General features: G+C 37.8%; 2 protein-coding genes across 4 annotated transcripts; one reads left to right on the top strand and one right to left on the bottom strand.

Annotated features, from left to right (window-relative positions):
• Positions 1 to 3,864: 3,864 nt before the first annotated feature.
• DCLRE1A (DNA cross-link repair 1A) lies at positions 3,865 to 24,753 on the bottom strand. 3 transcript variants are annotated; one of them, XM_079900174.1, is made up of 10 exons: positions 24,528 to 24,753; positions 22,886 to 24,006; positions 19,279 to 20,970; positions 17,703 to 17,836; positions 16,498 to 16,616; positions 13,467 to 13,607; positions 11,582 to 11,727; positions 10,648 to 10,802; positions 5,401 to 5,542; positions 3,865 to 4,390 (listed from the first exon to the last, which is right to left on the bottom strand). In XM_079900174.1, exons 2-10 carry the CDS (start codon positions 23,349 to 23,351, stop codon positions 4,230 to 4,232), a joined length of 3,156 nt encoding a protein of 1,051 aa, XP_079756300.1. In that variant the 5' UTR covers positions 23,352 to 24,006; positions 24,528 to 24,753; the 3' UTR covers positions 3,865 to 4,229. The 3 variants fall into 3 exon arrangements, with proteins under 3 accessions (XP_079756300.1, XP_079756302.1, XP_079756301.1); XM_079900176.1 differs by lacking the exon at positions 24,528 to 24,753 and adding an exon at positions 24,341 to 24,364; XM_079900175.1 differs by lacking the exon at positions 24,528 to 24,753 and having other exon boundaries at positions 22,886 to 24,376.
• Positions 24,754 to 24,776: 23 nt separating this feature from the next.
• On the top strand, positions 24,777 to 84,462 carry NHLRC2 (NHL repeat containing 2). The gene is made up of 11 exons (XM_079900177.1): positions 24,777 to 25,201; positions 28,130 to 28,282; positions 40,559 to 41,014; positions 43,488 to 43,609; positions 59,061 to 59,190; positions 73,019 to 73,118; positions 76,272 to 76,503; positions 77,076 to 77,198; positions 78,116 to 78,325; positions 79,336 to 79,555; positions 83,882 to 84,462. Exons 1-11 carry the CDS (start codon positions 25,024 to 25,026, stop codon positions 84,136 to 84,138), a joined length of 2,181 nt encoding a protein of 726 aa, XP_079756303.1. The 5' UTR covers positions 24,777 to 25,023; the 3' UTR covers positions 84,139 to 84,462.
• Positions 84,463 to 121,896: the final 37,434 nt, after the last annotated feature.

The raw sequence follows: 121,896 nt of genomic DNA, 5'->3' as shown, positions 1-121,896 counted from the left end.
ATGTATAAGTGTGTATATATCAATATCTATCTCACTTTTACTTCATTTCCAACACATAGGTATATGTTGACTGCCCCCAGATCTTCAAAAACTCTCAATATTCTTCAGAATAACCTCTAAACTCCTTAGTAGGGTTATCAGAGTTGTGTGCCATCTTCCTCCACCTATTCCTTCTAGTCTGAGCTCCACACGCCAACACACGAATTGCTCAAAGCTCCTCTTGCAAACTTACACTGTCACAGCTCCAGGACTTGGCTGTCTCTTAGATTTCTCTCCAGTCTATGAAAGGTCTGTTAACTCTTAGATTTCTCTCCAGCCTATGAAAGGTCTGTTAACTCTTAGATTTCTCTCCAGCCTATGAAAGGTCTGTTAACTCTTAGATTTCACTCCAGCCTATGAAAGGTCTGTTAATGTTTTAAGGATTGTGTAAAAAGGCATCTTCTCTATGGACTCTTCCTTATCAGAATTAATTTCTCCCTTTGAAGTGTTTGGTATTATACCACTTGTCACGGTGTCTAGGGACATGTCTTTCACTCCTAATACTACTTTTCTGACATTTGAGACTATTTTATTTATGTGTGAATCCCTGAACAAAGAACATGTTTATACCCCCTTCACCTTACACAGAATAATCACTCAATAAATCCTTGTTAGATTGAATTATTCTTAATTTCCACACACCACCAAGAATAGTGTGGGGCACATAGCGGTTACTCAACAGATAGAATAAGTTCTAAGAGAGAGGATTCAAATACTCAGTGACTGATTTTAGTGACAATTAAACTAAAGTGATAGATCTTGACAAAAAATAAAACTTTATTCTCTAAATTGTTCCCACACTGAAGTCATGGACATGTTAATATACCCAAACAATCAACTGAGTAGTTTCAATATATTTTTATTTTTAGTGGTTCTTCTGGAATCACACTATTTTCACCTGAGGAAAACATGTAAAAGAATTTTGGAAGTCAGATTCTTAGAACATAGATGGATTTTTCACTGTTTATTCAAGATTCATTCAAGCATTTACCATCTCTGAACCAGACCACATACTGAAAAAGGTACTAGATCATAAGATGAGTAAGATATGAGCCCTGCCCTGAAAGTGTTTACAATATCCCAAGATCCCGGAAGGATCTCAAAGGAATCTGGGTTTTGGTGCTGGTATAATTAGCTCTATATCGATGAATCTGGAAATTCTTGAAAATGTACTCTCCTAAATTCAGATTACAATATTTATGTTTCAATGTATATTAAAAACAAAGGTATAACGATATTCTATTTAGAAAACCACTTTGGATTCACCAAAATAGCAAAGAAACATAATTAGGCGCTACGAATCAGGACCTGGAACTAGGTTGAGGCAAGAGAGATTTCCTAGAATAGCGTTTAAGGAGACACTCACTCTCAGGGTCATGCAAGTGCAGGGTCAGCCTTAACAAGGATTTTTACCTTTTGCCTCTTTAAATTTTACATTCTAGGCATCTCTCCTGCCTCACCCTAGTTCTGGCCTGGCTATGACTGTTTAAGAAAAGAATAATTTTGTGTTATACTTGGTGTTGTATAATTGGTCCACTCCATAACAAGTGTTTTATAAAATATTTCTGGCTTACCAAAAGTAGAACAGTGCAATCATGGGGGATTGAGTTCCTAAGCAAAAAGCGTATGCCTACTTTCTGGAGAAGGGGTAGATACTAAGGGAAAGTTGAAATATAATTAGCATACAAAATGATTACCAAGTTAAAAGCTTCCAACTATTCAGATTAGAAGGAATTCTCATACCTAAACCATTCTATTAACTATAACCATTAGCTTATGATTTTGCTGATCTCAGATAACTTATTTGGAATTTTTCTAAGATCAATACCAAATGAACTGAATGAACAGCAATAAGACAACCAGAAAAGTTACAAGGCAATATCAATAGTCTTTCAAGACAGATAATTTTGGGTATTAGTACTTGGAGTTCCCTAGTCTAGTATAGATGGTTATTCAGGACCAAATAAGGAAATTCTAAATGCATTTGGTTCACAAGAATATAACTCAATAACTGAAGAAAGCAATAATTTAGTTTTTCTGAAAACCAGTTTCATATTTAGGTACATTAATAAATACAGGGTCAATGATAAATAACTTAGAAATAAAAGGCATTGACATCAAGTGGAAAAGGTTTTCCTATTAAATCAAAGTCATGAGAACTTGAAAACATCTTGTCAAGTGTCGGTGCATCTGGTAATTCAATGTTTAGATAAGAGTGTAAAGGAGCTTTCTGAAAAGTTCCGAATACATGTAATGTATAGTAAAGCATTTTCCCCTTTGTTGGCTTAATTCTATTTCTCCTTCTCTACACATGGTAAGGATGTTCAAGAGCTGCCATCCATTTATTTTGGGTTGATGGTAGATTTTTTTCTTCTTTTGTTTTGCTTTAAAATTGAACATTTTTACCTACCAAAGTGTTAGGTTATTGGAACTAAGAATTTCACATACAGTTCTCAACAGAGCCTTGAAAAGTTCGGTTGTTGCGACTTATTTGTAAAATAAATCCCATATTTGGGATGGTCCCTAAATGAGGTTTTGCATATTCTGCAATAATAACAGCAAAACAAATCATTCCAAGTTGCCATAATGGTGCTAATTGTGTAGAAAGATGTTTTTGTGTTCGAAAATCAGATGGCTGAGGCTGCTTTTAAATAACATGCCTGGATTTCCAAAGCAAAACGTTCAAAATCATGAAAAATCTTTTTACCAATGAAAAATGACAATTCTAGGAAAAAACTATTACTCAAAAAAAAAAAAAAAGACCTTAATGACTTGGCCATCTCCTCTATGTTAAAAATACCTATATTTGTAGACTACATGCAATTTTTCTAGTTATAACTCTTAATTAATGATTTATAAAATGTTTAAAACACCAAGCCCAAAGAAGTCAAAATATTTTAACTATGTAATTGAAATCAACTCAGAACATAGTTACACTGGATTTATTACTACTGGGCCCCAAATGCTTTTCCTTCCCTAAACATGATTCCCTACTAACACCACCATAACAAGGTAAAATCCAAGTTTATGAAAATAAAGTTCGTGGAGAGTACTATTCTTCTGGTGACCGAAATCATCACAGAAAATAATTTTCCATTAAAACATTAAGGAATCCGTAAATTAATTTCATTAGAGGCAATGGAAGAATACACATATATACACATGCATACTTTCATTATGCTAGCCATTTTCTTATTTAAACCCTATAAAAACATTTTTAACATGTATTGCCCCAAATTTTCATTTTGGATCAGTTAATCTCTGTTGGAGAGATCAAGACTCATAAATAAATTATATAATCTCACTTTAAAAAAAAAAAATTGCGGGCTTCCCTGGTGGCGCAGTGGTTAAGAGTCCGCCTGCCGATGCAGGGGACGCGGGTTCGTGCCCCGGTCCGGGAAGATCCCACATGCCGCAGAGCGGCTGGGCCCATGAGCCATGGCCGCTGAGCCTGCGCGTCTGGAGCACAGGCTCCACAACGGGAGAGGCCACAACAGTGAGAGGCCCGTGTACCGCAAAAACAAAAACAAACAAACAAAGAATTGCAATCTAAACTTTTACTTATCTAATGTCTTGAGTAAACAATTCAGATAAACATTATTCACTCAAACTTTTCTCCATCATTTACTGGGTAGTTGTCTAGTCTCTTTGAGTCATCTTTTTCAGAGTCAAATTTTGACTTACTGTCACTGAAATTTTATAAGATTGCATAAATGTCAGTTATAAATCCTAAAAACCAAACGACACTATGGCAAATTTAAGATCAATTTTTTATTTAAGTATACATATCATAGAAAAGCTTTATCTCATAAAAATATGCCCCATATTAAATAATTTTAAAGATACGTAATTACTTACATATAATGCTTTCAATCTAGTTTATTATCATGAATCCTTTGGTCCCCAAACCTGCCTATGTTTACGCTCTTACTGTTGGATGCGGAATACAACAGCCCCATAGGGAGGGGCAAGAAACAAGGGTACTAGGCAGACCAGTCTCAATTATCATTGATGATGCTGAGAGGTCCTGCACTGTGAACATGTTATTCAAACGTAAATGAGAAAATAAGCTGTATGAGTGACCTTCATGAGGTTTTTCACATAAAGTGAAATATCATATCACTGAAGATTTAACTACTAACAAGCTAGGCCTAAGTTACTTAACTACTTCTGAGTCCTCTGAGGTAACATCAATATCCAGCTTCCAGCTTCCACTCTTCAAAATATTTCTCCATTGTGCGCCTGGATCTCAAGGTGCCAACATTCACGGTAGGTATGATTTTCTGCGGCTTCAGCCATTGAACAAAACGTTTCATCTCTAGGTAGCTGCTGTGTTCACTATAAGGAATCCCTGCAACACGAAAGACAGTGCCTACTAAAAATCAAACTAATAAAGAAAACTGCACAAGCCCAAAATAAAATAAAAGAGAAAAGGAAAGCAATCCAGAGTATTTTTGCCAAAAATTCATTGGTGCTTTTTTTCTGATAACAAAATTTGCTAGTATCTTTTACAAATAATAAACATTAAAATGATACAAAAACTTTTGAACATTAAAAAATTCTATTACTTTGCTATGTAGACACTTAATAATAGGCATTTCTATAGATTCTTATTTATAAGTAGGCTTTTCTTTTTAAACAATTCTTCCCTTTAAGCACTTTGCCCAGCTATTGATTTCAGGAAAATTCTGGAAGAAATATGAGTAAAATTTAAAGAGTGACAAGCAGAAGACTCTTGATTTCCACGGCAAGTAAGCAGATTCCATCCCCAAGCTTTGTACGCATAAAAAGGAAAAAAAAAATTAAGTACTAAAAATCTCTTCATCTTCTTTACTGAAGATCAAATACCTCAGAGAAAGAGGGAGAAAGGGTCCTGTTTTGAGAAAACTGGGATCCAAAAATGTTTCCATCAGCCATTATTGTAATAAGCCAATCTCTGAGGACAATGGTAAACATCCTCCAAAGATGAAAAAATTAAAGTCAAGTCTGTATCTCTTGCTGTCATCACATCTAATCCACTGTCTTCCTGTTCTTGATGTCGCAGTGTCATTTAAACTTCCAGAACACAATGGCACTACCCACCCCTCCTTTCAAGTAGTTCTACAATCTCTCCTACATGTCACTGATCACACATATAGACTGATCTGTATTAGTCAATGTCTATTTACTACATTCATACTCCTTTATATGCATTTACAACATACTAAAGATACAGGTGTGGAGCATGAGGAATGATTTGAACCTGTTAAATTATTAAAGATTCTTTGGTGCCTCTTTTTCCCTGGATCTTAGTTTTACTGCTTTTAAAAAAAATGTAAGGTAATTACAAACATTAAGAGTAAAAAAATTGAATAATTATACCATATATTGAAATGTTTCCTTTGGTCTGGGGAATAATACCCGCCATACTAGTTAACTTGTTAGAATGCGTCCATCCTGTAGGTCGAAAAGCCAAAATCTGATCATATTTCCCACCACACTTCTTCAAATGATTCTGTAAACCCTGTTAAATAAAAAAAGGATATTTATTTAATGGTCAGTGAAGATGGGTTATATGGAATAAAACAGAATGATTAAAATGTTACATTGGCACAGTCACGGAGTTTTCACTTGGTGAACATTAACTTGGAAAACCTAGTGCTGTGCTCCCCCCAAAAATAAAATCACGGAAAAAAAAATCTTTTCCCCTTTACTTACCTAAGTTAAACAAATTTAAGTACAGTCTGAGAAAAATAAGATGAGGCAACTTTAAAGATAAGTAATCATGTGTTTTAAAATTACAATTCAGATAGCTACCAAAAACAAACAAAACAAACACCTCTCCAAATCCTACAATTATTAGGATATTAGAGATACTAGCATCTAATACTATCCTTATGAGAGATACTGATATTAACACTGGTAAACATCAATCCAAACATATCCTCATACATATACACCAGTAGAGGTCTGACAGATGGATAAAATATGGAAATAACTTTATAATGGCATTATACTCAACTCAGACATACATTTTAAGATGCATAGTATCTAGTGTTCCCTTTTCAAGTGTTTACTCCTTTTCACCCTTTATGCATGAACTAGAATAATTTCAAAACTTTTCACAGTGCTATGATCAGAAGTAATATGCTAATAAATCTTGAGGTCATCATTAGTGAGGTCATCATTAGTGAGGACATTAGGTAAGATTCTCAGAAAATCAATGACAAAGGTTCAACCTTTGAAAGATAAGAGAAATCCAGATAAATATAACAATGACAAGAGGGATACAAAACAAACTCTAATACTTTTTGGGCTAAAGATTCAACCCAGAGTGTCAAAGGCTTAGTGTAAATTTATAATAAAATTTTAATTTTATTTAAAACAATAAAAAACCTAGTGTATATAGTATCATCTTGGATTTCTAGAAGTCTTCTTTTTCTTCTTTAACCATACATACTCTACTGAATTTTTAAAAGATGCTGGTAGGAAGTTCTGAAGAAATGATAAAGACAAATTCACTCATCCATCTATTCATTTGTTCAATAAATATCTGTTCCAGTATTAACACCAGGTGCTGATGTCAGAGTGGTGAGACACAGCCTTCACCTTTTGGAAGTTTACAGCCTAAGGGGAAGACATCAATAAACACCACCTTCTGAGTCTTTTTTTTTTTTTTTTTAATGGAAACCATCTACTCTTTCCTAACTTTTTAAGACTCTCATCATCTATTATACCATCAGCACCTAGGAACTTACAGATTGATCTCTTCAGAAAGGACTCATTTTTTAGTATAAATTTCTAGAAATGGAGATAGTTGAGGATTTACCCTCTTTTCCATTATTATCCAAGTGGATGAAGAGTGCCAATTTCTCTAAATCTCAGCACAGGAATATTACCTTTTTTAAAAGTCCACCAATTTGGTAGAAGACAAACACATCATTTTTTTTTAATTTTTCTTTTTGATTACTATTTAAAGGTTGAACAGTTTACTGTGTTTATCAGACATTAAGATTTCACTTGACAAATTAATAATAACCCTTTGATTTCTCTTTTGCATCAAATAATGATCTTTTATTAATTTGTATACCTACCATTAAACAGTCATATTTCTTACCAACTACTACCCCCCCCAAAAAAGTTTAAGTTATATAGCTATATAACTAAGTTTTCATTACCATATCCCTGGCCCTGCAAATTTTCAGATTTTTGTCTTACTTAGTCTAAGATCTATCGTAATACTATTTGCTTAATTACTAATCCCTCTCTCTTCCTGTCCTCACAAAGAAAAGGAAATAATAGGAAACAGGTTTAGCGCAATTAAACACATAATATCATAAACTGAGAGTCCAGCTATCAATGCAGGTCATCAAACTTATCCATTCTTATTTGCCTCTGTTCAAACACTCGGGAGAACCCACTCAGAAGTAATTTCATGCTTTTCATGAGACAAGTTAGAGTTACCATGAAAACATCATTAATCTGTACCACAAACAAAAACATAGGATATTATCATATAAGCCAAACACACAGAGAAGACTGCTGACAGCCACTAGTCTTTCATTAACCACAACTGCAGAACTACTATCATGAGGAATTTTATTATCATTTAGTCAACATAAAGTCCCTGATCTATGACTTGTCTCTCTGTTTAGTGGTAACCAGTTTGTGATTAAAATGCATTCAGTAGATGCCCCTAAAGTTATTTTTTCAGTAAGCAAATAATCACTTATAACATTACTGTTATAATGTTTTGCCACATCCCATGAATCAGGTTTAAATCAGAGGTGATAGTAAACTATATACTTACGTATATGAACTTGGGATGTTGAACTAGGCAGCACGAATGGTTTTATTTATAGGGTTTCTAAGTCTTTCAAGCCTGCCTTAGAAACCCTGACAATTGTATCAGGTTTACATTTTCACAAAAAAGTCATTAGCTCTGATACAATAAAACTATTTTTGGCTGGTAAAAAAAACTGGCTTTAAGTACTAACTAAAATATAGTCTATGGTAACTGTCAGCTTCTGCTCCGTCTGTGTTCTGAAGATATGAAATTGTAAAAAATGTCATCGATATCTGGCCACTTTCATGGAGGAAGGGGAAGGGCTACTGAACAATACCAACAACCTATGACAAACAATGGAAATAATACAGGCAACGATTTCAGATATTCCTTTTTTTGTTTTTTGTCTTCAAAGCAGGTAACTGCCAGGTTTTGGGGTGTTTTTTAAGCATACAGTTCAGTGGTTGTTGGTATAGCCACAAAGTTGTATGACCATCACCACTTCTAATTCTAGAACATTTCATCACCCCTCCATAAAACACTGTACTCATTAGCAGTCACTCCCCATTCCCTCTCCCTCAAGCCCTGGAAACCACTAATCTACTTACGTCTTCAGATTTACCTATTCTGGATGTTTCATATAAATGGAATCACACAATATGTGGCCTTTTGTGTCTGGCTTCTTTCACTTGGCATGTTCTCAATGCTCATTCATATAGTAGCATGTAGCAGTAATTCGTTCCTTTTTACAGCTGAAGAATATTTCTATTTTAAGTATATATAACATTTTGCTTATCCATCCATCATTTGATGGACATCTGAGTTGTTTCCAGTTTTTTGCTATTATGAATAATGCTGCTGTGAACATTTGTGTAGAAGTGGACACATGTTCAATTCTCCTAGGCGTATACCTAGGACTGGAATCGCTGGTCATATAGTCACTCCATGTTTAACTTTGAAAGAAATTAACAAACTGCTTTCTAAAGCAGCTGCACCACTTAAAAATCTCATTAGCAACGCATGAGGGTTCCAGTTTCTCCATATCCTCACCAACAACTGGCACTGTCTTTCTTAGTACAGCTATCCTTGTGAGTGTACAGTGGTGTCTCACTGTGGTTTTGATCTGCAGTTCCCTGATGGCTAACAGTGTTGATCCTCTTTTTATGTGCTCCTTGGCCATCTGTACACCTTCTCATTCATTCCTTAGCCCTCTGCTGTCACTGGCTTTCTCCAACATCACTTCACTGAAACAGTTCTTGTGCAGGTCATTTTTTCCTCATATGACCTCTCCACAGCATACGGCACTTTTAAACACTATTCTTGGAAAGGTCTAGTCCCTTCATTTCCATAATATTCTTACTTCCCCACCCCTTTTGTCCCCCTAAATGGATAATTTGTCCAAATGAAACTAAGTTAGCAGGAAATAAGGCTGTATTGCATGAAGTAATCTTTATAAAAATTATAAAAATATGCTATACCCTCCGCAGGATATCAGTGTTCATTTTATAATTAACCAACATCCTCATTAGCCTCCATTAAACTGGATGCCTCTCAAATTTAACATATGTTTGCAAAGCTGGCTTAAACACCAATGGACAACACTATGACTTGATTATCCTAGACATTTTTATGAATTATATACTCATGAAAATAGGCCATAAAATTTTTACCATAATCTCATGAAAAGAGTAGTTACATCAGTGAGAATTTCCTTACTCAAGGGACAGAACTAAAATCCTAATTTTCTTTACACAATGTAAGTGTTATTATTTATAAGACAGATACAGTAATCAACACCTAAGCTATTTCAAAAAGCTCCATAAAAGTTATTTCATAAACATTATAGCAAAATTAAAAACATTTTTTGGTGTACATTATGTTCTGAATTACTTTTTTTTTTTAAGATGTTGGGGGTAGGAGTTTATTAATTAATTAATTTATTTTTGCTGTGTTGGGTCTTCGTTTCTGGGTGAGGGCTTTCTCTAGTTGCGGTGAGTGGGGGCCACTCTTGATTGCGGTGCGCGGGCCTCTCACTATCGCGGCTTCTCTTGTTGCGGAGCACAGGCTCCAGATGCGCAGGCTCAGTAGTTGTGGCTCACGGGCCTAGTTGCTCCGCGGCATGTGGGATGCTCCCAGACGGGGGCTCAAACCCGTGTCCCCTGCATTAGCAGGCAGATTCTCAACCACTGCGCCACCAGGGAAGCCCTGAATTACTTTTAATACATAGGTTTGATGTATTCCATTGCAAGGTGTCAAAACGTTAGTAAATGGAATGAATCTTAGTATCTGAATAAATCTGACAAATGAGCCCCCATAAATCACAGAGAGGTCATGTCATATGTATCTTAATTTATATCTCAGAACTAGCACTAGAACTTTCTCTTTCACTTCTACTGTTCCATTTAATCCTCACCAGTATATTTTCAACGTATATCAATGTTATAGTGGCTTAATATTATACAGAATAGACCTGAAGAAAAGTAAGAACTCCCTAGAACTCTCCACTCATTTCCCTACTCATCCAGGAAGAACGGAGAACAATCTCAGAATGTTTGAATGACCAGAGAGCTGCACACTTTTCTATTTTTGTTTCTTCCTTTAGGACAGTTCTCTAGTTCTTAAACGCCTGGTGGGCATATGAATTACTCTATACAGCTGCACACACACACAAACTTAAAACATTTAAAATTCCACTTAAAAAATTTTCTAGGGCAAAGTTTACTTTGACTCCACTGTAACTGAATTCCTCTACGTTAAATGCAAGTAAAATGGGATTCTAGTTTACAATCATCAGATTGCCTTTTCTAGTTCATCCTAAAAAGACATGTCTCTTGAATGCTTACCTTAAAATTAATTTGCATCATTGGGAGAAGGTGAACCAGCGAATTGCACATGTCTGTAGTGATGAGGGAATTAATTTCTGGTATATTGAAGCACTGTAATGTGCTATATTTTTCTTTGGACATGCCCACTTTTGAACCTAAAACATCAGCAATGGCTAAAGGAAAAGTTTAAAAATAGTAAAATTACAGCTTATGAAAAAAATAAAATTACAACTTAACTTTAAAATAAGAATTTACCAAATTAAAAGAAATTCAAAACATTCACACTTTTGCCATAATATCTCAAAAAGGTTGAACAGGTTTGTCAGTTAACTATGTGGAATAAATTGTGAGAAAGCCAAGAATTTATTTTTAAAGACCTAGTATTTAAAAATTGCATAAGATGTATGGAAAGAGTTAGAGGGAGGGAAAAAACAAAATTTGGAGGAGTTAAAACCTTAGCTTTATCATTTCACGTCTTAATGTTTGACATTATGGGACCACAGTTAAGAAGAAATGGAAGTACTTTGCAAAATAGTACAATACTATATAGACAAACTACAGTTACATATCCAAAAATCATTTAGGAACAAAAACTAAAACTGGTCTCTAAAATAATTAATTGATGGTTATCATCAAAGAATGCAGTGAAAGACCTATGCACTAGTCATCTTTCAAAGTTCACTAAAATACTAATGTAGCATGGACTTTTGCTCTATAAACATTTTGCAGATATAAAGGCTACCGTAAACATACTTATCAAATGTTTCCATTAAGTTAAGGCTTTCAAAATTTAAATGAATCAAACTCTACCAAATTTTTCTTTCAACCTCAAAGGTAATATTGAACTGTTTCAGGAAATAAATATCAACTGAAAGAACAGAGCCTGAAAGGGCTTTATGCAAAAAGAATCTGATCTTTAGAATACAGTAAATTAGCTACAGCTACCACCCACCTAGGAAGACTTTCTCTTTTCCAATAGAATAAGTGCCACAGACAACAAGAGCACGTGGGTTTAGAGTTACAGTCTCAAAGGCAGTGTTGATGGCAAACTGGATAACCTCTTGCTGAGACGGAAAACAGTATTCTGGGCTGCAATATCTGTAATATGGAAATATGGTACTTATTAAAAGAACAACAAGAAAGTCATAGCATTAAGTTGGATGCTATTTTAGAAAACAAGCTTTAGCAAAATTACATACAACAGCAGTATAGTACATTAACACCACCGCAGTTATCTCACCAGTGCCTGTGGTTAAAATATTTGTTACCAGCTATTGATTATTTATGATGGAACTATACATTTCAATATACCTTTTTAATTCTATTTCTTTTATAACCCTCAAATAAAGAAACTGCATTTTTTTCCTTCAAGAATATTTCTAGGTAGCTATTTTAGCTATGAATTATAAGCCTTAATATCTTTTTTTTTAACCCCAATCCCTATCAAAGGAAATATGATTTATAGGGATTATCTTTTTGGACTAAAGAATTCTGATTTAGTTAAAAAAATTATATATATATACATATATATATATATATATATGTATATATATATATATTTTTTTTTTTTTTGCGGTACGCGGGCCTCTCACTGCTGTGGCCTCTTCTGCTGCGGAGCACAGGCTCCGGACGCACAGGCTGAGCGGCCACGGCTCACGGGCCCAGCCGCTCCGCAGCATGTGGGATCTTCCCGGACCGGGGCACGAACCTGTGTCCCCTGCATCGGCAGGCGGACTCTCAACCACTGCGCCACCAGGGAAGCCCAAAAAAAATATATATATTTTAAGATAATGAAACTGAACATGAATTTGGTGAAGTAGCATTAAATCAAACAGTTAATATTCATCTGGTTGTTATTTTCTTTTAGGAGATATAGAAATATATATAGTATCATGGGACTACAGCAGATCCAGTCGGGTCTACTTCAATACAGTAACACCCAATGAAAAATTAACACTATTAGTTATAGATATTTGAGATGAAAATTAAGCACTTTTTCACGAAAAATCTCATAAAGTACACACATTAAAGAAATATTTTTCCAATTTTCAAAATTGTTTTTGCTGTTCAGCCATAATTCTTATTATTAAGAAAAGACTTAGTCCTTTCTCCTATAAATACTCACAAAGAAATCCAGAATTGTATGTAGAATTAAGTAACAAAGTTTAAAAAAAATTATTTTCTTAGTTCACCTAGTATTTAGGTGAATGGAAGAATTAACTATAGTATTAGAAAACTGGTTGTGGAAAGACCATCTCTTACTAAGATATGCCATCCAAACTCACTTCTTCTTGAAACAGGTTGAAATGGTTAACATAATTTCTGACCAATTGATGAGGTATTTCAATACATAAAAGAAGATAATAGCTTATACCATTATGTAGCACTTAGGAATTCAAGGTTGCCACTTATAGATTACCTTTTGGAGAAAGGAACAAAGTAAGTTTGAATATTCAGACAGAATCTCATTCTCTGTTTTTTTCTTCACAATCATGCTTAATAGTTACACAGACACTTTGAAAGGATAACTTTAAAGGGCGTTTTCCTAAAGTTTGCTCCCAAATTTTTCATCCTTGTTTCAGTAGCAAGGTTTTTACATAAACCATATTTTCAAAAGGATATTACATAAAAAATTGAGCTGGAGTCAGTTAAGCCATGCAATCCAAAATTTGTTCTTAAGTATATATTTTTTCAAACAGCATCCACCTAATACTTAAAATGATAATTGACAGTAAGCCATCATTTTGATTACCTAAGCAAAAGTTCAAATTATTCATAACATGCAGGGCAAATGCTGTTGGTGGAAAAAAGAAGTACACAAACAAAGTTTCTCTTACGTTGTATCTAAGTAAAGCGTGTGGACTTTCTGGCCTGCAAGAAGAGAACGTTCCATGGTGGGATCTGCTCTGAAGTCTCCAGTGTGTAGTATGACATAACCATTAGGAAGATAAAAAAGGATCATGACAGCACCTGGACAGCTGAACACAAACATTTCAAAGGAATATTCTTAACACAGGCAAAGCATCTAAAGAAAGAGTGTTCATTTCAATATCAACAAATTAATATACTTTATTAGCTGACCACAATGACATAGCATTGTACTACAAAGGTATGTAGCATTTTAACTTAAGGAAGTTTATGTCACACACACACAAAAAATGGGGTGCAGGAAAGGGTTAATTCAGCAGGCCAGTGTTGTGCAAACTCCACAGGTCCCCAAGAAAGGCCTGTCCTTGGGAATAGTCATTGGCTCGCCCTTGGGAGATAAGTTTAGAGTCCTTGAAATATTCTGCCTGCTAAGAGTGTTTTTGTATGCCTGACACATTGGGCCATGTGTTACTAGTCTGATAAGACAGTTTATGTTAACAGTGTGATCTATGGTGAATATCTGTCTTTGCTCTAGGGGACTGGCGTCTAAGTACCCCAGGTCAATCAGCATGGGTGTTGCATGTGTACATGATTGACCCTCAATAAAACCCCTGGATACCAAGGTTCAACTGAGCTTCCCTGGTTGGCCACACCTCCTATGTGTTGTTACACACTGTTGCTGGGAGAATTAAGCACATCTGTGCCACTCCACTAGAAGAGGACACCTTGAAACTTGCACCTGGTTTCTCCTGGATTTGCCTCCATTTGCCTTTTTCCCTTTGCTGATTTAATCTGTATCCATTCACTGTGATAAGCTGTAACCACAAATAAAACAGCTTTTCTGTGTCCTGTGAGTCCATCTGGTGAACCATTGAGCCTCAAGGTGGTCTCGGGGACCCCTGACACAATGGGGTTTGGAAATTACTGCCCAAACACAGAGAATTTTCATTTTAAATTCTAGGAAAACACAGGAAGTAATTACAATTGTAATTAAAAACTTCCCCTTATCTCCCTGACTCCCAAATTCAGGCCCTGATGACTTCACTAGAGATTTTCCACTAAACTCTTAGGGAAGAAATAATAATAATTACTACATGACACCTTTTAGAAAATAGAGGAAGGAATATTTCATGAGACCAGTATTACTCTGACATCAAAATAAGACAAAAGTGTAGTTAAAAAAAACCCTATAGACCAATATACTTTTTAAAACAGACACAAAATACCTTAACAAAATATTAGCATATCAAATCCAGCTATATATTTTGAAAAAGGGTAATACATGAAGACCAAGTGGGGTTTATCTCAGTAATGCAAGGCTGGTTTAAGTCCATCTTTGTCATTTACCCCATTAACATTATAGAGGACAAAAGTTGTATTATCACCTCAATAGATGCCAGAGAAACATTTGACAAAGTTCAACACCCATTCACGATTACAAACTCCCAGCAGAATAGGAATAGAAGGGATTTTCCTCAACCTGATAAAAGGCATCTATGAAAACCCTATTGCAAACATCATACTTAACGGAGAAAGACTGAAAGCGTTCCCCTTAAGATCGAGAACACGGCAATATGTCTGCTCACATCACTCCTATTCAACACCGTATTGAAGGCATAATCCCGTACAATAAATAAGAGAAAAAATATCATTCTAAATGGAAAGAAAGAAGTAAAACGAAAGCATCTTTATTTGTGGATGACATATGTAGAAAATTTTCAAGAATCTACAAAAAACCTACAACAACTAATGAGCAAGCTTAGCAAGGTCTCAGGATACAAGATCAATAAACAAAAACCAGTTGTCCAACAAGAAGTGAATGGAAAGAATAATTGTATTGTGTCCATACAATAGATAGTACTCAGTAAGTAAAAGGAACACACAACAGCATGAATGAATCTCAAAAACATGAGGAGTGACAGAAGCCAGATACAAAACAGAAGATACTATATGATTTCATTCAGATGGATCCCTAGTAAAGACAAATCTAATCCACAGTCATAGAAAACACATCAATGGTTTCCTGGGTCAGAGTCGGGCTTGGGGATTGACTGGGAAGGAACACAAGGAAAACTTTTGTGGTGGGGAATATTTTCCATATTTTTATTGTGGTGGGAATTACATGGGTGTTTACTTTTGTCAAAATTCAGCAAAGATTTAAAATGGGTCCATTTTATTTATGTAAATTGTACCTCAATAAAGTTGACCAAAAAAAAATAATAAATCAGAACCTGAGTTATCATAATTGGTGATTAAAAAAATAAACAGCAGCGAAGTTAGCAGACAAAAACTTATAGGCAACCTGAAAAAATAACAAGCCTGGATTTAGGAAACCTAGGTTTAGTCTTAATTTTAATTCTCTAGGCATCTATGATCTCTAAGGGACATAAGGCTAACATTCTATGGAAATGACAAAGATGCATAGCTGACTGACAGTTACATTTTGGCAATGTGAATCCTGACAGTACTTTACATTTAAAAAAATGAGAAAAAAAGAAAACCAATTTCCAAGAAAAAAATCTTCCAAGACTTTAGTATCAAAAACCTAAAGGATTTCTTAAAGGAAAAGAAAAAAAAAACCCTCTAGAATCTGAATGGAGTACCAGCTGTTAATTTGTACCAGCTGTTAATTTATGTAAGTGATATTAAAGAAAATGGCAAAAGGTTATCTCTTAAAGAACAGCAGCAATGTTAAAAGATTTAAAAAAAAAATAAGATGGAGCCTCATGTAAAGCATAGTAATTTAAACTGCATTAAAAAATGGGTTAGAGAACACTGAGAGAATCTCTCTATGTTTAATCTTTGATCCTGTAATTGGGTACATTTTTTTTCAAAAGGAGAAACACACTTTACTTAACTATTTCTTATCTTACTTAAATAAGACATTTATGAAATATCAAGCATAATAGTTCCAATAAAAAGTTCTTAAATAACCATGCAATGTGTTTTCCTTTTGAATATTTAAAAATAGGGTATTACTAAGGTAACTTTAATACTTACTGATTGGCATCTAGCAAAACCACCTTGACACCATTCACTATACATTCAGTGTCTGTCGGCAATGGATGGATATATTGTTCTGGCACGTGAAGTTTGCTCTTCAACAGATTGCCAGTTATCTGCAAAACAGGATGTGCTTATTGCTGATACATTAAAACATTAAATACGTCTTTTATTTCATATCTAGTTTAGAACCCAAATATCTTAATAATCTCCTGGTTCTCCCACTTATACTCATGTAAACCCTCCAGAATGCCAGGAAGAACTTTCTAAAATGACTGTGTCACAACTCTGCTTAAACACTGTCACTGATGCTCCCTCACCTGTAAAAAGTCCATTATCCCCATCACGTCATACAAAACCCTTCATGATCTGGCCCCTACCCATTTCTGTGGATTTATCTCCTGTTATTCCCTATCTTGTCTTTAGTGATTCTGAATTATCTGAAGTTCCTGGAATGGGCATACTTCTTAGGTGTCTGTGCCTTTACACAAACTCTTCTCTACCTGGAAGGCTCTCTGCTCTTCCCTCTGCCTTGCTCTGAAATGAGACAGACCTGCGTTCAAATTCTGGCTCTGCCGTTACTAGCTCTGTGACTTGGGGCCACTTAACCGCTCCAAGCCTCGGCTGCTTCATTAATAAAAAGAAGATAATTCAAGAATGCTTGAGGATAAAATCAAATTCTAGCCAAAGCCCTTAGTAATACACATTAAAATGCTCACCTTTTCATAATTATTTCAAGGTATCTCTTTCACCGTGAAACGTTTTCTAACTTTAGCCTAGGACACAGTAAAGCCCCGCTTCTCCCTACTTTTAGGCATTCTGTTCACTTTTCTATTACAATACAGATCCCATTGCGGTACTGTCTGTGAGTGTATAGCCTGAAGGTTCCCTGAAGTTAGGTATTTTACCTTGAGTATCTTTTTAGGCATGCAGTAAATATTTACTGAATGAAACTTACATGTTTCAGTACATCATGAGGTATCAATATTTATTGTTTCCACATAATAAAGCATAATTTAAAAAATCTATTGTAACTATTGACAATAACTTATTTACTTTTAGAATCTCAATGTGGAGTCTGTTTTTTCATATATTTTCTAGAAGAATGATAGATCTTACAATCTTAATTACCTTTTTTTAACCAGACTGATTAGAAATTCGCTGCATTCTACAAATTCAGGATTTAGGATACTAAAACTTACCTCACTACAATAAACAGGAAACGTGAAGTTTTTAGACAATCCAGCATAATGATCAGAATGAAAATGTGTGAGAAAATAGGCCGTGCAACCTTCAACCGATCCATACCGAAAGGCATCGACTGTAAAGCCAGTTCCTACAATGAAAACACCAACACAGCTGCTTGAGCGATAGCTAACTAAGTAAAAGCAACCCAATTTGCTTATATAGCAAACCCTCTGACACCTTTACATCTCATTTCCAACTGAACTTTACATTTTAATTTAAAAATCTACACCACATAAATGCAGCAAAAGGTGATACTAGAGATGAAAATGAGTCTTATAAGTTTCCATTAAATATCCCGGTATAGGCTTTTTAATGAATAACTGTACAAAAAAATTAAAAATACTAGCTACGAATGAGTTACTTTTTTGTTTTGCTGAATGTTTTCACAATACTTACTGGGCACCTAAAATCCTTTACTTCTGCAAAACAGCAAAAGGAGAATGCTAACTTTCTTTTAAAACATGAATTCTCAATGGGGGTGATATTGGTATGCTCCTAAGGGGCAAAAATAATCTAATGGCCCTCCAAAGGGCCACAGTACAATAACAGATAAACAAGGTCTCTGTAGTATTTGAATTTCATTGTGGGAGGTGGGAAGGAGGAAGGGAAACAAACAAACAAACAAAAAGCCTAAACAGCCTCCCTAGAGGAGCAATAATGAAAAAAATAAATAAAAAAGATGGAGCTGTTCTGAAATTTGTTCATGAGAAAAAACAAGTGCGCTGACTGTGATATGCAGGTAAATAAACATACCTCCACAATTCTAGGGAGACCTATCCACACGTGGCCCACTAATTCTGGGCTCACTTAAAATACAGAAAATTAATCAAAATAATTATTAAAAACAGAACTGGTACTATGATGTACATAAATGCTTTTCTTTACACAAATATTTTGAACAAATTATACTGAATAGATTTAGAATATCAAAAAAGCATATTAAAATTTTTTTCTGAAACCAAGTATATTTGGGCAGTTTTATATTCTTTTCAGAAGAAGGGTACCTGTTTTCTTCAATAATAAAATTCATTTTACGACACATTTTTCTACTAACTCATCTATGAAGACATGAGAAATTATAAGAACATGAAAAGACTGAGAAACTAAGTTATGATATGGTTTAAAAATGTTTAGCATTTATTATGACCTGCATAACCTGTGACATTTTCCTTCTTCGAAGCTATTTAGTACTTGCATTTTTCTTAAGTGCTTAGAAGCTGTTATTATGGTTACTTACAGAGAGCCTTTCCTCCTTCTGTATTAAGCTGATCTATATGAATCTTTGTCAGATCTGTAATATCTATCTAAATAGTATAGTACCTTATATATAAAATATGTTTAATAAAAGTTTGCTGAATTGAATGGAGTAAAAAAGATTAAATAGGAAAAAAAGTCTGTTACAGGTCAATGAGGTATAAAAAGTAAACACACAAAAAAATTGTTTCACACACACATAACATGGGCAATGAACATGAAATACAAAAAAGTTGCATCTTCGTAGATATAGGAAGCCTTGATATTTCAACTTACCAGGTATTTTCTTATAGAATGGACATGTCCTTTTCCTTAATTCTCCTGCATTCGATGACTCTGGGATTTTCGTGTTCCCTCTCTGCAGCCTGCCATGAGCTGATTTTACGAAGACTCTGTCTTTACTTAACTTGACTGTTCCAGGTTCTGTCTTGTTACGGTGACCTGAACTCTTCTGATGTACTCCTTCCTGCAATGAATCTGACTTTTTAAGTCTCTTTCTTTGATGCTGTGACCTCTTACGAGAAAGTTCCACAGAGGGCTGACTCTCACTTAAATTATTTGCCTCTAATTCTAAATCACTTAAAGATTTTTCTGTTTTCCTCTTGCGCTGCCGGGACCTCTTCTCATTAGGACTTACAACTATATTTAAGTTCATCCCTTCTAATGCACTTTCCACCAGCAATTTCTCTTCTTTTCTTTTGGGTGGTAGTCCAAAATACACACCTATATCCATTTGCTTCATTACCTTAGTAGAAGGTTGTGATGCATCACACTTAGGGCCAGATAGCAATATTTTCAAAGACTTAGCAGCAGTAGGTGTACTAGAAAATATCTCTGTATTTAAAGCTGTAACTTTACTGTCCAGCATACCATCTAATGCCTTTCTGCAGAAACATGCTGAGTTCGTATTGTGCTTAGCATTGAAATTCTTACTTGATAATTCTCTAGTTTTACTTTGGGTTGGTTGGAAAGAATGACACCCTCCTCCGTGGCTTTCAAAAGGTTTTGACATTTTACTCTTAAGTAAGGGAAGAGAAATTTGATTGTAAACAGCTGATTCTTCAATTACCTGTTTATTTGATTGAGATGAGTGAAATTCTGGCTCATCAGGTTTTGCTTTAGTAGCTTGGTAACTAGGAGAAGTAAACCTCTCTGCTAATGCAGGTGGAAACAATATAAAATCATCAGTATATGCTGTATCATCACGTAAAATAATACTCTTATTTTGGAAAGTAAGTTGAGAGGAATCATTTAGAGTGTTGCATTTATACAATTCTTCATCGTATTTATCCTGAGTTAAGAAGCTATCCACTTCGGGGCAGCTCTCCTCCTGGTCCTTCAGTAAAGGGTCATGGAGTTTTTTAGACAAAGTGGAGCTATTTTCATCTTCTTCTAAGCTGCCATCTTTAGAGCTTTCTGTAAAAAATAGTTCCTGTTGTGAATCATCCAGCTTTTCATCTGTATCATAAGTTTCTTCATCACTTTGAAGTGGAGAATAGGAGATTTCACAGTTGCTAAAGTCATTTTCTGGCAATGTCAAATTTATGTGTCCTGGGCTGTTTTGACTGTCTAATTCTTCAGCAGGAGGCAAACCAAATCCTACCAGTTTGTCATTATTAACAAGTTCTGTAAATTGTGGGACTTGTTGGGAAGTTTGGCTATTTGTTGAAGAGGAAACCTTTTTATCAGTTTCAGTTGGAGACTGAGATTTTCTTAGACATTGTGTCACTAACAAGGGATCAGTTGAAACATTTTTTTTTAAGTTATCTGTTTGTTTCTGATATGGAGACCATCTTTCCTTATGGCTACAAAGAAAGCCTGAATTAGCCTCACTGAAACTCCCACCTGACTCATGGGATGGATCACTGAAAAGACTATTACCAGCCCTGCTTTGAGCTAGCAGGTGATGAGTGTATCTCTTGTAATGAGAAGGAATTGTTGAGGAACACTGAAGAGCATCAGGACACTCTGAAAATTTTAATAAAGAAAAAAGTATTACCGGATCAAAGCACAGACTAAGCTTTGACAGTATTAGCGCTATAAATTAACATGTAAGTGGAAAGTCATCAGTCCAACTTTGAGGCCTTAGGACAATAGCTATCATTATATAAACAAAAAATCAGCACACAATAACAGTAATCCAGTATGGTTTTGCAAGGTGCTAGTTATTATTTTTAAATCAATATATTCTTTTAAATTTCTTTTCAAATACTCTTTTCCCCCCCAAAATTTAAGACTAACACCTTTTTCTCCCCACTAAAAACTTTCACAAATATGAGCTCCTCCAAAATGCATGTCATGCTTGAACTAGGTATTTCTGAACCAGGTGCTACAAATTGATCCCATCAGTTTCACTCCGTCCCTATTGCTCAAGCAATAAAGAGTAGAGAAGGCTAGTATGTCTCTCACAGACTAAATTTCTACCTCAATTTTTGTCTTATCAGGCAACACATATGTATGACAGTTGCAGTACCAAATTAGGTTCCGTTATTTAATATTCACACTGTATATGAAACAGTAATAGCAATCTTAATTAGAGCTGTTCATACCCTAAACATTTTAGGTTCTGTTCTAAGATTTGAAATTAAGTTTGATAAACTGGTTAATAATAAGGCTTTAATAATCTGGAAACTATTCCCTGTCATACCTTTATGACTGAGAAACAGTCTGTAAAGCATCTTGGCATACCTCACCCCTTGTATGTTCATTTTCAGGCCCGTCAAAAAATGATCCACTCCCCCCGCAAAAAGATGTCACATTAAACTGGAGACTTCATTGCTTAAAAACCCACCTCATAAAAGTATATGTTATAGAATAAAATTCAATTCAAGAAGAATCCACCTGAGATTATCCATTCAAAGGAGTTTAATCAGTGAAAAAACCAAGAGAAAAACTCTTTGAGGTAGCTTCATCTATAAGATATTTCACCCTGAGTGCTCACCACGGGATTCCAGCTGCCATTTCTGACTTTCAAGCCACTGAAAAACAAATTACTAGCATTTGATGAGGCTTTCTCGGTTGTATAAGGCTGGTGCCAATTTTTTTTAAGTTATTTTGCATCTTCATGCAGTACTTTAAAATGAGAACTAGAAGTTAATAATAAAACGTCTTCTGAATCTTAGTTAACACGAAAGCCATACTGAATATTATTTTTATTTTAATGAATTTTGATTCTTTGAGATTTAAAAATTTATGTATGGTATATATAACTTTTAAATAATCAAATCATCAATAACCATCCATTCTCCATATACTACAAGTAGGATTTTCTACATATTAAACATGATATTTATTATATAGTTTAAATGATAACAGAAACATAGTATTACTTCAGTTCTCATTTGGCACAATTTTATTTATTAGAATCTTAATAACCAAACACTCCTTCCTAGTTCTTCTTTCTGTCCATTAGCATGATGGCCCCAACACAGCCATATTTAGAAGGCTGGACTACATTCATGATTCTCTAAAAGTTTGTTTCATAAAAGATAACAAAATGGGCAAGTTGTTTAGCTTTTAAGACCCCTCATCTATCAGATGTCAATACCACCTACCTTATGCAGCTGAAAATATCTACCATAATATGTGCTCAATTAACATTTATGAAAAATCACAGATTTTTAGGGACTCTTATGAAATAGTAAAATGCATTTATACTGTTTTCAAGTTTGCAACTTGAATTGACTGTTATCTTTTTACCCTTCACAAGAAGCGTACCAATGCATTACCTTGTTTCCTTCTACGGTTAAGTCATTTATACTTTGAGTATCTCACCTCATTTTTGGTTTACTGCTTACCTGGCTTGTTTCACTGGACTGATATGTCTGGCCTAATGCAAGTCTTTTTGACTATTTAGAGTCCACTATCTTTTTTGGAATCTTACCTGTTTCGGAGACTGGTATGGAATCCAAACACTCAAAAACATGCCATCGAGGTGTTTGACCTAGCAACGAGGAAAAAGGCATCTGGCAGTTTGGACAGTACCCATCATAAACTGGTCGTATCTTCGGAGACACGTGTTTGTTTTTGTGAGTCCTACAGTGCTTTCCTGGAGTGGCCTCCCTGTCTTGACACTGCTGAATACCATCTCCACAACTAGAGTTCTGACTGGAAGCGACAGAAGTCTGACTGTCTGTTTCTCCAAGGCACGTTTCGGGGGCCTTAACCTTCTTTTTACCTTTTACATTTCTTTTTTTATTTCTGTTTCGTTTTGACTGGTATTGTCCATCTGTTGCTTTCTCAACAGATTCTGGAATATTCTCAGAGCAATTATTTGGATGTACTTGTTTGGGTTTTCTTTTGGATTTGTATTCCCAGATGTCTTGTTCCAGAAAAGCATCCTCTAACATGGCAAAATGATTTTGATCATTAAAGAAGCACTAATCTTAAGTAAATTGAGGGTCTATGTCTTGTTACAAAATTTTTAAATGGAATTATTTTGCTCAGGAAAATAAAGTAACAGAAAACCCACCAACTTGATGGGAATCTAAAGCTCTGATAATGAATATATTGGCAAACTACAAACCTTATACGTGAGAACACCTACTGTTTCATTTATAGCACAATAAAATTAACATCTGAGTTTTCCATTGTGTGTATTTCGATTCAGGTATCTTGGCTTTTTCCAGGACTTGATTCATAAAAAGTAGTGTCAGTAATACTTTGAACACTAAACCCCAATGGGAAGTATAGGTTTAACAGTTCAATCTTAGAAGGAGCTTCGTAAAATTGTTATAAAGCTCCTGTCAGCTCTCTTTCAACTGGACAATTGTCCAAATAATTCACAAACCCAACCACAGCCCCTGGGCAACTGGCTCTGCAGGTGTTCCAAACACTTAATGGCTACTTCAGTTTGCTAGTAACACTAGTCACACCATAATCAAATGTGTGTGATTAGCAAAAAAAAAAACAAAAAACGCGCCCTTATCCGTGACTGGTGGATATTCGACAACTTCAGTTTCCTGGGTCAATCCAGTATCTTCCTCCAGCGGCAACGAACAAACACTGCACAATGAACAAACAAAATTCAAGTACGTGAAGTTGTGCTTGCACTGAGGCCACCCACACTCCTATCACCAGACTCCAGAGGTAGTCTGCCTGAAGGCGATCAGCTCTCTCTCCAGCAGCCTCAAAACCAAGCTTCACCTGCCTGATGCCTCCCACCGGCTCGACCGCCTCTTTGGGCATTAAAGGCTGCAAGGCCAGCGGAGTGGGCCCTCACCCCCTCCAGGGAAGGGAGCGAGGGAGCTGCCAGCACAGCTCGCTCCACAAAAGCCACCAGTGCTCTCCACTTCTGAAGACAGAGGCCGGGCCCTCAGGGATCCCCGCGGTCGCCCACCTGCCACCCTCGCGCCTCGGGAGTAGCTCCAGCTGCGTCCGCTCCCATCCTGCCCCCTCCCCCTGCTTGGCTGACAATCTATTCGCACCCGCACTTTCAGCACTGTAGGGTAACAAAATGCTGCGTTTGCATATAAGCCAAGGCCATTGGCTAGTCACTCCCAACTTTAAGAAGCCTACTCCTTTACCTTTCGTGCCGTGGCGGGAACAGCTTCGCGTTCCCAATGCTGTGTCGAATCAGCTGATCCTGGTCTAAACGTGAGACTTTAAAAAGAAAAAAAGTTAGGGCCCTTTTAAATCCTACGGATTTATTTTGTTTTGTTTTAGTTCTAAAACCTGCTAATTTCCAAAGTGAAGGGTGGGGAATTGCTCTCTTGGAGCTTCTAGAACGCTGGCCCAGAAGCCTTTTCCGTGTTGAATCTGGCGCTCTGAATGTCCAGGCTCAGCTGCGGCGAGAAGATTTAGAAGGGGCGGGGTAGGTTGGGACGGTAGTTTAATTACGTGCCGGGGAATTGCGTCAATTTGTACTTTAGCATTTGAAAAAAGTGCTGTGAGCGTGGAGTGGGGCTGGTGGAGAGTGAGGCGAATGTGCGGTTTTGAAACCAGAGGACCGTAAGTCCCTCTCCCTCCAAACGAGACCGTCCCGCGGGCTCTGCGGCCGCCTCTGGACCGTCCGGAGAGAACATGGCGGCGCCCGGAGCCCGGAGCTGCAGCCTCTCGGGCCTGCTCCCGGCTCAGACCTCGCTGGAGTACGCTCTGCTCGATGCCGTCACCCAGGAGGAGAAGGACAGCCTGGTCTACCAGTATCTGCAGAAGGTGGACGGCTGGGAGCAGGACTTGTCAGTGCCCGAGTTTCCGGAAGGTGAGGGGCTGGCTTCGGGGTGGGGACCCCTCCCGGAACCTCCCCTTTCTCGGGGACGTCGCCCTCCCCTGAAGCGGTGGGCGAGGCGTGGTTCTGCGGCCGCGCCGGGCAGAGGCGCTTCGCCCAGCCGAGCCTCTGTCCCCAGGCGGCGGCGGCGGCGGCGGCGGCGGCGGCGGCGGCGGAGCGGGGGTTTGTGGAGGGCGGGCACATGCATCTTTGTCTCTGTTTCCTCCCTATCTGCCCGGGCCGTGTGTTAACTCAATAGACTTTCCCTGACTGTTTCGTGACCCCTGTTGGCAGTGATTCCAGTGTCCGTGCCCATTCAGTCTGGTTGCCCAGCATCGTCATCGTCTTTGTGCATCATCCTAGCTTCCATTTATTGATCACTTCTTATGGGCCACACACAGCCCTAAACACAAGGGTATTATCTTATTTAATCCTCTCTGCAAACCATTTGAGGTGCTCTTCTTAACCCTATTTTATAGTTGGGAAACTGAGGCCCGGGGACAGGGAGGTTAAGTCGTCTGCCGAGGGCCTCACAACTGAGAACGGCTAGAGTTGGATTATACAGACACCCCCCCCCCGCACTCCCCCGCACTGCATCGGCCGGTTTCTTAACTGTGTCACACTCTTCCGTTCAAAGTCGTGAACCTTGTAATTTTAAAAATCTGAATCAATTATGGCCAGTTTCCAGGTTTGAATCCTGGCTCTGTGAATGTTTGGAGCACGAGGGAACTGATAGTCCCAGCAGTGCTGTTTGTGAAGCTCATCTTGCTATGATAAATGAAACCGAACTTTACCTTCTTTGGTTGGGACTGGCATTGTTTTGACTGCTGGTGGTGGCGTGCCTCCTGGCATGACACTGAAACCACATGTATAGTTAATTGGTTCGATGTGGCAGGGTTCAGTATCTCATGGGAGGTCTATTGGAACCTTGCCTCTGACGACAGCCTCGTCTTTCGAAGCCTTTTGCTCTCGCCTTCATACGTGCTTACTTTATCTGTTATTAATCCTATACTGGACTTGAATTATTGTGGAATTCTATCAAAAGAATTGGGTGCATTAGTGCTTATCCCATCAAAGAAACTTTAAAAGTTTATATAGATGAATGTGTATTTTTTTTTAAAGTCTGTAAGAAGTTAGTTATATATCGTACCCTGTCGTAAAATGGGCATGCCAGCAGCTAGGATTTGGGCCAGTGTTTTTATTTTCTTGTTTGTATCTACGATGAGTGTATTTTATTACTATGAGCTTTGATCTTTGTGACTCATACGTAATACAACAAAATATTCAGGCTTCATATTTGACACAAATTTTCTGCTGGACCTGATTATTGAGAACAGAATACTAGATGTGAGTTTTTTCTTGGTTTCTTTATCAGTTACTGTAATCAGGAAGTCATAAACATAACTCAGAAACACTGTGCTTTGTTAATTTCTTCAAAGAAACATGTTTTATGAGAAGCTGTGTGGTATAATGGATGGATTCAGACAGATCCAGAATTAAATCCCAGTTATTCCATTTGTCAGTTGCATGATTTTGAGCAAGTTAGTTGACTTTGCCAAGCCTTACTTTTCTCACTTATAAAATGGAAGCAATTATTTACCTTTCAGGTTTATTATGCAGACTATATGGTGTATCTAAAGTTCTTACTTCGTAGGGGAGCTCAGTAAATGTCATTATTAGCAGCTTTTAAAGTTATATTCATTGTTATTATTGTTATTATAAAGTGAATTATTAAGTCTGGTAAGCACCTAGCACAATAAGTGACATGTAATTATACTTTCCCTGCCTCTCCAATCTAAGTCACTTGACTATTTACAGAAAATAAATTTGAGACAAATTCATAAATATTTTAAAATTAGGATTTGAAATATACATAATTACTTTGAAGTTTTATAGGGTCACTTGATCTGGCATACTATTAAAACTTTATCAAAATGGATATTTAAGACCTCACTGTACCCTAAACCTCACTAGGTGTGACTAATTGGCAGAAATATTAGTTTGATTTGCAGACTTTTTTTTTTTTAGAATTTTGTTTTAATTGAGTGACTTCAGTTGCTGTTATTAGTTGTTAGCTGTTATTATTCATTTGTTCCACCCAGCTTTGGCTTTCAGTTTCTATAAAATATTTCCAAATACCTGCTTCAAGTTATAATTAATACTTTTAGTAGCTGCATTTATTTACTTATAAGCAACAAACTCATTATCTTTGTTTCCTTAAATTGGTTAAACAGAGATGCTGTACTTTTAATCTACTTTTGTTTAACAAAATTTTTCTTCATAGTGCACAGTTAAAATTGTAAATCATGGTCAAGTAATTATAAATTCTAATTTACAAAAGCACAGATTAATGAGATTCTGTTTTTCTTTGGAGGGAAGGGAACATGCTCTTCTTCAATATTAATGTTGCTTCCATGAAATCTATAATAATAGCAGTGTGTTTTGCTTAACTTTGCATTTAAAATATTTTGTATTTAAGGTCTTATTCAAATCCAGAGCATTTCAGCTCTTTTATGAAATTGGCTTAGGTATTTTGTATGTTTATCCTTATATTTTAACACTGTTTCTTGATATTTATTCTTAAGGTTGACCTTCATTCTCAGTAGCCCATTTGTACCTAATCATGTACTTAAGTCCTTTTAATATTTGATATTTCCTCTTATTTTTACCTAAATATGTTAATCTTACTTCCTTTCACACACAGACTAATATACCATTTCTGAAAGAATTTAGTAGCTTTTTCTTACTATATCTGCAGACTGTCTCATAGCAGTAGCTTTCTCATCTTCTGCCTCCCCACTCCCTTCCTGCCTTGCCAGTCCCTTCCTTAGAAATAATAATTGTTCACATTTTAATAGAAAGTTTTAAGTAAATTATCTTGATCATTTCCTTTAATTATTTTTTATTTTGTGTAAATTTCAGGATTAGAATGGCTGAACACAGAAGAATCTATTTCTGTCTACAAGGATCTATGTGGAAAAGTGGTTGTCCTTGATTTCTTCACCTACTGCTGCATAAACTGTATTCACCTGTTGCCTGATCTTCATGCATTAGAGCACACATACTCTGATAAAGGTATCTGCCCTTTAAATTGGTTTCTAACAGTCTGTCCTGGCATAGTCACTGGAAGAGTAGCTGACTCATTTTGCTCATAGGAGAATGAAACATTTGGCAAGACTTCAGTGATTCTAAAGTAATTTCTAATCTATGAATTAAGGACTCCATGTACCTTTTCATGAAGAGTTAAGCTTAGTGATGATGGTTTGCCTTCCTAAAGAACCAGCATTTAGTCTATGGTCTTTCTTTAAAGATAGGACATAGTTTACTTTTTTCATGATCCAAGTATTTTAAAAAGGTCATTTTGTATACCTGGACTTACCTAAATTTGTTCTATGAGAAAAAGAAAAAATGAAATGTGTGACTAATTTTATATTCTTCTTGTTGTGATAAAAAGGTTTAAAGTTCTTATTAGGAAATATGAATAAGCTTCCTTTAATTTCAAATGACATAAACTACTACCTGTGCTAATATTTTGGAAGGCAAAATATTAGATACTTTTTCTTTGACCCTGCTTTATTTAAAAATTATTTATAAAGGTTAATGTTTTCCAAAGCACACTAGGAAATCCTTTTTTATGGTATTACAAATTCTGAAAATGTAAGAGGTTATACTTAGTATTTTCTTTAGAACTTTGACATTTTTTCAGATTTTTTCTTGTTTACTTCTTTTTAAAAAGAGAGCATATGGGATAAATGAAACTAATTAAAGGTTCCATTTAATTAGGCTTAAATTAATTGAAGCTGTCCTCTTTGCAGTGACTAAAAAGAAGAGGGGGTTACTGATCTTGTGAGAGTAAAGATGAGAATAGAGTATACATGTACAAAAATGAAGGATTTCTTGAAACTTAGTTTAAAAAAAGGAGTGTTGGATAAAACCTTCAGTGCAGGTGAAACTTCAGATGCTTTTAAATTGTAACGGGCTGTATCTTGGAATTGCCTATGGGTGAGATTTACCAAGAACTCAAATATTCCCAATCGCTAAACCATGTTTTCAAAAATTCATCTATATTTAAGAAACATGAGTATTTCATTATCTCCTAGGTTTTGGATACTTACGTGTCTTGTTCAAATCCATGTAATAAATACATTTATTGAGTATTATGTGCAGGGTACTCTAACTGCTGGGGAAATATGTAACAAAGCTGAATTAAAGCATTATGGAACATGGGGAAAGGACTAACTCGCTTTGCCTGGAAGCTTTGGAAAATATTTCTCAAAAGAAGGAGACAATTAAGCTGGAACTTGAAAAATGAGCAGGAGTGCAGCTGAAAATGAAAATGGGGCAGGAGGGACACTCCTGGCTGAGGAAGTGACAGGTAAACAAGGAGGGGAAGCACAGAGGAGTAGGTTTGGAGAGTGGTAAATAGTTTAGTGTCGCAAGGTTATAGGGGCCCCGGGGAAGAGTTAAAGGGGAGGAAGGCAGATTAGGGTCAGACTTGCGTTACGAAGGGCTTTGTATAACGTTCTTAATAGTTAATGGACTTTTTCATCTACTGAAAGTACAGAGATGTTCAAGGTTGTTTTTGATTTACTTGTTTAAGAGGAGGATGACAGTACGATTTGTGTTTCAGAATGGCACTTACAGACTGGGTTAAAAATCCCAAAGTTAACCATTTCCTACTTAAGATCACCCCTAATGGACTGTTTAACTTAATTGGTTAACCCCATACCTGAAGCAAATTCAGTGGCTTCTTAGAATGGATCCTTAACAATCTCTTTACCAGTTTACTGAAAATACTTTTATAACACATTGTGACAAAAAATAATAACTATTTTTATATATAAATACACTTCTGAAAAGTAAAATACTTTGTAAGTGGTTTCAACATTGTAATTTCAAAGAAACATTACTTCATTATGCTGCTGTATGAAAATGCTGGTAACTTAGAAATAAAAGATTTTTGTATTGCTTAGAAGATAAGTTCAGTTCATATTCACAAAAGCAGGCATACCTAGAGATTATCATATGAAAGTTCAGTAGGCTGTCACTAAATTTGCTTTCTTGTTGCTGTCTTTTTTTTTTAATTTTTATTGGAGTATAGTTGATTTACAATGTTGTGTTAGTTTCAGGTGTACAGCAAAGTGAATGAGTTATATATATGTATATATCCATTCTTTTTCAGATTCTTTTCTCATATAGGTTATTACAGAATATTGAGTAGAGTTCCCTGTGCTATACAGTAGTTCCTTGTTAGTTATCTATTTTATGTATAGTAGTATGTATGTGTTAATTCCAATCTCCTAATTTATCATGATGCTGTGTCTTATTTCATTACTATCTGATGTTTCTGAATTTATCTTCAGCAATCCTATTTATGTTCTTGAAGAGACATTAAGCAGCCTGTTTCTATTCCATGAAATATTCAGTTCATTTTATCAGTAAGCTGGAAATGCTCAGCTGCGTGAGGAAGTGCATTTTAATTCAAAAACACTCTGAAAGAAGCCCGCTTTAATACTCAGTCTCCTTCCTCTGTAAACAGCTTTTAAAGTCTGGTTTGTAATGGTGACCAGTATCACTTTCACAATAGTGTAAAAGAAATTATAAATGCCAAAGATCTAAAGCAAAAGTAAAAAGATACTTAATAGTAATGAATGGTTTTGGTTTCTCCTTGAGGGTTTCTAATTTCTTTTACCTGTTTATGCTGGATACATTAATGATATATAATACCCAAATTTAGCACAATGGCTATCATCTAAGGAAAAGCACTTGTTTTTGTTTTCGTTTTTTGCGGTACGCGGGCCTCTCACTGTTGTGGCCTCTCCCGTTGCGGAGCACAGGCTCCGGACTCGCAGGCTGAGTGGCCACGGCTCACGGGCCCAGCCGCTCCGCAGCATGTGGGATCTTCCCGGACCGGGGCACGAACCTGTGTCCCCTGCATCGGCAGGCAGACTCTCAACCACTGCGCCACCAGGGAAGCCCTGAAAAGGACTTGTTTTATAAGAAAACATCTAGTAGGAAAAGTTGGCATATTTTAAAATGTGTTTGCTAGGTGAATGTTAATATATAATTAAATCAGACTTTAAAAACCTAAATGCCATAACACTGCTGAGTAAACGCTGGTATTCTCGTTATGTGGTATATGCTGTTTTTCACTTTATTAAAAATTAGAAGAATGTATTTCTAATTTATAGGGAAACTAAACCTTTTAATGAGTCAATATACAGTTTTACTCTGTGTCAGAGTTCCCAAAACCACCCCCAGGTCAATAATTCTTTAGGAGGACTCACAGGATTCAGCATGTAGCTGTACTCATGGCTATAATTTATTACAACAAAAGGACACAAAGCAGAATCAGCCAAGGGAAAAAACGCCTGGGGCTGAATCCAGGGGAGGCCAGGAGCAAGCCGAGTCCTCTCTTGGTGGAGTCGCGTAGGAGGTGCTTAATTCCCCCAGCAAAGAGTTGTTACAGCGAGTTTGGATGTTGCCAACCAGGGAAGCTCACTAGAGACAGCACCCAGCACTTTAGGCCTTGTGAGCTACTCTCATCAGTTCTGGGAATGATGGGAACGCTTCCGAAATACAGGCAAGGACCAGCCCTGTAAACAGGTCTTTGAAAGAATAGTAGTGGGGCCTGCTATGTTAACTCTTTTCTGTACACACTTCACACTTCCTTTCTGCAGCACCCCATATACTGATTATTCTTTGTTCTTAAATAAAGTATGATGAAAATATTGGCTGATTTATGGCAAACTTTCAGTGTTTAATGTAGACACAGGGAAATGTCAGTTTTTGAAATTTAAAAAAGATTCACATATGTTTCTCATCTCTGCTTTAATGTAGTGTTTGGGTGATTTTTGATTTTTTTTTTTTTTTTTTTTTTTTTTTTTTTGCGGTACGCGGGCCTCTCACTGTTGTGGCCTCTCCCGTTGCGGATCACAGGCTCCGGACGCGCAGGCCTAGCGGCCATGGCTCACAGGCCCAGCCGCTCCGCGGCATGTGGGATCCTCCCGGACAGGGGCACGAACCCGCGTCCCCTGCATCGGCAGGCGGACTCTCAACCACTGCGCCACCAGGGAAGCCCCCGATTTTTTTACTTCATGTTTCCGTCTCTCCACATCCTTCTTCCCTTCCCTCCCCTCGGGGTATTCTAGCCTCTGTGACCTGCCTTCATCTTTTCTTGCCTAGTAAAGTCATGCTCGTCTTTTAGATCTCAAAATGCCTCAGTTTACAGGTTTTGTAACATCTAAAACTCCTTAAATATTTTTAGTTTTTGCATTGAACTAGGTTATTATACTGCCTGTGATTAAACTGTACTGTTTGCTATATACTATATTTAAATGTTATATATTACTATGCATAATTGTATTTATATGTCTATTCGTTTCTGAAAAATAAGACCTTTGTAGTTAGTTCCCTGACCAGGGATCGAACCCATGCCCCCTGCAGTGGAATCACGGAGTCCTAACCCCTGGACTGCCAGGGAATTCCCTGAAGTTTCTTCAATGATTTTAAAAGGTTATTTTATTACTAATATTTTAGAAGCAGCTATTCTTTTTATTTGGTTTTACCTTTTCTCTTTCCCTTTCTTTTTCCTCTCCCTCTCGACTCTCTTTCTTCCTTTTCTTCTTTCCATGTTTTATTTTAAATGTAGTAGTTTTGATCCATGTGTTGGCAAAAGATCCATGAAGGGAAGAATCTTTTACATCCTGTTTTTTATTCTGTATGATTAATAGAACAAGCAAAATATTTTAAGAAAAATTTCTGTACACTTTAAGGTTGTTGACACTGAAAAAATGAGATGCATAGCTATTTGGCAGTTGTCCTTGTATGTAGATCAATATAGATATTCTATTTAGACAATACGATGTGGTTTATATATTGTACAAATATGTTTCTTCAGTATTTATGTCCTGTCCATTCATTTCCTATTATGTATGAGACACTATGCTGGTAAATAATAAAATAGTGTATGATCCCTAAATAATTAATAGGAATTACAGTGTAACAAGGGGAAAACTTACAATCAAATAACCACACAAATATTTTTATAATTTCTGATTAGTGCTAAGAAGGAAAATTACAGGGCTTCCCTGGTGGCGCAGTGGTTGAGAGTCTGCCTGCCGATGCAGAGGACACGGGTTCGTGCCCCGGTCTGGGAAGATCCCACATGCCGTGGAGCGCCTGGGCCTGTGAGCCATGGCTGCTGAGCCTGCGCGTCTGGAGCCTGTGCTCCGCAACGGGAGAGGCCACAGCAGTGAGAGGTCCGCGTACCGACAAAAAAAAAAAAAAGAAGAAAATTACAGACTGCTATGAAAACAAATAATGAGGTTTACTCTAATCTGGAAGAATTAAAGAAAGCTTTTTTAAGAGTAAAAATTGAGCTGAGATCTAAAAGACAGGAATGACTTTACTAGGTGAGAAGGTTCCAGGCAGAGAGACACTATGTGTCAAGGCTTTAAAGCAAGAGGAATAATGATATTCTGGACGAACTAAGAAAGTCCTGGTCGCTACAGTACCCTGAGGGAGGGGAAGAAGAGTGGAAAAAGATGCTGGAGAGGTGAGATGTGATTTTTGCATGTGGTTTTCCATTGGGAAAGCCTAGGAAGGATTTTCTGCCAGAGGATGATGTGATCAGATTTGTGTTTTTTAAAGATCAGTTCATCTCCTGGGTGGGCAACTAATTAGTGGACAAGAAATGGATTGATGACAAGGCTGTCGTGCTCCCTGTGAGATATGATAATAGCTTAGCCCGTTATAGCTGTTAAGATCAATAGGACTCAGTCATGGATTAACTATGGGTGATGAGAGAGGGCTGGTTGGTTATCACAGAGATATCCTAGGTAGGTTTCTGGCTTGTGTAATTGGAAAGACGGTGGTGCCATTTGGTGACAGGAAACGCTGTAGAAAGGACGTTTGGAGGGGAAGTTCGTGAGTTTAGTTTGAAGTATCTTTGAGACTTGCACTTCATTCTCCATCTGACTTCCATTGCTTTTAAGAAAAAGATCTCAATCCTTATTATGACTTACGAGACTGACCCTATCTGTATGTTTATTCTTGTTTTGTCCCATGCTCCCCTTTGTTCTCTGTGTTTAGTCACTTACCTTCTTCAATCTCTGTCTTGCCCCACTTTTCAATGTGTTGTTTTCTCTCCCTGAAATCTCCTCTGTTGCTCTCTTCACATAGTTAACATCTTCTCATCATTTAGATCTCACCTCAGTCATCACTTTTTCAAAGAAGTGTTGGGATATATTGACCAAAGGAAAAAAATACATTTTTTGAAGTAATAAGGTATATATTGTGTATATATATTATATATATAAAATATATTTGGACTCAACTCATGGTTTCTTTTTAAATTTGTTATTATAAATCATCAATCATTTGTTGTGATTTTCAAATTTTCTGTATTTGACTAATGGGATCCCCTTCAAGCTATCACCTGTGTCCTTCTGACATGTCCTTATCATTCTCTGAGCGCTTCTTTACTTGTCACAACAAAATATTTCCGGGTTCATCTTCTGCTTTCCCAGCCCCATCTCTGAATCAGCCTCTTCTCCAAGGAGCTCTCATTCCTTTTAGTATTGAACATTGGGAATGGTTTTGAGAAACCAAGATCCGGGCACTAGACGTGTTTGTTGCTGTTGAGGTGTCTTTGCTTCCAGTCCCTCTCAACTAATTTAAAAATTACTTAAACTAGTCCCTCTCACCCCCCGTGAGGTTATGTTATTCATTTGAAATATAGCTAGATTCATTTGTTTCTGTTTGTACTTTTAGGCCCCCTTTCTCCATTTCTGTTGATTTTGTTTTCGAGTATGCAAAATTATAACATGGTCTGAAAGTCAGAACTATGCAGAAAGTATAGATCCATCCACCCATTTCTTCTGCCTATTCCTACGTTCTCATTCTTTCCGTCCCATTCTTTTTCTTTTTTAAAATTTCTTCTTTTTTTAACATAAAAACTGACATACTATTGACATTTTTGTGCACTTCACTTCTATCATGTGACATTTTTCCTGGTAGTCACTCCATATCAGTTTATAAAGAACTTCCTGGTTAGTTTTAGTAGCTGCATAGTACTTTGTGTGTACCATAATTTATTCAGCCACTCTCCTATCCTGTGTATTGGCCCTTACTTTGTTTATAATATTAAACTAACAGTGAATAATCTTGCAGATACATTTTTGTACTGCTGGTAGTATATCTTAAGGGTAAATTCCTAGAAGTGGGATTGCTGGGTCAAAGTAAAATGTATATACAATTTTGTTAGATGTTGCCATGTTCCGTACCAGGAGGACTGTACCAGTTTGCATTCTTTTTTTTTTTTTTTCGGCCACACCACACAGCTTTCGGGATCTTAGTTCCCTGACCAGGGATCAAACCTGGGCCCCCTGCAGTGGAAGTGCAGAGTCCTAACCACTGGACTGCCAGGGAATTCCCTCAGTTTGCATTCTTACTAACAGTGTATGGTGTCTCTTTCCCCGTTGCCGCTCCAGTAAAATGTGCTGACATATTTTTACTGGTTTAGTATATGAGAAGTGGTATCTCGGTGTAGTTTTAAATTGCATTTTAGAGTGGAGTTGAACAAGTCTTTTCATATGTTTATGGCTATTTATTGTAAATGGGGTTTTGTTTACCATTATATCCTCCAAAACTGGGTATTATGTAGGTATAGAAAGTCTATTGATTTCTGTGTGTTAATTTTATATTCCACAACTTCCTGAATCTTTTATTATTTGGGTTAGTTTTGTAATTGCTTCTGTGGAGTTTCCCTAACATACTATCATATTATCTGCAAAGAAAATTTCCAGTTCTTACGCCTATAACTGATTTCTCTTGTCTGATTTTGTTGTCTACTATCACCCTTCCTACTCATTGTTAAATAGTAGTGGAAGCAGTGGACATCTCTGCCTTGTTCCTTATCTTACTGGAAAACTTCTAGTTCTTCTCCATTAAGTTAGAGGCTGGTTTTAGGACTCACTTATATTTATTTACTCAATTAACAAATTATCAAAGTACAAAATTACTGTAAATTATATCTCAGTAAACCTGATGTTAAAAACAAAAATCTATCTCTGCTACTTCTGGGTTTGGAGGAGAATGGTGGCTACCTAATTTTGAATCTCCCCATGTCCCTTTCGCCCGCTCCCCAAACATAAAAACAACAGGGAGAGTAAATAGAACCACGCTTGATCCTACCTTCAGCAATACTAGGAGACAGAGAATATCATGGCCTTCAAATTACCTGTAAGTTGTGAAATGAACTTACTTCCATTAAAGATCCTGCTGCTACTAGCCAGCAGGTGCTGAGAACAGAAATGGGGGAGGCTTAAAAGACTCCATGAAAAAAAGAAAGTGGTTCAGAGGACTTAGGCAAAGCACAAAAAGAGTAATCCCCTTACCTGCAGAAAGAGAAACTCCAACACCAAGTGCAAAATACTGAACACAGGTTTGGATATACTAGAACATAGTACTAGCTCTTGAAAGAGTGTGGGACTGGGAACAGAAGCCTCAGAGAAGCATCGCTTCTGGAAGAGAATCAGATATGTAGAGGTGTGTGTAGTTTCCCTTGGAGATAGTCTACTGAAGGGAACGAAGAAGATAAGAGGGAAGAGTTAAGGATGCTGCAGAAACAAAAGAATATACACATCAACTCCTTCTTCCAACGGCGCTCTCTGAAAAGAGACTGCACAGAAAAGGGGGACTGTCAGAAGAGGGCACTCTCAAACTAGGAGCTCTGTCCAAAAACTGATTAGGATTATTAAAAAGCAGATCACATCCATATAAAACTGTAAAAAGCTGAAAATGTGATTCAAAGTTGAAATGCTGTTGAAAATTCTCACTTAATCAAAAAGTTGACAGAAACTATAACACAGTCCTCCATACTGAATGACATATTCTCTAAAAGTATTTAGGAATAATGAAAAAGCTTGAATCAGAAATTTAAAAACTAAAAACAGAAATGGACGCGCCCCCCCCACCCCCGCAAAACAAAAGAAGAAATGAGTGTTGATTGAACCAGAAAAGAAATAGAAGAAAAAAGTCCGAATAATATTAGAGATGAAGACTAAATTACAGGGTGTCCAAGGGGTAATAAATTCATGTAAAAATGTTATAAGGGGCATTGAGCTAAAGCAGGGATATAAAAACAGACTTAGAGACTGAAAACGAGCTTCAAAAAAAAAGAAGTAGTAAAAAGGGTTAGAGAGGAAATGATTGAATTGGAAGACTAGGAGAAGAGGTCCAACATAAGACTACTTTGGAGACTGGAGAAGAAAATCAAAACAACTGACCAGAACTAATATCTAAAATTAGAATCCAAGAAGACATTCCAGAAATAAAAGGAACCTTAAATCTACATATTGAAAGGGCCTACTAGATACCAGGGAAAATACCCAGAATAGCCTAAGAAGTATCCTAGTAAAACTATTACACTTTAAAGATGTTTAAAAAAAAAGTCCTCAGGGCCTCTAGGAAAAGATGACTTTGAAAGACATGTAAATTAGACTGGACAGACTTTTCACAAATAACATACAAAGCAAGGTAACAGTGAAGCAACGTTTCTAAGAATCTTAAGGAGGTACAAACCAAGGATTTTATATCTAAGCAGCTGCCTTTCAAGAATCAATCAAGGTTATAGAAAGTTTTTTTTAATTTGTTTTAATAAATTTATTTTGTATTTTTTGGCTGCGTCGGGTCTTCGTTGCTGCGAGCAGGCTTTCTCTAGTTGGCGCGAGCGGTGGCTTCTCTTGTTGCGGAGCACGGGCTGTAGGCACTCAGGCTTCAGTAGTTGTGGCACATGGGCTCAGTAGTTGTGGCTTGCGGGCTGTAGAGCGCAGGCTCAGTAGTTGTGGTGCACGGGCTTAGTTGCTTTGTGGCATGTGGGATCCTCGTGGACCACGGCTCGAACCCGTGTCGCCTGCATTGGCAGGCAGATTCTTAACCATTGTGCCACCAGGGAATTCCTAGAAAGACGGTTCTGAATGTCCAAGAACTCAGAGAATACTGTGCCCATGTGCCCTTTCTGGTGAATCTACTTGAGGGAGATTCTAACCAGGTATGACTAAGGAAACTCCGGACGGATGAATGAAGACTTCATACATGTATTTGTAGAGCTGTGACCAACGAGGATGAGGCGTTTTGGTGAATCAGGCAGAGTTTGATCAGGGGAGAAGGACCACTAGGAGTAAGGAGAAGTAATAAGGATTTGTTAACGGCACTTGACTTTATGTAATTGTGGGAGCTGGTTAACTAGTCTACATGTATATAGCTGTTGCTTCTGTGTCTGATGCCTCAATTTGAAGTCAGAAGTTCAGGCAGTTGGAAAGGAAAGATGGATAAGAAGTAGGGGAGATCAAGGGTAAACTACAACCTGCACGCATGAACTGGAACCCGTAAGGATGAACTGGAACCTATGTAAGCTTCCAATTTAAATAATGAGGTGACCAGAAAAATAAGTTTGTTCCCCTCATCAGGAGCTACAAACTTGCCTGGCCCAAGAGTTGCAAGAGCTGAGGGAGGAGATCTGGCAGGAGCTGGTGCAGCTGCCGGGGCCCAGCTGCTACCCCACAACCACTGAGATGAGCCAGTAGATGAGCTACAGAGTGTGTAAACTGCAGTAGCACCTGGTGCCCTGCACTAGTCTTCCAACAAGAGAGGATATGGCTGCTGCTGCCCGTAACACCTTCCAGTTCTCTCACATAATATCTTGTGGTCCAGGATAACCCAGAGCTAGGCAGGGAATAGAATACTGGAAAACAATTCCAACTTAGCTAAATCTATAAATCCATCACCCAAGAGTAGAAGAATAATATAAAATCATATATTCTGACAAAATTAGAAAGAATGCAACTAAAGAAAGATGGAAAGAAAAAGGAGAGAGGGGAAACAGAAGACTATTGATTATTGTATAGGTAATAAGTGGTAAAGGATGCCATTTAAAAATGATAGGTCAGATAGCAAAAGGTTATAAAAAATGGGGATTAATACTTTTATAATATGATTAAAAAGTATTAATAGAAAGTAACCGCTGGAACAAAAATAGAAAACTTTTTTTTTTTTAAGAAAACTTTTAAAATAGAAATAAGTTGCTTCCTTTATTGCTTGGTACATGGATATTCCTAATTGTTTTATCTTTGTTGTGAATGCTTTTCACATTAAAACGTTTCTTCCTTTGCCCTGTTTAATGCTTTGGGGCTTGAAATCTACCTTGTTGGGTAGATCCTACCTACCAGGATCACACCCTTATGTTCCTGTCGCTTTCACTTGCCCACGTATCTTTGTGCATATCTTTATTTTTAGCTTTTCTGATCCAAATCATTTTAGTAGGTGAGTTAAACCCATTCACATTTATTTATAAGTAGTGTTATGTATAGTTATTGTGTTATTTTGTGTATTAGGTTTTATTTGCTGTTTCTCAACATGATGTGCTTTTTTGCTATTTTACTTATTTCTTTTGATATGTAGGAAGTGTTGTATTTCTCTTTTATTGGTTATCTTTGTACTTACAACTTTAAAAAATAATAATAATGAACATTTGTTGAAGTTTTACAGTAAACTAGGTACTATGCTAAATGTCTTATACAGATTTATCTTTTTAAATCTTCAAAACTGACCTATGAGGCAATTCCTGTTATTTTCCCATTTTACAAATAAGAAAACTGATGCACAGAGAGATTAAGTAACATGCCCGAGGTAACATGTTACTTGGTAATCAATGCTGAGTTTTTCTCTGAATCCAGCCTAACACTTCATACTTTTTTTTTCTATATTATTTTCTTGATATACTGTATTGATTAGATAGAAGAAATATGTTGTTTTTAGTTTTCAGCAGGTCTGCTGTCTACAACAAGGTTTGTTTTAAGAACTATACAATAGGAATTTTAAATAAAGACCTTATGGAAACATCTTGCTTATATTCATTATGTTAATCTATAATAGAGTTAGGTCAGAAAAATTTAAGAGGATAATGTGATAATAAATACCAACAAAAAGCAATCATAGTCACTGTGAATTTCAAAGGGGATTAAAAGAGGTGGAAAAAAGTTATAAAATTTCAACATCTTCTAAGAAAATAGAGAATATTATTTTAAAGCTTTATCTAGATAAAGGACACAGGGTTTTAAACTTAAAATAGCTGCATGGTTTTGATCATATGTGTTTGAATTTAGATTTAAATGTTAATTTTTTATTCATGAGTGTAAACGCAGTTGAAGATACTAATTTAGTTCTATGTTTCCTCTTTTTTAATCTCTGACTGTTTATATTTATATATGACCCAAAACCTAATATGTGGATGGTGATATTCAAACTTTAATACTTCATAATGTTCAACGTATAACTTTTCCCGTTTAGATGGTCTTCTGATTGTTGGTGTTCACTCGGCTAAGTTTCCAAATGAAAAAGTCCTGGATAACGTTAAGAGTGCTATTCTTCGATACAACATCACCCACCCTGTGGTTAATGATGCAGATGCCAGCCTTTGGCAAGAACTAGAAGTTTCCTGCTGGCCAACTCTGATCATACTTGGACCCCGTGGAAACATGTTGTTTTCTTTGATTGGAGAAGGACATAGAGAGAAATTATTTTTATATACTTCAATAGCTTTAAAATATTACAAAGACAGGGGACAGATCAGAGATAATAAAATTGGAATAAAACTCTATAAAGATTCTTTGCCACCTTCACCATTGCTGTTTCCTGGCAAAGTAACAGTAGACCATGTTTCTAATAGATTGGTAATAGCAGACACTGGACATCATAGAATTTTGGTCGTCTGGAGGAGTGGACAAATTCAGTACAGCATTGGAGGTAAAGTTTGCTAATTATGTTATATAATGTATTTTACATTATACATGTAAAAAACTAGTTCAAGGAAATGCATTAAAATTGAAATTTATAAATAAGAACTAATTGTAGAAGGGCAATATACACTGATTTTAACTTCATCAGAAATTATTTTGTTAATTGTGTCTGAATTAATCTCTTCTCACTCCCTCAAAAACAAACAAAACTACCCAAAAAAAACTCCATTAAGATCAAAAGGAGGAAATCTTTTGTGTAATTTTCAAGTATATTCATATGTCCCATCTTGTTTTTTCAAAAAACTGCCACAGTATTGTATCTTATGAAAGTATTATATACATTTTAGATTTCAGGCATTTTAAATGGAAGTATTTCACTTTCCATCAAAATATAGCCATATATATATATATTTATTTATTTGTTTATGGCTGCGTTGGGTCTTTGTTGCTGCGTGCGGGCTTCCTCTAGTTGCAGCGAGTGGGGGCTACTGTTTGTTGCAGTGCACAGGCTTCTCATTGTGGTGGCTTCTCTAGCCTGCTTGCCTAGAGCACGGGCTCTAGGCAAGCAGGCTTCAGTAGTTGTGGCACGCGGGCTGAGTAGTTGTGGCTTGCGGGCTCTAGTGTGCTGGTTCAGTAGTTGTGGCACACGGGCTTAGTTGCTCTCCGGCATGTGGGAGCTTCCCGGACCAGGGCTCGAACCCGTGTCCCCTGCATTGGCAGGCGGATTCTTAACCACTGCGCCACCAGGGAAGTCCCTAGCCATATGTTTTTTAAGACCACAGCAATACCCTAGGAAGTTGAGTCTTAGATTATGAAATAACCTAGGATTTGTATATTATTATACTTTTCTCTCCTTCCATAAGAACTTAAGCATACTTCTGAATCCATTCCATTTGGTTGTAGTGAAATAAAAGTATCATATAGGCATAGATCATTTTCTTTCATATCTCCCTGGTCTTGATCTAAAAAGGGCTCTTATTGACATCTTATATAATTAATAAAATCTGTTAAGTACATTATTAATCCTGCTCACCAGGCTGAACTGACATCTGACAACATAAGTAGTCAAAGAGAAAAGTAATTCATCTCTTTGCAATCCTACTTTGGTCACACGTGCAGTGTAAGTACATAAAGTAGGGATATCAACATTCCTGATGCAAATAAACTAATAAATAAACTAGAAAATAAACTAATTGTTTCCTAAGTCCTGTGAGGCTATTCTTAGTATGCCAAGGTATCATTCCCTTAGCTCTTGAATTCATTTGTTTCTTATTTGTTGTTTCTGTTAGAGTATGTGTGTGTTCTATATTGTTTATTTTGCTTGGGCAACTTGGTATTTTGGTTAATAACAGGAAGTTATGACAGTTGTTACTCAAAAAGCATCTGTTATAGCAAATTACACTTAAATGGTTAAAAGTTTTTAATAGATTTCTAAAATTTTCTAGTTTAGATGGATATTCTCCTTTGTTAAACAGAGGAACCGGCAGCAAGCTACCTTTTCCAAATATGTTTCTAGGAATATTGTTATCTTGTGATAAATTTATAGTTATTCTACAATTTTTAAAAAAGAATTCCGTGGTTAGATACACTCAGGAAATGCTGGTCAGATGTGCTTTAAAAGATTTTTGGTGGTGGTGGTGTCACTGTACTCAGATCTTTTACTCTGCCTAATGTATCTCATGAATATATGAGAGGAGGTTATAGTATACAGTATTTTCCAATCTGAAGTGATCACAGTACTCTCCCTTTTTTTTCCCCAGGGAACTCTCATCACCAACAGTAATAAATAGTATTATTAATAATAGTAATAATAGCAAACAAAAATATGCCTGGCATTATTCTAAGCACTTTACCTGTATTAATTTATTTAGTCCTCACAGTGCTATGAGTTAGGTATATTATTAATTCCATTTTACAAAAGAGAAACTGAGACACACAGAACTTGCCCAGATCATCAGCTAGGAAGAGCTAGGGTTTAAACGAAGTCTGTTAACTTGGGATTCATGGGCTATTAAGAAATGCTTGAATGATCCTCATGATTTAGGAAGCCCTTGAAATTCCTGTGACATTTTATGGGCATGTGTATTTTTGTAAGGAAAGGGTTCGTAATTTTCAGTTGTAATCAAAGGAGTTTATCTTCCAAAATTGTTAAAAATCATTCCTCTAGATTGTAAAAGATTTAAGTTATTTTTTAATTCTTTCTAGTCTAGATAATAGGTAATTCAGATGCTTTTTAAAGTAATTTCTTCTGATATCTACTACTAAAGTGTACTAGTAACCATTATCTAGTAAGTCCTGTCATTAGCAAAACTTACTCTTGAGAAAAATAGGTATCTTGGGATACAGTTTAGTTTTTAGGTAGAAGTATCAAGTTATTTATATTAAAATCCCAGCTTTAAATACAAATTTTATTTTTTCGGTGTTAATTTGAGATAACTTTAAGTGGAAAAATTTTGTCTTACAGCTATCTTGTCTTGTAGGACCCAACCCTGGAAGAAAAGACGGAATGTTTTCAGAGTCAACTTTTAACTCACCACAAGGTGTAGCCATAATGAATAATATCATATATGTGGCAGATACAGAAAACCACCTTATAAGAAAGGTAATTTTCCATTTTAAATAAAATTTTAATCCTTCTAATCAGAAAAACTTATATTTACTTGCTACATAAATATTTGAAGTGAGAGGGTGTTGCTTAAATACTTCAAATCATCCTCATTCAGCTTTGTTCAGAGGTTACTTGCTTTGACTTTATTCTTAGACAAAACACATCAAATCGTTTTCTTAATCCTTTATTTTAAAGTCATGTGCCTAATCACCCAAAAGCTCCTCATTTTGAGGTATTTTCCTAACTACTATTTATAAAGAGATGCTTTGTCCTTTTTCAGTTAAATTTTCTCAAACTTAGAAAGAAAAAAAACATACCACTCCTGCATCTCTTCAGCTCTTATGCTTTGTCTGGGAATACTTATCTGTCAATTAGTCTTAAAATTTATTTTATCTCATTATAAAAGTAATATATGATCTTGTTTTTAAAAAAATGAATTAATATGTAAAGGTAAAATAGGTCTCCTAGTCATCTATTCAGGCTCTCCAGGGGTAACCAACCATTGTTAAAATTTGTGTCTTCAGAAATTTTCTACTCATGTACAAATAATTTTATATTGAAAGGACTGTCTCTAGAGAATCTTCTTCTTTAAACAAATGGAATCATAATGTACATACATAATTCCTACATTCTTTTTTTAACTTTTTTTTTCCATGTTAGTCATATGACTATGACTGCATAGTATTACCTAGTTATTTTAAACATTTCTTATTGATGAGTATTCTGACTGTAATCTGTTGGTCTTTAAGTTGTTATTTCTGTTTGGAAAATAAGTAAGTTCATCTAACCCATTCTGTCTGAACATATATGTACTATATATTGTACCTAAGTACATTTAGGTACTTCCTTGCTTTTCTCGCTATTTCTCTCTCTTGATATTTTTGCCCATTTATATTATAAAAATTATCAACTAATATATATATAATAGGAAAAAACATATGTAGAACATTTAATAATAACCACTGTAATGTAAATCTCCATGAGGGCATGACATTTGTTTTCTTTACTACTGAAATCCTAAGCACCTAAAACAGTACCTGGCCCACAGTAGGTGTTTATTAGATATTTGTTGAATTAATTTATAAGCAAATAACATCTGTTGAATGAAGCATTTTCTAAAGCGTGAATTCCTCTTAATATGAAAAGATGTTACATGAGAAAAGGATTTTGTGGATTTATAAATCAGACTTTTTTTTTTTTGCGGTACGTGGGCCTCTCACTGTTGTGGCCTCTCCCGTTGTGGAGCACAGGCTCCGGATGCACAGGCTCAGCGGCCATGGCTCACAGGCCTAGCCGCTCTGCGGCATGTGGGATCTTCCCAGACTGGGGCACAGACCCGCGTCCCCTGCGTCAGCAGGCGGACTCTCAACCACTGCGCCATCAGGGAAGCCCTTAAAGCAGACTTATTTTTTGAAAGTCTTGCTAATATATTTTAATATGCTAATATATTGTGAATACACTAGTGGGGGGATATGTGTGTGGTATTTCTAAACTTATTTGACCAAGGAGCCCTTTTTAGGCAGAACTTTTCATAGGACTAATAGCTTAATGTTGTATACTCTGGGAAGAGTGCTTTTATGTTACTAACTCCTTAGAGGTCAGTATTTCCTTATCATTATCTTTTGAGGGTTCTATGCTTCTAAAATTCATCATAGTGTCATAGATATCTAACAGGATATTGAAGTAGTAATATATGTAGCCCACAACATACAGGGAGTACTTGTCCTTTTTTGATTTTATGTTATTTCTCTTGCTTTAGGACTTAGTGGGTTTTGGAGTATTGACTGCATTTCAAATACTTTTTAAGTAGCATAATCATGATAACAAATACAGGTTACTCGAGGTCATTTTTATGACTTAGTTTAGTGTCTGCAGAAATGGAAATGAGAGCATTATGATTTCTTCCTTTTGTTTTAAAAAAACAAAAGTTTTAAAAGTATAAAAATATTTATTGTATTTTACATTTGTTTAAGATCTCATTTGCAGAGGGTTGATCATACTCCTACATTCACAGCTCATGAACATCATCGTTCCATGCCGACCTGTCTCTTGTTAGAATAACTTATTTATTAATTTGTAAATTCCTCTTCATCTCCATTCCCATTTCCCCTGCCATTCCCTGTACATAAGTACTCCTATAGGCAGCCTTTCTGATATGTTTGATTCACATTTTCTTATTTTTCTGTGACCTTGTAAAACATGTAGTATTTTGTGTGTGGTTTTTTTTTTTTTTTTGGTGTGTGTGTGTTTATAACAACTTTATTGTGATATATTTTACATAGTACAAAGGTCACGCATTTCATGAAAATAATTCAGGAATTTTTAGTAAATTTAACAAGTTGTGTAACCATCACCATAAATCATTTTTAGAACATTTTCATCCTCCTAGTAAGAACCCTCATGCCCAATTACAGTTAATCCCCGTTCCCACCCCCAGCCCTAATCTACTTTTTGTCTCTGTAAATTTGCCTCTTTGAACATTTCATATAAACAGAATCATACAGTATATGGTCTTATGTGTCTGGCTTCTTTTATTCTGTGTAATGTTTTTGAGGTTCATTGATGATGTAACATGTCAGTAATTAATTCCTTTGTATTGCTGGATAGCATTCTGTTGCATGTATAAACCACATTTTATCTGTTTAACAGTTGGTGGGCATTTAAGGTGTTTTCCAATTTTTGGCTATTTATGAATAATTCACATATAAGTTTTGTGTGGACATACATTTTTATTTCTCATGGGTAAGTCTGTAAATACTGGAAATGTTGATTCATATGTTTTATATTTTGTGTTTAACTTTTTGAGAACGTGCTAAACCACAGTGGTTGCATCATTTTACATATCTACCTGCAATATATGTGGGTTACAATTTCTCCATATCTTCACCATTACTTATTTTCATTTTCTTTTTTTTTCTTTTTTTCATTTTCCATTTTTAAACTTCTAGGCATTCTGCTAGATATGAAGTGGCCTATCATTGTGGTTTGGAATATGTGTTTCTCTAATGAGGAATGATGTTGAGCATCTTTTCCTACGTATATGGACCATTTGTTTATCATCTTTTGAGAAGTGTCTATTCAGATTCATTGACAATTTTTTATTGGGTTTTTGTGTTTTTTATTATTGAGTTGTAAGAGTTCTTTATATATTCTAGATGCAAATTCCTTATCAGATATATGATTTTCAATACTTGCCCACATTCTGTGAGTTGTCTTTTTTTTAATATATATACAAAAGTCAATTGCTTTTTTTTAACATCTTTATTGGAGTATAATTGCTTTACAATGGTGTGTTAGTTTCTGCTTTATAACAAAGTGAATCAGTTATACATATGTTCCCATATCTCTTCCCTCTTGCGTCTCCCTCCCTCCCACCCTCCCTATCCCACCCCTCTAGGTGGCCACAAAGCACCAAGTTGATCTCCCCGTGCTATGCGGCTGCTTCCCACTAGCTATCTATTTTACGTTTGGTAGTGTATATATGTCCATGCCACTCTCTCACTTTGTCACAGCTCCCCCTCCTCCTTCCCATATCCTCAAGTCCATTCTCTAGTAGGTCTCTGTCTTTATTCCTGTCTTACCCCCATGTTCTTCATGACATTTTTTTTTTTAAGATTCCATATATATATGTGTTACCATACGGTATTTGTCTTTCCCTTTCTGACTTACTTCACTCTGTATGACAGACTCTAGGTCCATCCACCTCACTACAAATAACTCAATTTCGTTTCTTTTTATGGCTGAGTAATATTCCATTGTATATATGTGCCACATCTTCTTTATCCATTCATCGGATGATGGACACTTAGGTTGTTTCCGTCTCCTGGCTATTGTAAATAGAGCTGCAGTGAACATTTTGGTGCGTGACTCTTTTTGAATTATGGTTTTGTCAGGTTATATGCCCAGTAGTGGGATTGCTGGGTCACATGGTAGTTCTATTTGTAGTTTTTTAAGGAACCTCCATACTGTTCTCCATAGTGGCTGTACCAATTCACATTCCCACCAGCAGTGCAAGAGGGTTCCCTTTTCTCCACACCCTCTCCAGCATTTATTGTTTCCAGATTTTTTGATGATGGCCATTCTGACCGGTGTGAGATGATATCTCATTGTAGTTTTGATTTGCATTTCTCTAATGATTAATGATGTTGAGCATTCTTTCATGTGTTTGTTGGCAATCTGTATATCTTCTTTGGAGAAATGTCTATTTAGGTCTTCTGCCCATTTTTGGATTGGGTTGTTTGTTTTTTTGATATTGAGCTGCATGAGCTGCTTGTAAATTTTGGAGATTAATCCTTTGTCAGTTGTTTCATTTGCAAATGTTTTCTCCCATTCTGAGGGTTGTCTTTTGGTCTTGTTTATGGTTTCCTTTGCTGTGCAAAAGCTTTGAAGTTTCATTAGGTCCCATTTGTTTATTTTTGTTTTTATTTCCATTTCTCTAGGAGGTGGGTCAAAAAGGATCTTGCTGTGATTTATGTCATAGAATGTTCTGCCTATGTTTTCCTCTAAGAGTTTGATAGTGTCTGGCCTTACATTTAGGTCTTTAATCCATTTTGAGCTTATTTTTGTGTATGGTGTTAGGGAGTGTTCTAATCTCATAGTTTTACATGTACCTGTCCAGTTTTCCCAGCACCACTTATTGAAGAGGCTGTCCTTTCTCCATTGTACATTCCTGCCTCCTTTGTCAAAGATAAGGTGACCGTATGTGCGTGGGTTTATCTCTGGGCTTTCTATCCTGTTCCATTGATCTATATTTCTATTTTTGTGCCAGTACCATACTGTCTTGATTACTGTAGCTTTGTAGTATAGTCTGAAGTCAGGGAGCCTTATTCCTCCAGCTCCGTTTTTCATTCTCAAGGTTGCTTTGACTATTCATGGTCTTTTGTGTCTCCATACAAATTTTAAGATTTTTTGTTCTAGTTCTGTGAAAAATGCCAGTGGTAGGTTGATAGGGATTGCATTGAATCTGTAGATTGCTTTGGGTAGTAGAGTCATTTTCACAATGTTGATTCTTCCAATCCAAGAACATGGTATATCTCTCCATCTATTTGCATCATCTTTAATTTCTTTCATCAGTGTCTTATAATTTTCTGCATACACGTCTTTTGTCTCCTTAGGTACCTAGGTTTATTCCTAGATAATTTATTCTTTTTGTTGCAGTGGTAAATGGGAGTGTTTTCTTGATTTCAGTTTCAGATATTTCATCATTAGTGTATAGGAATGCAAGAGATTTTTGTGCATTTATTTTGTATCCTGCTACTTTACCAAATTCATTGATTAGCTCTAGTAGTTTTCTGGTAGCGTCTTTAGGATTCTCTATGTATAGTATCATGTCATCTGAAAACAGTGACAGCTTTACTTCTTCTTTTCTGATTTGGATTCCTTTTATTTCCTTTTCTTCTCTGATTGCTGTGGCTAAAACTTCCAAAACTATGTTGAATAGTAGTGGTGAGAGTAGACGACCTTGTCTTGTTCCTGATCTTAGTGGAAATGCTTTCAGTTTTTCACCATTGAGGACGATGTTGGCTGTGGGTTTGTCATATATGGCCTTTATTATGTTGAGGTAAGTTCCCTCTATGCCTACTTTCTAGAGGGCTTTTATCATAAATGGGTGTTGAATTTTGTCGGAAGCTTTCTCTGCATCTGTTGAGGTGACCATATGGTTTTTCTCCTTCAGTTTTTTAATATGGTGTATCACATTGATTGATTTGCATATATTGAAGAATCCTTGCATTCCTGGAATAAACCCCACTTAATAATGGTGTATGATCCTCTTAATGTGCTGTTGGATTCTGTTTGCTAGTATTTTGTTGAGGATTTTTGCATCTATGTTCATCAGTGATATTGGCCTGTAGTTTTCTTTCTTTGTGACATCCTTGTCTGGTTTTGGTATCAGGGTGATGGTGGCCTCGTAGAATGAGTTTGGGAGTGTTCCTCCCTCTGCTGTATTTTGGAAGAGTTTGAGAAGGATAGGTGTTAACTCTTCTCTAAATGTTTGACAGAATTTGCCTGTGAAGCCATCTGGTCCTGGGCTTCTGTTTGTTGGAAGATGTTTAATCACAGTTTCAATTTCTTGATTGTGATTGGTCTGTTCATATTTTCTATTTCTTCCTGATTCAGTCTTGGCAGGTTGTGTATTTCTAAGAATTTGTCCATTTCTTCCAGGTTGTCCATTTTATTGGCATAAAGTTCCTTGTAGTAGTCTCTTAGGATGCTTTGTATTTCTGTGTTGTCTGTTGTAACTTCTCCTTTTTCATTTCTAGTTTTATTGTTTTGAGTCCTCTCCGTCTTTTTCTTGATTAGTCTGCCTAATGGTTTATCAATTTTGTTTATCTTCTCAAAGAACCAGTTTTTAGTTTTATTGATCTTTGCTATTGTTTTCTTTGTTTCTATTTCATTTATTTTTGCTCTGATCTTTATGACTTATTTCCTTCTGCTAACTTTGGGTTTTGTTTGTTCTTCTTTCTCTAGCTCCTTTAGGTGTAAGGTTAGACTGTTTACTTGAGATTTTTCTTGTTTCTTGAGGTAGGCTTTATAGCTATAAACTTCCCTCTTAGAACTGCTTTTGCTGCATCCCATAGGTTTTCGATTGTCGTGTTTTCATTGTCATTTGTCTCTAGGTATTTTTTGATTTCCTGTTTGATTTCTTCAGTGATCTCTTGGTTGTTCAGTAATGTATTGTTTAGCCTCCATGTGTTTCTGTTTTTTACGTTTTTTTCCCTGTAATTCATTTCTCATCTCATAGTGCTTGATATGATTTCAATTTTCCTAAATTTACTGAGGCTTGATTTGTGACCCAAGATGTGATCTATCCTGGAGAATGTTCCATGCGCACTTGAGAAGAAAGTGTAATCTGCTGTTTTGGATGGAATGTCCTATAAATATTAATTAAATCTGTCTGGTCTATTGTGTCATTTAAAGCTTCTGTTTCCTTATTTATTTTTATTTTGGATGATCTGTCCATTGGTTTAACTGAGGTGTTAAAGTCCCCCACTACTATTGTGTTACTGTCAATTTCCTCTTTTATAGCTGTTAGCAGTTGCCTTATGTATTGAGGTGCTCCTATGTTGGGTGCATAAATATTTACAATTGTTATATCTTCTTCTTGGATTGATCCCTTGATCATTATGTAGTGTCCTTCCTTGTCTCTTGTAACATTCTCTATTTTAAAGTCTATTTTATGTGGTATGAGTATAGCTACTCCAGCTTTCTTTTGATTTCCATTTGCATGGAATATCTTTTTCCATCCTCTCACTTTCAGTCTGTATGTGTCCCTAGGTCTGAAGTGGGTCTCTTGTAAACAGCATATATATGGTTCTTGTTTTTGTATCCATTCAGCAAGCCTGTGTCTTTTGGTTGGAGCATTTAATCCATTCACGTTTAAGGTAATTATCGATATGTATGTTCCTATGACCATTTTCTTAATTGTGTTGGGTTTGTTTTTTTTGTTTGTTTGTTTTTTTGCGGTACGTGGGCCTCTCACTGTTGTGGCCTCTCCCGTTGCGGAGCACAGGCTCTGGACGCGCAGGCTCAGCGGCCATGGCTCACGGGCCCAGCCGCCCCGGCATGTGGGATCTTCCCAGACCGGGGCACGAACCCGTGTCCCCTGCATCGGCAGGCGGACCCTCCACCACTGCGCCACCAGGGAAGCCCTTTGGGTTTGTTTTTGTAGATCCTTTTTTTCTCTTGTGTTTCCCACTTAGAGAAGTTCCTTTAGCATTTGTTATAGAGTTGGTTTGGTGGTGCTGAATTCTCTTAGCTTTTGCTTGTCTGTAAAGCTTTTGATTTCTCCATCGAATCTGAGTGAGATCCTTGCTGGGTAGAGTAATCTTGGTTGTAGGTTCTTCCCTTTCATCACTGTAAGTATATCATGCCACTCCCTTCTGGCTTGTAGAGTTCCTGCTGAGAAATCAGCTGTTAACCTTATGGGAGTTCCCTTGTATGTTATTTTTCGTTTTTCCCTTGCTGCTTTCAGTAATCTTTCTTTGTTTTAATTTTTGCTAATTTGATTACTATGTGTCTCGGCATGTTTCTCCTTGGGTTTATCCTGCCTGGGACTGTCTGCGCTTCCTGGACTTGGGTGGCTATTTCCTTTCCCATGTTAGGGAAGTTTTCGACTATAATCTCTTCAGATATTTTCTCGGGTCCTTTGTCTCTCTCTTCTCCTTCTGGGACACTTATAATGCGAATGTTGTTGTGTTTAATGTTGTCCCAGAGGTCGCTTAGGCTGTCTTCATTTCTTTTCATTCTTTTTTCTTTATTCTGTTCTGCAGCAGTGAATTCCACCATTCTGTCTTCCAGGTCACTTATCCATTCTTCTGCCTCAGTTATTCTACTATTGATTCCTTCTAGTGTAGTTTTCATTTCAGTTATTGTATTGTTCATCTCTGTTTGTTTGTTCTTTAATTCTTCTAGGTCTTTGTTAAACATTTCTTGCATCTTCTCGATCTTTGCCTCCATTCTTTTTCCAAGGTCCTGGACCATCTTCACTATCATTATTCTGAATTCTCTTTCTGGAAGGTTGCCTATCTCCACTTCATTTAGTTGTTTTTGGGGGGTTTTATCTTGTTCCTTCATCTGGTACATAGCCTTCTACCTTTTCATCTTGTCTATCTTTCTGTGAATGTGGTTTTTGTTCCACAGGCTGCAGGATTGTAGTTCTTATTGCTTCTGCTCTCTGCCCTCTGGTGTATGAGGCTACCTAAGAGGCTTGTGTAAGTTTCCTGATGGGAGGGACTGGTGGTGGGTAGAGCTGACTGTTGCTCTGGTGGGCAGAGCTCAGTAAAACTTTAATCCACTTGTCTGCTGATGGGTGGGGCTGGGTTCCCTACCTGTTGATTGTTTTGCCTGAGGCAGCCCAACACTGGAGCCTACCTGGGCTCTTTGGTGGGGCTAATGACACTCTGGGAGGGCTCTCGCTAAGGAGTACTTCCCAGAACCTCCACTGCCAGCGTCTCCGTCCCCACGGTGAGCCACAGCTCCCCCCACCCCCCACTGCCTCTGCAGGAGACCCTCCAACAGTAGCAAGTAGGTCTGGTTCAGTTTCCCCTGGGGTCACTGCTCCTTCACCTGGGTCCCGATGCACACACTACTTTGTGTGTGCCCTCCAAGAGTGGAATCTCTGTTTCCCCCAGTCCTGTCGAAGTCCTGCAATCAATTCCCACAAGGCTTCAACGTCTGATTCTCTAGGAATTCCTCCTCCTGTTGCCGGACGCCCAGGTTGGGAAGCCTGACTTGGGGCTCGGAACCTTCACTCCAGTAGGTGGACTTCTGTGTTATAAGTGTTCTCCAGTCTGTGAGTCACCCACCCAGCAGTTACGGGATTTGATTTTACTGTGATTGTGCCCCTCCTACCATCTCATTGTGGCCTCTTCTTTGTCTTTGGATGTGGGGTATCTATTTTGGTGAGTTCGAGTGTCTTCCTGTCGATGATTGTCCAGCAGCTAGTTGTGATTTTGGTGTTCTCCCAAGAGGGAGTGAGAGCACGTCCTTCTACTCCGCCATCTTGGTTCCTCCCTCCTCCTCCTTTCACTTTCTTAATCATGTCTTTTGATGTACAGAAGTTTTATATTTTGATGATTCCCAATTTATTTATTTCTATCATTGCTTATATTTTTTGTGTCTTGTAAGAATCCACTGCCAAATCCAAGGTCACGAAGATTTATTCCTATGTTTTCTTCTAAGGTTTTTATAGTTATGGCTCTCACAGTTAGCTCTTAGATCCATTTTTAGTTGATTTTTGCATATGGTATGAAGTAAGGGTCCAACTTCATTCTTTTACATGTGGATCCAGTTATCCCAGAACCATTTATGGAAGAGACTATTATTTCACCATTGAATAGTCTTGGCAACCTTTTGAAAATTATTCATACATGCATGGGTTTATTTCTGGACTTTCAAGTCTATTCCATTGATCTAGGTATCTGTCCTTATGCCAGTACCACACTGTTTTGATTGCTATAACTTTTAATAAGTTGTGAAATCAGAAAGTATGAATCCTCCTACTTATTTCTTTTTCAACATTGTTTTGACTGTTCTGAATCCCTTGCAATTCCATATGAATTTTAGGATCAACTTATCCATTTCTGCAAAAACTTCTGTTTCTTTCTCATGTAAGTAAATTATATTTTTTGAAGGAACAAATGACAGTTTTATCTTTCCTTCTTATTTTTATACTTCCCATTTCCTTTTATTATATTGCTTTTAAGCATTACAGCCATAGTGGGTGTCTTGTCATGCTCGTAGTCTTAAATGGAACTCTTGTAAACTTTCTCCACAAGTTTAATATTTTCCATAGCTTTAGGAAATAAAATATTTATGAAGTTAAGAAACTTTATTCCTTGTTACTAAGAATTATTATATGATTTTATTAAATGCATTTTCTACATTAATGGAAATAATTGTATAGTTTTTTGCCCTTAGTATTCTGATGTGATGAATTACATTAATAGATACTTTTGATGTTGAACCATCTTTTTAGTCCTGTGATAAACCTTACCTAATCATGAATTTTTTAAAAAGTCAAATTGGATTTGATTATCCAAAATTATATTTAATATTTTAAAATTAAATGGCTCTATATTTTCTTGTACTGTTCTCACCAGATTTTGGAATCAAGGTCACACTAAGCTCATCAAATGAGCTGGTTTTCATTCTTTTTCTGTTTTTTGGAATAATTTGTCTAACATAGGAATTAATGGTTTTGAATATTTATTAAAACTCCCTTGTAACATTACCTGGGCCCTGGGCTTCTTCCAAGAGGATTTTTTAAACTATCCTATCAGTTTCTGTGATACATTTCTTAAATCAAGATCTATTTCAAGGGCCCATCTGTAGCTGCCTATGGTATTTTTGCAGATTATATTTTGCAGATTTTGAGTTCAGTAAAAATATAAATAAAGTTACACTGATGAATATTCTTTACAATTTCAGGATATTATAGAGCAGCTACTAAAAATAATGCAAGAGGATTTCACCAGAATAAATCTGGTGATAAATGTAATTCACCATAGTAACAGAATAAAAGATGATGCTTCACTAGATTCAGAAAAACATTGGAAAACATTTAATACCTAATCATGTTAAAATTGTGAACTTCAAATGGAAATGAATGTCCTCAGTATGATAAAATCAGGCCATCTGCAAAAAGCCTACAGCTACACTTAATGCAAAGTATTGAATACTTTCCCTTCAAGAGGGGGAACAAGGCAGGGATCCCCACTCTTACCCTGCCTATTAAACATTGTACTGGAAGTACTAGCCATTATAATAAGGCAAGAAAGAGAAATAAAAGATATAGAGGATGAGAAGAAAGAAGAATAACTCAATTTGTCAGTGACATGACATGTACATAGAAAATTCTAAGAAATCTATACAGAGTTACTTGAACTAATAAGTGAATTTAGAAAGGTTGCAAAATACAAAATCAGTATATAAATATCAACTGTATTTTTATTTTATTTTATTTTTATTTGTTTTATATTTATTATATACTAGTAATAGTCAACTGGAAATGGAACTTTTAAATTCTATTTACTTAGCAACCAAAATAAAATACTTAGAATAAGTTTTTGGAAATATATACAAGCCCACTGTATATCCAGTATAATGGTTAAAATTAAAAAGACTGACAATACCATAGGTTGGCAAGGATGTGGAGCAGTTTGAACTTCAAACTATATACTTCAAACTATAAATATTGCTGACAAAAATTAATATTGGATTGAAAAACTCAAAATTCAGTTTGCTCTAAATTGATCTATAGATTCAGTGCCGTCCCAATTAAAACGCCATCAGGCTTTTTTGGTAGATATTAACAAATAGGTTCCAAAATTTATGTGGAAATGCAAGCAAAGGATTATTATATCTAAAACAATATTGAAAAAGAACAAAGTTGAAAGATTTACACTATCTGATTTGAAGATTTGCTATAATGCTATGCTATATACTCATGCTGTACTATGTATAATCAAGACAATGTCATACTTTCATAAGGATAGATACATAGATCAGTAAAAAAGAATGCAGCACCTAGAAGTAACCTTACACCTGTGCAGTTACTTGATTTTCTTTTTTTTTTTTTTTTTTTTTTTTTTTTACAAGAAGCTCTAAGGTAATAGCTTGGAATTTTGGTGATGTGGGTTTGGGAGAAAAGTGAAAAAAAATGAATTTCAGTCTATGGGTGTCGGTATTCATGGGAGTCATCTTAAGAAATGTGCACTTACTGAAAGAGAACTCCATACTAGGATTTCTTTTCCTTGAGGTTTATGTTAATCAATCACCTGGATAAGTGGTAATCAGAATATTGCTTCTAAAATACTGTTTCTATAGAGCATGACTATTAGTTAACTGAAAACTCCTTTTTTTCCACACATACACACACACACAGACACAGACACACACACACACACAATTTTATTTTTACAAGAGATAAACTGACACCAAGCATTGTAAATGGATGACCGCAACAAAAGCAACAATGATTGCAATTACCAAACACGAAACACACTCATACTATGTCATGATATTGACATTCAGTCCAGTAATTCTCCACTGTAACGGCTCGTTTACTTTCCAGTGAAAATTGATTGGTATATTTTTTGCTTCTGAGTCCTTGTGGGATTTTTTTCTTCTTTTTATTCAAACAGAAAGTCACAAAAATTATAATCATCCTCATCAGTTCACTCAGTCCCATGTAATTAATTTTTTTTCATCTTGATCTTTTGTTAGCACTTTTATGAATTCATCAGTTTTCCATTAGAGTTCTGAAAATGCTTATTCATTCAGTTCAGCAGTATAGTCAGTTACCAAAAACCTGTACTTGTCAGAGTCTTTTCCATGAATTCCTTGAAGATGAAACCCTTTTATAGGAACATTTTTGCAAAAGCATCAGAGTACACCCAGAACTGTCTGTAAATGACAAAAGACTTAAAAATGACCACAGTTAAAGATTTGATGAAAGTTGATAATAATGCAGTTGACAAGGAAATTTAGTTATTTCTGAGATATACATTTTAAAGTAATAACTAGAATTATGAATTATAACATTATACCAGAACATATAAGATTTTTAGAAATTTCATGTAATGTCTGAAACATTTATATTAACATATTTCCATACAAATAACCCAAAGAAAGTTTAGTATTAGTTGTTTTTTTGTTTGTTTGTTTGTTTGTACTGCAGGTTCTTATCAGTCATCAATTGTATACACATCAGTGTATACATGTCACTTGATTTTCTAAAAAGCATGAAATCAGGGGAGAAAGGAAAGTCATTTCTGCACATTGTGCTTGAACAACTAAATACCAACATGGGGAAAAAATACATATGACACCTACTTCACACACCATATACAAACATCAATTCAAGATGCATCACAGACCTAAATGTAAATGCTAAAACTATGAAGCTTTTACAAGAAAACATGAGAATATCCTTGTGACTTGCATGTAGGCAAAGGTTTCTCAAAGACAGGACACAGAAACAATAATCATAAAAGAAAAAAAACTATAAATTCAAATTTATCTAAATGTAAAACTTCTATTAAACTTCACTGTTAAAGTGAAAAGCCACAGGCTGTCAGAAAATAGTCACAAAAATTCACAAAAACGCATCTATGTAGGGGATTAGTATCCATGAAATATAAAGGCTTCTACAACTGAAAAATGAGAAGGCAGACCAATGAAAAATGAGCCAAAGATTTGAATATTTTTCAAAAGAAGATATAAGAATGACCACAAGCACATAGAAAAGTGATCAACATCATGAGCTGAGAAGGAAGTGTACGTTCAAACCACAATGAAATACCACTGTATACCCAGTATAATGGTTAAAATTAAAAAGACTGACAATACCATAGGTTGGCAAGGATGTGGAGCAGTTTGAACTCTCATACATCATTGGTGGGAACAGAAAATGATAGAGCACTGGAGAAAACCTTTTGGGAGTTTTTTAATCAAACTAATCATATACTTTCCCTATAACATAGCAGTTACAGTCCTCTGTGTATACCCAAGAGAAGTGAAAGCATGTCCACAAAAAGGCTTATACAAGAATATTAATAGCAACTCTATTTGAAGGCCCTCAAACTGGAAATAGCCCAGCTGTCTGTGAGTAAGAAAATATATAAATGAACTGTGATGTATTCCTTATATGGAATACTGCTCAGCAATAAAAAGGAACATGAATAAATCTCAAACATGTTAAATGAAAGAAGCCTCACACAAAAGAGTTCATTACTGTATGACTCCATTTATCTGAGATCCTAGAAGAGTTACAACTAATCTGTGATGGAAATAAAAAATTAACACTGTTTGCCACTGGGTTCAAGAATGACTGGAAGGAGGTATGAGGGAACTTTCTGGAGTGAAGGTAACGTTCTGTATATAAGTTGGGGCCACACAGGTTTATGCATCTTTGAGAATTTATCAGGTGATACACTTAAGATTTGTGCATTTCGTTGTAAGTTTTGCCTCAAAAAAGGAAAAAGGAGATCTGAACAAATATGGAACTCTAGTTAATGACAAGCCTACTGAAATATTTAGGGACAGTGTACTAATGTTTATGATTTACTTTGAAATGCATCGGAAAATGTAAATGAATTGAAGGATTGATAGCTGGATGAGGTATGTGGTAAAGCAAGTCAGTGAACTGTTGATATATGGATGTTTGGTGCAGTATTCTTTCAGCTTTCTCTGTGTTTGAAAATTTTCATGATAAAATGTTGAAAGTGTCTCAGGAGATGAAACCAGAGCATCTTTTTTCAGTAGAATGCATTGATTTTTTGGTTTATGAAGCAGAGGCTATATAACATAGTAGAGCTAGAACTGGTTCAAATCCAAGATCCTTGACTTACTAGCTGTAAAATCTTGGGCTCTTACTGAATGATCTGTGCCTCAGTTTCCTCTAAAGTTATCAAAATCACAGTCATAGGGTTATTAAGATGAGTGGATGGATGGATGGATGGTTGATACTTGGATTAGTTCTTACCACATATTAAGCTCCATATGTGTCAGTTACTAGCCAAGCATAATTGAAATACATACACTTAATTTAAGAAGCAAGTGTTTTCCTTGATTCTGCTTTAAATTTTCAAATTTCACCTTTTAAAATATTTTATAGTTGAGATGAGATCAACAGCAGTTCTGGTAGAGGCATGATGAGGGAGGGGAGTAAGAGGAAAGTGGGGGAATGGACGGATGGAGAAATGAAAAGGACTGAGTTTTATGCATTTCAATAACCAGGTCACCATGTACTTGATTAGCCTTTTTCTTTAAGCTTTTTTTTTTTAAGTGTGTTGCACATGGTTTTTTTTTTACACACTAAAAACCACTCAGTTTTATTAATTAACATATAATAAGTTCACACATACTGTAAATAAAGTACATGTTTTCTGTATGTTCTACGGGAAATAGATGCATTGCATAAAACCTGTATTAATGTCTATAGATTGACCTAGAAGCTGAGATGGTGAGCACTGTAGCTGGCATTGGAATTCAAGGTACAGATAAAGAAGGTGGAGCTAAAGGAGAAGAACAGCCCATTAGCTCTCCTTGGGATATAGTTTTTGGAAGGTCAGGTATGTAAACTTTTGATATTAAATATAAGTAAATTTTGCTAAGTAAAAGTTTTAAGATATTATGGGAACATTCATTTTTGACTAATTCTTTTACTAGTTATTTTATGCTTTTATACCAATGACTTGGGATTTGTTAATTGCATAAAAACAAAGCCAACGGTAATATATAGAAGATAGAGTGAATATATCATTATATATTACATGTAACATTACATACATATTATATTTTATACACAAGATAGGGTATGTATTTCTCTAATGTTAAAGAATTTCATCTTAGTTGCAGCTTCCAATTAAGATAGTTCTGAATATTCTGAAGTTGGACAGACTATAGTTTCAGAATTTCAAAAGATTATTCACACACTATACTGTTTAACAATGTCCTTTTTATTTACTGTCGTGTAAAAAATCAAGAAATGAGAGGGTTTTTTTAGATTATCAATAAAATTTTTATTTAATTATTATAGCTTCTTTTGAGTAGTTAAAAAAAACTATATACAATGGAATATTACTCAGCCATAAAAAAGAATGAAATCTTGCCGTTTGTGACAACATGAATGGACCTAGAGGGTGAGAAAGACAAATACTGTATAATTTCACTTATATGTGGAATCTAAAAACAAATGAGCAAACATAACAAAACAGAAAGAGAGTCATAGATACAACAAACAAGGAAGGGGATGGTGGGGATGAGTGAAATAGGTGAGGAAAATTGAGGCACAAATTTCCAGTTACAAAAGAAATGAGTCACAGGAATGCAGTGTGCAACATGAGGAATATAGTCAATAATAATATAATATCTTTGGTAACTAGACTTACGGTGATCATTCTGCAATGTATAGAAATATCAAATCACTACGTTGTGTACCAGGAGCTATCATAGAGTTGTAGTCGATTATACTTCAAAAAACAAACAAACGTATAGAGAAAGAGATCAGATTTGTGGTCACCAGAGGCAGGGGTGGGGGATTTGGATGAAGGTGGTCAAAAAGTACAAAATTCCAGTTATAAGATACATAAGAAGTAGGGCTATAATGTACAACATGATTAATATAACTAACAGTGCTGTATGTGTGTATGAAAGTTGTTAAGATGAGTAAATCCTAAGAGTTCTCATCATAAGGAAAAAAATTTTTTCTCTTCTTTTTTAATCTATATCAGGTGATGGATATTCACTAAACTTAATGTAATTATTTCATGATGTATATAAGTCAAATCATTATGTTGTACATCTTAAACTTATACAGTGCTATATATGTCAATTATATAAATAAAACTGGAAGAAAAAGTTAAGATTAAAAAATAAAACTTAATTTAAAAAGTAAAAACTTTATCCTACTGAATTACTTAGAAAATTGAAAATGAGATTTGCCTTATTTTTACAATCTTTGTTACCTATATATTACTTGACTAAAAGATAATCCAGGAGCGCTAGTACTCTCATTTTTCACTGGCCCTCAGCGTTGCTGACATGGTTATCCTACATGTTTAAAAACAGAGTAATGAAGAAAGAAATTTAGTAGAATATATTGAAAATGGAACTTGGAGCTAAATGGTTTGTATGATTTTAATATATTTATAGAGTGACTTAAGCACCATCTTAGTTGGATGATTTTACATTTGAGATAATTTTTTTATGATGCCAATTTGGTTATAATTCAAAGACCTTAATTTTTTCATTGTGATTAACTTTTTTTAAAGCTTTTAATATTTATAAAGTAACTGAATGAACTTCTGGTACTACCTGCACTTAATATATGTAACTTAGGTATTTTGTGTAAGTCATTTTTGAAAAGTCCATTTTGGGAATTTGGTGCCCTAATAATGACGAGTTGTTTTAGTGGCTCACAGTGGGGAGGGGTTGAGAAGGTAGAGGGAGCAGTGTGTCTCAAGAGCAGTCAATAAGGGGATATATTATATGTAGAGATTTTAAAAACAATAAGAAAACCAACTACACCTCGATCTTCTTTTTATCACCGTGCACCAGCAATTCTAAATAATTTCAGGGTTGAAAATACTCATCCCCATCAGGACTTAACCGGACTTGCCTCTCTGCTTTTGGTACACACCTGAGCTATTTGAACATAATCTTATAGATGGAAAAACAGTCTGAAATATATCTGTTAGTAAAATAGTCAAAGTGGATGAGAACTGTTATTTTGGTATGTTATTACCTTCCCTCAAGGGAAAAAAAAATTCTCTTAATATGTAAGGCCCCAGTGATTTATAGTTAATAGTCCATATAGCAATTCAGTTATTGATATTTATATTTTACATCTTACAGCCTGTATTTACTGTCTATCAGTAATTGCCACAGTAAAGCTTCATAAGAAATCATCCCCAAACTCATGTAAACCTGAACCTTTATTTCTCACTTACATACAGGGTTGGGGTTCAGTTGATCAAGGCTGAGCTTGGGCTTGGTTCCAGACTGTTTTTTGGGTCCAGATCTCCATTTGTTTCTACTTTTTCTTGAGCCAGTAGCTGACTGAGGTATATTCTTTTGGCAAAAGGCAGGAGCACAGGAGAGTAAGCCCAGTTACACACATTTAAAGCCTTTGCTCATGTCGTATCTGCTTACCTACTGTCATTAAAGCAAGTCACGTAACTAAGCTCAAAGTTATGGGGCAGGGATATGCACTTTGCCTACAGTGAGGCAATGGCAAGGGTGTGGTTGTATTATTACCACAGAGGAATAAAGACTTGAGACCAGTAATTCAGTCTGTTACATATTTCAGAATATACATTGCTTAAAAACAGGGTGTACTTTACTGGATGCTTTACTAAGTTGGATTTATTTAATAACGTACTTACATATTTTTATAGGCTAAAAATTTTTCAGTCATACTTTATGGCATGGAATTTCTGGTTGTTTATCTCATATTGAGAGTGTACCCAAATTGCTTTCCAAGAAAAATATTGGCTCTGTTGACAAGTACTCCCTCAGCTTCCAACTGGAGTGATGTGCTGAGGCTTGTGTCTTTATTAAGCTCAGCTTTTAGAAAAGGAAGTGAATCCTACCTTAGCTCAATAGATCATTAAAAGCATATGGTTCCACATTTAACTTACAGTTTAAATTAGCTTCACTCCAGGTACTTGGCAAGAGGAGTAATCTTGAATGCACTTAAATAAGCTCAACACCTTTCAAAATGCTAAGAGAAAATGGTTTTCAAGTACTGTATGAAGGACCTATAATCACAATGACTACAAGAGTTTTTAACCTTGAGTTATATACTCAAGGCATTCATGGTTAGATTTTGCGAAGTACTTAAATTTCCCAGAAATTCTATTTAAGGTTTGGGGGAGTTGGTCAGATTCTCATCAGTTTCGAAGTGGTGTGTTACCCCAAAACATTTTAAGAGCCACTGCTTTAAATCACTCTGAAGTCTAATCCTGGATTAATGCATTATTGTCAGAGTATGGGGAAATTGGATCATAGAATAATTGCTCTCCTTACAATTGTTTTTACTTAACTGTATTTTGACATCATGTCATTCATTTAAAAATATATTAACACATCAACATATCTTACATTCATTTATATATGTATATGTTTCATGTTATATATTTCATCAAAACACAGTCCTGTGGGACTTCTGAACTGTTTTTACTATAAGGGTTTGCTGCTAATTTCAGTTATTATGTTATAAATAACCTGTCTGATTATCTACTAGAGAATTTTTCTGTGTTATAGATAATTATGTTTTTTTCTAAGTATCAAGTTTGTTTTTAAGCTCCTGGATAATTTGAATATCATAACTGATTGTGTTTGCTTTGTTGTATTGATTCCTAGGAAACTTAGAGACAGATTTGTCTCTAGCAAAGTGTAACGGAAACATGACATTCATTTTTTTTTTTAACATCTTTATTGGGGTATAATTGCTTTACAATGGTGTGTTAGTTTCTGCTTTATAACAAAGTGAATCAGTTATACATATACATATGTTCCCATATCTCTTCCCTCTTGCGTCTCCCTCCCTCCCACCCTCCCTATCCCACCCCTCCAGGCGGTCACAAAGCACCGAGCTGATCTCCCTGTGCTATGCGGCTGCTTCCCACTAGCTATCTACCTTGTTTGGTAGTGTATATATGTCCATGCCTCTCCCTCGCTTTGTCACAGCTCACCCTTCCCCCTCCCCATATCCTCAAGTCTGTTCTCCAGTAGGTCTGTGTCTTTATTCCTGTCTTACCCCTAGGTTCTTCATGACATTTTTTTTCTTAGATTCCATACATATGTGTTAGCATACGGTATTTGTCTTTCTCTGACTTATTTCACTCTGTATGACAGACTCTAGGTCTATCCACCTCATTACAAAGAGCTCAATTTCGTTTCTTTTTATGGCTGAGTAATATTCCATTGTATATATGTGCCACATCTTCTTTATCCATTCATCCGATGATGGGCACTTAGATTGTTTCCATCTCTGGGCTGACATTCATATTTTAATATTACTTGGCTGCATCTTTCTTTTCTACTCTATTTACCTATTGCTTCAATTTTCTTATTTTAAATTTATTTATCTTACTAGGGTTTATTTCCTTGTAAACTACCTGAATACTTTGTGAAATAAAAGTAGAAGTAAATAATCCAGTAGAATAATTTATTTTTATTTATTTATTTTTTGCTGTACTCAGGCCTCTCACTGCTGTGGCCTCTCCCGCTATGGAGCACAGACTCCAGACGCGCAGGCTCAGCGGCTATGGCTCACCGGCCCAGCCGCTCCGTGGCATGTGGGATCTTCCCGGACCGGGGCACGAACCCGTGTCCCCTGCATTGGCAGGCGGACTGTCAACCACTGTGCCACCAGGGAAGCCCCAGTAGAATAATTTACTGAACTGATTGGGTATGATAATTGATCCATATGGAAGAAAAAATCTGTTAATCATAAAACTAAAAATGCTTTAAGGACTATAAGTGTACATTTATAGAATGTACTTTTTTTTTTTTTTTTTTTTTTTTTTTTTGGCGGTATGCGGGCCTCTCACTGTTGTGGCCTCTCCCGTTGCGGAGTACAGGCTCCAGACGCGCAGGCTCAGCGGCCACGGCTCACGGGCCCAGCCGCTCCGCGGCATGTGGGATCTTCCTGGACCGGGGCACGAACCCCTGTCCCCTGCATCAGCAGGCGGACTCTCAACCACTGCGCCACCAGGGAAGCCCTATAGAATGTACATTTTTAACTAGTCTTTTGATGTTTAAGTGTGTCTTTTCTGACAGTCTTATACCAATCACAATGTATTGTTTTGGTTTCCTTAAACTGTGATGAGTTTTTAAAACACCTGCAAAGAAAACAGGGCTGAAAATTTTAAAACCTATTCTTTTCAATTGTCTTTCCACATCTTATTCACTAACAATTTGACTTTGCTACTTGCCTTTATTGTCTTTCCAAAGTATTAACTTTGTTTTCAGAGGAAAAACTTCCTTCCAATTCATTCATATTGAATTGGTTTGAATATATTTAAATTATGTAATTGTACAACTGGTTTAAGCAGATGTGGGATTAAATGCAACTTGAAGGGGACTGTGGTTAAGAAAAATTGTTCTTGTAAGCACTTAAATTCTTTAATACTTTAAGAATTATATAGAATATTTCTGAAATTCTACCATAGTTAGGAATATGAGAAAGGATGGAATTATCAGAAGGAAAACATGAAAAATAGATAAGGTATTGTGGTATCTTCACATATTAAGCTGTTCTGCAGTGCAAACAATGGACCACAGTTACACCTGACAACATGGAGAAGTATCAGGAAATCTGTTGAGTGGAGAAAGCACCTTTTATAGAATGTTCAATAGCAAGCAAGATTAACTATACATTGAGAGATCCATTCAGACATGGTAAAATTTTAAAATCAAAGAAGATAATGAAAAACACATTTTTAGACTGGTAGTTCCTTCTGGGAGGAGGAGGAGGATATGCTAACAGAGGGGTGCAGGAAGTTTTCAAATAATCTTCCCTTTTCTTGAGCTGGTGTTGTGCACATGGATGTTTAGTTATTATTTAAACTTTATGTAGAACAGTTATCCATTCATATGCATATTTAAGTAAAAATTAAACCTTAAAAGGAAAGAAAATAGATCAGATAAAGAGAGTGAAAAATAACAAAGACAATATACAGTTGAATATATACCCCACCAAAAGACTCAGATAATGAACAGCATACTTCAAAAAGAGATTAGGGAAAGGGACTTGAAATACCTCTGATTATTTTAAATATATATGTAATATGTAAATGTGTGTGTGTTTGTATTTTAAATAGTACCTGAATATTTAACCTAATTATGCCATTACAGTGATAAAAGCATGGAAATAATTCACATAAATTGATTTTTACAAAAAATCACTTTATAAAAGTTATTTTCATCTTTGTCCATTTTTGATTATCACTCTAAATATGGTTAAAACTTTATAATGCACTAAAAATAATTAAAAAGAACTCCAATAAATTCATTTTTTCACCAGAAACATTGCCATGTTTCTAAAATGCATACCAAGTCTGTGCTGTCTCCACTCATGCCCGACAATAACCCGAGAATTTCTTTTATGTAAAGGTCAGAACCCCTGCTAGTCTCTAAGTACTTCAGACTTCACCTGATTTTAAATCATTTACAGAAAGGATAGTGTGCCCAAATGCCATTAACCTTCCTTGGCCCTTTAATCAGCATTTCCCTAGATAGAAATTTAGTTGTACTTATTTGACCTTTAATGATTGAAATCCAACTATTTAGTATGCTAGTCTGGTAATCTACAGCTTAGATAATATGTTTCTCTGACTTCCATTAATATGCTCTAAATAAAATACATTTATCTTATCAGATGATACAACATTTTTTTGAGAAATAAATTTTATATAATGTGACTAGTGTGTTTTTATTTTAACAAAATAAAAACAGTAGTAGTATTTTTATATCTGAATAACTATTATCACACTGACTTGGTGTTTATAAGGGTTTTTTTCAGTTCGAATGATGAGGTAATAATTTACAGAAAGTAACATTTACCCTTAATAGGTGTAAGTTCTATTATGAAGAATATAACCATTGCTACAATCAAGATATAGAATATTTCCATCACCCCAAAAAGTTCTCTTATGACTCTGTTCAGTCTCCCTCCCTCGCCCTCTACCACCCACTCTACCCACTCCACCCACTGGCAACAATGATTTCTTGTTCCTCAGTATAGTTTTGTATGTCTGGTTTCTTTCAATTACCATAATCAGCGATTCATCCATGTTCTTGCATGTGTCAGTAGTTCTTTTTTATTGCTGAGTAGTATTCCATTGTACAGCTGTACCACAATTTGTTTATTAACTCACCAGTTGGTAAGCATTTCAGCTGTCTCTGGTTTATGGCAATTATGATTAAAGCCTCTATAAACGTTTGTGTACAGGCTTTTATGTGGACATATATTTTCTCTTGGGCAAATGCTTAGGAATGAAATTGCTAGATCATATGATAAATGTATGTGTAATTTTATAAGAAACTGCCAGACTGTTTCCCAACGTTGCTGATTTCTTAAAAATCCCGTGTCTGGCTGGAATAATTTTGCTTTTGCATGTAGAACTAACTTTAACATTTCTTGCAGCACATGTCTGCTAACAGTGATTTCTCTTAGCCCTTTCTTTGGAGGGGGAGGGTCTGAAAAAGTAATTAGCATTCATTTTTGAAAGCTATTTTTACTCCATAAATAAGTCTGGATTGGCTTTTTTTTTTTTTTTTTTTTGATATTTTAAAGATGTCATTCCACTGTGTTATAGCTTACATAGTATAAACAAGAAGTCTGATTTAATTCTTTTCCTAGTTCCTTAGTATAAAAAATGTGTTTTTTCCTCTGGCTGCCTTCAAGATTTTCTCTTTGGTTTTCAGCAGTTTGATTGATATGTCGAGGAGTTACCTGCTTAGGATTCTTGATGTCCTTCGTTATTTGGAAAAATTCTCAACCATTATCTTCTCAAATAGTTTTTCTGCTCCTTTCTCTTCTTTCTGGGATTTCAGTTACTCGTATGTTAGATTCTAATATTATATTCAACAACTTTTACATATTATGGTTTTGGGTTTTTTTAAATGTCACCCTTTTCTCGTTGTGTTTCAGCGTGCATAGTTTCTGTTGATTTATCTTTAGGGTCATCGATTGTTTCCTCAGCTGTGTCTAGTCACCTGATGAGCTTGTTGAAGGAATTTTTCATTTCTGATATTATTCTTTTTCTAACAGTATTTCCATTTTAATATTTCTTAGAGATTTCATCTATCTTCTCAAATTCCCCATCTATTTAGGTATGTTGACGGTCTTTTTCTCTAGATTCTTTACCATAGTAAGCGTAGTGATTTCAAAGTCTATGTCATAGATCTAAATTTCAGGTCAGCTCTGAGTCTGTTTCTGTTGATCGCTTTGTCTCTTGAAAATGTTTTTTTGTTTGTTTTTTAATTTTGTTTTGCTTACATTTAAGTGCGTCTTCTCATTTTTTGTTAAATGCCAGTCATGCGTGGAACTATAGAGGCTGAGATCAATAGTATTTGTCATTATTATGGGAGGTCGAGTCAGTTTAGTCAGAAGCTGGCCTGGATCTGGATTTTATTATTGCTGTGAGTTCTGTCAAATCACCATAGCTTTCACAGTCCTCTAGCACTGTGCTGTTGCCTAAGCCTGGGGGGCTAGATGCTAGAGACTTTTTCTTAGTGTTAGTACTCCACCGTCAGCTTTCAGTCAGCCAGCACAGATCCCCAAGGGATAGACTGCTGCTGTCTTTCTGTACTAGATTGCATTGGGGCTGAGGGAGAGTTCTCTGTTGTTCTGGTGAGCCTCAGTCTTAGGGAGGCACTGTGTGCCTGGGCCTCCATGAAACAAGGTGGAGAGCTTAGAGCTTTTTCAGTGATTCTGTTCCTTCTCTCTCTGGCAGCTTAACTCTGTCTTATATTTGTGAGTGGTTTTGAAGCATTTCCTGCTTCTCTCCCAGCAGTGGGAAATCTCTACTTGTTGTCTGGGGTCTTTGGCCAAAGACATTTCCTTGCCCCTCCGCCAGAGGTAGAGAGTTTTTTTTTTTCCTCTCCTCCTCCTCCAGTTATAATTAGTCTTTTCATGTGCCCTGGCAGTGACAGACTTTGTTGCTTTTTCCTAGTGGATTAAGGCTTTGCTTTACAGGGGAGATTTAGAAGCTGCACAGAAAAAACCATTTACACTAATGGATGATTTCACAGATGCCATTAAGAGGGTTCTAGTCAGTGGGATCTATTTTGATCATAGTTGCTTAAAATAACACAGAATTTGTAAAAGCTGGACTGCAGGTAATTTTTATATTCATATTTCATTTGCTGATTTTGTTCCTGTTTTCTGAAACTATTTCACTAATCCTTCTTGATAATTGATAATTATGAGGCATTTTGCCTTTAAAAATACTTAACTCCCAAAACCTTTTTAGCTATTGGCATTGTCCTTTTTTTAATATTAATTTGTGACTGCTGTAAGTCAGTGATTCTAAGGACACTCTATTTTTTATATATATATAAATTTATTTAATTTATTTATTTTTGGGTCCTCGTTGCTGCACGCAGGCTTTCTCTAGTTGTGTCGAGTGGGGGTTACTCATTGTTGTGGTACAGGGTCTTCTCATTGTGGTGGCTTCTCTTGTTACAGAGAATGGGCTCTAGGCACATGGGCTTCAGTAGTTGTGGCTCACGGGCTTAGTTGCTCCACAGCATGTGGGATCTTCCTGAACCTGGGATCGAACCCGTGTCCCCTGCATTGGCAGGCGGATTCTTAACCACTGCGCCACCAGGGAAGTCCCAAGTGTACTCTTAATTTAAGGTTGAAATGTTCATGATTGCCACATTCTTGTTAGAAGGAACTAATACCCATACTTGGTGATACAACTATATACTTTTTTTTTTTAATAAATTTATTCATTTTTATTTTTTGCTGTGTTGGGTCTTCGTTTCTGTGCGAGGGCTTTCTCTAGTTGCGGCGAGCAGGGGCCACTCTTCATCACGTTGCGCGGGCCTCTCACTGTCGCGGCCTCTCTTGTTGTGGAGCACAGGCTCCAGACGCGCAGGCTTAGTAGTTGTGGCTCACGGGCCCAGTTGCTCCACAGCATGTGGGATCTTCCCAGACCAGGGCTTGAACCCGTGTCCCCTGCATTGGCAGGCAGATTCTCAACCACTGCACCACCAGGGAACCCCTACTCTTTTTTTTTTTTTTTTTTTTTTTTGCGGTACGCGGGTCTCTCACTGTTGTGGCCTCTCCCGTTGCGGAGCGGAGCACAGGCTCTGGAGGCGCAGGCTCAGCGGCCATGGCTCACAGGCCCAGCCGCTCCACAGAATGTGGGATCTTCCTAGACCGGGGCACAAACCCGTGTCCCCTGCATCAGCAGGCAGATTCTCAACCACTGCGTCACCAGGGAAGCCCCCCTTTTTTTTTTAAAGCTGAGGGGAAAGTCAAGAGACTTCTTCCCAACAGGATGGAAATTTTATTTTTTATTTTATTTTACTTATTTATTTTTGGTTGTGTTGGGTCTTCATTGCTGTGCACAGGCTTTCTCTAGTTGCGGCAAGCAAGGGCTATTCTTTGTTGTGGTGTGCGGGCTTCTCATTGTGGTGGCTTCTCTTGTTGCAGAGCACAGGCTGTAGGCGCACAGGCTTCCGTAGTTGTGGCACGCGGGCTCTAGAGTGCAGGCTCAGTAGTTGTGGTGCACAGGCTTAGCTGTTCCATGGCATGTGGGATCTTCCAGGACTAGGGATTGAACCCATGTCCCCTGCATTGGCAGGAGGATTCTTAACCACTGCACCACCAGAGAAGTCCCACAACTATATACTTTAGATTTAAAAATCCAGGATGAACAGTATAAACATGATTATTAGTTTGATAGACATTATAAATGCCAGACTACACCCCCCCCCATTTTTTTTAACTCCCATTTTATTTACAAGAACAAACTCTTCAGCCCTCACTGAAATGGTTAGGCAGGGTAAAAACTTCTTGAGTGGCAGTTTAGTAAGGAAGTGATGAGCCTGGACTCTGGGGCCAGACCACTTGGGTTCTAACTAGTTTCACATCTTAGTAGTTGTGTGACTTTGGACAAGTTACTCAGCCTCTTGATGCTTCAGTTTCCTCATCTCAATGGGAGATACTAATAGTATCTACCTCAAATGTTTATTGTGAGAATTGGGAGAATTACTATATGGAAAGCACCCAGAACAGTGCCTGGCACATAGAAAGTACTATATAAGTGTCCATTGTTATTGTTGTTTGCTATAAGATTCTCATTATAAAAATCTCAAGATGTTGATAAGCTGAACCAAACCAAAAATGCAAAGGCGAGGGACTGGAAAAAATACTTGAAAGAGATTATTTGGCCACCGGCTATTCCAGAGGCTACAAGAAGAGAAGGGCAGAAGGAGTGACCTAGCCACAAATACTGGAGTGTAAAGCCTTGGTTACCTTTGATCAGATCTCAATTTCTGATCACACATTAAAATGCACTTGGGTAATTGAATCCAAAGCTAAGTCCATGGAGCAGGGGTGGAAGGGAGGGAAAAGAGAACGGGCCAAGCAGAGTGTTGGCCAGAAGAGCACAGGCTCACTCCTGTAGTTCCTTCATTCTGATCAGAACACTAATAATCTGGAATTGGACTCACTAATGGATTATTATTCCAGGTTTAGCTGTGTGAATACCAACAAATTATTTAACCCCTTTGACTTTCAATTTCTTCATAAAATGGAGATGATAATAACTAGACTTGCTAATGTTGTTAAAGGAAATAATCCATACAAAGTGCTTATTATTAGCTCAGTGCCTTAAACAGGAAATGTTCCGAATGGTTTTCATTTTCACCACCATGCCCCCCGTCGTCATTATCATCCTCATCAACTGGTATGTAGAATCATAAACTCCTGAGTCCCGACCTGACACAGCCTCTGCTTCTACACTATTTCTCATACCTCCAGCTTCTAAAGGGAATAAGTACACAGAGACTAAGACCAAACAGATGCTCACACTAATATTACGATGAAGCTTTGGCCTCATAGGTAGACCCTAGTTGAACTAGCCTGGCCTGTTTGGAGAAGTAGATGATGGAGACCTGATTTGGTCTTTCACTCCTGTATATACCAACACAGCTCTTCTTTGGCAAAGTAGAGAGGCTTTAAACCCATGTCATCTTCTAATGATTATAGTTTTATTTCCAATCTTTATGCTTTTTGCTTCTTTTTCTTGTATGAATTAGGACCTTCATATGATACTAAATAAGTGTTGATAGCAGATCTCCTTGTCTCATTTCTGTTCTCAGGGGGAATGTCTTAGTTCGGGCTGCCATAACAAAATGCCACAGACTGGGTGGCTTAAACAACAGAATTTTATTTTCTCACAGTTCTGGAGGCTAGAAGTCCAAGGTCAAGGTGCCAGCATGATTGGTTTCTGGTGAGAGCTCTCTTCTGGCTTATAGACGGTCACCTTCAACCTTTGTCTTCACATGGCAGGGGCAAAATAAAATAAAAGAATATAATAATGAAAAGTTTTTGATCTAGTTCTAAAGTGATTAAGCAGAGACTGAGTCCCCAGAATACATGGATGCACTGTCACTTTTAATTTATGTTTATTAAAAATATTTGACTATGAAAAATTAAGTGGAAGTAAACTACTTTCCTTTGGATTTCATATGATAGCAATTAACACAGCGAAAGAGGCAGCACGTTAAATAGATTTTCTTGTTGGACTTCCTGGGTTCAGATTCCAGTTCCTTCATTTACTAGCTCTGTGATTCTGGTAAGTTAGCTAACCTGTCTAAGCCTCAGTTTCTTTTGTAAAAGGCCTGTAAGAAGGGCCTTTTGAGAAGATTCAAGTGATAATCTCTGTAAAGTGCTTGGCACATAGCAACCACAGTTTATTGACCATCAACATTATTTTTGTTAAATTAAACAAAATTTAAATTAAATAAACAAAATTTAATTTTGTTAAATTAAAAGACACTTGAAAGTAATTCAAGTTAAGGAAGAAAAATTCCTTCTGGACACAACTACTTGAAGTTAAAGAAAGTACAAATAAAATAGCCTTTCCGATATATTTATTTTAGCATATGTCTGACCAAATTATTTTAGTGAAAATGTCTCAACTACATGTAAAAGTAGCTTCAGAATACAGCTTAATTAAATATTTTAAAAATAGAATTAATTTGAGAAACAGAGCCTTGTCACATTGTAATAAGTTGTAATATCAGTCTAAAAAACAACATTATTTATTAATTTTAGAAAACAGCTATATTGTAATATAGTGTACTCAGCTTTATTACATGTCAACCATATCTTTTTGAAAAAGGTTCACAATTAAACAGTAGATTTTTAAAGAGCAGCAGTGATGTGAGTCTAAGTCTTAAAAGCTAATACTGGGGTAGAAATATACATTTCTTAAACTATTAAAAGATACAGTCCTTTCATGAGAAATTGTTCAAAGAACTATTCCTATATTCCTAAAGCATGTAATTTAGGTACTTGAGTGCCAGAGTTTCTTTGGAGAGTGTGTGTCAACCCATTTCTTCTGTCACATAAAATAAGAAATCAGATGTTTAAAAACATTGTGCCCAGAGATGCAGAGGGACATTTTGCTATTAAGAATACTTCGGATTTCTGTGAATGTAAATCTATAAGTCTAAAGAAGTAAACTTTTCATGAGGAAAATGGAAAAATTTCCAAAATGACTTAAAACATTGCAAATATTTTTACTTTCTTCTATCGGATGATTTATAAACATACTACTGTCTTCCCTTAATTTAAATTTCTGAAAGATTGGGAATGTTTGTATTAACCAGATATATCTATAGTAATTACTGTTTATTTTCATAAAGGTTCAGAGGTCCAAAGAGATGACATTCTGTGGATAGCCATGGCAGGGACTCATCAGATATGGGCATTCCTGTTGGACTGTGGCAGATTACCAAAGAAAAAGTAAGTGGTAACTTCGGTAACATCTCTCTTTGGGTAAACGTGGCGTTCACAGAACTCCTTTTCCCGAAGTCTTCATCCTCGTAGCTCTCACTGTGCTGGTCAGGATGTGCTGGGCTGTGCCACCATAACCAGCAGTCCAGGTCCCTGGTGGCTTAGGACGAGGTCTGTTTGCTGGGGGAGCACTACTCTGCCCCCCAGTGATGCAGCAGCCACCGTCTGGAGCTCTGCCAGCTGTCCTGGCAGAGAGAGACAGAGCTGGTGAGTTGCTCACTGGCTCTGAAAACTCCTCAGAAGTGACACACATCACTTCTACTCACATTTCGTCAGCCCAAGTAAGGCTCGTGACCACACCCAACCTTGGGGAGCTTGGGAAGAGCGGTCCCCCCGAGCATCCACAAGGAGAACTGGGAGCATCTTTTATTTTAATGCGTATTTCTAATATCCCTGATCATTAATTCAGATATCTGAAGACTGCATAGCAGAGTAGTTAATAGCTCAGGTTTTGTAGTCAGGCCTGAGATTGAGTCCTGGCTTTGCCACTTATCTACATGAGCTTGGGAGAGTCACTTTAACTTTCTAAGCCTCAGTTTCCTTATTTATATCTACCTCATAGGCTTGTTTTGAGAATTAATGTGTGTGAAGAGCTCAGCCTGGTGCCTGGCATGTACAGTAAATGTTGGTAGCATTGCTGCCACTGTTAGGGGTATAAAGCTGGAAAAGTAGTGTCTCTACAAATTTTCTTGTATTTTTTCTATAGAGCCTGTCCTATTCTCCCTGACACTGGGGTTAGGGTTCTCTTTCCCTCCCTTCCCCGCCTTCCCCTCCCCGCCCTCCCCTCCCATCTCTCCCTTCTTCCCCTCTCCCTCCCTCTCACCCCTCTCTCTCTCACCTTCTGTTTTTGGTTGCACTTGTTTACATAACTGTTCTCTCCTAGTAGACTGCCTCTTAAAGGAAAGGACCCTTTCGCATTCACTTTTGTGTCCCCTGTACCTAGCACAGTATCTGACACATGATAGGAGCTCAGTAAGGGTCTGCAGAAGAAATAAATGAATGAAAGTCATAGACCATAAAGACTGTCAAACCACCCTAGAAAGTAAGTGTCAGTCACCTCAGTTACCTTTATCAGTAGAAAGGGGCAGTTATATAGATAATCCAAAATATCAGATATTCTAAAGAGTGTATATGTGTGTGTTGCTTTGTACGATGTTTTGCAACATTTAATCATTCATCTAACAAATATTTATTAAGCAAACTAGGCACTGTGCTTGGCCCTAGGGATGAAATGATATGTTTACTATATTAAGAATAAAATGAAAAAATGTGGTTACTGTTCTCAGAGGAAGAATCAGATCAGCAAAAACAAACAAAAAATAGTTGGGAAGTACAGGCGCTGTGTGCAAAAGGAATCACTGCAGTAGTCCTTTAAATGGAAGTTGTCCCTTACATAAATAAGAGGAACACCTGATATAAATAAGATCTGAGGTATCAAGGAAGGCTTCCTGGAAGATGGTACTAAACTAAAACCTGATAGAGAGTAGAAAGGAGTTCAGAAGAGTAGAGGTTTTCTAGGCAAGAAATGACCCTAGTGATGTCAGTAGCAGCCAGATCATGAAGTGCCTTGTGAGTCTTCTTTAGAGATTTGAAAGTTATTCTGCTTATACCTTTATAGGAAGTTTTAAGCGGGGAAGCGACATAAGATTTGTGTTTTTGAAAGGACACTGGCAGCATTTGGAGTGTGACGGTACTGGAGACAGAGCTACAAGTGAGGAGACGATTGCTGTTATCCAGGCCAGAGACGATAGTAGCCCAAACAGCGACAGGACCGATAACATATAAGATGAGGAAGAAAGTAGTAGCAGAGGTGACCAGAATATGCTGTTGTAAGCGATGGCTGTTTCGGACCTAGATGGTCAACAATGTGGACTAAATTTCCACATAAGTAGAGTTGTCACTTGTTTGCAATAGTAAAGTGTCCATTTGGATCACATTGACCTGTATTATAATTTTAAGGACCCTTTATCTTTATTTGTTACTGATCTTCAAGTGGTAATAACTCCTGAGCTTTTAGAAGTTACCGTTTCTCCCCACTCTTTCTACCTTTAATTAAGGGAACTCCTTTTTAAAATTGTTGTAACTACTTTATTTGTTTGGCATATTGGTCATTACATGTATTCCTCTGAGTAGGTTATTTTTACGAGTCCCTTGAATAAATGGCTGTATTTATACATTTTGTATCCCTTTGCCTCCACTCCTGGCTCCCCACCAAAGTTAGCATTGGGATCATATCAACTAGTAAATGATATGATGGTCATTTTAGACTTTTGCATGTTGTGCCCTATTAGGAAATGATATACATATAGTCTCGTTATTTTGCATCTGAAGTCAGCTTCTTCCCTTCCCTCAACCCAGGACATTACCATGTCTTCCTTACAGTTCCTCTGACATAAACTTAGAAGCCAAGGTATAAAACTTTCTCTGCATTACAAAAGGAATCATTACGATAGTCCTTTAAATAGAAATTTCCCTACTGTATATAAGAAATGGATTTGTACAATCGATTAGTTAAAGCAGTGTAATCATATTATTATCTTAAAATGAGTACCTGGCTGTCTTTCACAAATTATTCTTTTAATTCTTTTTTCTAGTCTCTACTTATATACAAGAAAATAAAACATTTTTAATGAAAATTTAAGCTTTAAGCTATCAAGAGCTAGAAAAGGTTACCTAGATCTTTTTAATTCCCTTTCAGAACCTAATGTTGCATGAAGCTAAGAAGAGGTCAGGAAGTAAAGGTGGGATCTAGCTGTACCTACCTCTCATCACTTGGAGGAAAAAAAAAAACTATCCCATCAATGATATGATCTTTATTCTTATATTTCTAACTTTGTCAGTGATTTCCTGTCTTGCCATTGAGAATAGTTTCATTTTTGTGTGTGTCAAAAATTTAAAAAGGTAGAAAGGTCTCTACACAGTGGATAAATAAGTTAATGATTAGAAACGACAGTGAAAGGTGATTTGCACAATTTAGGCCAAGATCACTGGATTTTTATTTTTTGTATATAATGCTGTCACCATTGATTTACATTCATTTGTTTAATGAAATTGGACACAGTATAACAATGTTGACTTCACCTATGAATTTGTCTTTTTTAGTGAGTTAAAAAAAGGAACCTGCCTTCGGTTTGCTGGAAGTGGAAATGAAGAGAATCGAAATAACTCATATCCTCACAAAGCCGGTTTTGCCCAACCTTCAGGTCTTTCTCTGGCCTCAGAGGATCCCTGGAGCTGCCTGTTTGTAGCAGATAGTGAGAGCAGTACAGTGAGAACCGTCTCGCTGAAAGATGGAGCAGTAAAGCACCTCGTGGGAGGAGAGAGAGATCCTATGGTAATGAGAAGCACTCTCATGTGGTGCGCCTGCTTGACAAGCTTGTGATTTTCTGAATTGTGAAGAGTTAATAAAATTTAGGAAGGAGAAAGTTCTTGGCTTGTCCATGTTAGAATGGAAGTCAAACCCAAGGAAATGTGAGTATGAAGAACTACAAGTAACAAAACCACCTAAGAAAATAAAATGACTCGACTTGATTATATATAAATGTCAAAGTTTCAGGAGAAAAGGAAGGATAAAATATTGATTACCAAGCAAGGGGAAAACGTAGATTAGGAATCTGGCAGTAGGGTGGAAAGAGCACCAGATCAGTAGACTTGACCTGTTCCTGATCAGATGTGTGATTTTTGTGAATAAAATTCCTAAACACCACAAATTAATTCAAGTTCAGAATTCTATCACTTTTTTCTAACTTCAGTCAAATGCCCAGCCCTATTTATATGAAATCAGACTTTTTCCCCTTTAAGTAGCATATACAGCTATCTTAATTTTCACTTTATACCCTAACAAAGCACTGTAAAAAAATTTTAATACATGCTGTTTCTTTCTTTTTTTTTTAAAAAAAAAAAAAGAATTTATTTGCTTTTGGTGATGTTGATGGAGTAGGAATCAATGCAAAGCTTCAACACCCACTTGGAGTAACTTGGGACAAGAAAAGGAATTTAGTTTACGTGGCAGACTCTTACAATCACAAGGTGAGTCTTGAAAGAATTATATAATACCCTGCTTTTCACTTGCGGTATTTAAAATGCTGAAAGATCTGTGAGCCTCCTACAATTGCCGCTAAAATATAGCGAGGAGTGACAGTTTTGGACAACTGTACATAAGCCTTTCTGTTCTTTTCTTGGTCCTTTCTTGCAGAGAGGATGTGATGGTACTCTGAGCTGGGGGGAAAGGACTGAACAAATTCCCCATGACTAGCCAAAACTTGTGAATTGCAAGCCATTAAAGCTGCTTAGTAACATGTTGAGTAAATGAGGACCAGGCGGGTAGCAGGGAAATTAACATGTCAACTAACGAATGAACATTTTTGAGCCTTTGCACAGTTGCCATGCCTGTTAGCAAGTAATTCCATTTTCATCAGCATTTCCATTTTTTTTGTCTCTACTGCATTCTTACTGTGCATTTTTCCTTTTTATAAAATCAGTGGAACCCAAATGTTAATATTTTTGTGATGAGAGGCTGTGAATTTAATGTAATTGAAACACAGCGAGGAGTCATAAGTTTAACGTAAGTAGCCAAATCCTCAGCCAATGTTAGATATTCATGAGAAGAAAGTCAGTTCCACTCTGTCCCATTGTGAGGGGAGAGAAGAACATTAAAATTTTTTTTTTAATTCCATAAATAATTTTATCGAAGATTGCTTCTAGAAGACAGGACGTAACTGGGGATTTTATAGTGTTTAGCCCTCAGAATGAAATATCTCCCCTTAGACTGTAATTTGAATGTTTGGCTTTTTAAGAAAATATGGAAATGTCTGTTCTTTTTCTGAGATTTATTAAGAATACTAATGTCAATCAGGAATTCTCTGGCTTGCTTAATATGATACTTTTCCATACTAGAAATGTGCAGTTGAGCTTCAGATATATAAATTTTTGTTCTATCTTCTTAGATTAAAGTTGTGGATCCAAAAACAAAAAACTGTACAACATTAGCGGGAACTGGAGATGCAAGTAATGTTATCGGTTCCAATTTCACCGACTCAACTTTTAATGAACCAGGAGGCTTGTGTATTGGAGAGAATGGTCAGTTATTATATGTGGCAGACACCAATAACCATCAAATTAAAGTGATGGATTTAGAAACAAAAACAGTTTCTGTGGTAAGTAATCTTTAAGTTAAAGGGCATCATTTTGAGAAAGATCCTCAGCAACAACAGAGGCACTTTTGGTTAGGCCATCTCTAGTGGTGAAAGTGAAACATGTGGGTAGAGTAGTGAGTGGGTGCCTATTCCAAGGATATCCTGTTATTTTTAAAATAAAAATTCCATTTGTGCCAAGAGTGTTTGAGAAAGATTCTAGAAGTTGGAGAGAATTTGATGAACTTTCAGAAAAGGGAAAAAAAAAAAGGACTCATCTCTTTTTAAATGTATGGACATACTGACACACTACACATACAAACTATGTGGGTTGGGTTGTTTAATCTTGGGTGTTTTTTTTTTTTTAATGATCCTCTGACTAGTGGGTAATCTTTGTTTCCTATGGTGAATCCATTACCAAATAATCTTTAAAGGAAGCTCTAGGAGCCACATTTCTCAAGACTTAAAAATAAGATTGGAAGAAACTTAAGTAAGTTCTAATTTTAAAGATATGGACATGGTCTCTAATACAAGTTAGCCCTTTATATATCACATTTGCCTGGAAAAATGCAAGTTTTTTTCCTAAAATTCTAGGAATTTCCAAGATGTGTTTTAAAATAAAAACACAGATTCCCATCATAAGTGTCATTTCTCTTGACATAGATCTCTGATATAAGATGAATGACATCTTATAGTTGGCAATGAAAATTATAAGAGGGTGTATATTATATCCACTACATTTAAATTGATAAAGTTTTATTTTAATTTCCTGCTATCTATAAACATATTGGACAGTTAATTCAGTTTCATTCATAAACGTTGGCAGTTTTTTGGCCAGGATGAAATATTTTTCTGAACCTGCAAAATAATCATGAGGAAATTTAAGTAAACAACTTCTGATTCAGAAGAGAATGGCAATTAAGTTTCCTTGACACAGAATCTCATGTTTGTACTGAAGTCTGAAAATAAGCTCTGTCAGTCTAGAATACTATAAAGTACTTGTGCTTTAAAAAACAGATTTTCTTGTTTTCTAGCTCCCAGTCTTCAGATCTGAAAGTGCTATGGTGGACGGCCCATTCCCAGCAGAAAAACAGAAGACCTTACCCAGACTACCTAAATCTGCTCCAGACATTAGACTTTCCCCGGTGGCTGCATCTCCAGGGCAAACTCTTCAGTTCAAGCTAAGGTTAGACCTCCCATCAGGAACAAAGCTAACTGAAGGAGCACCCAGTTGCTGGTTTCTATCAGCTGAAGGTATGACAATAATCTTGCAAATGCAAATATTTCATAAATTCTTGAGATTTGATCTAGTAATTTTTCTCATTTGTGATATGTTTACAGTTGGGCAGGATTTGAGGAAGGTCTTGTAAAACAGAAAGATCCAGATTGAACCCCACTTTAGCAGTTTTCTTTAGCCTTTGAGATTCTTTTATTAAATAACAGTGTAACTCACCTGAAGTTAATCATAATTGCCGCCATTTGCTATTAAGCAAATTCATTACATGAGACAGACTCCTGTGGTCTTAGAATGTTAGGCCCTTGAATATTAGGGCTGAGAGGCACCAAAGGACACCATCTGTTTTAAAACTCTTATTTTATAAGTGAGACTACGGGCTCAAAGAGATAAAGTGATTTGCTGAAGGGCATATATTGAATTAGGTCAAAAGATGGAATTTGAACCCAGCTCTGCTGGTTCTTAGTGTAGTGTCTTTTCCATTGTGCTACTCCATCTCAAACTAGCTCTAGGGTTATTAGTCCTAAAAACGAAGTTAGTTTTTTAAAGACATAAAATTCAAAGCCACCAGTTATGCATTGGGATGTTACAAAAGTTTCCAAACCCCACTCTCGGTTTCTGTACTTAACTCACCATGGTTTGTGAACCAGCACCGGTCCACAGACTATACTTTGGTGACCCCGTTCTAGAGCACTGCAGCATAAAGAGATCAAGGAGGGAGGTAGGGACCCACATGGAAGACTGAAGAGTGAATAAGCAGGTAGAAGCAAAACCAAGAGAGAGGGTAGTTTCCTGGAGCAGGTGTTTTAAGGAGCGTAAGGATCAGCTGTGTTGAGCGCGATTGATAGATCAGGTGAAATAAGGACTAAGAACTGATCGTTGATTCAATGTTATAGTTAATTGATGTCCTCGACCAGGGCCGTTTCAGAGTGATGGAGGAGGTGCCTGATTAGAGCAGGTTAAAAAAGAATTGAAGGAGAGGAACTGGAGAAAGTAAATATAGATAGCTCTTAGAGGAGCTGAGCTAAAAAGATAAGGGAAAAGAGAGCACTTGCCCTCAGGGGAAAACGGAGTTGAGCGAGCAGTGTGTTTGTTATATTGATGGCAAAGATCAGTAGAGGAAAGGACTGATGGTATGTGTTGCGGGGTATCCTAAAGGATAGGAGGATAGGAGAGGTGGCAGGCTGGCCTTTGCCAGGAATGTGGACCTCATTTCCACGGTAAGGAGGGAGGGCCCGGTATGCGACCCAGAGATCTAGATGGGTAACTGAAGTGGATGCTTGTGGAAGCACTCTTCTGCATGCTTCTGTTTTCTTAATTATTGGGAAGCACAGCTATCAGCTGAGAGTGGGAGTGAGAGGTGGTGGGGGAGGTTTTGGCGGTTTGAAAAAAGAAGAGGGTCAGGAAGGTGGGAGGGTGACTGCATGAGGGAAATACAGTGTGATTGCTGAACGGCCGGGAGGCTGTGTTTGAGGCTGGCTGTCATGAATTGAAAGTTAGGCTAGTCCACGTGGAGGCTGTTTGTCTCCAGCCAAGGTGAGGCACAAGGGAGCAGAAGTGTAGGTATTGGCTAAGCAGTTTAATCAGCAGGTCTCTGGGGTCCTGATCCAGTATTAATTATGATTACCACTATACCACTAAATCTCAGATTCTCTTCTAAAGAATTAAATTGATTTTTCCCTGGAGTTTGATTTTTTTTAATATATTCTTGCTTTTAACTGAATTAACTTGACACAAACTCTAATTCCGTTCTTTGGTGGTTTTATTATTATCTTTCACTTTTCCAGATAGCGTCTGTCAAACGCTTTAGAGCTTTCAGTTGCTGTTCATTTTATTTCGGTAGTATCATTAGGACTTGACTTACCAGTTATTAAGCCTGAAGCTGTGTTTTCTCCTCTAGGGATTCCAAAGGTAGAATTTGAGCCCCATTAACTTTCTTGCTACAAGAATGCCAAAGCCGTTGCTTAAAAGTATGCCATTCAAGTAGAAGAAAAAACATTGTTGGAGGAGGATGTGTAATTAAATACAGATGAATTACTATGATTAGAGTCCAGGCAGAGCCTTTGTCCTCAGTCACTAATTTGTGATCTCTTAATCTCAGAACATTTCCTGTTTGAGTCTATTCTTGAAAGTATTCAGTTACTGTAAATTATGTAAAGATTTGGGTGTGTGTTTGAATCACAGTGTGAACTTATTTCATGAACTTATAAGTAATCAGTGTACTGCTTGTCTTCTAGCAGTGCTTTCCAACATCTCTAAGAGAGTAGGCAACAATTTGAAAGTGAACAGTAGTAAGTTCCCGTCCCTAGTGATCTTGCTGTGTCCTAGCCTCCCGTGCTCTTTCACAGGTTCTCACTCAGTTTTGAATTTGCTGCCCGACTCCTCCTGTCTCAGGCCCTCTCACACACTTTTCTTTTGTACATCACCCAGATCCAGGCTTTATGCCTTCTTACCTTGGTACCTTCTCAGAGCAGCAGCTACTGTCCTGCAACTGCCCACTTGGTATCCACACCAAGAGAACAGAGAGATCTGCCGGAAGGAACTGCTGAGTTAGAGTTTGCTGGCTCTGGAGTGACTGAGCCTGTGGGGAAATAACCCCCATCTACTCCCCACAAAGGAGAGGGCTGACCCGTGCAGTACTAGACGAGGATGTTTGGGCAGAAGAGAACTCAAACCCTGGCCATTCATTCCGCAGTCCTCTGTATGTTCAGAGCAAGTCCTCAACTGCCAGTTTAACTGTCCTGCCTGTGTCCATTAGTCTGAAAGCATTGCATCATTTGGAGATAACTGCTCTTTAACCGCACACAGAAAAATTAAATTAACAGAGTATTTTTTTAATAGGATACTGGTAAATTAACATGTTTATTTTAACCCTGTCAAATACACAAGTTAATTAGTATCAAGTTATTGGAGTACAAAACATGGATAGTATTAAAGGAAAGTGAAGTGATCTAAAGAGAAAGTTCTTAGCTATTTTTAGCTGTCTATTTTAGATACACGTGATGTGTCCAAAAATTATCTAGAGAAACACTGTTTTATTTCTAGAATTGGACATTAAGATAGTGTAATTTACTATTTTCCTGTTTTTATTTAACATAAGAAGTTCCCCCACTAGCCTGCTATCTAACAAAATCAAACATTAAAATAAAACATATTCTTCAGTCCAGAAGCAAGCAAAAAGGCCAGAGAATTTTAAAAGAATTGTTTAAAAGCTCTGCACTTAACTCTTTAGATTCTCAGCCTTTCACATTCTCCTTACTCTTATTTGATATATGTATCTCAGATTTAATTTTTCAATCAACAGAATATTAGAAGCAATAAACTAAAGGAGAGATGAAGAGGACCAGTAGAGGCAGGTGCTCTAGTCTGTTGACTCATCCTGAGGTCAAAAGAGAGAAAAGCTAAAAAGTAGACATAGAATTTCATCACTACTCAGTAGATGGTCCAGTTTTTGTACAGATGGCCCCGAGTTGTCGTTAAATCGTGAGATTACGTTCAATGTATTCTATTTAAGATGGCAGGAAAGCAGGTCCTGCATTTCCCAAGTGATGGCTCTTAATTAGCTAATGCTGAGTGTCAGCCTAAGTATGCACTTCCTCAATATGACGCATATGTTCCTTCTGAGAGAAGGCACTGGGTGAATAAAAACATTTTAAAAACTTTAATACTAGAAGACTTAATGATTTTTAGTGGTTTTTTAGACTTTTGTTACATAGATAATCTATGTATTTAAGTCTCAGAGGAGTTTTGTGTGTTAAAATGAGGTAGACAAAGTCTATTCGTTTTCTACATTGAGTCCCTTGGAATAATGTATTCAGTGTTACTTGTTTCTAAAAAAAATCAGTGGCTTTTTTTTATTACCACCTTTGGATATTCAATAATTCATCGTCTTGAAAGTCACTGCAGAGTTATACATACATTTGTATTCCCTGGATTATTTTGTAGTTTGCATATTATATTTCTAGACACTTATCTAGTAAAAATGATCTATTTTCTGAAGTATCCTATGTTTATTTCTAGAACTTATTAATAGTTTTCATTTTAAATTCCATAATCACATTTTAAATCTATAACCATATTGGCAGTATTCATCTGGATTTCAATAGAAATAACTTTATAATTTATTTTACAGTGTTCAAAGGAAGAATTTTAATTTGACATCAGCATGATTAGACGAGGAACTTCTTCTATCTTACTTTGTATCCTCCACACAGAGCACAATGCCTGGCACTTAGAGGCTTTCAGTAAATATTTGTTGATTGAATGAATCTAGTGTTCGTAAGGTCTGTCCAATTTCCTACTTGACTTCTTATGCAGTCTTAATAATTTACCTTTTTATTTTCTAGGCAATGAATGGCTTCTTCAAGGACAGATACCATCTGGAGAGATAGAGAGCATTTCCAGTCAACCAACAATCTCACTGCAGATCCCTGGGGATTGTTTATCACTCGAAGCCGTTCTCTCTATCAGCGTATTTCTTTATTACTGTAGTGCAGACAGCAGTGCCTGTATGATGAAGGGAATTTTGTTCAGTCAGCCTTTACAAATAACCGATACACAACAAGACTACATACCTCCAGTAGAACTCAAGTATATATTTTAGCAAGCTGGCTAGCATCCCAGTGCCTCCTGTTCTCCATCCCCACCATCACTGTGTAATTTATGAAAAGAAACTTTATTTCTGCCTCTGGGTACCCAGAAACCCATTGTTGAGTTCTAGCAACTGATACTAAAATAAAGCTAGGCTCCTTATTTATTTATTATAGACAAATTCCTTCCTTCTCACTGTGTACCAGCTAAGTCATTGACCATGATTTGAACCATGATCCTGTAATCTGTGCTGCTATTTGGCACAAGACCTAAGTCCACATTATAGGACAGAATATTATCATGAGATAATTTGCAGTGAATACTGATAACAATAATGATACCAAATTTTTTTTTTTTTTTTTTTTTTTTTTTGCGGTACGCGGGCCTCTCACTGTTGTGGCCTCTCCAGTTGAGGAGCACAGGCTCTGGACGCGCAGGCTCAGCGGCTGTGGCTCACGGGCCCAGCCGCTCCGCGGTATGTGGAATCTTCCCGGACCGGGGCACGAACCCGTGTCCCCTGCATCGGCAGGCGGACTCCCAACTACTGCGCCACCAGGGAAGCCCCGATACCAAATATTTTAACTAACTTTTTTACATTTATCAAGCAGCACATCTGAATGTGTAAATTGCACAATAACTTTAAACAGAGTTAAGATCCAGTCCACATATTTAAAGGACGCCTGCCATTCAAGGTGCAAGTTCTGTTTTAGGCCCCCAAAAACGTCTTTTCATCACAGTAGCAGCTTAAAGAGTACCTAGGTGGTAAAAATGTTCTTTGTTCTCTTCTGCGATTTTCTCATTTGAGATATATTTATTCAGTCTATTTTAAATTATTTGCTATTTTAACATACCATTATTAATGGTATGTTAAATATTCTGTGTGTTTCAATATACAGAAAATATATTTCTATATTTCTAAAAGTTAGCGTCTCTAAGGACATACAGGCTCACTCCTTTAACTTTTTTCTGAATGAACAGTCTTACCAAATAACGGATGAATCCACAGAAATGTTATGACTTTCGAGGAGAAAGGGACTTTGGGACACATTACTGTCTGTGATACCACTTAAAGAACTGTGACACTGAATCTGATGCAAATGGGTATGTATGTTGTCTTAGAAGTTTACATTTCAGTTGAAGCGTTAAATGCAGATGTTGTTGGGTTTGGGGGTTTTTTTGGTTCCCATATTCAGAATTTAAATTATGACCATTTATTGTGATGTTTTTAAAAATTACTGTCAAGGCTTCAAAGTGAAAATTTCAATGTGAAGTACTTTCATGCTATTAATATGTATAGTATATCTTAATATATTACTTTAAAATATTAAGGCTGAAACATACAGTGATTTGATGACACTTTTTTGGTGGGGTTTTTTTTAACCTTAAAAGAAATAGTCACCAGAAGATATTGAAAGGTTTTTTTTAATCATAATTTCTCTTTATAACTATTTTAAAAGCCTCTGCTTGTTTTTACTAAAACTGATTCAACATGTTTGTGGTTTAGTCAGCTTATAAGATTTTTAAAAACAGGAGAATCATATTTATTCAGTAAATATTTATAGACAATATAGCATAATATGCCTTCTCCCTTCAAAACCAGTGCTCAATTTGAAGTGTAATTTTTAAGCATGATCATCTGCCCATATCTTTATATTTTTTTGAACTATAGTTTTGAACATACTATTCACTTCTTTTATTCAAGTTACCTAAATCTGAAGTAAGGAAATGCATAGATCATGACTTTCATTTAATTTGTAGCCTGCTAAAGATATTTTCAAAGAGAAGTATTATAAATGTAAAGTTAAAAGGAATTCTGTTTAAAATTATATGTAAGTACCGCATAAACCTTTTCTCTCCATAAAAAAAATATGTTCTGTAATAAAAGGATATATAACATTAATTTGCTCTTTTATGGAGAATAGGCCATGGTAATTTTTTAATCTCATTTTATTATTATAGTTCTCATTTCCAGTTGGACAGGATAGGTTGGCTTAATTTTTTCCTATTTAAGGACAATAATTTCACTCTCTGAAAGAAGTATATACAGTTTTAAATTGCTAATTCAGGAATGCCTGATAACTGTTTTTTCAGTATTATACACAAATATACACACTGTATGTATTTTCATATACACTAAAATCCAAAAATATTTTAGATGTTCACTTTATCTAGACAGTTTTCTGTTAGTATTAAGCTTATGCTCTTCTTGACTTTCAAAGTACAGTTTTACTGAACATTCTTATTCTTAGCCAGCCACTAGTCTGCATTGTTTTCTACATTCAAAGTATTATTTATATGGATTGGTATGATTTTTTGTAAATCATATTAAGCAATATAAATAGGTTCCTAGAGTTTATGACTAACATAAATCTCTTACGTAAGAGGAAGCACTAGAAAGTCTATTTTTAAAAACTTTGTGATTCCTGACTTTGTTTTCTATAAAGATTTCTGCATATTTTTTAATTTATGCATGAGGAAAAGCAAAAGTTATGTTCAGTGATAGTTTAAAAAAAGATTTTAGTGTTAGTCACTGTAATCGAAGTGCCAGTAATGTGGCATTACATACACTTAGACATGATAGCTGGGATCTTTGCCCTAAATTATTCTGCTTTGTCACCATCTTTTCTGCCACTCGTTATGATATCATTTCACAAACGGTAGAATTTTCTTTTCTGAATTTGTAGTCAGGATTGATAGCTCTGAAAAGCATTTTGCTTATCTTGAAAATGCTGTCTGAAGCAAATATTTAACCTTTTCACAGGGGAAGCTTTACAGTTTAATCACCCATAAGCGTAACTTTGGTAAAGTTCAATGATTAAACAATTTTCTCCTTAACTGTTCCAATAATATATTTAGCTATAGTGTTATCAGGTCTGCAGAAACCTATAAATCTTAAAACAGCCAAAAAAAGCTTAGTATAGGTAGATGAGTGTATATATATATATGTATGTGTATATATACTTATGCAGATACAAAGATCAACTCAATTTCTCACATGGCCAATATACTTTGGAGCTAGTACCACTGGAATGTTATTCTCTGCTTGTTTTTCCATAGTTGGAAAATTTGCGAAGACATTAATGATACATACCTCTGTAATATGATTTTCTGCTTTTACCCAGCATTTAGCATTAGTTTATATCTGCCAATTAAAAACAGTCTAGCCATTATATTTGGCATCATGTTCAAGAACAGTCATCAAAAACTAAAGTTCATAGCTCACAAGCTGCATAAAAATATATATGCAGAGGGACTGTGTCAGTGGCGGACTATGAATGGTGGACTTGTGAATATTTTTGTTTTCTACTTTTCCGTAATTTTTTTTAAATTGAGCAATGGGTTATTTTAAAAAAAAAAAAAACCCAACTGGGAATGTGCTTTAAAGATTTAAAATGAACTGAACAGTAAGGACTTGTTCTATAATAGCTTTTCTAACGTCACTTTTATTACCAAAGATCAGAACACAGTTTAGAGCTCTTTGATCTACCACTTCTCTTAAGTATGTGATATGGTGGAGACAGAAATGATTATGGCTTTTTCTGCTGGAGTTTTTATCGTGTGATGTAGCGTAGCGTTTATGAGCACAGACTTTGCAGCCGCTTGGATTCTGCCCTATAAACTGGGGTTGCTATACCTGCCTTATGGAGTTGCTGTAAGGACTCAATGAAATAGTGTTTGTATAGCAGTTAGTAAAAAATGAAACTGCTAGTTATTGGCTTAGTTAATAATAATGATAATAACATGTCTATAAACACATGGCTTCACATTTTCTTTGCAACCACAGTTTCTAAAGGAAACGAATTTCTCTATCAACTGTTTGGTATTTAATACTCTCCACAGAGTTGGAATTCAAGAAGAGAAAGTTTTATAATAAACATAGTACTGTTTTATAAACGTTGTTATAAAGAAACACCTACAGTTTTGTTTTTTTAAGACCTGGAACTGAGTAATACACTTCCTTAGAGGGTCCAGACATACCCTAAACCACATTCCTGGAACATACTCTGACGGTGCTTTCCTAAATCTTCCAAGTGCCTTCATGCATTTTGCCTCATTTGAGCTTCAGAATAACCTTATGAATCAGACAGGTAGATCTTATGTCCATTTTACAGATGAGGAAGCAGCTTTAGAATGTTGGCAACGTGTCTCGAGATCGGCGCTCCCCGAATAACGGCTGATGCTGGAGCGGTGCCTGGTGCGGGCAGTTGCTCAGCCAGTTTTGTTGAATGACTAAGGGTGACTAGTGAGTGATGGACCTTTTACTTGAACACAGATCTCTTAATTCCTAGCTGTACTCCTACATGTAGAGTGAAAACAGACTGGGATTAAGAGTACTTACTTTTGTGAATGCTTTCTTAAGCCTTTGGCAGTACTTAAAGTAATAATAGCTAAATTTATTCATTGCTTACTATGTGCCTGACACTTTTCTGAGTGCTTTCTGTGTATTAACTGATTTAATCCTCACAACCACCTTATGAGGGAGGTACTATTTTCCTTATTTCCCTGATGAAGAAACTGAGACATACAGAAGTTATAAGCAGTTACACCAGTGTAATGGAGATCACACATTGAGGACTGGCCAAGCCTGGGTACATCTACTCAACTACCATGCGGTGATGCCTGTCTCTCAATTTTTTTTTTTTTTAAGCATAAATCTTCATAGTTATATATAGTAACTAATCAACACAAAGAACCCCAAAAATCCTAGTGGTGACTGAAATGTAAAGTAAATCCGTTTAATTTTACTGGCTTTGGGGACTTTTCATTATACATAGTTATCCTTCAGGGTTTGGAACAGTCTGTATAATTGTTTTTCCCAGAAGATTTTATGTACCATTCTTTCTTAAATTCAGATATTATCCAGTTTTTCTTAGCAGATGGATGTATTAAAGAATTAAATAGCTTTTCAGTTCTAGTTCCAAAAGTGCTATTTTAATTAGTCTTCAGACGTAATTGTAAGACCTTCTCACAGAATTCTTAGCACAGGACTCTCTCAAACCCTTAAAAGCTTATTCATATTTAAGAAAATACCGTTTTAATAACCAAAGTGAGCCCTAGAAACGTAATATTTGGCCAATCTGTTAACACAAAGTCATCTGCCTACTTGATTCGTAAATAGCACTGAAGTATGTAGGCCTCACCCCACCCGCAAGACTCAGATATTTGCAGTTCTATTATAGTAAAGTTTTCACCAGGTCAACCTATCGTTCCAGCTTTAGGTACTGTTAAAAGGTATGAAGTAAAATGCTACGTACCATTGATTACGATTCATGGTCATCTAAATACAAGAATGCAGATGTTTTTCATTTAAATCGTTTGCTAATTTAAATATTATAATTTGTTAACATTGTTATAAAAGTCCACTTCTGAAACCCTTAAAGAAATGTACATCAACTTGAAAAGGTAATGATAGCGTCATACTTTAGAATTCACTGTTAATCACCAAGGTTTCCTCCTCTTCCGACTCCTGTGGCACATGGTTTTTTTTTAAATGAATTCACGCTAGCCACAAGTCATGATTTTGTCCTGAATAATTAAAAGTTTGCTTTCTTTCCCCCCATTTCCTTGCAATAGGGTAATAGAAAGCATGGCGTTAAGAGGTAGAGCCTGGACTGATCTCCTGTGTGTGTTCTGTGACCAGCAGACCTTGGCCCTTTCACATATTATTAGACTGCAGGTCAGCCTGGCTGCTTCGGGCCGAGGCTGCCGGTCTGACCACAGCCTGGGAAAAGCAGAACAGGAGGCAGCGTGGTCAGCTTCTCTGACTGCATCCCCTCCATTTCTTAGTGTGCTGATTTGGTTTAGTTTTTTCAAAGGTTGGAGTTGGAAAATACGAACCCTAGATACTTGTGGAATGTTTGTCCGGCTACAGTTATTCCTTGTTTGGTGTGTCCCTCTTCCTCACTGGCATGTTGCTCTCAAGTGGACCGAAGGACATTTTGTTCTGTTGAAAGCCCCACGACCAAAAGGAAAGAATCGCAAGTATTTCCAAATCTACTTCCCGGCCTATACCAACAACCATATACTAAGAAGCACTAAACAAGCACAGCGGAGCGCCTAACAGCCATATACTCAGAAGTATTTCTGTAACATGTCAGGGCACGGTATGAATTCCTTCCTCTTTAAGCAGCAACTTGCAGACCTGGTGTTTTTCAGTAATACAGAATTAAGCAAGAGTGTCAGATTTTTTTATGAGTTAGATGGACAAGCAGAATTTACTACCTTTTGCTTTTAATATACTTGGTTACATATTTACATTTGCAATAAAATGAAATGAGACCTCATAATACTGAGGGGAAAAAAATTAGCCCTCAGATTTGAATAGAACCAGTTTAAACAGTATTTTTTATTCTTTAACTAGTGTGCTATGCTCATGAAAAGTATGTGTTAAGGTATATAGGGCAAAACAGTTGATAAATTATGGTAACAAAGGGTAAAAATAGACACGTTCCTTTCTGAAAATGAAGAAGGGCTCAGCCTTGGAGCTATCTTCCATTTTTAGATGTTGTAGTCATTATTCTTAATCCCACCAGAAATATATTCATTCTGTGAGCACGTGCAGGATGGCTACCTGTTGTGTTCGTTACACTGTTCAAACACTAACAAGTGTGTGTTTGTATGGAGTTGGAATGTGTTTTCCCCGAGTGCCTCTGATGTTCATCGTCCAAATCTACCTGTAAAAACACACGACCACTTCCTCTCCACACCTTAGGCTTCCCGCTTTTGGAAAACAATAGTATAGTAGTTTCTATAGAAGTTTCAGTGAGGAACTATATGGTTCCAGAATAACAGATAACAGTAGATTGGTTTTGCTCTGGTAAATTTTTCTTCTAAAATTCCTAATACGTCAGTTTCCAAAGGAGGAGAACAGTACCCGACATGACTTTAGAAGTAATTTCTCTCTACTTGGAGGTATATGTTTCTAATTATGTTATACATAGGTTAATATTTTTTTAAAGTTTGAAATGTTCACTGTTAGGGTACATCGAGAGCCAGTTTAGAAGTGTTTGAACTGCTGTCATTACTTCATGTGTGGATTATGGACAAATCAATATATCACACACATACATATACACACACAGTCACTCAAATTGTAACATTTCATAAATCTGTCAGATTTTAAAAACTCAGACTCTTGCCTTCTTCTGTGTGTAAACTTGTGATTTTATTTTTGAGAATAGAGTTGGTCTGCTGTGCTAACTTCATCTCTGTCATTCCAAGGGTTTGATTATATCTATTTTTTCTTCAAAAATAATGAAAGCAATGAAAATCCAATTTACAGGGTCATCTATTGATATTTCTAGATATGGTCAAGTTCTAAAAGAATTTACTTGGTCTGCATTTTTAAGCATGTCATGTAGATAGAGTAATATATTTTTATACAACACTGTTTCTACATTTATTTCAAGTCTATTTTCAGTGACTTTCAAGTGCATGTGTTAACAGAAGATGGTTGGAATGAGTACACAGTGGCCTTCGTTACCAACTCAAAAGAAGTGTATAATATGTGTGATTATAGAAAACAAGAATCTGTTTATACTGTACACTGAAACCTAATGCCGCTTTTCTAAAGCTTTGTACATTATTTTCAGGAAATAGATTAAATATTTTCCCTCTAAAGCCATGTTTCTCTCTTTTGTGCTGTTTTAAGTATATCATGAGATAATTTTACTGCTTAGAATCCTGTAAGTAAGTCATGATACTCTTTCTATAGCATTTTAAACAACTGAAAATATTTTAGGAATACATATAGATAAAATTCTGTCAAAAAGGAGAAACAAATGATAACTACCAGATTAAGACTGGTAGGTAGTTTGGGTGGGAGGCAGGGAGATGAGGGTGACCGTTAGATGTGAGTTGTATCAACAGCCTAGCTTGTGTGTTAAGTGACTCAGGAGTTTTTACTGAGAGTGATAAAACCAAGGGTTATGGATAATACAATTTTGTGCACCTGCATTCCATTAAAAAACAAGAGGCAATCAGGCTGGCACAAACTTGCTGAACTGGGTGGGGGTCAGGAGGATGGGGACAATGTCAGAGGGTAGGCAGCAGCCACATTTTGAGCGATTTGCATTCTGAGTTTTCAAAGTTCAGCTAGAAGCCATTAAGGAATGTTAAACAGGGAGTCATGTGATCTAGTTTATGTTTTTGAAGATCACTGTGGCTGCTGTGTGAAAAATGGATTATGAGGAATGGGGCCAGGAGAGAGGAAGCAGTTAGGAAGCTATTAGCCCAAGCAATAAAGAGTGGATTATGAATTGGGTTAGTATGGGAGAAGTGGATAGAACTTGACACATTGTAGAGGTAAGCCCAATAGGATTTGCTGATAGATCTGACTTTTTGCCCATGAAATTGGCAAAATTTAAGAAGTCTTGGTGAGGGCACATGGAAATGTGCACTTTTGTAATGGTTTAAAGGAATATAAATTATACATCTTTTTCAAGGGCTGTTTGGCAATATCTATCAAAATTTTAAATGCATAAATGTCTTGACCCAGTAGTTGTACTTAACAGAAATCGATTCGTTCAAGTACTTGCATATGTGCGCAAAAGTGTGTCAGCAATTGTAATAGTGAAAAACTGGAAACAACTTAAATGTCCATCAACAGAATTAATGTAAATATCCTATTTTATTTTTTTAACTATATAATCAAAAAAGACAAAAAAAAACAATGTTGGTAAGGATGTGGAGAAAAGGGAACCCTTGTGCACTGTTGGTGGGAATGCATTAAAATTGGTGCAGCCATTATGTAAAGCAGTATGGCGTTTCCTAAAAAAATTAAAAATAGACCTACCGTATGACCTAGTAATTCCACTTCTCGGTATTTATCTGAAGAAAATGAAAACACTAACTTGATAAGATATGTACACCCCCATGTTCATTGCAGCGGCATTTACAAGAGCCAAGATAAGGAAAAAACCTGTGTCCATTTATGGATGAATGGATAAAGAAAATGTGATATATGTGCGTGTATATACGTGTGTGTATATACACACACGTATAAACACAAAATATTATTCAGCCATAAAAAAGGAAATCTTGCCATTTGCATCAACATGGATGGACCTTGAGGACATTATGATAAGCAAAATAAGTCAGACAGACAAATACCATATTATCTCACTTTCATGTGCATCTAAGAACAAACAAAAACCCAAACAAACAAGCCAAAAAACTGAGCTCATAGATACAGAGAACAGACTGGTGGCTGGGAAGTGAGGGATAGGTGAAATGGGTGAAGGGGGTCAAAAGGTACCAACTTCTAGTTAAAAAAAAAAAAAACTAGTTCTATACAGGTGCATACTTGTTTACACACACACACACACACACACACAAATGACAGACAATCTCTGTATAGTAATGCAAGATTATAAAAATGACCATGCAGGGACTTCCCCGGTGGCGCAGCAGATAAGACTGTTCCCAATGCAGGGGGCCCGGGTTCGATCCCTGGTCAGGGAACTAGATCCCACATGCATGCCACAACTAAGAGTTCACATACCACAACTAAGGAGACCATGTGCCGCAACTAAGACCCCACACAACCAAATAAATAATTTTTTTTAAAAAAGACCATGCATGTAAGCTGAAACTGCAAAGCAATCTTAATAATCAATGGGAGAAAGTAGTATTTTCCATGACCTTTAAAAATATTAAAAACTCTTAGTGTTATAAATGTATGGGAAATTTTTTAAAATAAAGCTAATATTTAGCACACTGTAATTTAAAACATTACAAATATTGAGAGTTCAAGTTTTCATTTCTTTGTTAAGAAAACTTATCAAGAGTATTTGAACATTGTTTGCTTTCTTCCCATCATAAATTTATGAGATAGAGCAAGTACCTTTCCTCTGCCCTGGCAAATTGTCACACTCCTTTCTAAGTCTGGATGAGCTACCAACATTTTAATCTTTGTGCTTTCAGTACTGTGCTATATTCTCCAAGAGTCCCTTTAATGTGAAGTGGTTTTTTTTGCCAGTGTCACTTCCTCTGAGACATCGTCATTCTTTTCATCACAGCCACTTTCCTCATTTATGTTAATAAGTTCACTCAGTTTCTCTGGTTGTGTACCTAGAGTCCATCAAACATTCCCATGGGCAGCTGTTTCCTCTGTAACTCTGTTTACGTTCCATTCAAATTTCACTTCCAGTGTTTTCACTTTTCATTTCTTTGCTGTACCTTTTGTCTTTTAGGCCAATTCCCTCTTTCGATTTTCCACTTTTGTAAAATGTCACATGGCTCTATCACTAGAAGACAAGGCAACACAACTGCATGATTTGCTATCTGTGCATGAACTAAATAACATGAACAGTGACTAGTCACTAACAGACTTTGAAAGTGACATTAGTCATGGTCATGGGACACATCTGTTATTACATAGTGATTTGTGGACTGAAGAGCTGGCAGTGAGGTCTGTACATAGGTAATTACAGTTAGTATACTGTGATAACTGAAACTGGAGTTGTGTTGTTGGGGAACTGGTGTTAAACTATACTCACTGAAACTGTGCACATCAGAATTGTTCAAAGCAAGGGCTGCCTGCATATACAGAGAGAAACAAGAAATAGCTAATTGGAAGGACACAACAAATTCCTAATAACTATATAGAGTTAAATACAGAGGATAGGGAAAGACTAGTATTTATTGGCCTGATATATTTTTGTATTGTTTGAACTTTTGCAAATTAATATTTCTAACTTTTTAGAGCAAATTAAAGTGGGAAAAAGATTACTTCTGTTTCCCACAATTGCACTGCTAGCTTTGTGGGTGGCCTGGTAAGGGTAACCAGAGGGTAATGAGAAGTAATATGAGAAAGAAAATGTTTGTTTGGGGGTAGGAGTGAGGAAAGCCTGTGATGGTTATCTTAGAATATGCAAAGAGAATTCATGTAAAATGAGAGTGAATTTGTCACACAGCAAAGTGTCATGTCTAAAACACCAATTTTGTTCCAGCTGACCTGACACTGTCACTTAATAACAGAATGGCCTTGAGCAAGTTACTTCCTTCACCTCCAACATTGTTTCTTCATCTGTCTAACTGGATATTAATACCTCACAGAATTATTTTTTGATAATATTAGAAAAGCACTTAGCCCAGTGACTAACAACTAGTCCATGCTCCAAACATTGAGTCATTCATGCCACAGAGAGCACTGAGTTCTCTGCCCATGAATGTCTTCAAATAGAGGCTATAAGGTAGTTGGATCAAGTATTTATCACAGTGGGTGGGAAATGAAACCAGATGACCTCAAGTTCTGAATCATTCTAAGATTCTGTGATTTGGAATATATATGGAAAAAATCTTTTTGTTTAGTTTTACTTCAAAATAATAATTTGTTATTTATGCCTTAGGACTTTATAACATTTTTTAGAATGAAACACACACTATAAACCAATTCAAATATCAGTATGTTTATAAAGATACACAGATTTTTTAATAGGACCCAGAAAATGATTTAAAACACCTTTAGGTAACCAAATGTAACTCTGTTATTATAATTTTGTGCAAATCCAATCTCTACCTAATGCAATTGCCGTTTTGAACTCCTAACGCAGTTAAGAAACTTCTTACTAAGAAAAGGATCTTGGGCTTCCCTGGTGGCGCAATGGTTAAGAATCCACCTGCCAGTGCAGGGGACATGGGTTTGAGCCCTGGTCTGGGAAGATCCCACATGCCGCGGAGCAACTAAGTCCATGCGCCGCAACTACCGAGCTGGCGCTCTAGAGCCCGCGAGCCACAACTACTGAACCCGAGTGCCACAACTACTGAAGCCCATGCACCTAGAGCCAGTGCTCCACAAGAGAAGCCGCTGCAATGAGAAGCCCACGCATCGCAACAAAGAGTAGCCCCTGCTCTCTGCAACTAGAGAAAAGCCCGCGTGCCCCAACGCAGCCGAAAATGAAAGAAAGAAAGAAAGAAAAGGATCTTGAGTTAAAAAAAAATTGGATATTCATCCCCTCCCTTTTCTGCTTTATGAATATGCAACAATAAATATTTTAAATATCCTTTATGTATATAAAACCTTACTTAGGATATTTTTAAACTCCATTAAAATGAAGGTTTACAGGAAATCATGGGCTGCCCAACGTACAGTAATTGTGCTATTTTACAGACTTGTGACCTTGATCTTCAAAGCTTTCCAAAGAATATATTGCTCTTTATTATGTGATTTTTTTCATGACACGTGGAATACATCGACATTGGTGATATTTTGTGCTCAGTCCTTATCTTGTCAACTGTCTAGGAGCAGATATAATCAAGGAACCTGGATAACTGAAATGACAGGCAAATGTATTTCCAAACTCCTGCAGTCTGGAGTTTGCCTTTCAGTACGTGAAACAACACTTTGTCAGCATCCACGGATGTGTCAGTGCAGCTAGTTATTTTCCAGGAGGGGGATAACCCCTCAAAATAAATAAACAGGATTGCTTCAAATCAGCTTTTAAATCACTAGGTTTTAGTGAAACTAAGATGAGAATTTTTTTCACATTAGTGAGTACTGTACTTTTGCTGTTCATCAAAGCATTTTAAGTTGACTTTTATCTCAGATAGAATTTAGCTTTTTAGCTTAAAGACATCTCTATAAACTTTAAACCACTTTTATGCCTTAGGACTCTATAATACTCAATATATATTAATATATATATTGATCACTATCTAAATCTATATATCTATATGTATATAATCATGACATACATATATAATTTAGTATGTATAATTTGTGTATATATTTCACCACCTGTAGTTACTAGTTTTCCCTTTTTGACCCCAAAGTCAAATCCTAGTATCTTAGAGCATAACTTTAATAAGTAGTAATTTTAACCAAACTTTGCAAATTACCATTTAAATATATGTTCCGTATATTTTCTGTTGCTAAGAGAAGCTGTCAGGTAGTATCACTATACCGGCTACTTCTTCCTCTTATTGAAGAAATTACTGAACTGCCACTAGAAGAGTGGGAGGATCCCAAAGAAAGGCCAAGTTCTATAATCTTGCCAACATATGAGAGCATGCATTTCCCCTAATATTTTTGAGATTTTAATTTGCAAAGAGGCATCTCATTAAATAATATCTATCTTTTTAAATTTAAATTGTTCTATATTTGGCATTTCATTTGAAATGACACCACAACCAAGTCCCTTGCTAGAGTAAGCAAGATAAGGAGGATAAGGCTTCCCTGGTGGCGCAGTGGTTGAGAGTCCGCCTGCCAAAGATGCAGGGGACCACGGGTTCGTGCCCCGGTCCGGGAGGATCCCACATGCTGCAGAGCGGCTGGGTCCGTGAGCCACGGCCGCTGAGACTGCGCGTCCGGAGCCTGTGCTCCACAACGGGAGAGGCCACAACAGTGAGAGGCCCGTGTACCGTGTACCGCAAAAAAAAAAAAAAAAAAGATAAGGAGGATAAATATTTGAAGTAGGGTTTATCTCCTCATCCTGGAAAGGGAAAAACAATAGCTTACCCATGTTCAGGAAGCTGACATGCCCTAAGAATCCAAGCATTGCCAGGGATCTAACGAGGCTGTTTACCCTGTGCCCCAGTCTGGGGAGCAACAAGCCCAACTCAGCCTTTTGCGGAAAGTCAAGTAGGAAAGACAGCTGCTTTTATTTGTTTAGCTTTCTGGAGGAAGAACAAAATAATCATCCGCGTGGCCCAGAACCTCATTCGGTTTAATTGCACTTTGCTATTAAAAACTTTAAAATATTCGTGGGTGCTTCACTCTGGCTCAGTGTTGTAGGTAAAAGGTACAACACTGATGTTATTTTAACCATTTATGTTAATAAAGTACCTCTGTCAAATTCTACCATAATGAATGTGGTGATGGGGAAGCTGCATTTTAGTCACTCAGGAGACCAACCATCTAAAGTAAAGGATCCAGTCTGTTTTAAAATGCTATTCTGCAACCTTTATGGGCAAGATGTTCTATTATATAACAACCTTGCAAAGAGATTATGTGTCTAACCTATGTGTCTTGCTCTGCATTATAAGCATTCCACTTTGTACTAAGCTCTTCATAACCTTAACCTTCTCTTTTCAAAGTTAATCATATCATATTTTAACATTTTTTTCAATTCAATATTAATTCCCCATATATATGCCTCCTATGTTGTCTTTTTTTTTTTTTTTTTTTTGCGGTACGCGGGCCTCTCACTGCCGTGGCCTCCCCCGTTGTGGAGCACAGGCTCCGGACGCGCAGGCTCAGCGGCCATGGCTCATGGGCCCAGCCGCTCCGCGGCATGTGGGATCTTCCCGGACCGGGGCACGAACCCACGTCCCCTGCATCGACAGGCGGGCTCTCAACCACTGCGCCACCAGGGAAGCCCTGTTGTCTGTCTTAGTCTCCTGTTTTTCACCAGCCCTCCCTGAACTGTCCACAGCCACCTAAAGTTATAAAGCCAAAACGTAAAGCGCATTCTGTGGAAAGGCAAACTAATGCTGGAGATTAGGCATACTTCTGGAATGTCACATGAGGAGTTCTGAGGACCCTCTCTCCAGTGAATCATAACTGGTGAAAACTATCTATAAATAACTATCTCTGTAAATTGTCCCAATTGCATACAGCAAAGGAAGCAACATTTATTCAAGAAAATCTACTAAAACCTCAAGAATCCATGGCACTAGAACCATGACCCATTCATTCCCTTGCTCCCTTTGCCCCAGATCAGTATAACAGAAGCCCCACTCTGGGTGGGTGTGGCCTCTCTCCAGTTCCCAGGTAAGGGCTGCAGTAGTTCCCCAGGAGGGCAGGCTGCCTGCATTCTTATCCCCCTCCCCCCACCCACCTCCCTCTTATCCCTGCCTCTCTGTTAAATTCCAGGTGAGTGCAGCCAAGAGTCATGGGCTGCCTTCCTCCACCTAGCCTCACTCATACAGTAAAGGCTCTACCCCAGGCACAGCAAGCCAAGAACGCTGGGGCCCTGAACACCTCACCCCACCTCACTCATTCGACAGAGGTTCCACAGCATAAGACACAAGCCAAGAAGATGAGAGGCTGCCACCCCCACTCAGTGCCACGCTCACAAAGCATGAGTGTCGCTCCAGAAATGTAGGGCACTATCCCCACTACCATCTCCAGAACAGTGATACAAAGAAGCAGAAATGAAAGAGGGGACATTACTACTGAACTTACAGAAATAAAAAGGATTATGAATGAATAAAATGAAATTTTAACAGATAAAATGGACACATTTCTGAAAAGACAAAAATGACTGAAACTGACTCAAGAAGAAATCGAAAGTCTTAAAAGACTTATAAAAATAAATAGATTGAATTATTAATTGCAAAACTTCCCACAAAAAAATCCCAGCAATAGATGGCTTCACTGGTAAATTCTACCAAATGTTCAAAGAGGAATTAACACCAATTCTTCACAAAACTCTTCCAAAAAAATAGCAGAATACTTCCCCATTCATCCTATCAGCCTGCTACCAAAAAGAAGACAAAGACATCACAAGAAAACTATAAACCAATCTCTCTTATGAATATAGAAGTAAAAATCCTCAATAAAAAATACCAACAAACTCAATATATAAATATATATATTTAAAAAGATATAAAAAGAATATCAATACAATATAAAAAGAATGCCACACCGTGACTGTGGTATGATAAATATTATATTTATCTGGTCTTTGCCCAAGGTTCCTGGCATGGAGCTTCTAAAATGCTTATAATTTCCCGAGTGATGAAGTATCTTTGTTATTTATGAGCCCCTTGGATTACAACTAAATTTATGCCAATGAGTTGACTCACAGTGAGCCCCTAGGTATCAATAGCTTCAGGATGGGGGTTGCTCATGCTGGAAAGATCAACCATGTGATTAGAGGGATGGAACTTTGAGTCACATGACATCAGCCTGACCTCCTGACTTCCAGGGAGGAGAGGGAAGGAAAGAGCTAGAGACAGAGTTCAATCACATGTCCAGTGTTCAATAAATTGTGCCTATGTAATGATAACCTAATAAAAACTCTGGGCATGAATGGTAGAGCTCCTGGTTGGTCACATCATTGAGCCAGAAGGGTGACATACACTGATTCCCTTGGGAAAAGGCATTGAAGCTCTGTGTTTGGGGTCCTCCCAGACCTCACACTACGTGTGTCTTCATTTGCATGTAACTATAGTGTTGTCCTGAGTTCTGTGGCTTGCTACTGAATCCCACCAGGCTTGTAGTCAGGTGATCTAACATAAGATGAGTCTTGTTGTAGACCATGGCCTTCAACTAGTGGGTTCTATAGTAACTCCTCTGGTTGACAGTTTTTATCTTTGAGCACTTTAAATGTTATTCCCCAACCTCTGGCCTCCATTGTTTCTGCTGAGAAGTCAGTGCTTAATCTTACGGAGATGCCCTTGTGACAATTTTTTTTCTTGCTTTCAAGATTTTTCTCTTGTCTTTGACTGTCACCATTTTTTACCATGATATGTTTATTTGTCAATCTCTATGTATTTATCCTACTTGGAGTTCATTGAATTTCCTGGATGTGTAGGTTGTTTTTCAATAAATTTGGAAAATTTATTTGTTTTTTTTTTCTGTTCCTTTCTCTCTCCCCTCTCCTTCCAATACTTCTATTGTGTGTATACAGACATGCTTGATGGTTTCCCTTATTTCTCTGAGGCTGCATTCATCTTTCTTTTTGCTCTCCATTCTTCAGCTGGCATATTTTCTATTTATGTATCTTCAGGTTCACTAATTTTTCTTCTGCTAGTTCAAATCTACATTTGAGCTTCTTTAGTGAATTTTTAATAGACTTTATTTTTTAGAGCAGTTTCAGGTTCACAGCAAAATTGAGCAGGAAATACAGAGTTCCCATATGTACCCTGACCCAACACAGGAACAGCCTCCCCATTCTCAACATCCTGCACCAGAGGGTACATTTGTTACAACTGATAAACCTGCTCTGACACATCCTTATCACCCAAAGTCCATAACATACACCAAGGTTCACTCTTGGTGTTGTACATTCTATGGTTGGCAAACATATAATGATATGTATCTACCATCACAGTATCATACCAAATAGTTTCCTGTCCTAAAAATCCTCTGTGCTCTTATTGTTAATCCTTCCCTCCCACCCAACCCTGGGCAACTGGTGACCTTTTCACTGTCATTGTGGTTTTCCCTTTTCCAGAATGTCACATGGTTGGAATCATGCAATATGTAGCCTTTTCAGATTGGTTTATTTCATTTAATAGTATGCATTTAAGATTCCTCCATGTATTTTCATGGCTTGATACCTCATTTATTTTAGAGCCAAATAATATTCCATTGTTTGGCTGTATCACAACTTATTTACTCATTCACCTACTGGAGGATATCTTGGTTGCTTCCAGGTTTTGGCAATTCTGAATAAAGTTGCTCTAAACATCTGTGTGCAAGTCTTTGTGTAGACATAAGGTTTCAACTCACTTGGGTAGATACCAAGGCGTGCAATTGCTGGACTGTATGGTAACAGTATGTTTAGTTTTGTTAGGAAACTGACAAGCTGTCCAACGTGGCTGTACCGTTTTTGTATTCCCACCAGTAATGAATGAGAGTTCCTGTTGTTCTACATCTTTAGCAGATTTTGGTCTTGTTGGTGTTCTAGTTTTTGGCCATTCTGATAGGTGTGTAGTAATATTTCATTGTTGTTTTAATTTGCATTTCCCTGATTACATGTAATGATGAGCATCTTTTACATATAACGATGAGCATCTTATTTGCCATCTGTATATTTTCTTTGGAGACGTGTCTATTCAGGTCTTTTGCCCTTTTTAAATCAGTTTGCTCATTTTCTTATTATTGGCTTTTTAGTCCTTTATCAGATAAGTCTTTTACAAATATTTTCTCCCAATCTGTCACTTGTCTTCTCATTCTCTTGATCTAGTGATTTTTTTATTCCAATTATTATATTTTTAAACTCGAGAACTTCCATTTGCTTCTTTTATAATTTTTATCTCTTCATTGCCATTCTCTATTTAATGCAACATACCTTCCTTTACTTCTTTAATCAGGCTTTCCTTTAGTTCTGTGAACATATTTATTGTAGCTATTTTGAAATCTTTTTCTGTTAAATCCAACATCTGGTGCTCTCACAGGCAGTTACTGTTGGCTGTTTTGTTTTGTTTTTTCCTGGTGTATGGGTCATACTTTCCTGTTTCATTGCATACCTCACAATTTTTTTTGTTGGAAACTGGACATATTCAATGACATAGCAACTCTGGATACTGACATCCACTTCTTATTGTTGTTTTGCTTGTTTAATTTTAGTAACTGGCTGGCTTATTTTACTGTAAGTCTCTCCACCCCTTCCCCAACCCAATACATACACACATTGATAAGACTGATTTTGCTCCTTAGGAAGGTGCAGCTCTGGGTGTGCCTGCCATAACCCCTGAGTGACTGCGGTATCGAGAGGGCTTTTCTCCCCCTCCACTGACCACACCCAGCTGTTTGTTAAACTCTACTAATTTCCAGCAGACTGCTCTATTGTTTTCAACAGTGCACTCAACTGCTCTACAAATGAGTCCAATCAAATGGTGGCTCCTTTAAAGGAACAGTCTCTGAGGTCAGCAATTGTGATTTGTTCTGACCTCACGAGGGCTCCTCCTCAGCTGTTTTATTTCTCAGTTCTCTCCTCCAAACCGGCCACCCCACGGTCTAAGCCAAATCTTTTTAATCTAGGCTGTCCTTTAAGTCCATGAATCACCTCTGTATTGCCTTTAACCACAGCCTCCACTGTTCTTCAGAGTGCCTTTATATTTGCGCTTTTTCACTCTGTTATAAATAAATTCAGTTCCTTTGGAAAGAGATTAGGAGCTAACTGTTTAACAGCCTGCTCTCCCTCTCCCCTGGGGCAAAATCTCTGAGCCGGGGCTCTGGAACCAGGAATGACACAACAGCTTCTCCCAGAGTGACATTCCTGTTTTGGGGTTAAGTGCTCAGTGCGGGTTGGGGTGGCCGCAGCCGGAGGTCCTCTTGGCTTTGCCTCTACCAATATCTCAGGAGCCAGGCAAGCGCAATAGGGGCCCCAGTGCTTCTGGTGCACTTTACCCAAGGTACAGCCTTCATTCCACTAGCGAGGGCTGGAGAGAAGCAGGGAGCACCCACCTCCTGACCACACTGGCCTGGGACTCAGCCTCGGAAGCAGGAAGCTGGGAGCTGGAAACACTCAAGTCCTGCTTTTTTGCAGGAAGGAAGCCCCCCCATTTTGGAGCTGGGGGGTTAGGCAGCCTTGTGCTCTTGGCTACAGCAGTCTGGAGTGGAGTCCTCACCTCACTGAGCTGGAGAGATGAGGGAGGAAGCAGTCTTGTTTCAAATACCACAGACTCAATTCTTCACCACATTCTTGTAGATTTTTCTTGAATAGACGTTTCTTCATTTACTGCTTGTCCTTAGGACCATTTCCAGAGGTTTTAATGGTTCCTTTCTTATCATTTTAACCAGTTTCCCCGGGGAGTGAGTCAGCCAAGCCCTGCACGCTGTCATTCCACAAGGGACCTCCTCTCCCCCATCCTCTTGGGTTGTACTCCAGGCAAGGACCATCATTCCCTGCCTTGTGCTCATGAGATTGTTTTTTTCTTTTATGACTGGCAACTGTAGCCATCTCCAAAGTCATCATAAATCTTTTAAAGTTGTCAACGAAAGAAGGCCTTTATCCAAGAGCTAATGAAAATGTTCAGCAGCACTTGTAGAAACTCCAAACAGTCTCCTAAAGCCAAAAACTCATGCGGCACTCAGTGGTTCAGCGTGTGTGTGTGTGTGTGTGTGTGTGTGTGTGTGTGTGTGTGTTGAAGATAAGAATATTACTTACTCTCTTAGTCTATTCAGTCTGCTTATAACAAAATATCATATACTGGGTAGCTTGTAAACAATATAAATTTCCCAGAGTTCTGGAGGCTGGGAGTCCAGGATCAGGGTGCCAGCATGGTTGGGTTCCAGTGAAAGCCCTCTCCTGGGGTGCAGACTGTCAGTCTCTCCTGTGTCCTCACATGGTGGAAGGGAGGAGCTAGCTCTCTGGGGCCTTTTTTATAAGAGCTTAGTCCCATTCAACAGGGCTCACCATCATGACCTAAGCACCTCTCAAAGGCCCCACCTCCTAATGCCATTGCCTTGGGGGGTAGGATTTCAACATATGAACTGGAGGGGGGCGGTGAGAAGGACACAAGCATTCAGACCACATACCTATGTCTCTAGTTTTATTATTTTTACTGGATACATAGGGCAAATTCTTAAACTGATCTTCCCCAAGGTATGTTCTAGGAAATGCAAGTCTGAAAAACTTATATGAAAAAAGATTCCGTGCTTAATAATTTTCATGTTACATGAAAATAATTCCACAGAAAGTTTTACCTCCTATCTTACTAGATCTCAGGAGTAAGACTCAAAGGATAGATTTTACTGGAGAACAATGAATAATACATCCATTATACTAAAACCAGACAGGAACAAGAAATGTGATTCCCATTATACGGATGGAAATGCAGAGCCAGTGAAATGGTAACGGTCAGAATGTGACCTTATTTGGAAGTATTTGATGATGTGCTTATTTAAGATGAGGTCATAAGGTATTAGGGTGGTCCTAATCCAGTGACCAGTGTCCTCATAAAAAGAGGGGAATTTGGACACAGACACGTGAGAGAGAAGACCATGTGAAGACACAGAGATCCAGAGACACACAGAGATCAGGCTACATAAAGACAGAGGCAGAGGCAGGGACTGGAATGATGCATCTACAATCTAAAGAGCGACAAGGGTTGCCAGAAGCCCTCAGAAACTAGGGAAAGAGGAATGAAACAGACCCTTCTCCGGACTCAGAGGAAGCATGGCCCTGTCAACATCTTGAGTTTGAACTTACAGCCTCCAGAGCTGGGAGAGAAACTTTTCTATTGTTTTAAGCCACGAAGTTTGTAGTTCTTTGCTACAGCAGCCTTAGGAAAACAATACAGCAACTATGTAAATTAACTCTATGCAAATATTTACTATTGTATAAAAAAAATAACAAGAAGGCAATATTGAATTCTAACTGGGTAGTGCTTGCTTACTGGTTTAAATTTTACCTCAGAAATACAGTTGATTTAGAGATGTCTCTACCCCATAGGTACTGTCATTACTATTATCTGTGGACCTTTAATTGTGTTCTCTAAAAGAATTGTGGGCATTTGTTTCTTGTGGGTTAAAAGCTCGTGAATTTGGAGTAAAATCTATATTCTCTTTCCAGTCCAGCTTAAGTTTTAAAATTTTTATTAATAAAAGAAATTATTAAGCATTTTTGCAGACATTTCTGCAATTATTTTCTCATTTTTCTGGCATATTGCCAACGTTAGTCCAGCTTGTCCTCAAAATAAGGCCTTTTAGTTAACTAATCCTTCAGAAACAACATATGGTGACTAGATTAAAGATTAAAACAAGGGCATGAAATTGGTCTTTGTCAAAGGACTATTAGCTTGGCTTTTCCTAGCCTCAAAATTTATTACAAATGAACATAATCTTCTAACCCACAGCAGGCTGCTGGCCCTCAAAAAGAAGTGAGAATAGCCCAGAAGTTCCATGGACATTTATCCAACCTACCTCCTCTTCTTTCAAAATTATTTTTTTTGGAGATTGTGATTCTGTGGGGGGAGGAGGGGCAGGAAGGGAAGGGATCTATTTTTTTTTTAATAAATTTATTTATTTATTTATTTTGGCTGCATTGGGTCTTCATTGCTGCACGTGGGCTTTCTCTAGTTGTGGTGTGCAGGGGCTGCTCTCTGTTGCGGTGTACGGGCTTCTCATTGTGGTGGCTTCTCTTGTTGCGGAGTGTGGGTTCTAGGCATGTGGGCTTCAGTAGTTGTGTCACATGGGCTCAGTAGTTGTGGCTCACAGGCTCTAGAGCGCAGGCTCAGCAGTTGTGGCGCACGGGCTTAGTCGCTCCGCGGCATGTGGGATCTTCCCGGACCAGGGCTCGAAGCCATGTCCCCTGCATTGGCAGGCAGATTCTTAACCACTGCACCACCAAGGAAGTCCCGGGAAGGAATCTTTTAAAGACAATTTTAGGTCCCCAAAAAGAACATTTTCCTTAAAAATGTGTTTTGTCCCAAAGGCATTAGAATATATCTGTTGCTCTTGCTTTTGGTGGTAGTGGCAGCCCTTTGCTTTCTAAGGGGAAACTCAGCAACGGTCTTTGCTTAAGAAAAACATCCTAATGGTATTTACCGTAGGGTAAGGAACAGGTGCAGACAATGGTAAGTATGGGTTGGGTCAAAATAAATGCACTCGCTTGGTGAAAACTCCCTTTATCCTTGCTTCAAAAGCACTCTGGGATTTTTCGTATCTTACGCTGCAGACAAGGTTCCCCTTCCTAAACTCTTATCTGAGAGACTCGTCTACCTGTGAAGAATAAGGGCTAAATTCAACAGAAAATCTTTTCCTTTTGTCTCCGGGTGCCTTCAGATTTGTAAAATATGCTGGATAATTCTTTATATTTTTTTATACACTTGCCTCTGTCATGTGCACTGAGTTCATGTTTTGGTAAAATGCACAGCGGGCCACATGGTTTTGCAAGAAGAATCCAGAATGATACGTTTGGTCCGAATCCATTCCAGAAGCTCTGGACTCCTAGCTGACTCCAAGAGCTAGAGCAGCACGCTGAGCATCACTGGCGTGTGGAATCACTGCCCTAACCCCATCCCCACACCCTCGCTCAGAGCACTCAGTGATTCTGGATGTGTGGAAGGCAGAATCAGGGCTCCCTAACAATGACCACATCCTGGCCCTTGGAACCTCTGAATACGTCACCAAGGAATGTGGGCAGCTTCCAGATGCTGACAAAGGCAAGGAAACAGGTTCTTTCCCAGAGCGTCCAGGAGGAACGCAGTCCTGACACCTTGATTTCAGCCCAGTGAGACATTTTCGATTTCCCACCTCCAGAACTGTTAGAGAGCAAATCTGTGCTGTTTTAAGCCATGAAGTTTGTGGTCATTTGTTACAGAAGCAACAGGAAACTAAGACAAGTAGGAAGTTCTGGTTTAAAGAAAAAAAGAAGGAAAGGAGAGAGGGAAAAAAAGGAAAGCAGGCCTTGGAGCCTCTCCCGTCTTAGCCCAGCAAAGGTGTTGCCATCTTGTATCAACCTATTTTATAAAGCTGCTCTCCTTGAAAAGGTTGGTGGGTCTGAAGCCCAGGCTGTGTGCTCTATATAAAGGCACCAGGCCTGGGTGGAAAGCATTCATTCACTAATTCGCGGACGGTTTGTCACAGTCTCACAAGTTCATTGCTTCTGGGTTTTTTTTGTTTGTTTTACTTTGTTGTTTTTAGCACCATCCTGCACTTAGCTTCACCAGTATCTAGGTGTGCCCCTCACAACCACATATTCAACCCCGAGTCTCAATACCAGCCTTTGCTTTTAAAAAATGATCGATTAAATAAGGCCTTCCTTCTTTAAACTGGAGTCAAGAATCTAAATAAAAACAATTAAGAGAACAGCAAGAGTGTCACTCACTTTGTGGGAAGCAAGCCCTTGACGGCAGCAAAGCCGAGGGACTTCTCGTGACACCCTTACTACAGATGTCACAGTAGCTGGCGAGCTGATGGAAGGTAAACAGCTTACTCGGGGAGTGAATTATGGGAAATGAGGCATTCTTTGGGTTAATTCTGCTTCCATTCTGCTTATGTAGCACTTTAAAAGGACAGCTATACCTTGACAAATCATGAGCAATTAAACCAGACACACGACCAAACTGGTGGCCCGTTTTCCTGCAAAAGGCTCCTTCCTCATGTAAGAGCCACAGAGATCTGCATGTGATTCTCCAGTTCTTCTGGTTAGGGCGAGTGGACTCTGCTTTCAGAGGAGCAGGCACGACAGTGTCAAGTAAACCCACGTCAGGAAGAAACAGTAGCATGCACTCCCACTGAGAGACAGCTGGCCGGTTTGCAAAAGAGTGACTAGTATGTGCAGTTTGGAACTAAATATGGAAAGTTCTAAAACTCCCTGTGAAGACCTTCCATCATGCTGATGGAGACTGGGTAGGTTTTTCCGGCCATCTGATAATCACCGCAGGCTTCAGTCAAAGGTGTTTCTCCTCCAAATGGAGAAGACTCCATTTAACCATAAGTCCCATCAACCTCATATTCCCCAAGCGGATCCCGATGAGAGGTGATGGCTGGGATGCCTTGTGTCACCCCAGAGCATAGCCAGTGGAGTCGTTTTCCCTAGACACAGATATCTGGGAAGAAAAACACATCTTGCCTTGAGCCTTTTTCTGAGCCTGCTGCTGTCATAAAACGCTTTTATTAACCCCCAGAGTGGGAAATGACAGCTGTTGAGAGCTGATTTGAGGACTCAGAGGTTTACTGGACCATGGGGACCAACTAGGCGAGCCACCACATTCTCAGAGGGAATCAGACCCATGGAGCTTGTGACTTATCCCAGTCCCACTGTTAGTGGCAGAACTGGGCTTAGAACCCAGGAGTCCAGAAAGGCCCGTCCAGCACTCTTATTTTGCACTCAACACCATCATGGTCTTGTTTACTGTACCCCAGGTGCCCCTAAGGCCGCTGAGATGATCACACTGCTATTTTCTCGCTGTACACGTCAGAAAAATTGGAAAAAAGCGTCCTTTCATCTACTGTTTACTTTGTCTGAAGACTGATAAAATATTTCCATACCCATAACAAAATGCACTTGCTCCCCATGAGATTATATCTGTTATTTACTTAGGGCTTAAACGTGGGCACAGCCGGGGTGTTCTTGCTGTCTGGTTTGGTCCTAGGAAGCATGATAGAGAGCAGAGACCTTTACAGATGCAGGCGTTTGCCTGATGAATCGGAAACTCAGTGCCATTTTCCTCGGAAATCCCTGAACGAGCTAATGTTCTTTGCATCATGTGCCCGGCCCTGGTATAAGTGGCTGTGTGCATTATGTCATCCTACCCTTCACAGCACCACAGGAAGTGAGGGTGTTATTATCCCCCATTTATCAGCCAGGAGACAGCACTTAGGAGTCATGCCCCCAATGTCACCCAGAGAGCGCTGCCAGGACTCAAACCCAAGTCCGAGACGCTACAGCCACCAATACTGCTTCATAGAGGGCAAACCCTTTCTGTTAAGATACTGTCACTTTAGAACCTGATACATTTAGATAAATCAAAGGGTAAAAAGATCTTAAGAGGTAGAGTTAAAATTACATACAAGAATAAATTCAAAAACGCAAAGCCCATAAAAAAGACAAATGACATATTAATTACAAATAGTTGTCATTCTTCCACTTGAGCAATTCCCCCAAAGACCTCCCTCTCCCAAGCAATTTTCTAGTCCCCTAGGTTGAGAGTAAGGAAGCTGCATTTCCTTGATAATAACCTAATCCTGACTTTGCATGCATTCATTGGGTCAACCTTGACTTCTCACCCGAAAGATTACTTTCCTTTGTTAAAATACAAGAATAGGCTTTAGGGCTTCCCTGGTGGCGCAGTGGTTGAGAGTCCGCCTGCCGATGCAGGGGATGCGGGTTCGTGCCCCGGTCCGGGAAGATCCCACATGCCGCGGAGCGGCTGGGCCCGTGAGCCACGGCCGCTGAGCTTGCGCGTCCGGAGCCTGTGCTCCGCAGCGGGAGAGGCCGCGACAGTGAGAGGCCCGCGTACCGCAAAAAAAAAAAAAAAAGGAATAGGCTTTAAAGGGTAACAATTAAGACAACTGATACATCCTTGGTGCCTGGAAATGAGAAGCCTTCAGAGACTCACAGGAAAGTAAGAGGGCGTAACAAAGCCACACCCAGCTCTCACGAAAGTCCCTAACTGTCCTCGCCTAAGAAACGAACATCAGGCTCCAGGAAAGCCAGATGTGTTCAATGTCTGTGCCCGGCATCTATTTCTGTTCGCCATCCAAATCCATTTTTTCTTTGATGTTCCTTTCCCTCGCACGTGCAGGTATAATATAACTTAACTTGAGGCATCATCAACCTGGCTTTTAAAACCATCATACTGCTATAGTCTACAATTAGGGTTAGGGCACTTGAAAAGGTTCTTACATTTGAAAATTGATATCTGTGGTGCTTGTTCATATCCTCATTACAATTGCTCCTGGGAGTTAAAAAGGGTGGGATTGCTTTCTCATTTGGAAGAAACGGTAAGCTGATTTTCATGATGCTGTTTTTGGGGCAGGGCATTGTAGCCATGTCTGAATGAAATGCCCTCTTTAGCCTGGCTGCGTGAAGGATGGGGAAGTTCACTGGAGAGTTAAATAGAAATATGCCACTGGAGCAATTTAAGGAGCAGTGAGTCTTCCTGCTGATGTACTTCTCATTCAGGGCAAGGTGTGGTCAGAGAAGTGGGTTGGTGAGAAAGTGGAAAGCACATTCGAAACCAGGCAGAGTTCTGAAATCTTATTTCTGTTGAGTCACTGCCAAATCACTAGAGCGCTAGGGAGATTCAGTTTTGGACAACAAGGAGGGAAGGTTGCAGGGAAGCCCATGGAAAAGCCCAACGGCCGCAGAGGCGCCACTGCACCAGGTCAGTCACACATCCCACATGAAATTGTTTCTGCAAATGCTGTGCAAGGTGGGGCTGTGTCTACACTGGCCCTTGAAGCAACCGGATGCATGGGCCAGAGAGGAATCCATTCAGCGTTTGGACGCCTGGGTTGCTGCCCATAGGACCTCAAAGAGGCGGCCCCAAGAAATGAAGAAAATGAGAACACCCTCTGCCGATCCCATTTACAGAACCCAGAAGGATCTGAATTCTTCTCCTTCGTGTTGTGATGCAAATCCAAATGGCTTTAAAGAGAAATTTTTAAATCTTTTTCGAGAAATCCTTAAGAGCCCATCACCCTCTGGCATCATGACGTGAAACGCAACTAATAACAGGAATCATGTGAGCAGGGCATCGTTTAAAGAAACCCGGGTGTGTATTCAGTGGCTGCCCTCTGGTCTACTCAGTTTGCATCTGCATGAGACAAAATGAACATTTTTAGTTCTTTCATCTCACCTGCTTCCTCACTGGGTTAAAAGAATAAAAACTTCAGAGAAGAGAGATGTCAAGACCAATTAAGTGTACAGCACACAGCTTCATTTTTCTCTCCTCCAGGAACCCTCTGCATTATCATGAATCCAGGCAAAGCCTGCCACGCTGTAGTTATGCAAAACTGTCATAAAAACATTTGGTCCTTGATTTGTTCCTCTTTGTTCCTTTTCAGTTAACTTAAAAAAATTTTTTCCCCCAACCTCTCCCACTTCGGGAAAGACTCTGACAACCCGTCATAAGCCCGCACATTTTGTGACAGATCTATAATTATATTTAAGCAGGCGTGTCAGGGGAGGCACACGCAAGCTTTTTGTTGTTGTTGCCTGATTTTAAACAGTGCAGTGAACTCACGGAGGTTCTAATGAGAGCCTTCTGCACTTCAGAAAGGAATGGAAAACGGGTGGGACTTTCTGAAGGTGATGGTTATCATTAATATATAAAAGCAAAATAGGGAGGAGACCTTCAAGACGGCAGAGGAGTAAGATGTGGAGATCACCTTCCTCCCCACAGATACATCAGAAATACAACTACATGTGGAACAACTCCTACAGAACACCTACTGAACACTGGCAGAAGACCTCAGACTTCCCAAAAGAGCCGTGTGGCAGACAGGGTCTTGGTGCTGCAACTGGGTGTCAAGCCTGTGCCTCTGAGGTGGGAGAGCCGAGTTCAGGACACTGGTCCACCAGAGACCTCCCAGCTCCATGTAATACCAAACGGCGAAAGCTCTCTCAAAGATCTCTGTATCAACACTAAAACCCAGCTCCACTCAACGACCTGCAAGCTACAGTGCTGGACACCCTATGCCAAACAACTAGCCAGGTAGGAACACAACCCCACCCATTAGCAGAGAGGCTGCCTAAAATCATAATAAGCTCACAGACACCCCAAAACACACCACCAGGTGCGGTCCTGCCTACCAGAAAGACAAGATCCAGCCTCATCCACCAGAACACAGGCACTAGTACCCTCCACCAGGAAGCCTACAGAGCCCACTGAACCAACCTTAGCCACTGAGGGCAGACACCAAAACAGCGGGAACTATGCACCTGCAGCCTGCGAAAAGGAGACCCCCAAACACAGTAAGTTAAGCAAAATGAGAAGAGAGGGAAACACACAGCAGATGAAGGAGCAAGATAAAACCCCACCAGACCAAACAAATGCAGAGGAAATAGGCAGTCTACCTGAAAAAGAATTCAGAATAATGATAGGAAAGATGATCCAAAATCCTGGAAATAAAATGGAGAAAATACAAGAAACGTTTAAGAAGGAACTAGAAGAGCTAAAGAGCAAACAAACAATGATGAACAACACAATAAATGAAATTAAAAATTCTCTAGGAGCAATCAATAGCAGAATAACTGAAGCAGAAGAACGGATAAGTGACCTGGAAGATAAAATAGTGGAAATAACTACTGCAGAGCAGAATAAAGAAAAAAGAATGAAAAGAACTGAGGACAGTCTCAGAGACCTCTGGGACAAAATTAAATGCACCAACATTCAAATTACAGGGACTGACAGAAGAAGAAGAGAAAAAGAAAGGGATTGAGAAGATATTTGAATAGATTATAGTTGAAAACTTCCCTAATATAGGAAAAGAAATAGTCAAGTCCAGGAAGTGCAGAGAGTCCCATACAGGATAAATCCAAGGAGAAACACACCAAGACACATATTAATCAAACTATCAAAAATTAAATACAAAGAAAAACTATTAAAAGCAGCAAGAGATGGGCTTTCCTGGTGGCGCAGTGGTTGAGAGTCCGCCTGCCGAAGCAGGAGACACGGGTTCGTGCCTGGGTCTGGGAAGATCCCACATGTCACAGAGCGCCTAGGCCCGTGAGTCATGGCTGCTGAGCCTGCGCATCCGGAGCCTGTGCTCCACAACAGGAGAGGCCACAACAGTGAGAGGCCCGCGTATGGCAAAAAAAAAAAAAAAAGCAGCAAGGGAAAAACAACAAATAACATACAAGGGAATTCCCACAAGGTTAACAGCTGATCTTTCAGAAGAAACTCTGCAAGCCAGAAGGGAGTGGCAGGACATATTTGAAGTGATGAAAGGGAAAAACCTACAACCAAGATTACTCTACCCAGCAAGGATCTCATTCAGATTTGATGGAGAAATTAAAACATTTACAGACAAGCAAAAGCTAAGAGAATTCAGCACCACCAAACAAGCTCTACAACAAATGCTAAAGGAACTTCTCTAGGTAGGAAACACAAGAGAAAGAAAAGACCTACAATGACAAACCCAAAACAATCAAGAAAAGCGTAATAGGAACATACATATCAATAATCACCTTAAATGTAATTGGATTAAATGCTCCAACCAAAAGACACAGACTGACTGGATACAAAAACAAGACCTGGATACATCTACACGTGGAACAACTCCTACAGAGCATTTACTGAACGCTGGCAGAAGACCTCAGACCTCCCAAAAGGCAAGGAACCCCCCACATACCTGGTTAGGGCAAAAGAAAAAAATAAACAGAGACAAAAGGATAGGGACGGGTCCTGCACCAGCGGGAGGGAGCTGTGAAGGAGGAAAAGTGTCCACACACTAGGAAGCCCCTTCGCGGGCGGAGACTGCGGGTGGCGGAGTGGGGGAGCTTCGGAGCCGCGGAGGAGAGCACAGCAACAGGGGTGCGGAGGGCAAAGCGGAGAGATTCTAGAGCAGAGGATCAGGGCCGACTGGCACTCACCAGCCGAGAGGCTTGTCTGCTCACCCGCCAGGGCGGGCGGGGCTGGGAGCTGAGGCTCCGGCTTCAGTCGGAGCTCCGGGAGAGGACTGGGGTTGGCGGCGTGAACACAGCCTGCAGGGGGTCAGTGCACCGCGGCTAGCCGGGAGGGAGTTCGGGGAAAAGTCTGGACCTGCCGAAGAGGCAAGAGACTTTTTCTTCCCTCTTTATTTCCTGGTGCGCGAGGAGAGGGGATTCAGAGCGCTACTTAAAGGAGCTCCAGAGATGGGCGCGAGCCGCGGCTATCAGCGCAGACCCCAGAGACGGGCATAAGACGCTAAGGCCGCTGCTGCCGCCACCAAGAAGCCTGTGTGCGAGCACAGTCACTATCCACACCCCCCTTCCGGGGAGCCTGTGCAGCCCGCCACTGCCAGGGTCCCAGGATCCAGGGACAACTCCCCCGGGAGAACGCATGGCGCGCCTCAGGCTGCTGCAACGTCACGGCGGCCTCTGCCACCGCAGGCCCGCTCGGCACTCCGTGACCCTCCCTACCGCCCCCCGGCCTGAGTGAGCCAGAGCCTCCGAATCAGAGGCTCCTTTAACCCCGTCCTTTCTAAGCAAAGAACAGACGCCCTCTGGCGACCTACACGCACAGGTGGGGGCCAAATCCAAAGCTGAGCCCCTGGGAGCTGTGAGAACAAAGAAGAGAAACGGAAATCTCTCCCAGCAGCCGCAGAAGCAGCGGATTAAAGCTCCACAATCAACTTGATGTACCCTGCATCTGTGGAATACATGAATAGACAACGAATCATCCCAAATTAAGGAGCCGTGTGGATGAAAGGCTCTTGGTGCTGCAGCCAGGAGTTAGTGCTGTGCCTCTGAGGTGGGAGAGCCAACTTCAGGACACTGGTCCACAAGAGGCCTCCCAGCTGCACATAATATCAAACGGCGAAAATCTCCCAGAGATCTCCATCTCAACAACAGCACCCAGCTTCACTCAACGACCAGCAAGCTACAGTGCTGGACACCCTATGCCAAACAACTAGCAAGACAGGAACACAACCCCACCCATTAGCAGAGAGGCTGCCCAAAATCATAGTAAGTCTACAGACACCCCAAAACACACCACCAGACGTGGGCCTGCCCACCAGAAAGACAAGATCCAGCCTCATCCACCAGAACACAGGCACTAGTCCCCTCCACCAGGAAGCCTACACAACCCACTGAACCAACCTTAGCCACTGAGGACAGACACAAAAAACAACAGGAACTACGAACCTTCAGCCTGCAAAAAAGGAGACCCCAAACACAGTAAGATAAGCAAAATGAAAAGACAGAAAAACACACAGCAGATGAAGGAGCAAGATAAAAACCCACCAGACCAAACAAATGCAGAGGAAATAGGCAGTCTACCTGAAAAAGAATTCAGAATAATGATAGTAAAGATGATCCAAAATCTTGGAAATAGAATAGACAAAATGCAAGAAACAGTTAACAAGGACCTAGAAGAACTAAAGATGAAACAAACAATGATGAACAACACAATAAATGAAATGAAAAATACTCTAGTTGGGATCAATAGCAGAATAACTGAGGCAGAAGAACGGATAAGTGACCTGGAAGATAAAATAGTGGAAATAACTACTGCAGAGCAGAATAAAGAAAAAAGAATGAAAAGAACTGAGGACAGTCTCAGAGACCTCTGGGACAATATTAAATGCACCAACATTCAAATTAAAGGGGTTCCAGAAGAAGAAGAGAAAAAGAAAGGGACTGAGAAAATATTTGAAGAGATTATAGTTGAAAACTTCCCTAATATGGGAAAGGAAATAGTTAATCAAGTCCAGGAAGCACAGAGAGTCCCATACAGGATAAATACAAGGAGAAATACGCCAAGACACATATTAATCAAACTGTCAAAAATTAAATACAAAGAAAGCATATTAAAAGCAGCAAGGGAAAAACAACAAATAACACAGAAGGGAATCCCCATAAGGTTAACAGCTGATCTTTCAGCAGAAACTCTGCAAGCCAGAAGGGAGTGGCAGGACATATTGAAAGTGTTGAAGGAGAAAAACCTGCAACCAAGATTACTCTACCCAGCAAGGATCTCATTCAGATTTGATGGAGAAAGTAAAACCTTTACAGACAAGCAAAAGCTGAGAGAGTTCAGCACCACCAAACCAGCTCTACAACAACTGCTAAAGGAACTTCTCCTGGCAAGAAACACAAGAGAAGGAAAAGACCTACAATAACGAACCCAAAACAATTAAGAAAACGGGAATGGGAACATACATATCGATAATTACCTTAAATGTAAATGGACTAAATGCTCCCACCAAAAGACACAGATTGGCTGAATGGATACAAAAACAAGACCCATATATTTGCTGTCTACAAGAGACCCACTTCAGACCTAGAGACACATACAGACTAAAAGTAAGGGGATGGAAAAAGGTATTTCATGCAAATGGAAACCAAAAGAAAGCTGGAGTAGCAATTCTCATATCAGACAAAATAGACTTTAAAATAAAGACTATTAGAAGAGACAAAGAAGGACACTACATAATGATCAAGGGATCGATCCAAGAAGAAGATATAACAATTGTAAATATTTATGCACCCAACGTAGCAGCATCTCAATACATAAGGCAAATACTAACAGCCATAAAAGGGGAAATCGACAGTAACACATTCATAGTAGGGGACTTTAACACCCCACTTTCACCAATGGACAGATCATCCAAAATGAAAATAAATAAGGAAAAACAAGCTTTAAATGATACATTAAACAAGATGGACTTAATTGATATTTATAGGACATTCCATCCAAAAACAACAGAATACACATTTTTCTGAAGTGCTTATGGAATATTCTCCAGGATAGATCATATCTTGTGTCACAGATCAAGACTTGGTAAATTTAAGAAAATTGAAATTGTATCAAGTATCTTTTCTGACCACAACGCTATGAGACTAGATATCAATTACAGGAAAAGATCTGTAAAAAATACAAACACATAGAGGCTAAACAATACACTACTTAATAACGAAGTGATCACTGAAGAAATCAAAGAGGAAATCAAAAAATACCTAGAAACAAATGACAATGGAGACACGACGACTCAAAATCTATGGGATGCAGCAAAAGCAGTTCTAAGAGGGAAGTCTATAGCAATACAATCCTACCTTAAGAAACAGGAAACATCTCGAATAAACAACCTAACCTTGCACCTAAAGCAATGAGAGAAAGAAGAACAAAAAAAACCCAAAGTTAGCAGAAGGAAAGAAATCATAAAAATCAGATCAGAAATAAATGAAAAAGAAATGAAGGAAATGATAGCAAAGATCAATAAAACTAAAAGCTGGTCCTTTGAAAGGATAAACAAAATTGATAAATCATTAGTCAGACTCATCCAGAAAAAAAGGGAGAAGACTGAAATCAATAGAATTAGAAATGAAAAAGGAAAAGTAACAACTGACACTGCAGAAATACAAAAGATCATGAGAGATTACTACAAGCAACTCTATGCCAATAAAATGGACAACCTGGAAGAAATGGACAAATTCTTAGAAAGGCACAACCTGCCAAGACTGAATCAGGAAGAAATAGAAAATATGAACAGACCAATCACAAGCACTGAAATTGAAACTGTGATTAAAAATCTTCCAACAAGCAAAAGCCCAGGAGCAGATGGCTTCACAGGCGAATTCTATCAAACATTTAGAGAAGAGCTATCACCTATCCTTCTCAAACTGTTCCAAAATATAGCAGAGGGAGGAACACTCCCCAACTCATTCTACGAGGCCACCATATCCCTGATACCAAAACCAGACAAGGATGTCACAAAGAATGAAAACTACAGGCCAATATCACTGATGAACATAGATGCAAAAATCCTCAACAAAATACTAGCAAACAGAATCCAGCAGCACATTAAAAGGATCATACACCATGATCAAGTGGGGTTTATTCCAGGAATGCAAGGATTCTTCAATATACGCAAATCAATCAACGTGATACACCATATTAACAAATTGAAGGAGAAAAACCATATGATCATCTCAATAGATGCAGAGAAAGCTTTTGACAAAATTCAACACCGATTTATGATAAAAACCCTGCAGAAAGTAGGCATAGAGGGAACTTTCCTCAACATAATAAAGGCCATATATGACAAATCCACAGCCAACATTATCCTCAATGGTGAAAAACTGAAAGCATTTCCACTAAGATCAGGAACAAGACAAGGTTGCCCACTCTCACCACTCTTATTCAACATAGTTTTGGAAGTTTTAGCCACAGCAATCAGAGAAGAAAAGGAAATAAAAGGAATCCAAATCAGAAAAGAAGAAGTAAAGCTGTCACTCTTTGCAGAAGACATGATACTATACATAGAGAATCCTAAAGATGCCACCAGAAAACTACTAGAGCTAATCAACGAATTTGGTAAAGTAGAAGGATACAAAATAAATGCACAGAAATCTCTTGCATTCCTATACACTAATGATGAAAAATCTGAAAGAGAAATTAAGGAAACGCTCCCATTTATCATTGCAACAAAAAGAATAAAATACTTAGGAATAAACCTACCTAAGGAGACAAAAGACCTGTATGCAGAAAACTATAAGACGCTGATGAAAGAAATTTAAGATGATACTAACAGATGGAGAGATATACCATGTTCTTAGATTGGAAGAATCAACATTGTGAAAATGACTATACTACCCAAAGCAATCTACAGATTCAATGCTATCCCTTTCAAATTACCAATGGCATTTTTTACACAACTAGAACAAAAAAATCTTAAAATTTGTATGAAGATACAAAAGACCCCGAATAGCCAAAGCAATCTTGAGAAAGAAAAACGGAGCTGAAGGAATCAGGCTCCCGGATTTCAGACTATACTACAGTAATCAAGACAGTATGGTACTGGCATAAAAACAGAAATATAGATCAACGGAACAGGATAGAAAGCCCAGAGATAAACCCACGCATATATGGTCACCTTATTTTTGATAAAGGAGGCACGAATATACAATGGAGAAAAGACAGCCTCTTCAATAAGTCATGCTGGGAAAACTGGACCGCTACATGTAAAAGAATGAAATTAGAACACTCCCTAACACCACACACAAAAATAAACTCAAAATGGATGAAAGACCTAAATGTAAGGCCAGAAACTATCAAACTCTTAGAGGAAAACATAGGCAGAACATTCTATGACATAAATCACAGCAAGATCCTTTTTGACCCACCTCCTAGAGAAATGGAAATAAAAATAAACAAATGGGACCTAATGAAACTTAAAAGCTTTTGCACAGCAAAGGAAACCATAAACAAGACCAAAAGACAACCCTCAGAATGGGAGAAAATATTTGCAAATGAAGCAACTGACAAAGGATTAATCTCCAAAATTTACAAGCAGCTCATGCAGCTCAATAACAAAAAAACAAACAACCCAATCCAAAAATGGGCAGAAGACCTAAATAGATATTTCTCCAAAGAAGATATACAGACTGCCAACAAACACATGAAAGAATGCTCAACATCACTAATCATTAGAGAAATGCAAATCAAAACTACAATGAGATATCATCTCACATCAGTCAGAATGGCCATCATCAAAAAATCTAGAAACAATAATTGCTGGAGAGGGTGTGGAGAAAAGGGAACCCCCTTGCACTGTTGGTGGGAATGTAAATTGATACAGCCACTGTGGAGAACAGTATGGAGGTTCCTTAAAAAACTAAAAATAGAACTACCATACGACCAAGCAATCCCACTACTGGGCATATACCCTGAGAAAACCATAATTCAAAAAGAGTCATGTACCACAGTGTTCATTGTAGCTCTATTTACAATAGCCAGGACATGGAAGCAACCTAAGTGTCCATCAGCAGATGAATGGATATAGAAGATGTGGCACATATATACAATGGAATATTACTCAGCCATAAAAGAACTGAATTATTTGTAGTGAGGTGGATGGAGCTAGAGTCTGTCATACAGAGTGAAGTACGTCAGAACGAGAAAAACAAATATCGTATGCTAACACATCTATATGGAATCTATAAAAAAAAAAAAAAGGTTCTGAAGAACCTAGGGGCAGGACAGGAATAAAGACACAGATGTAGAGAATGTGCTTGAGGACACAGGGAGGGGGAAGGGGAAGCTGGGACGAAGTGAGAGAGTGGCATGGACATATATATACTACCAAATGTAAAATAGCTAGCTAGTGGGAAGCAGCCACAGAGCACAGGGAGATCAGCTCGGTGCTTTGTGACCACCTAGAGGGGTGGGATAGGGAGGGTGGTAGGGATATGCAAGAGGGAGGAGATATGGAGTTATATGTATATGTATAGCTAATTCACTTTGTTATACAGCAGAAACTAACACACTACTGTAAAGCAATTATACTCCAATAAAGATGTTTAAAAAAATAAAAATAAATAAAAGCAAAATAAACAAACATACTAAGCTACACTAAATAAAGTCTATCTGGACCTAACCCTCACTGGAAACTAAGGCAAGGCAAGCTTAGCAGTCAAGTCAGTAAAGGGATCCATGGGGGGAGTAACTCCCCTGGGACACAGAAGTCTCCAGGTTTTGTTCTGGTAGATTTGGAAGCAGCTGTCCATGGATGCAGCAGGAAAGCAGATGCCCTCTTATTATAGAGAAGGGCGAGACAACAATTTGACACATCTGTGAATGGAATGGACAGGAAAAGTTATGTCGTCCCCGCCAGAGGTGTTCAAGCAGAGGCTGGGTGATCACCTGGTGAAGAGCGTGTGAAAAGTGATTCTCCTTTGGGTTAGAGATGAAACTAGATCATAAAAGACCAAAGGTGACTTCTCTCTCTAAAAACATATACTTCCATGGCTTTAGACAGTCAGTAGCTCACTCTGGTCTCAATTGTCTCAGTTTTCTTATCTGGAAAGTGAGGGCTTTGATACACAATAGACATCTAAGGTTCTTCCCAGCCAGAGGTGAGATAAACGTATCGCCTGGTAAATTGGCATTTGTGGGAGGCCATGCCCGGCATCCTCACTCGCTGTCCAACCTGGAAGAGGTCACTGACCTTCTCTGGACCTTGCTCCGAGGTCTTTCCTGACCTCGGTCTTCCTGACAAGATTGCTGACTGAGAGAACACAGCCCACCGAGTGCTTGAAGCACCGCTGCGGAAAGCAACCAGTCATTTGACTGAAGTTGAAACATTGATAAAAGAGAGGTTTTCTGAACTTTGTTTCAGACAATATCAATGGAGAGGAACATTGGTACAACACTTTAGATTCCTTGTAGTGGCACTTAAGAGAGTCCATCAGGAGGCTTGAGTTGATGGTGTAGCTTATAGAGCAGTTTTAGGTCTAAAGAGGAAACGCCCCCAGCAGGCATGAATCGCAACTTCTGCTTCTTTCTCAGAAGACTGTGACACCATGCCTCACGTCGGTGACTCTTGGCTTTTCAGCCCCATTAGTGTTTGGTAAACAGTTGGTGCTCCAAATATGTTTAGATGAACAGAATATGTTTTCTTTTTTTTAAAATTTATTTATTTATTTTTGGCTGCATTGGGTCTTCGTCGCTGTGCGCGGGCTCTCTCTAGTTGCGACGAGCGGGGACTACTCTTCGTTATGGTGCACGGGCTTCTTGTTGCGGTGGCTTCTCTCGTTGAGGAGCACAGGTTCTAGGGTGTGCAGGCTTCATAGTTGTGGCACGCGGGCTCAGTAGTTGTGGCACATGGGCTCAACTGCTCCACGGCATGTGGGATCTTCCCGGACCAGGGATCGAATCCGTATCCCCTGCATTGGCAGGCGGATTCTTAACCACTGCGCCACCAGGGAAGTCCAGAGTATGTTTTCTTGAGGGAAAATGTCTGTTTATAACAAATCTATGCTAAACTTGTACATCCACTTAGATATGCACATTATAGAACATATTTATTTTTAAATTACCTTGACAATTGGAGTTGAAACAGCAGTAAGGCAAAGTCTTTGTGGGGGATGAGGACCTCTGTGACAGCACAGGGACATGTGTCAGGGCTACCAGGCTGGATAAAGTTCTGATGCCTTGTGGCCACTCCCTGGCATGCTCCCTGATTTCTGGTTAAATTTTTCCATGATTGCGTGAATAT

The sequence above is a fragment of the Stenella coeruleoalba genome, assembly GCF_951394435.1.
Source record: "Stenella coeruleoalba genome assembly, chromosome: 16".
NCBI lineage: Eukaryota > Metazoa > Chordata > Mammalia > Artiodactyla > Delphinidae > Stenella > Stenella coeruleoalba.
The sequence above is the reverse complement of the archived record's forward strand: the minus strand, read 5'-3'. Positions and strand labels throughout refer to the sequence as shown.

What these genes read in the sequence shown, in the direction of transcription:
- DCLRE1A (XM_079900174.1), bottom strand. Translation starts at nt 23,351, where the DNA reads ATGTTAGAGGATGCTTTTCTGGAACAAGACATCTGGGAATACAAATCC. An exon ending in ATTCTATAAGAAAATACCTG is followed by an intron (nt 17,837 to 19,278) that starts GTAAGTTGAAAT and finishes TTTTCATTGTAG; the next exon opens with GAACTGGCTTTACAGTCGAT. An exon ending in AGGAAACATTTCAATATATG is followed by an intron (nt 4,391 to 5,400) that starts GTATAATTATTC and finishes TTCGTGTTGCAG; the next exon opens with GGATTCCTTATAGTGAACAC.
- NHLRC2 (XM_079900177.1), top strand. Translation starts at nt 25,024, where the DNA reads ATGGCGGCGCCCGGAGCCCGGAGCTGCAGCCTCTCGGGCCTGCTCCCG. An exon ending in AGTGCCCGAGTTTCCGGAAG is followed by an intron (nt 25,202 to 28,129) that starts GTGAGGGGCTGG and finishes TGTAAATTTCAG; the next exon opens with GATTAGAATGGCTGAACACA. An exon ending in GGCAGATTACCAAAGAAAAA is followed by an intron (nt 73,119 to 76,271) that starts GTAAGTGGTAAC and finishes TGTCTTTTTTAG; the next exon opens with TGAGTTAAAAAAAGGAACCT.